Here is a 144,179-nt window from a genome sequence, read left to right on the forward strand (position 1 = left end):
AAGAGAAAAAACCATATAGAAAGATATCCTGTGTTTGTGGATTGAAAGAATCAATATTGTTAAGATCCTCATACCACCTAAGATGATTTATAGATTCAGTACAATTCCTATCAAAATTCCAGTAGTATTTTTCACATAAACAAAAAAAGCAATTCTAAAATTCAGTGGAACTACAAAAAACCCCTAATAGTAAAAGCATTTTTGAGCAAAAAGAACAAAGCTGGGACATCAAATTTCCTGATTTAAAGTTATATTTCAAAGCTATATTAAGCAAAACAGTATGGAACTGACATAAGAATGAACACATAGACAAATGAAGCAGCATAGAAAGTCCAGAAATAAAATAACTGATTCAAATATGGAAACAATCTGTTTCCACTGAGAGATGAATGGATAAAGAAATTATGGTGTATACACACACACACACACACACACACACATATGTGTGTGTGTAGTAGTGGTAGTAGTAGAAGAATATTATTCAGCCTTGAAAATGAAGGAAATCCTGCCAGTTGTGATAAGATGGAGGAACCTGGACAACATTATGCTAAGTTAAATAAGCCAGACACAGAAAGACAAATACTGCAGGATCTTACTTATATGTGGACTCTAAACAGTTGAACTCATAGAAGCAGAGAATAGAAGAGTGGTTGCCAGGAGTCAGGGAATGGGAGAAATAGGGAGATGCTGATCACAGAGTACAAAATTACAGTTATAAGATGACTAGATTTTGGAGACCTAGGTACAACATGGTGACTGTAGTTATTATTTTTTCTTTTTTTTAACTTGACCATAGTTATTAATACTGTACTGTATACTTGACATGTGCTAAGAGAGTAGATCTTAAGTATATTGATATGTTAATTAGCTGACTGCAGCAATCATTTCACAATATATATGTATAGCAAAACATCACACTGTACACCTTAAAATATATACAACTTTTACAAGTTAATTATACCTAATTAAGACAAAAGAAAGCAGTAGAAGCCTAGAAAAAGCAAGAGCAGAGGTCCCAGAGCAGACTGCCAAGGCCCCAGTCCCACTCCAGTGTTGGGGAGGGAAAGGAATTGTAAAAAGCAGACTTCTCTGCCCAGTTCTTCTCCTCTGAGCCACAGGCATAGAAGCTTTGCTGGAGGGAAAGCCTTAATTAGTACATGAGATTAGCATTTTACACTGTAAAAACAGGCATTTATTAATTAAAAGTGTTCAGATAGTTATGGAATCTATCCAAGATTCAAGAACCTTAATCTCAACAGAGGAGATATTTGACATACCAGTTTAGGCAGTGATTAGAAAGAAAGGAAATTCCCAGGTTTTAATTATTACAACTCCTTGAGTGGGATCTACAAAATAACCTGGTTTTCAGCAATCTGAAATTTTTACTCAGCTCTGCTGTTTCCTACTACCTCCCACGGCTTGCCAAATATCACCCATGCATCTGTTCCCAACATTGTCTTCTCCTCAGTTTTTCCATTTGCCATAGAAACTTTCAGTCTTGATTAGGTATCTCTGGGTCATCTGAGGAAAAAATTTCCAATTGTAATCAAATTTTTAGCTCATTCCTCAGGTTCATACATTCTTGAAATCTCCTTCCTGACTTCTCTCCACCTCCTTCCAAAAATGCAACTGTCTATGCCACAGTGTATAGGTATTTTCTATTTCATTTACAGCCTAATGTACCTATCTTTATGAACAGTGGTAAATTGGTCTTTTAGACCTGAGAATACGTTGTCTCAAGATATCAAATCATGTGAAGTCTATTGGTTAAGAATGTGCATGAGGACTACAGAATTAACAGTATTATTGCTTAAGACACTCTCAGGAAAATGCAACCACAGTTACCACTTAGGTTGTTAGGGCTTTACCTCCCTCAGCTGCAAGGGGAAAAGAGACTTTCTTGGTCCCTGGAACAGGGGCTGAAGAGGAGCCTGGGCTGCTGGTGACACATGGTAAGTACCAAGAAAAGGAGCTAGGTAGGGCTAGGGTATCCTGCCTACCTTCTACATTTTGGTTTCAGCGTTCCTTGTTTCTTCGGAAATCTTGGTGTATTGGTCCCTTTCGTCTTCCTTGAACTTTCCCCGTCATTGCTTTTTCCCCTTCTTAAGCCACTGCAGGACACACTGCCTCTTGGGAATTCATAAGGGTGTTTACTGATAAGAAATGAAAAGAAGAAGAAGAGAAGGAGAGAGTGGATAAAGGGTACAAAATGAGTACCATTTCTACTCCCTTCCCATCCTTCTTGCCTTTGATCATTTAAACTTTTAAATGTTACAATTGGCATCCCTTGGGTGGGAATCAGCCCACAGACTAGTTTTGTCTGGCCTGTTTAACATTTTAAAAGCTGGAAATACTGGACCAACAGCCCACATTACAATTGGCTGGAACTAAGCAGTAATGAGTCTTTAGATGAAGAGATTCCTCTCTATTCTCTATTGTTTACTTCTCTACTTCACTCTTTTATGATATCCTCATGGCCTCAGTAAGTCATTTGAGTTTGCAATGTTTCTCAAAGCAGAGAGTATATTGTATTCCTGTTTTCATCTCTACTCTCTAATGAAATTCTCAGGTGTAGAGCACTCTCAAATGATGTAGTCATTTTACATTTTATCTCTCTCTCTCTCTCTCTCTCTCTCTCTCTCTGTGTGTGTATATATATATATATATATACACACACACGCACACATATCTGAAGTAAGAAGACTTTGGACTAGGGTAATTTATAGCCCTTCTGGACCTTAACTATCATGAGTTGAAGGTTCATTTATGATTCCTGGGACAATAGTTTTCAGGCCTTATCTGGATAATTCTTCCCAGGAATTGGGATGAGAGGGAATCAAACTAGGTCTCTGGGAGGGAGAAGAAGCACTGAGACTCAGGCTGGGGATTTAGCTATGAGGCAGCCCTGGGTGTATGAAGGTAGCAGTAGGGATGATCCTGGTGGAGGAAAGGAGCTGAGAGAGGAAGGAGTTGATGGAAGAATTCATACTTATCTCCAATATCCTAAGACTTGTCACCTTATCCTCCTCCAACCAAGGTAGCAAAGCCTGCAACCCTAACCAGGCTTGGTAGTGATGAGAATATTGGGAGTCACAGCAGATGTAATTGGTACCCCACCCATAGTCCCTCACCTGTATCATTTTTGGGCATGCTAGCCCAAGTTCTAATTGCAGCCCCTACCTACATCTTTTAGCTTATTGCTTTCAGTGGTCCCTTGTCCTTTGTGGAAATAAATCAGAGCCCAGTCTGCCTGTGCACAGGACAGAAATTGGACAGGATAAACACTCCCTGGAGAAGCCCTCCACAAGCAAGTGTATAAATACTTCAGCTCCCTCACCTCTTAGATGGGATGCTTCTGAGGTGCATGTCTGTTCTGTACTGTTCCTGAGCATTTCTAATGGGAATAAGCTCCACTTACCCAGAGTGCAACCTGCTGGAAATGCACCTTTTGCCATCCTCCTTCCCTTCTCTGCCTCATTTCCCACTTCCTTATAGATGGTTGTTGATCTCACCTCTCAAATAAACTATTTGCATTTGAATTCTTCTCACAGGGTTTGTTGCTGTGGGAATCCAAACTAAGATAGTTAACCTTGTGAGATGATATGGGAGGGAGGAGGCAAGAAAAGACAGCTGCCACAAGACCGAAGATAGAACAAAAAGTTACCAAATGAGTTGTAGAAATGGGGATAGGAAAGGTCATTACACATTCTCAAGTTCTTTTGTGAGGGAAGCTTATAGATTGCATATTATATTTTAAATCATATTATTTTAACTTTATGATAACTAAGGAGGAGAGTTTTTCGCACATTGTTCTTTTCTCTTGTTTTCTAGTGACTACATTTGACACTGGTGCCCAGTAGTCAGAGACCATAGTACCCTTAGAGTGTTCAATTTCCCTTAGCTTCTTTTCTTCTTAGGATGACAATCAATGTTTTTCTTTATCGTTCTCCTTTTTTTCACATAGTACAAATGTTTGACTATGTGTAAAATGTTGTCATTTTGCTAACTATATTGCATACACCAATGTATATAGTTGGTAAATATATATACCAACATGTTAGTAAAATAACATGTTGTTATTTTACCAACTATATTATAAGAAAATAAGAAACATGATTTTGTCACGTGCAATAAAGTTAGTGTGTGGGATTCAGTGTTAATCACATATGTGCATGAAAAAGATTTTCCACTAAGGGAGATAGATTTGCTGAGCTATCATCCTTCCTTCATCCATTTGTAGTCAATGGGATGTTTTTTTAAATGATGTCTAGCTGAACCAGCCAATGGAGACAAAAATATTTATGTATAATTTTCCTCTAAGTTCACTAGTCATTTTGTAGATCAGTTGTAACTTTGGCTACTCCAATGAGTTAATTTCTTTCTAGAGAGATTATAAACTCCTTAAGGATGGAAAATAATTGTTACTTTTTTGAATAATGCCTACTATCTAAAACAATGCACATAAAAGGTGCTCAATAAACTTTTGTTGAATTGAAGAGAGAAAATATAAAAAATTGAAAGCAGTCTGTTTGTAATAAGTATTTGCTGAGTCTTACAGATCTTCTTCTCTTTTTTGGGGGGAATTATTACAACAAATATTTGACCTTTGATTTGTAGGGTTAAAATGTGATTTCTCATATTTTAATGGGAGCAAGCATTAGTCCTGCAATTCTTTTTGTCAATAGAAGAAAAATGGAATGTATGCTTGCTACTTCTATGTGCTAGTTGATACCCATGCTGAACACTTTTCTCACAACGTAGAGGTTTCCTTGTTTTCTGTCTTGCATTCTACCTTTGCTCACCACAGAGACATTAATGATGGCATGTGTCTTTTTGCATCATGCAGCTTTCCTTATGCTCCTTGTCTCGGTCCCACTGTAGTCAATTAAATACATGGAAACTGGTAGTCACTGAAAATAAACAGCAACTGCAAAAGTTTTGCCTCTTAAGAAACCTTCTGCATTGTATTCCGCCCTGCCTCATTGATTCTAAGATCTCTACCGCTTCCTTGTGTTCAGAAACCAGACTCTTCAGTTTGTCTTGCTCCAGTCAGACAAATGCTTTATAAAAATGACCTATATTTTTCAGACTGTGGGGAGGGAAGAAAAAGACTTTGAGAAAGTGACTAAGGAGGGAGTAAGAGTGATACAATCTTTGATTCAATTTAGTTGGACTGCGTTCTTTATGCCTTCATCTTTTTCTTTATTAAAAAGATAGCGTTTTTGATGCTCTGCTCCAGGCAGCCTCCCAGGGTGAGTGCAGATGTGCTGAGCCATTTGGCTGCCTTGAGGACAGACTCAGAGAGCCTCTCTTCTCACTAATGAAGTCATCTCCTCTCAGCAGCCCGGCCTCTCCCATCACTCCATGTTGGAACTTGGCTTTGGCTTGCATAGTTCTGTCGTGATGTAGATGGTCTTTCAGTTAAGTTCTAGAGAAATCTGCTCAACCATGAAGAGGACATTTACAGCATAGGAGAAAAAAAATTTATTAAAACAAACATTTTACTGTAACATTTTGATTTGGGGATTGGCGAGCAAAAACTCAATATCTGATTTCTGGGGAAAATCTAATGTTTTATGGCTTTCTGAGGAAATTTGTCTGTGTTTAATTTATCAGACCAATTTTATACTTCAGGTTAAAGCACAAAGAGATTGCCACCTTCACCTTGCCTTTTGCAAGATTTCTTTTTTAAGAATAAAAAGAAGGCAACAAAGACCTTATATTTCTGTATTTCCTAGAAAGCCAAAGAGAATTCAAAGTGCTGGATAAAATGTCTGTCCCTAATCTGTAGTGTTTTATTTTATTTTATTTTTTTAAAATTATGACACAATCTTAGAGGATGGGCTTCCTTTTTCTAGGGTCTTTGAAAGTTAATAAAAGTACATTTTTTAATCTGTAGCATTATTGCATCATCCAGAGAGGATAATTTGCTTCATCGTGCCTAGGACCAGTCAGATCAAGGAGTTGAAACTAAGCTCTTTGTTTTCTGAATTTGAATGGTACTGGAATCTTGTCATCCCTAGAGCAGCAATAGATGATGCCATGTCTAAGAGCAGTTCACCTGATCAATAAAAAAGGAGAAGTCTGAAATGTGATCCTAAAGAACCTCAGAAGGAGGTTTAGATGAAGATAATAAAATTCCCTGGAGACACATTTGCCATCTACACCTTTCCTCTCCAAGTCATTGGCTTGCTGCCCCTGAGCTCAGCCAAGATCCCAAAGACAAGATCAAAGCAAGGAAGCAAGGCACATAGCTTCTGGCTTATGGTTTCTTTCAGACACAAGCATTGTGAATGAAGATCTTGCTTTATTTATACCTGGGATCTTGGAGTTTTCATAAAGAATATCCCCAGTACAAAGACATGATTTAAAGGGGGACTTACAGAATAAGATTTTAATTACTGTTAGATTCATACTTGAGTGTAATGGACAAATAAATACAATTTTAGTTATAAAACCTGAAAAAAATATATTTTCCCATTCAAAAACTTCTGATAGTTTTGTCAGGCATTGGAGAATCAGAAATAAATGCTCTCTCATTTTCTTTCTCTTGATGAAAGAAAGTCAGTAAAAACAGTTACATAGAAATAATAATACAACCATAGACTCTATTCTTAATATACCCGGTATGTTTTCCTTTTTCTTTTTTATCCATTCTCTATTTTAGATAGCTAGAGGGGAAGTTCTGCCCTAGAGACAGAAAGAAGATCTCCATGGGATATAATTTCATTTTAGTTATCTGATAACCTGAAGAAGTATTTAATTTTCTGAATAATAATGTTACAAGTCAAAGAAGAGAGAAGACAGGCAGTATAAAGGTTTTCAACATTGTGCATATTCTAATTCCTTAAGTCAGCTCTGATAAAGTGCCTTTGTCCTATAGAGCTATTCGGTCAAGGGTTGTGATATCTCTTGGCATTAAAAGAAACTGTAAATTTTGGAGGACTAGAGAATCAAATTTGGCAACATAAATGAAAACATCCCAGAATGTAAAAAGTATCTAACCCATCACTTTCAACCATGTTCCATTATGTACAGATGGCATTATTTATAGAGAATTTTAACTATTAACATTTCCCTAAAAATGGGCATTAATCTGCTATTACTTGCTTGTTTCTGCTCTAGTTCTCCTTTGTTGAAAGGTTTTACTTAACTGTATCATAAAGGGACAAAAGGATAACAGATAATAAACTTTTCAGACTGGCAGATCTGTCACTCACAGAAACGCCTTGGGCAGGTTACTTGAACTCTTTGAAGCTCAACTAGATTTACTCAAATTTAAGAAAGAGAATAAAAATCCGTATCTTGGAGTGTTTCACAGAAAGGTCTACCTTAATGTCTGGAGTATTTATTTCCATGAAGATTCATTTTATTTTATTTCTCCCCCTTCCTGAATCAAGCAATCTTGAATCTAAAGTTGCTATGAGAAGCACTGAAAAGACCACTGGACTATTAATGGTGTGACCTTGGGACAGTCACTTTCTGCACCTTAGTTTGCTTACATGTTATACATGAAGGTTGAAGTCTGATTCTGCTCTGTGACTATCATTCTAAATATCTGATGAAATCAAATTTCAATGTTTGCAATGGTAGTACAATAAATTTACTAAGAATAAATAATTCACTGCAAAAACAAATCGATTTCCAAATGATGTAACTGATAGTTATGTTACTCACGGCAGTGAGCTGATAAATAACAAAAGAAATGAAAGATGCACATTGTGAGACCTGAAATCATCCTGACAAGTCTTCTACCTGTTTATCACTTAAAATCAATGACCACGCTGAATGCCTACAAATCACAAAATATAAAAGAAATCTTATAAATGTGCATGCATAAGAGTCTAGGTTACTACAAGTTTTAAAGTGTAAGTTTAAACCAAACTAATCAAAGGAGTTGAGAGGAAAAATTGGCTTTCATCTGTAATCACTACTGTTCTGAGGTCCTATGTTTAATATAATTTTCTAAGTAGAGGCTTCAGAGAGAAGAGTTGTGAGGATGCTTTCTTATTTGTGTAGAAGGAAAAGTTTGCCACCCATTCTAGTATCCCTAGTGTTATACTGATGTGCACCTTGGATTTATTTTGTTCCTATTGTATAAACTCATACTTGACTTCAAAGAAAAGGAAAATCCAAAGTCCCTCTTTTCTAAGGGGACAGAAATCCTTTGTATCAACTGTTTGACCCTTTGCTCTATAAGGTCCTATTGGAAATCTTTTGTAGCACAATGCACGGGACTCTTCTATGTGTTGATGCCGTTTACACAGTGGGATGGGCCTCACTGAAGAAAAAAATCGCATAAACGCATGAAAGATTATGGTCTTATTTCCTGACAGCATGAAAGGTAATTGATACTTCCAAGAAGTCCCTGTTACTCAGGAAAATTATCAAATATTGTACTCAGAGATACTTGGAAAGACTGAATGAAAGGAAGAACGAAGAAAGCAGAATCTAGACTTATGTGGGAAGAGATTTGTAGCAGAGGAAAAGTATTCTCTTTGAATTCGACAAGGGATTTGCCTGGGGGAATTTCCTGTCCAGCCCTTTATTACCAGGGTCTTTTGACGCCGGGCTCCCCATTGGGCAGTTCCCTGGGAGTGCAGTGGAGAATTCTTACACTTTCCCTCTAGGTCTCCGAAGGATCTCGTTTTCTTAGTGTCTCTTTCAGGTTGGCAGGAGCCTTGAGCCTGACACTTCCCTTTGATGGGACAGGCAAGCTCTGTGGGCGCGTAAACACGCTGTAACCAAGTTCTTTGCTGATTTTACAGTTTTGTATGCTCCCGAGAAGAAGTGATCGTACTCAATTGTCTATTGCTGGCCTGCCCCCTAAGAGCCTGGGGGCTCCTTTCCCCTAACCCAGAACTAGCTGCACTGGGGGCGCGGAAGTGGGGGTGGGGAAGGAGTGGGAGGGCAATGGTTTCCGCGAGCAGAGCGATGTTACTGAGTGAGTGCCTGAATGGGGAGTGCTGCTGTCCCCAAGCCGATTGGTACTTCTTGTCAGGAAGAAACGCCAAGAGGTGGGAGTGCCTGGGGAGGGAGGCAGGCGGTCCCTACCGCAGGCGCGGGGAGCTGCCTTTCCGCCCCTCCGCCTGCTTTCCAAGCCTGGGCTCTTAGGAGTGGCTGAAGCTGTGGAGCGCTTTTGGAGCCTGTGAATGAACCCTCCTCCTCTCCCTCCTCCTTCTTCTCTCTGAGTCTCCTCCTCGGCTCTGACGGTACAGTGATATAATGATGATGGGTGTCACAACCCGCATTTGAACTTGCAGGCGAGCTGCCCCGAGCCTTTCTGGGGAAGAACTCCAGGCGTGCGGACGCAACAACCGAGAACATTAGGTGTTGTGGACAGGAGCTGAGACCAAGATCTTCGGCCAGCCCCGCATCCTCCCGCATCTTCCAGCACCGTCCCGCACCCTCCGCACCCTTCCCTGGGCCACCACGCTTCCTATGTGACCCGCCTGGGCAACGCCGAACCCAGTCGCGCAGCGCTGCAGTGAATTTTCCCCCCAAACTGCAATAAGCCGCCTTCGAAGGTAATCACGTTTCTTTTGTTCCCCCCTTAAAAAACAAAACCAAAAAAACTTATAGAAAAAACCCCGCGATCTTAGAAAAAAGAAGTACATTGCAATTGGTAGAAGGCTTTAATTAAGGCAAGGAGCTGTAAGGCGAAGTTAAGAAAATGTAGGCACTTAAAAAATGCAGGTAACTTTCAAAAGGGCTTTTGGGGAGAGGGATACAGAGGAACCTTGGTGTTGAAAAAGATTCAGACAAAAGAAACGCAGGGTGGAGTGGGGGTAAAATGACTAACGGAATTGGGGGAAGGGAGGGAATAAATTGTAGAGAAATCATAGAAAAGTGGTGGGTTCTTGAGCTGGAGAGAAGAGAGGGACCTTTGGCGCTTTGATTTTTTTTTTTTTTTTTTTTTTTTGTTCTTAACACGCTCGAGGCAAAAGTTTGAATGGGGACTACCAAGACTTGCCACAGACAAGTCCCCGAAGCCGCCTTGGTGCAGGCCACCTGGTTTCCCAGCCCCTGGTGTGTGGTCAGTGCCTGGTGTTCCTGGAAAGCCACTCCCGGGCAGCTCCTGACAGTGCGACCCGGCGCCCAAGCAGCCTGGGACCTGCGCGGACCTGACCCCTTCAGACCGCAGGCAGTCTGGGAGGAGGTCTGGCCGGGGGAGGTGCAGGATCCCCGCCGTGTCTCTTTGACGACTTGGGGACTGTCACGGTTCTCTCCCGGCGCCCCTGGGTTCTTTTGTCCTGCGCGCGGTGCGAAGGGGCCAGCAGGCAAGGAGCAGAGGATGGGGGGTGGGGTTGTTGGAGCCCCGCGGAGGTCTGGGAGGCCCCTGGGCGGGAAAAGCCTGTTCTGAACCGGCAGGGATGTGCAGTAATTTTTCTCACCCTGAAGAGCGAAATGGGGTCTGTCGCTCCCATCTCAACAAGCAAACCGGCACCCAGAGAGCACTGCAGACAAAGGTGGCGCGGGGACCCGCATCAGGGGCCTCTAGGTCCAGTGCTCTCGCCCAGACTACAGGAGTCCTCCGTTTCCTTACATATCCCCCACCCCCTCCTAGTTCTCCGCTCTAGTTGAGCAACTTTACTGGCAGGTCTAGCGGCAGCGGCGCGCGCGTGTGCCGGGAGCCCCGGGGGACGTCCTTGGCTGGAGCGCCCCACTGTCCTGCAGAGGCGTGGGCGTTGTAGGGCGACATCCCCGGTGCATGCGGACCGAGGGCATCCGGGTTGTCCTGGCTCGTGGTCTGTGTCACTGGGCGTGGAGCGGTCTGGGTGTTAGGCAACGGAGAGCGGGGTACAAAAATAGTGTCATAGCCTAAACTATTTGCTCTCCAATCCAACTGCGTCTCGGCAAGTCCTGCATGTCCCTGGAAGATGCTGCGGGAAGGGGGAGAAATCTACACGGTGCCTGGAGAGTTGTCCTGCTGCGCGCACACCCGCGGCAGAGTCTCTCTCGGTCGCGTTTCTCATCTTTGTGTCTCCCTCTGTCTCCATCTTCTCTGCCTCCCTTCCCCTCTCCCAGCCTCTGTTCTGTCTCTCTAGCTTCTGCGTCCCCTCCCCCACAGCTGACAAATGAATGGCTAGTGTGAAATCCCTGCCTTCCCCGTCCTCCAAGGCAGCAGGGAGGGAGGAGCGAGGGAGGCGGTGCGCTCCTTCGGATCTGCCCCCAATTCAGCGCACAGGACTTGCAGAACCTAGATGTCTAGGAATTGGGAGTTTTGCGGCGGGTGTGGGCGCCCCCTAATGGAGAAGTCCCGCACGGGTTGAGAAAAACGAGCCCCCCAGACCTAGCGAGCAGCTTTCACAACCTTGTGTTCAAGGATGGAAGGCCCTAGTTTCCCCTTAAGTCATTCATTTTGCACTCCACAATCTGCGGCGTACATCTAGGGGTTTGGAGGACCCTGAAAAAAGGTCTTGGTACGTGCAAAGTGCAGAGACGCCTTCTCGCGAATCGGCTGGAACGCACGCGGCGCCCTGAGTCGAGTTCGCCGCTTAGTGGACTAACGCACATGGCCTGGGTGGGGCCAGGTTTCAGAGGTCTCGACGCGCCACCCTGTGCGTCTTTAAGAAAGATAATACAAATGCCGCGCTCTCAAAACCCATAACCACTTGAACCCAAGGCTAGGGCCCCGCCCCAGGATATTGCAAAAGAAGGGCTTCTAATCCAAAACTTAAACTTCCTCAACTTAAGGGCGCGCGTCAGACGCGAAAGTTGAGAGAAGGCGGGCGGCGGGAGGAAAAAAGAAAGGGAAGGAAGGGAAGTGGAAGGAAAGAAGACAGTGGAGGGGAGGGAAAGAAGAAAGGAACGGAGATGGGGCAGATGGCATTCAAACAGCCAGGAACGGATCGGAAGGGTTCGTTTCGGGGTTTGGGTCTGAATTTTGAGACTCGTTTTAGGATGCTCTTTTTTCTTTCCCAGCGGCAACAAATGTGACTGCAGAGGCGTGTCGGGATGGAAGGGTGGGAAAGAACCAGACGAGCGGAGGTGGGCCAGTCCCGCCCAAAGGGGCTGGGTCTGGGAGCCGCCCCAACTCGCTCAGCCCGCGCCAGGGGAGGACCCGCAACGGGCGCTACCCGCAGCGGCTGGGTTCGCCAGCCGCCACGTGGGTTGGAGCTTCGGCTCCCAGCCCGAGACGGGTGTGACTTCCTGGGCTCGGAGACTGCAGTACAGCCGCACAGGCGGTCGGCGCAGCCGAGGCCCCCACCCACCGAGGCCAATGGGGGCGGGGCGGGGAAGGCGGGGCCCGGCTTAGCGGAGAGAGCCGAGGGGCCTCGCCCGGAGGGCTCCGGGCCGGCTGCGTCTGGAGCTGACCCGAGTTGCATCCAGACCGCGCTAAACACTCTTATTAAAAGGCTGTTGAAGGTTTTTGTTTTTGTTTTTGTTTTTTAAGTTTTTTTGCTTGCCTCTTGGGAGTGGTAGGAGGGGCATAGTGCTTTTGTTTTGAGGCAAGGGAGAGGTTAAAATTTACTCCAAGCAAACTTTTATTAAGAAAAATGAGACGACTTTATACTGTGTTCCATTTGTTGACTTTTTAAATACATTCACGTCAGTCTAAAGATCATTTTTAGTCAATTAACAGATTAATTTAGTTCCAGACTATCATAAAGAGTTCGCCTGGAATGGCAAATATTGCCATTCGACAAGACTAATAGAATTTCATGGGGACAAATATGGAAGGGCTGCGAGTGTCACTGAGGTTCCTGTGCGTCAATGAGGAGCCTTAGCGGGGACCTGGCAGGGACTGGAAGCTCAGCACCTATTTAGGGAGTGGCTGAGCTGCAGACCTGGACAAGCTTGGCGCAGACCAGACGGTGCTACTTAGAGCTGCATTTTAAGTCCTCCCATTTTGCTCTATATTGGAAAAACTGGGTTTTAAAGATCTCTTCTATCACCTCAGATTCTGTAGCTAACATCCACGTCTTTTTCTTTTTGTCTGCTGAAAGCTGTGACCTAATTGTTTTAAGTACTTCTTGACAATTTTGCCAAACCCATCCTGAAAATACATAAAGTCCTAAAACAGGATGTTGTGAGTGTGATATAAAAATAGGAAGGTACCAATGGAAGCAACAATTAGTGTTCTGAGATAGAAGCGGTTCCCAGTTTGTAACTTGGAAATGTTAAGAGCAAGTACATCAGGGAGAAGGTCTCCAAGAGTCTGACTTCTTGCTCTGGGCTCTGAGTAAAGAAAGAAGTATGTTAGAATTGTATTGTCTGCCCGCACTAATATTGCAAAGGGTTCCAATGGATTCCAATGTGTTTGAGCAATTACTTCCTCCAGCACCAAGTCCACAGTCCTTAATCTTCTTGTGAGAAGATTAGGTAGGAAGCGGGATGAGATTCAAGACAATCATTTAGGATTTATGTCAGAACTCAAAGTTTTGTTTCTTTTGGTAGATAAAAACAGAGTTGGTTTTAAATTGTATTTCCTGCTTTCAAAAAAAACGAGGTTTGAAAGGAAACCCCCTAGATTTACATAGGTTTACAGATGTAAGTTTCTTCTTTTTCCCTGTGTTTGCAAACTGGAGGGAGATGCCTTTGATATTCCAGAATACCTGTATCTATACACTTGTAAATTCTGGTTGGAAAGGACTGAAACTGCTAAACCAAAGGTGACGATGATTAATGTTAAAGATACTATTCATTGTTCTCTCCTTTGTTGCATTATTAGGCTTAAATACTTTGGAGTTAATGATTGGTCACTTAATTGAGTAACAGAACCTTTGAGAGCACAAAGATCAACTAACTCTGTCTCCCAAAGTCTGGCAACTAAGCCCTCTTTTCCTGGTGGGATTTAAACACTTTTGTTGACGTCATTCATGGACAAACATCGGTAAACACTGTATTTAAAATGGGATATTGCCCTGTGATGGAGCAGAGCTTCTCAAGACACACGGTTCTTTTGAGGGAAAGAATTAATGACTGTATGTAGTAAGGTATTTTTTCACCACCCACCTAGAGAAACCAGTTAGGACTGACAAACACTCATTGTTGGGAGTTACTTACTCTGGTCTGAGAAAATATACTGATTGTTACATAGGTCTGTATTTTACCAGAAAACACAAAGCATGTACTCTCCCTGATTTGGAATCAGAAAAAGGGGGATTAGAGATGAATGTCTTGGCCAAGCTCCATTTCAATTAGCGAATTTTTGCCAGTTTCCTCTTGTAGCCTAGACTTGGTAAATTACATATATATAAAGTCTCTCTTTCTGTGTATGTGTGTATGTGTGCGTGTGTGTATGTGTACAGGGTTTTTAAACACTGCTAAGTTCTTACCATTGAATGTGTTAGAGGTGGTTGTATTTCAGAGGTCAGTACAAAGAATCTTTGTTTAATGTGTCAGTTCTGTTTTCTGAAACACACCTCTGGGTAGATTTACCATCTATAAAAGAATACAAATGTATATACTTTCCACATATATATACATCCTACCTCATTCTTCTAAGGATTTTAAGAGGTGTTTATGTCTGTAAAATGAGATTACATATTTTACAATAAACACATATATTGATATAATATTTTTATTATTAAATTATTGATTTGATATTACTTGAGGTATAGTGGAATGAGCACTGGACTTGGAATCAGAAAGTTTGAGTTGAACTCACTAGCTGAGAAAACCAAGCAAAGACTACTTTTGGATGTTTAATGTCATAATCTATTAAATGAATATGCAATTATAAAGATCAAAAGAGTAAGTACTTTGAAAAACTATACAATAAAGGGATGATAATATATTGTGTCTGTGGGATTCATACTGATCTAATTCTATAATTTTAATAATAACCACATTACCCAAGCCATGTAGTTTCTACTAAATCTATAAAATAAATCAGAGAGGGGCATATTGTTTTAAAAATTGTTCAGTTTCATTAATCAGAAGACAGATTCCAGAAATTGACTTAAATGAAGTTGGACATTCAGTGGAAAAGAAGAATTATTCAATAAATGGTTTCAGGACCATTGATGGGTCCATGCAAAATAAGAATCAGTCTCTACGCAAAATAAGAATCAGTCTCTACCTGATTTCTCATCGTAAAAGAAATGTAAGATGAATCAAATATGAAATGTAGGGAATAACTTTTTTAAAATGATAAAAGAAAATCATGGGATTAAAAAAATAAATTAGGAATAGAGAAACCTGTTCTAAGCAAAACATGAAACCCAGTGCCATTCTAGGAAATATTGATAGATCTAAGTAAAAATTACACAAAAGCAAATAACACATTTGGAAAACATCTATGACATATGAGAGACAAAGAGCTAATAACTCTCGATAGTCCATGGACTTTTATAAATAACTTTGAAAAGTTCACATCTATCAAAATATGAACAAAAAATTATGTACAGGTAGTGGCAGAGACATAGAGTTTTAAAATTATATTAAAAATCACTCAGCCTCATCTGTAATTAAATAAATAGTAATTAAAACACCAATGATATGCTACACCATTTTTTCACCAGAGGTGTAACAAAAAAATAATTTTTTTTCTTTTCTTTTTTTTGAGATGGAGTCTCGCTCTGTTACTCAGGCTGGAGTGCAGTGGCACGATCTCAGCTCACTGCAACCTCCACTTTCCAGGTTGAAGCGATTCTCCTGTGTCGGCCTCCCTAGTAGCTAGGATTACAGGCACCCACCACCATGCTTGGCTAATTTTCGTGTTTTTAGTAGAGTGGGGTTTCACCATGTTGGCCATGGCGGTTGATCTTGAACTCCTGACCTCAAGTGATTCACCCACCTTGGCCTCCCAAAGTGCTGGGATTATAGGCGTGAGCCACTGTGCCTGGCAAAAAGAAAATAAAAAAGTTTGATGCAAGTTTGTGTTGGCCAGGTTGTGGAGAAACTGGGTCTCTCATATACTATTGTATAAATGTAAATAGGTTCCTCTACTTTAAAAAATAATTTGGCAATCACATGTTTTTGATTCTTTATCAAAATTTTTAAAAAGATGTAGATACTCTTTCATCCAGCAATTCCACTTCTCAACATTATTACATGGATGGATATTGGTACCAATGTCACCCAAGACAAATGGACAAGGATGTTCTTTGCAGCATTGCTTCTAAGAGCAAATATCTGGGAACAGTGTAAAGGCTTATCATAGGGAACTGTTTAAATAAAAGTTGCTGTATTCCACCTAATGGAAAACTATGCAGCTGTCAAAATAACATGGAAAAATTGTATTTGCTGATTTGGAACATTCTCCAAAATATAATGTATTTTAAGTGAAAAAATTGATAGACAAAACTGTGTATATAGTATACATCTAATTATGTAAAATGGGTGTATATTCATTCTTTTAACAAATATTTACTGAGTGTTCTAGGCATTGTGGATACAGGAGTGAACAAAACATCAAATACTGCCCTGTTGGAACTTTTATGATGGTAGGTAGAGAAAGGCAATTCCCAATCACATATGCAAAATGGTGATATGTGCTAAGATGAAAACAGAGCATGGGAAAGGGAATAGAGTGCAGTATGTCTTAGGTAGAGTAATGAGAAAGGAGTTCACCAGACAGAGAACAGAGGAGTGCTAAGAGGTGACAATGTGAAAAAGCTTAGCCAAGTCCAGGATCAGGAATCCAGTTTCAGGTTAGTAATAAATTCACATGATGCTATTACTTGTATGAAGTAAATTCATGAAATTTCACACCTAAATCATGTGATTTCTCTCTGCATTACAATGATTCTTTCTGTGAGAAAGAACTGAGGAGCAATATGATACATGATACTCATTACATCTACTTTGTAGCTGAGGTATCCTAGAAAGTTGGTTGTCTGGGGTAACTAGTTAGCAGAATGGTGGACAAAACCACCGTGTCTGTGTCCTTAAGTCACCCCTTGTCAGCTGATCTTCCCCCAAATCAAGGGAGAATACTAAATATCGATTTAATAGAATCTTGGCTTTTTCTCTGAGGCTGCCCATCCCTGGTGTGTCCCTTATCCTCCCTGCAGACATTTCTCATGGATAGGAGTTCTATTGACCTTGTCTTTTATGTCTCCCAGGCAATTAAACAGTCTCAGTACCCTGTACCTGGATTGTTCAATGACTTTCTTCCCTTCTCAATGACTTCACTGGAGTAGAAGGCTAAATATAGGCATTCGCTCTCGTATCTCTCAGGTCTTTCCATGCAGACAGACTTGTTATCACTAGTAGACGGTGCTTATAAGAGGGACATGGAAAAGTGGAAGAATGGAAATAGGGATTTGGAGTGGTGCTAAAAACAAAGAAAGAGGCTTCTGAAAGCTTTCCATTTAATAAAATCAAACATAGAAGACACAAGATGTAACTTAATGACCAAGGATAGGGGCATAGCCTTGAGAAAATTAGAGAAGTGGAATGAATGCCTTGGACTCCAAGGAAGAAGGAATGGAAATGTAGTTCTGAGGCAGCTAACATCAATAAAGCCCTCTGATATATTTACTATGGAAATAAATGATCATCTTTTAATTCAAGGGTTGCAAACTTAGGTGACTGCAGGGTCGAGGCATGGAGTGGAAATGGGTAAGAGACTAAGTGGGGGCAGCAATGGCCGTGAGCACACAGACTCAAGGGGAGAGACTGCTGCTTGGTTAATGCTCATGATCAGCCAGCTGAAATATAGACTTAATGTTGCTAGACCTTCTGAGTTTTTGAAAGAAGTTAGAGATCTGATATTTAGTGTAAACGGTCTAATTTTTAAATTGAGTAACTCATTCAAACATATTTATGCAACTTAGTCAAATGTATTTAGAGCATGTCTGATCTCTTCCTTGTATTCTTACCTAGTCTTAGGGGTAATCTTAGGAAAAGTGATGTGTATACTTGTTATACCTATATAGATGGAGGACCATTCTCCTGTCCCCAACAAAAGACACTTTTATAAGGATTGAGTGTGGCACAAAGAGTTTGTTTTTAGTATTTAAATTGAGTAGGAAACTCAAATGCAGAAGAGCCTTTCCTGGGTCACACCTTTGGTTTTTTTATATGAGATTTGACTCTCTAGATATTGACAAACATCATATTATTGGGTCATGGTAAATCTTCAAGTGGACTGATTCAAAAGCATTCAAAAGTATTTCAGGTGTTAAGGAACTGTTAGCACTGAGTTTCAAAGGTGTTTCTGCATAAGAAATAGAGGCACTGATCATGTATTTGATTTACAAACATTCCTCAAGGATCTACTCTGAAACTGGCACTGAAGAAATATTGTGGGAGTTATTAAGTTGAATGAAGTACTAGCTCTGCCTTCCAGAAGCCTACTGTTCTACAGAGGAGATTAGACGTGTTTACAGATAACAATTTGAAGTACATAGCAATAAGTTATAGGATGATTTATTCCAAGCATAAAGTGTATAGTGCTACTATAGTGGTAACCTAGGTTATAATTTTCAAATGTAAGCGCCCCAAATGCTATTCTTTTTACTCTTAGTGATATGAAACTATGTTAGAACATCTACAGAAAGTCTGAATTAGTAATTTTAATAATAAATATTGCATACTGATATATTGTATATCACTGAGATTTATTTTATATACATTATTATATCAATTCCTGTGATCACTTCAATAAGTACTAATTTTCACAACTAAGTAGCTACAGAAAATGAGGTTTAGAAAGATATAGTATTTTACCTAAAGTCACACAATATAAGTAGAAAATGCAGAACGTGCATTCTGGGCTATTTGACAGTAGATCCCAAACTTTTAAAATTAGGCTTATAAAGATTTCCTGGAAAAAAAGAAAAATAAAAAATAGAGAACAAATTTTCCTGAAGAAAAGTAGGACATTATTATTTATAAGTATAATTAAAGAAAGAGTTCTTATTTGAATTCAGCTAATACTCATGGAATGCATTTTCTTTAGCACCTTTTTATGATAAAATACAATCTTTTACTTTGGCTGTGCAATTGATACCTTTATTTTTCCTTGAAATATTGTAGTAGCATAGAGATGTGGTGTATACTTCCTGCTTGCTGTGCTGTCTTATAAGAAATCCAGAAACGTAGAAGCATTATGGCATTTCCCAGTTAGTGTTTAACAAAATCTATTACTAGATCCTAGTGATTATATGATAAATAACAAACTTAATTAGCAGGGTTAATTTAAGATTATCAACCATATGTTTTTCATTGTGAATTATCAGTTGGTCTATAGATGGAAAATATAGGATGTATAATGTATTAGCTTAAAAAAAGCTCTTCAGGAAATATCTAGAATTATATAATTTTAAAATTTTGTTTTGAAAAGGTCTAATTTTCATTTCAAAATATATGAAGAAATCAAATGCAGAAAAATATTAAGAAAACAGGTCTTAATTAATTAAATACTGTACAAATCCAAGCCCAATTTATGTTCAAGTGTTCAAGATCAGTTTTGTAATTTATGACTAATTCAGCATTTGCTTGTTTTCAATCTACGTTTGCTAAATAATATAGAATTTATTTTCCAAGGAAGTTATTCAGGGTCCCAACTAAAAATATATATATCAGTTAGGATGCTTTCAGCTGTAAGGAACAAAAAGTCACGATTTTATTGGGTTTAAACAATAATGACATTTATAATCTCATATAAAATGAAGTTCAAAGGCATGGTCCACTCTGGGTCTAATCCTTAAGGACTTACGCCTCGCCTTTGCTGATTCTTTCTCAGCTTCATTTCCAGAGGTATCTCACTTACTTATGGATGCAAAATCCCTACAACAGTTCCAGCAGAAATATTCCAGCATGATAATGTCCAGGGAAGAAAACTGACCACCTCTTCCTTTGTTCTCTTCTCAGGATGAATCTATCTTTCCCAGGGGCCCTTCCCTGGAGGAAGAGATCCCCTCACATCTCACTGGCCAAAACTATATTATATACTGTTCCAAATCCAATCATTGGAAAAGGGAATGGGACCTCTGTAATTGACTTAGGATATCAGGATCATCCCTTGGGCTGCAGTGTGACCCAGGTCCTCCAAAGTATATGGCTGAGGGTAGGCACTAGAATGGAACCAGAGTTGTGTTAGAAAGGAGAAACACATGGCTATTATAGAATAGTTCTAAATGTTACCAAGGAGGGCACAACTGTGGAGACCAAATAATCTTTTGCCATTCTTCTGAAGTTGGCACTTTGATTTCTAGATGGTTCCCCAACACTGGTACTTATCCTCCTAATTATAGCTGCCTTGAAATTTGAGCTTGAAGGGAACACTCTGAGACCCAGATTGTTAAATGTCTTTTCCAAAGTCATGCAATAAATTAAATGGCAAAGCCAGGGCAGTTTCTTGACTCAGTACAGGGTATTTTCTTTCATTCTTTAATCTTGAGACTTTAGAACTGTTGGTACCACTTTAAAATTCATGGCAAGAACTGGTCACTTTTGTAATTAACACCTCCTTATAATACATTTATTTTGTTTGTTTAGTCAGCTAGAAACTACATGGAGTCTGTGCTTTAAAAAGTCTGTGCTGAAGTCCTTATTCTCTGGTTTGGTATTATGTGCATGAACCACCAATTGGTTTCTTCTCACCTTACACTTGATGAAGATGTCTTTCGTTCAACATCTCTCTCTATTGCTCCCCATCTTCTTTTGCTCCATTTATGATCAGCTTTCTGTTTCTAAATAGACTTTGTGATCACCCATTTCTCTTTGTGCCAGCTCCTAGCCACTAGTTACTTGAGCTATGGTCTCTATTGTTCTTCCTACAGCCTACCTACTTGTGGTTGTCACACACACATCCACATTGTTATATGTTCCCAAACTGTATTCTGGAATGATTTTGGCAATGGCTGCATTGGATGAGATTCAAATTAATAAAGCGTTGAGATAACTTCTGCTATTACAAGTTTCCTCCTGTTTTTATAGTCCAAGAGGAGCTACTTCTTCTACTCTTATTACTTAATACTACCCTTATTACATTCAATGCACAAAAAGCGTGTAATTTATGACCTGCTCTAAACCTGAATGCTGGTGATTTCCTTTGTGTTTTTCTTAATTTCTAGGCCAAGATGTTGATAAATATAAACAGCATCTTATGGATGTGTTCAACCTTAATAGCAACCCATGCGCTACATAAAGGTGAGTATGCTAACAACTTCTTTGGTGTTAATTGAAATAAAAATGTAAGTGCTGGAGGATGAAATGGTAATGTGGAATCACTGGAATAAAAGATTGATTTTTAAAATCTATTAAGTGCTGAAAACTGTTAGTTAAAATATTATTGCACTAAAAACATTAGTTTTAAATAAATAAGTCAAAACAAAATAATAAATAGGATGCTAATGATGCAAGTGAGCTTTCAGTAACTTCCCTGATTACTTTTAGGCTTTGCAAAAAACCTCGTATATGGTATTGGGCATATATTAAAATTCTAACACTATTTATCAAAAACTTTCCTATGCAAAAAAAGAAACACTATTACACACCCAGTGGGCTAGAATTTGAAAAGAATTGAGAAGATAAAGAGAAAGCTCACAGCCATGTTTTTGCCCTTACTTCCCTTAATTTTCTTTTTTTAAAAAGCAGTTGGATATGCTTATGCCCTAGTTTTTTAATTTGAAATTTTATATTCTTCCAATGAGGGTTCTACAATTCCAAGTTTATTATTTAATATATTCAAGGTCATATATCAAGGAATTTGAAGAAAGATACTATCCAAGATTTTCACTCATCTGCTTCTGTCTGTCTAATGTACCTCTCCAGACTCAGATTCCATTTCCTCCTCACACGTATGTGTCAGACTCACCTTTTATGGTTCTCTAGATGAATTCCTTTTGCAAAAGTTTAAGTATCACTCTATCTATCATCCATCTATTTATTTACCCATCCATCCATCCATCATCTATGTATTCATCCATCCATACCTCCAGCCATCCATTCATCTGTCCAAAATATTTCCATCTGTTCGCTTATCAACATCTATCCATTCATCCATCCATCCATTCATCCATCCATCCCTCCATTCATCCATCCATCCATTTCTCCCACTCACCCATTCATTTGTTCACCCATTGATGATATTTTTTGAATACCTTCTTTGTGCCAGATATTATTCTGGGTATCCAGGAATATACACATGAAGGACTCAAAATTGACGTATCTTTCATTAAACTTATTTCTCTAGTTATAGGAGACCAGCAATAAACAAGTAAACAAACAATCCAGGTACTTTCAAATTGATGAACATAAAACAGAGTGACATCATAGAGAGTGGCCTGAGTTGGAGGAAGTTGACAAGACCTCCTTGAGAAAGTGACACTTAAAGTGAGATGAGAATGATGACGAGGAACCAGCCAGCCAAGACCTGTCTGTAAATTAGAAAGAAACATAGTGTGCTTGAATAGCAGAAATGTCACTATAGTTGAAGAGCAGTGATCAAGGGGAAAGTAGGAGACATGAACAGAGAGATTAGCAGAAAACAGCTCATCTAAATAATAATAACACCCAACACTTGAATAGAACTCCCTATGATCCAGGAACTGTTTTAAGTGCTTAACATTAACTCACTGAAACATCCACACCCATGTATTCTATTGAGGAAACTGTGGTACCAAGAGAGACTAAGCAGCTTGCTCGAAAGCCCATACCCAGTAAGAAGCAAATCTTGGAGATGAACCAGTTCATGGGAGTGTGTGCTCTTTACCACCATGTTATACTTCTTATCTATATGGAACATTGTAGAGTTTAAAAAAGTCTAGATTTTCTGCTCAGGAGGCTGAAGCAGGAGAATCACTTGAACCCGGGAGGCAGAGGTTGCAGTGAACCGAGATCGCATCATTTCTCTCTAGCCTGGGCAACAAGAGCTAAACTCCCCGTCAAAAAAAAAAAAAAAAAAAAAAAAAAGTCTAGATTTTATTCCAAGTGCAGTAGGAAGCATTGAAGGGTTTCAGCAAAGAAAGATGTGAGTTGATGAATGTTTTACAAATTCTATTTTTGATAATCTATGCAGATTTGATTGTAGGAGAGCAAGAGTAGCAGCAGAGATATCATTTATGTTATTGAGGTAGCCTGTGCATGACATGGGGGGACGGGGGTAGGGTAGTTTAGATCATGTAGCAGTAGAGATGAAGAGAAGTGAATTGGATATGTGGAGATGGAGGAGTCAGATCCACTGATGGATTGGATGAGGTGTGTAGTGAGGGCATGAGAGGAGTCAAGGACAAATTGACTCCTGGGATGGCTCTCCTTCCCCTTTTTGCCTCCGGATTCCCCTTTCTAGCCAATTTAAAAGCTCCTCCTTGGCTGGGTGCAGTGGATCATGCCTATAATCCCAGCACTGTGGGAGGCCAAGGTCGGAAGAGAGATTGAGCCCAGGAGTTCAAGAGCAGTCTGGGCAACACAGTGAGACCCCATCTCTACAAAAATTTAAAAAAATGATGGCTTGGACTTGTAATTCCAGCTACTGGGAAGGCTGAGGCGGGAGAATTGTTGATCACAGGAGGTCGAGGCTGCAGTGAGCCCTGATCGCACCACTGCACTCCAGCCTGGGCGTCACACTGAGACCCTATTTCAGTAACTAGTAAATAAATAAATAAATAAATAGATAAATTCCTCCTCCATGTCCCCCTTGTCTCCTGTGCTGTTACAGGTATAATAACATCTACCATGCTCTTGGGATAAGTAATTGTTTTTCTTCCCAAGTAGACTACTGTAAGCTGCAAAAAAGCCTTTCATCTTCTAGCAGAGTGCCTGACACCCTGACAGCACTTAGTCATTTTGTGTGTTGACAAAATGAGTGAATAAATAAATAAATGCCACAGTGGATCACCCGGATGGTGTTTAGAGTCTAGGCTCCAACAACTGGATCATGAAGACACACTAATCAGATGGTGAAGCCTAAGAGTTGTCTTCCTCAAAGTTTTTGGGAGGTGAAGGTGAAGGTCACAGAGAGGAAAGGACAACAGCAACCAGTGAATATGGAGAAAAGGATATGAAAATGGGAGTGGCATTTGGATGGGCAATATTGGAAGGGAATTTACAGGGGAAGTAGTAGGTGACCATCCCTCGGCAGAAATTTAGACTTTCCACTTAAAGAAAGAACTCACACAACAAAAAACAACTTGCGGTGTAGCTCCTTTACAGTGTTTACAAAAATAATTTTGATAGCCAACAACATTGAGTAATTTCCGCATGTCTGTACCTATTCTTTGTAAATCCATGATCACTGTTATTAGATGTAATTAGTTTGGGACTAATTTCAGGAGAATTTTTTTATACGAGAGGTGAAAGTTGCAAATATACGATCCATGTAAAACAGATATTCTGGATTTATAGTGGAAAACACAGTAGTAACTGGTTGTTGAGTCAAGACAAGTACTTTCATCTTAAGGTTTTTTCTGTTTATTCCCAGTCACTGACGAGGTCGACGACTAACATAAATGAACACCTTGTCTATTGTTATGGGCTTTATTTTAACCCAGGAAGAACTATTTCCTTTAACAATACACATTATATTATCTTATAAACTGTCCTAATCTTTGATTATCTACCATTGACCTAGTTATTTTGATGTTCCCCTTATAGTAGGAAACAGTCATGCACAGTCATGAATAAGTGAATGAATTAGATAGTGATATTTGTCACTTGAAAGGGTGATAAATTCCCATATTCTCAATCTGACATTTATTTGGCCAAGATCTGTGGGTGTGTGTTTGCTCAAACTGTGCAGATGGAATTTACATCATCTTTACTCTGAGGAATCTACTGACAGAGAATGAGGAGTAGTTGCTTATTCATTATTTAGTGATTTCTCCCTTACTGTACTCATTTGGACCACAAACCATCGGTAACAGCCAACGTTTTGTTAGGATTCATTTTTATTACTTGAATTGTCAGCGTTTCAGACAAATTCCTGCAGGTAGCAGATTTCTTTTAAACATGCATACTCTGTAAACATTATACTCTGAACTACTGAATTTCTTTCTTAAAATATTTAGATTTAGTGAATTTCATTTTTGTGACCCAGTGCATTAAGACCGGAGATTTAATACACAAAAGATTTGACCACACAGCTTTTTGTTAATCTTGTTAAGATTGTATTCACATGAGTATATTATTTATATCCAACCAAAGCTTTTAATTTTCTTATGTATATAAACATCTAGAACAATAAACAGCCCTTGGGAAATTGCTTTTTAACACTATTTTGTTCCAACATACCTTTTCTTTACAGCACAGTTGTTTAGCAATACTCTATGTTTCAGAAACCTCCCTATTGGATAGATTGGGTTGAATCTTATGTCTGCCCCTGTATACTTAAAATTGTGAAGATAAATATAATTTGGTAAGAAATATTGAAGAATTGGAAGACATTTATTTTAAACTAATTTTAAAGGACACGATAAAGAGTTTCAAAATTCATACCAGAATTGAAGTTGATGATAAAGCTGTTTATTTTTCCATTTAAAAATAGTACTTTATTTGTGGCAAAGTTAGTCATCTAAATAATTCTTCAGGAAGGAAGATGAGATTTCCTAGAACATATGATGAATATAAATTTGGAGATTTTTAGATCACAAAATTCTCACCCTTTCTCTTCTCAGAACCATATCTTTGTGTTATCATCATCTCCCTAATTAGGTCCAAATTAAAGGAATATGAAATAGGTAGAAGGTACTTTCAGAGAGTCCTCTGTGAACCTTATGGATTTATTAAAAAGATCATGAAATTACTAAAAGATTTCAGTTCAGATAGTAATTAAATACTTATAGAAATAGGATGCATCCAGACTTTGAAAAGGAACTGAAATGAACACTTCTTTTGCTTAATTTAGGGGCAGAGGAAGCACACCAGAGCTAAAAGATTCCTTGATTAGGTGTCAGGAGGCATGTGTTCTGACTCAGGTCTCTCAGCAGCCATCTGGGAGCTTATCCTTCCTCTCAGTGGAGCATCCTTAATAAGGAATTGGACCAGTTTTACTTTACAGTTGAGCTAAGTTAGAAAATTTACTTTGTAAGCCAAGGAGGCCATTAAAAGTGGAATTATTCCCTTGTAATGATATTCCAAAATGATAACAGTCTTAGCAATATTTCAAAGGATAATTTACTACAGCTAATAGCACACTTCATTTTGTTTTTATTTAATTTCATTAAGTGCCTTAAGTCTGTTTTGGATAAGCTATATGTAGATTAATAAAATAATAAATGCATGATGACAATGGTTATTATACATTTGAAATAAATTAATGATTTATATTGTAAGTACATTAAATATGATACTATATTAATTATTTTGGATTTATTTGCATCACATGAAATATTTTATAGGCCAATCTTTTATTAGGTTAAAATTTTAATCTTTAGCAACATAATTTTTTTTCTTAAAGGGTATAATATCTCCATAGTATCTTCTTGCGATTTTCAAAATGCTTTTCTCCAACTGTGTTTACATTGAGAATCCAGTGTTTACATCGAGAGTGATATCATTTCCAATGCATGCCCATGTTGAGATGTGTGTTTCCAATATGTTTGACCACTAGCAGAGTGTTAGATATACATCATTTCGTTGGTTAAAAATCATTATTTCATTTCACCTAGAGGCTACTATTAACTTGTTGACCATATTTTCATGAAGTGAGCATTGTTTGTGCATTATCAACAGCTTCCATTATTACTAACATATTGTCTAGCTTAATTAATAGAGGCTGGAAGATAGAGAGGAGAGTGGGAAAGAAAGGGATGGATTACTCTAAGAGTGAAAGAACGTTTATTTTGCATGTAATGGTGTTAAACTGTAGCCAATATATTCTTTATCATTAACAGTTTAAGAGTTTAAACAGAAGGACATTCTGCAGATAAATATTTTAGGAGGGTTAGGTGAACAGAAACCAGCCTTTCCCCACTGTATAATTGAAGGTAATATCTCACTGCAAAGTGATGGTAGCTGGATTTGTTATAATTATGAAAGCCTTTGGTTCCAACACAGGACCAAAGAGCATCCTTCAAATGTTAGACTTTCCCTGGTTCCAGTCCTATGAAGCACTTTTTATTTTCACTTCATATTTGAATTTTGTTTTCATTTCCTCTATGGTAATGTGGCAGTTATCGTAACAAACATTTTTTGTCTTTTGACCTGTAGACATAATTTTCATCTTTCAGCTGCTCTTCTTAATGTTGGTCCAGTCCTTTAAACCTGCCCTACGGATTCTAGTCTGCTCTTCTTTGCCCTTAATTGCTTGATCTCTTATGCTTGCCTTATTTTATTGCTTATTTTGTTCATGTTAAACACTAAGTTAAAAATATTTTAAAATGAATGATGCGACGTACATAGAAATGAGCATTATTAATCCCTGTTGTTGTAAAACATCAGTGAAATTGTATGCTATTCTCTTTATATAAAGTCATTCTAATTATTTCACATGTTGAAGATGTAACCAAACTATTATAAGGGCTGCTTATTCATTCACATATTGAATAGATTCAGTTTGGGTTTTTTAAGATTGTTAATTTGGTATTTTCTCTTTCCTCTAGTCAAAGTGGGAAAAAGCCCACCTCTGAGGGGCTCCCTCTCTGGAAAAGTCAGCTTACCTTGTCATTTTTCAACCATGCCTACTTTGCCACCCGGTTACAACACCAGTGAATTTCTCCGCATCAAATGGTCTAAGATTGAAGTGGACAAAAATGAAAAAGATTTGAAAGAGACTACTGTCCTTGTGGCCCAAAATGGAAATATCAAGATTGGTCAGGACTACAAAGGGAGAGTGTCTGTGCCCACACATCCCGAGGCCGTGGGCGATGCCTCCCTCACCGTGGTCAAGCTGCTGGCAAGTGATGCGGGCCTCTACCGCTGTGACGTCATGTACGGGATCGATGACACACAAGACACGGTGTCACTGGCTGTGGATGGTAAGGCTTTTAGTATCTGCAAGAAGGTAGTATAACATGACACCTGGTTCAGAAGCATTGTGAAATGGCACTCAGAAGTAACTGTTGTTTGAGGTTTGGACGAGTGGAAAAACACCCATCAATTCAGTAGCCCATGTCTTTCACCAAAAATGAACTGGTATTCATTCAAAGGTCAAGGCAGGTGCATTTTTGGCAACCGCTTCATTGATTCCATGAAGGAAAGTATTGTGTACTGAAAATAACGAATACCTCAAGGCATGACACATAATTTAATAATCATTACTTCAGTGTTGAGTCTTATCAGTGATTCTTTTTCAAGACTCTAAAGGCAAATCTACATTTTAAAAATTATTACATATGTGTGTATGCACATGTACATACATATACACACATACATATACATATATACATGAAAACCCTTTCCCCCTTTTTTCTCTCTTAATATGATCATTAAACTATTTGAGTTTGCTTTTAAGAAATTCTATCTTAACTTACATTGAAGAAATAAGGTATTTAATAAAAACCCTGGTACATATGAGAGTCTTAAAAAGGCCAAGACTTAATAAATATTTGAACTTGATCAAACAGAAATTTAGTATATTTTTTAAGATTAATATCCTAGTTGTTATCCATTAAGTATTGCAGTGAGACATTTTAGTTTCACCCTCCTTTCAGGGGTGGTTTATATGTCATTTGAATTTAAGTTGGGAGACAAAGCAAAGAAAAATTGCTTTAATTGGGTACACACATAATGCTGTAGCTCTTGGAAGCATAATATTTTGGCAAGTTATTAAGCAAAATTCTAATACCCAGACATGATGGAACAGATTTTCTTCCAATCCTCCATTTCCCTATAAAATATTTACCTTTCAGAAATATATACAAAGGGTTTTATTAAAAGTCTTTCTTGTGTAGCCAAAAGGAAATACTTTGAATTTCAGATGCAACACATTAACTTTCTAAATACCCTTTTATATTCAAATTCTATTGCTTCCTTCTATAAATCTATTTTTATGTTGTCTAGGCATCCACTAAGTATCCTGGGTTCTTCTAACCTTTTTATCATTTATTTTCGTTAGCTTCACCACTGTGATTTCTCTCTCTCTCACTCTTCTGTTTACATATCACTTTTTAAAATCCCCAAAGGAGTTTAACAACTTCTTACAATTTTTCATCATTAAAGAATTAGCAATGGATTTGCCCCTTGCCCCTCTGAAACAATGAAAATCCTCCACTTAATCTCCTTAGCTCCATGGGGTCTTCAAATTATTCCAGCAACTGCAGATACTTATACAGATTGAAGTTCCCTGCCTTGGTCGAGGAGGCCTCTTTGTGCCCCTTTACTGCCAATCTTCAGTGCACATGGAAGATTTTTAATTACCAAGAAGACGATTTGAAGCTTTGATCAACATTAAACTAATCTAAATCTATTCAAATTCTTGCTTAAGCCTTAGAGATCATTTTAAGCTATCTCTTATATTCACCAGATAGCACCATATGTATTTCCTGGCAATTTTAGAGAGGTCCTATGAAGGTACAAATTGCCATTTGATTATTATTATTATTATTTTTTTGGCAAAATCTCCTATTTGAGTCATAAAATATCAGAAATGAGAAAATGAATGCTAGTTGTCATTGCATCTACTTAGTGCCTGTGCAGGTCTTTTTGTGTTGGCACTGATCTGAGGTAGTTATCTATGAGATGGGTAGTCTTTTCCCCTGTAGTTATATTACTCTAGTAATATAACTTGGAAGACAGAGACGATCTGATGACAGAAGGATGAACACGTGGGAGACAGTCTTATAGCTAGAAGTCAGGCTGCAGAAGATAAACTGTTGTCAATCCCAGGAAATTACTAGGGATAAGAAGAGCGGCATGTATCTTGGAAACCACAGTTTATTCCAAATAACAACAACAAAAAGTGTTCTTAAGTGGGAGGACTCTTAATAGAATCTCATTCATAAGACCTGGTTGCCTCAGTTTCTATTTTTCAGTGACTTCTCTGGCACATTAGTTCAATCCACTTTGATGTCTTGCAGAAATGAGTCATCATATTTACTCCAGCTAAAAATGGAGAGACTCTTGTTGACATGGGAAGAGAGGATCCAGAGCTCCACCCCCTTGCTTGCTCTATCCTCATCCCTTTGAAAATTTCTTGAGCCTTGGAGCACAATTCAGAACCACTAGTTTATACAACCCCTAAAATACAACAAAGTGGAATTTGAGGCAAGTATCAGGAGCTTCTACTAGGAAGAATTTGATAATTTATTTCAGGCTTTCTTTGGATAAAAATTATACATGTTATCTGTCATAGCAGAGACGCTACATTATGCTGGTCAGGTAAAGAATATGATAAACATTTGAATGATACATGGTGGTCTACTCAACATTTGAAAATCCTTTACCTAATTTGACCTTCACACCAATCAAGTAACATACATATTTTTAGTTCCACCTTATGGGTCAGGAAATTAAAGCTCAGAGAAACTGACTTGTATAAAATTAAGGAGCAAATTAGGGATTGGAACAAGTCTTCTCACTCATAAATAGTCCAGTGTCTTTCCCACTCTGGTACATTGTCTCTGAAGGTAAATATCTCAGTGTTTTATATTTGGAGGAAGTGGTGTTAGTGAATATTTTTATGAGACAGGTGAGTGTTTCATGCATAAACATTGGGTTGACCCTGGATAAAGTCCTGAAGTAAAAGTTGATCTTGTGGTCCCTTTAGGTCTTTGTATCTTCTGCAGAATCTACTCCCTTTAGGTATCTGGTGTTCCCATGATAGACTGAATACTACCTGCAATCAGGACAACTATTGGGATTCAGTGACTTAAATCTCTTTCTTGGATCTAGGAGATCTGCTAGGAAATGTTCTGATGGAGCAGAATGGGATGTCTAGATGAATGGCATTTTTGGAGTCCCTCAAATCAACATGATTTTGCATAATGCTGCATAAAGTAAAAGTAAATGATTATTATGATATTACTGTGTATCCAACTAAGTTGATACATTACTCCAATGAGAAATTTTGCACAGTGCAGTGGGAGATTTGAACAGGCTGGCAATTGTTTGCTGTTGTCTTTGCAGGGGTTGTGTTTCACTACAGGGCGTCAACCAGCAGGTACACACTGAATTTTGAGGCTGCTCAGAAGGCTTGTTTGGACATTGGGGCGGTCATAGCAACTCCAGAGCAGCTCTTTGCCGCCTATGAAGATGGATTTGAGCAGTGTGACGCAGGCTGGCTGGCTGATCAGACTGTCAGGTAAGAGGTCTGGGGGCCACAGGCCTTCATTATTAACTTGAGAGTGAGAAGAAAGTGTCACTAACTAGCCATTTACTTCCCCAGATATCCCATCCGGGCTCCCCGAGTAGGCTGTTACGGAGATATGATGGGAAAGGCAGGAGTCAGGACCTATGGATTCCGTTCTCCCCAGGAAACTTACGATGTGTATTGTTATGTGGATCATCTGGATGGTAAGATGTTTGAGTTTCTGTATCTTTGTATGAACTGAGAAAATTGAGGGAAGACCAGAAGTGCATTGGAATAGAGCAATTCTTCGTGCTTGTTTGGATTCCAAACGGTGGCATTTTGTTTATACGACTGTATGATTTTGTGGTAAAATAAGCCGAAATTAAAGTGGAAAGGGAAGGAGGAGTGTGTAAATGGTTATGCAGGTTAGAAATGTCTTCAGTTAATGGCAGGTTTTCTTACAGTCATGCTGCTCTTGGACTGTTTCCAATACACTTTTAGAGCATTGAGAATAGAAAGCTGTAAGGGTGGTACCTATTCTGGTGAGAGCATAAGATAAAAATCATATGAAGACAATCCACAGTGAATCCAAGTACTGATAAACACCCCAGAGCTAACTAAATAACTCCGTAAATTAGCCCAGCAGGAATTTTCAAGTTTCACTTCCTGTTTATTTTGTTACACTAATATTCAGAGCAATCCTTCCTTCATTCAACCAATCAATACATTAAACCAGTTAACACATAAAAAATCACCTACTGTGATTTTTATAGGTACTCTGCTAGTTGTTAGAGATGTGAAGTCAGTTAAGATATAGCCCTTCCTTCTAAGTTGCTTACAGTCTGATTTTGGCACTGTCATTTCTCCGTTGCCTGAGTTAGATTCTTAAAGACAAATTTGAGTTCAATAGTGCTGACATCTAAAGAGCATGGTGCAGCTTTATTATAAAGGCACAGGTGGGCGGGCATAGTGGCTCACGCCTGTAATCCCAGCACTTTGGGAGGGCTAGATGGGAAGACAGCTTGAGTTCAGGAGTTTGAGACCAGCCTGGGTAACATGGTGAAACCATATCTCTACAAAATACCAAAACTTAGCTAGGTGTGGTGGCATGTGCCTGTAGTCACAGTTACTCAGGGAGTGGAAGAAGTGGGTGGGGGACAGGGGGGCTGAGGTGGGAGGCTTACTTGAGCCAGGAGATAGAGGCTGTAGAGAGCCGAGATTGTGCCACTGCATTCCAGCGTGGGTGACAGAGCGAGACCTTGTCTCAACAAATACATAAATAAATAAAATAAAGGCACATGGAATAGAAGTTTCTACAAGTTTTTATTTTCATTTGTATTAACAGCTATTATTAGAATCCTAAAGGTATAGATAATAGTGTTAAATTAAATTATACTTTTAATTTTGACTAGGTGCACATAAAAAGAATGATCTGAATTTTCTTATGTTTAAAATGAGGAGGCTGGACTAGATAATTTCTATGGTCTCTTTCAACCTTAAATTTCTGTGGTTCCCTGATTCTGTGACTTGAATAAGCAACCTTAGAGCCTGAAAGCTAGAATATAAGCAGCTGGTATTTTCCTAATGTCTTGACTAAATTTGCATCAGAAGGCCTGCTTTCAAAAAGGGTGCTTAGGTGTGGTTCTCTAGAATCTTAGCATTCTTATTTTCACTATCACTGAAGATTGCCAGATGTATTTTCTAAACCAAAAGTGCAGATGTGAGCAAATTTTATTTTTGTATATAGGAAAAGGGAAAACATAACATCCAAGCTATGGTTGAAATATATAAAACTAGAGCTTTTCTCTTGCGTTTATTTTAATTGACTTAAAAAAATATAATAGAAGATGGTTGGTAGGAGAATCTGATTAAATAATCTAGGAAATAAATTGGGTGGCTGCTATTTTGGTAAGGTGGGAATTTGTATTACTGTTGTTTTAACTTAGTGTAATATCTGCAAGGGTGATAGTTATAAATAATATCTGAAATGCTAGTAATACTAGAAATGATCCAGAGGTAGCTTTTGCAAAAGTATATGTAAGATCTAATTAGCCTAAAAGCTCTTTACCAAATATTATTTAAATGGTGGGCTTTCATGGCCTGATTCAAATATGAATAAGCATCCCAAGCCAGATCCCTTGGTGGCAAGACAGGCTTATGTACCCAGGAAGCCACCAGCTAGAGAGCTCTAGAGAACCCCCGTGTGTTTTTCAGTTTGCTCTGATAGAGGTACTATCAGCTCTCAGCTCTCTAAGGCTATAGACTGCCCAAATTCAAAATTATTTTTTCAAGCCCAGAGAGGGATTTTATAGAAGTCCCAGAAATTTCAGGGCCTCTGCAAGTATTTTTTGAAGAACTTTTGACAAGTCTTGGTGGTGGGAGTCCTTCCAGGGATTTCCTAGTCACACTGTCTTCATTGAATGATGGCTCCCCACAATCTGCTCATAGTATCATAACCAGTGTTCAGGAACTGGACTCTGTCAGAAGGGGAGCTCTGAGGATGAATGTATATCTCCCATGATGAAGGACTTACTAGTCTTATAGACATCCTCTCCCAGTTCCATAAACACAGTCACTTCTAAGGAAGCCAGTTTATGTCCCAATGTAACCAAACTGTAGTTTATAAAGTTATTTTGGATAAATCTACATATTTGGTAACTGAAAACTTGTAATGTGGAATATAGCATAACTTTACTTAGGGTCTTTATACCAAATCAACAGAATTTTAATCTTTTTGTTTTAAGATGTAAAACTTGGAAGAGAAATATAAAAGAGTCAGTTCAAATATTAATTCAAGCACTCGCTGAAATTTGTGTCAGCAAAGTAACAAGGCATTTATTTGTTTCATAGAAGAAACTTGACAAATCTGGAGGATATTCACCATGTTTACAATAACATTGTTCCTGACATTTTTTTCCTCCTTGTTTATTGACTCTTGGACTAAGTATCAAATCTTTGGACACTGCTCTTTTCTTTCTTGGCTTGAAAGTGAGCAGGAATGGGGGTGAAAGGTAACTTTTATGGCTGATGAGGTAAGAGGAAGATCATGAAATCATTCTTGTAAGGCTTCTTTCATTTCTTAACTGAAGTATATGTCTTCCCTTTTGAAGTAAAGACCATTGGCTAATCTGTGAATTAATAAAAAATTCTTGTGGAAAGTTGACTACATAAAATTACATCTGGTATTTCAATTACCATGTTGATAAAAGATTATTTGAAGGTGAGTCAAGATTCCTTGTAAGAGGCATTGCTAAATTCATGAGTCAAATAATTCCCACCTATATTTTATTGTATTTGGGGGAGCCAAGTGTGTGTGTATGAGAAATGGTGGGGACAGTAAAAGATTTGATGTATTCAGAATGCATGTGATGGAACACACACACACAGGAATTATGAACCAAGGTGCAATTAATTTAGATCAGAAGCCGTATATCCCAGATGGTCTGATGAAAAAGCCAATTAAGTATAAAATGAAACCTTGCTCAAAAAGGCAATTAATTTTCTGTTTTAATTTAATTATTTGTTGTGAAAGATATATAGTTGACAGAATGTTGACCTGTTTTTTCTCCTTTCTTGTTTTATAATGTCATATTTTCCTGACATATGTGTTTCTCTATAAAATTTAAATAATTGCACTAAATTAAATCCTGCCAGTTTTGGGGGAAAAATCTAGTAGAGTTCTTTTCCTAAGGTGGTGATTATAACAGTTATGCATATTCAATGAATACTTAATTCTGCTTTTCAAAATAACCTATTAAGTGTTAAAGAGTAATTACATTAGCTATATTCACTAGTAAACATTTAAATATCAGCTTGTGTTCTTAGAAATGGTCTGGAAATTATGATGGCTTATTAGACATGATTCAATCAGTAATATAATGCTATTATTAAGAAATTAATGAAATTAAAATTTATAAATGGGAATCTAGAAATTAAGATCCACAAAATAATCCTTATTAGGAATTTTAAACTTTGTTTCCCAGTAAGACAGATTTGGAAAACATTGGGAGGGTTTTAAGGTAGAGTTGAGATGATTAAATGGCTCAAGAAATTAGGTAAAGGATCGGAATTATTTAAGAATGAAATTAATAGACTGACTATTTATTTGGCTTCCTGATGGTAGCAGGTACTTTAAAAAACAAGTTTCTTTTTTAGGCATTTAATTTACCCCACAGATAAATTGGAGGATTGCAGATGAGGTCCTACTACCTTCTTTCATTGTTGACCCACTTAGTTTCCTTGCAAATGAGTCAATACTTCCAGTCTTGTCCCCAGACCTGACAAATGGTTGGTTCAGGAGTTTCTTTCCCTTATGACATAGGCCTATCCTCTTATGGCCTGCATTATCTATATAGCCCTGCCTTTTGGTATTTACTTCACCTGGGTTAACTACTATCCTACTATTCCAATTCCCTGGTTTTTTACACAAACTTCCCAGCACTTTGACAGGCCTATACTGTGGGCACTCTCTTTCATCTCATATTCCCTCCTGAAGACCTGGTTGATTCTTCTCATCTTTATCATCTCTGAACCTTGAATGTATGACTATAATTACCCTCTTGCAAATATTTGCTTATACTTCTTTCTCTCCTACTAAACTATGGATTTGGGGAAAGAAGGAAACATACAAGTTCATTTTTGTATGCCCAATATTTCCTTAGCATATAGTAGGTGCTCCATAGGTAGAGCTGAATAAATGAGTGAATTAATGAATTAGCTTCTAAACCATTAATGCCTCCCTACTCACCTTACTTTACAATTGCTTTCCGGATAGTTTCACACTTCTCTAGGCTCCATCAGTATCTTACCAGCTTCCTGATTTTTTTATTGCTTTAATTTTCTTATTGGTTTGTTTAATTTCATTTTTGTTCTCTTATACATACATTGTAAGCCAAAAGTCTTGTGGGACCTATGGGGCATGAAAGAATACCAAAAGAACTAATAAGTGAACAATGAAGATGTTAATTTCTAGTTTTGCATGTTTAGCCCCCGAATTCTCTTCTGAATTTCATACCCATATTTCTAGTTTGTGAATCACTTTTGAGTTTCATTTTTGGTTTTGGTTGTCACATATAGTCCCCATCACTTTAAGAGTACTTCGGGGGATCTGTTTTACTACCATCAAAACACTTAAACATCATTGCCATGTAATTCTCCTACTTAACGTTGTGCGTTGGTTTTGTTGGCTTCATCCACAAGCATATACTCTGCCTGGTCTTCAAAGCCTAGACCTGCTCTACTGCAATCTATTCACCCTTGGTTCCCACACTCTTCAGTGTGACCCCACACACGTGCATCTTGCCCTTCACAGACCCTTTGCTTGCTCCTGCTTGCAAGTCTGCTCTGTTCCTCTCAGGGAACACACACCCGTCATCCCTTCAACATTGTGATTTTGCCTGTGCTTGAAGACTTACTGCTTCCAGGATCCCCCTTTTGGCTATTGCAGCTCACACTGAAATTTCTTGACTCTGAACTTCTACTTTACTTAGAATTAGTTCCATGTGATTTATTGCTTAATTGCTTTCTGGTTTCTTTGTGTTCATAAAATATAAAATGTTATATGTTTGTTTTATTTCAGCAAAATTATTGTAAGCTCTAGTAGAGATAAGACCGTAAACTTCTATATCTTTCCCAACTGCAATCAAGAGCCTGTTCCAATCACAGACACATAATAGTTATCCAACAAATAGTTGGTGGTAATTGTAGTATTTTTCCAATCTTTGTCTCTTCTGGAAACTGCCTTCCACCACCACCTTGCCATTTATCTATAACACTTGAAAAAATGCTTTGCATTATTTACCAAATTCAAAAAGATCTACTTTTTACCATTATTTAATCACCGTGATACTATTTTTTTCTCTTTGTATTTCTCCTCTCACTCTTTTCTTTGATGTCTCTTAGAAATTACTCCTTCCCAGAGATACTCCTTTCTGGCTTCTCATGATAATTTATTTTCCTTGCCTTCCATTCCTTCCCAGCAAATTGTCCTCTCTGGGATTGCTTTTCTTGTATTAATACCTATTCATCAATTATAGGTTATTATTTTTACTGTTTCCTGATGTCAAACTCCAAGATGGCTTTGTCACCTCTGTGACTTACCTAATGCCTCCATATCATTCTTGTGACTCACCTAGAACCAAAACAACTTTTGCATTTTTGTTACTTTATGAGCTCCTTTAGATATGAAAATCTAAGCATTTAGATAAACATCATCAAGTAGGTCTTAAAGCAGGGTTAGTTCTAGCTTTTTAGAGGTTTTGATTGAACCAAAATCAGATATCAAATCTGGAAATTGTGTAATTTTTTTCCTATAGATTCTCAGATTGCCTGTTAATTTTAATGAGATTTATAGTATGTAATCCACAGAATACTTCACTGATGGAGGTTATTTAAGAATTAGTGATTTGTGTCCTTACTGGGCTTATTCAGTTAAAAAGCCACATATCAGCTTGAAGAGCCTCTTGCACACTATGATTCCGCTGATGGTTAAAATAGTGATTCTTGATTTCAGAATCTCTTCACATTTGTTGCAGTTGGGCCTAGAAGATGCCGAAAACTTTTTATGCTCTGTAGCTTCCTATATAGACTTTGGAGATTAACACACCTTGCTTGGAGTTGCTTCTGTGTACAGTGTTTGAACAGTCTACCTAAGAGCCAAAGAGGAAAGCAATTAAGCACAGCATGGGGGGAGCACCTCTGGAAGATGATGTCCTTATTCAGTATAGTGACTTCAGTAAGATTGACTGTGAGGTAGCTTCATGAGTAGAATGAGGAAGGAAAACATCTACTGTATGGTTGGAGTATTATTTAACTTAAATCTTATGAAATCTTTGTCAGGAACTTTTTAAAAGAAACCTCACCTTTGCCTGTAAGGAAACTGAGGCACAAACATTAAGTGATTGGATATGCCTTTTTTTCTTCTTCTACGGCCATAAACTCACAGGACCACCAAAGATTCCCCAGTAGAGCAGCAGACAGTCTTGCAAGCCAAGAAGATAAAAAAGTACCATCAAAGCTCCCCCAAATCTCTGATATCTCATTAGAAAAAATCATAATTCTTATTTGAGCAATGATTGCATTACAGATAGGATTACAATGATTGGGATTGCTGGGTCAAATGGTAACTCTACTATTAACTTTTTGAGGAAATTCTAGGCTGTTTTTCAATGTGGCTGTACCGTTTTACATTCTCATCAGCAGTATATTAGGGTCCTGATTCCTCCACAGTCTTGTTAACACTTGCTATTATTTGACCTTCTGTGTAGCCATCCTAATGAGTGTAAAGTAGTATCTCTGTGGTTTTAAATTGTATTTCTCTCATGGCTAATGAGCTCCAACATCTTTTTATGTGCTTGCTAGTTATTTATCAATCTTCTTGGTAGAAACGTCTACTCTGAAACTTTGCCCACTTATAATTGTGTTGTTTTTTTATTATTAAATTGTGAGTGCTCTTTGTATATTCTAGATTTGCATGTCTTCTCATGTAAATGATTTACAAATAGTTTTTCTGATTCAGTGAGTTGTCTTTTTACTTTCTTGATAAGGCCCTTTGAAGCACAAAAGTGTTTAATTTAGATGAAAAGTCCAATTTGTCTATTTTTAAAATTTCTGTGCTTTTGGTGTCATATCTAAGAAAACATTCCCAAATCTCCAGTCATGAAGATTTATCTCTGTGTTTTATTCTAAGAGATTTGTAAGTTTTAACTCTTTTGCTTTTATTTTGATCCATTTGGAGTTAGTTTTTGTATATGGTGTGAGGTTGGAGTCCAAATTCATTCTTTTGGATGTGGTCCCAGCACCATTTGTTGAAAAGATAATTATTTCTCCATTTAATGACCTTGGCACCCTGTTGAAAATCAATTGACCATAGGTAGATGGGTTTATTTCTAGACTCTCAATTATATTCCATTGATCTGTATGTCTATCTTTATGCCAGTACCACAATGTCTTTATTACAATTGCTTTGTAGTAAATTTTGAAATTGGAAAGTGTGAGGCCTCCAACTGTGTTCTTCTTTTTCAAAATTGTTTTAGTATTCTGGATTTCTTGAGTTCCCATATGAATTTTAAAATTGGCTTGTCAATTTCTGCAAAGAAGCCAGCTAGGATTCTGATATAGATTGCAATGCATCTCTAGATCAACTTGGGGTATATTGCCCTCTTAGCAATATTATGGCTTCTGATCTGTGAACCTCAGATATCTTTCGCTTTTTTAAAGATATTCTTTCATTTTATTCAACAATATTTTGTTCTTTTCAGAGTATAAGTTTTGCAGTTCTTTTGTTAAATTTACTTGTAAATATTTTACTATTTCGATGCAAATGCAAATATAATTTTCTTAATTTTGTTTTTTGATTGTTTATTACAAGTGTATAGAAATGCAATTGATTTTTATATATTGGTCTTGTATCTTGCAACCTTGCTGAACTTGCCTCTTAGTTCTAATTGTTTATTAGTGGATTCCTTAGGATTTTCTTTATACACTCTTACTTTACATAAGTAGAGTAAACTCCTTGAAGCATGTGACAGTCATTTGCTTTAAGGTTTTTATGTCAGGGTCTCCTGGAGTTCTGAATCAAAAGAACTTCTTTGGAAATACAGTCGCCATTTACCTCCCAGCTGTGAAAAGCCAAAAAAACCCAAACTAGGCTGATCCTCCTGTGTTGACCTGAGGTCATTCTGTGCCTGTCAAACCAAATAACACGTTCAATCTTTTGTATATTTTGAAGACTCAGAAACCCAGAAATTTTTAGAACCTCTTTCTCACTCTAATTAAAACCTACTGCTCTGTCAATGGGAAAGAATGAGTCCAGACATTCTGAAAACCGTACAAATGTGTTTACATTTTAGTGGGGGCTTCCTGTATCTTTAACCTCTTCAAATTGACATAGGTAAGATCTTGTGTAATAACACATTTGCAAATATGCAGATTCATTTTCAAATGAATACAATCTGATTTAGAGAATATTAACTGACTATCATAGTAGACTATGGATAATTCTCTAATAATTAATTACAGGTTAACATTTTTAAAACTCAAAGACTATGCTTTAAGTCACATTATGCTCTACTTTAGCCTAATACAAGGGAGAAATTTGGAGGGGGCCCTCCTAGCTTTCTAGTCTCATTACTCCCAAATTAGAAACATTACCAGCCTAACACTAACTGTGGGGTCTAAAATGAAGTTATTTTGGCAGCCCTAGAGTTTTCTTGTCTCAGTTAACAGAAGATTGGCCTTTGTGCAGGTTAAATAATCAAATCTTAGAGGAAATTGACTTGCTTTTAAATTATCTACAAATGTTAGCCCTTAAAAGATTATATAGCCGTATATATTAGCTGTTAACCAATCCATGTGAAGCTGATGGACTTTGTGATTCAGTGGATAATAAGCATTAGTTTTTGCTGCTTTGATCTTATGTTTATCAATATAGACCAAAATACGACAGAGAGAGAGATAGACAGAGAGATAGAGAGACACAGAGAAGAAAAAGAAAGTGTTGAAAAAGCTTAAAAGTCCAACACGTCAAAGCTAATCATTTTGTTGAATTGTTGCTATTACCTTGATACTTGATATATTCTGTTAGCGATTTTATCATATGGGTATTTAGAAGTTCATTTCATGTAACTACTTCCTGCTTACTCATCCCATTTACTTTTGCATCCATTTATTACTTATATACCATTTTGACCCAGATAGCAAGGAAATGTGAAAACATTTAAAAATCTTGAACTTTTATAGTAAAACAACAACAACAACAACAAAAAGCCAAAAAACCAGGCAGTTCTGGTCCCAAATTTCCAAAAGGAAATTATAAATTAGTCTACAAGAACTGATTTTCAGACCAAATAGTGCAGTATAGTAGAGCTATAAGCACCAATGAACAGAAGAAACATAATCATGTATCACATCACCCAGCAAATATACTCTGCTAGAAAACTGGTGAGATCTCAGCTTTGACTGCCACAGAGAGCAGCCCATCTGCTGCAGTCCAGGAAAGAACTGTGTAATTATCTGTGATTAAGTCCTCCTTTCACCTTGGTGATTGCAAGAATTGTCAGTGGGGGAGAAAGATCCTATCCCAGTTTTACTCTAGACTCAGGCTTTTTAATCATATTGTTGAGTGACTCCTGAGTATAAACTAGCTTTTGAACACTTTGGGTCATTTTTAATGTTTTGATTTGTTTTCATCATTGCTTGCCATTTCAGTATGTGTCATGTTTGAGTCAGTCAAGAAGCAGCTTTTCCACTTAGCAAACAGAATTGTGAAAAAAATATACATGGTCCACTTTCTAGGGAGTCTTGTAGCAGCTATTGGTCAAATTAGAGTATTTTTTCTCTTAATTTCTGATGTTAATTCCCACAATTAAGATAACTTTAGTTTGTGGAATGTCATCAGATATTAAAGTCTTACAACATGTCTCCCAATTTCTTCTAGGGCATCCCTGGAAAGTTGAAATAACAGGAATATGTCAAAGCTATATGTATTTAATTTGAAATTTTGGAAAACTATGACTTAAGATACTGCATATGCTTTCCATATGAATATGCAAATTATCCTATGCATGAAAGGTTCTGTTATATATCATATTTTATATGTACACTAATCTGAATATATATGTATGTACCTTGATGAATTTTTTTTTTTTTTTTTTTTTTTGAGATGGAGTCTCTCTCTGTTGCCCAGGCTATAGTTCAGTGGCACGATCTCAGCTCACTGCAACCTCTGCCTCCTGGGTTCAAGCAATCTTCCTGCCTCAGCCCCCCAGTAGCTAGGATTACAGGCATGCACCACAACACCTGGCTAATTTTTGTATTTTTAGTAGAGACAGGATTTCACTGTGCTGGCCAGTCTGGCCTCGAACTCCTGACCTCAGATTATCCACCCACCTTGTCCTCCCAAAGTGCTAGGATTACAGGCGTGAGCCATTGCGCTCGTCCTGATGAATTCTTATTATAACAATTTAACTTACTTTAAACCTGACATCTTAAGTAATGCATCACTTTGTTTATATAAAATATATTTGGTATATTTCCTGATGTATTAGTCCATTTTCATGCTGCTGATAAAGACATACCCAAGACTGGGAAGAAAAAGAGGTTTAATTGGACTTACAGTTCCACATGGCTGGAGAGGCCTCAGAATCATGGTGGGAGGTGAAAGGCACTTCTTACATGGTGGCAGCAAGAAAAAATGAAGGAGAAGTAAAAGCAGAAACCCCTGATAAACCCATTAGATCTCATGAGACTTATTAACTATTACAAGACTAGCATGGGGAAGACCGACCCCCATGATTCCATAACCTCCCCTGGGTCCCTCCCACAACACATGGGAATTCTGTGAGATACAATTCAAGTTGAGATTTGGGTGGGGACACAGCCAAACCATATCATTCCACCCCTGGCCCCTCCAAATCTCATGTCCTCACATTTCAAAACCAATCATGCCTTCCCAACAGTTCCCCAAAGTCTTAACTCATTTCAGCATTAACCCAAAAGTCCAGTCCAAAGTCTCATTTGAGACAAGGCAAGCCCTTTCTGCCTATGAGTCTGTAAAATCAAAAGCAAACTAGTTATGTCCTAGATACAGTGGGGGTACAGGTATTGGGTAAATACAACCATTTCACATGGGAGAAATTGGCCAAAACAAAGCAGTTACAGGGCCCATGCAAGTCCATAATCCAGTCTGGCAGTCACATTTTAAAACTCCAAAATGATCTCCTTTGACTGCAGGTCTCACATCCAGGTCATGCTGATGCAAGAGGTAAGTTCTTATGGTCTCAGGCAGCTCTGCCCCTGTGACTTTGCAGGGTACAGCCTCCTTCCTGGCTACTTTCATGGGCTAGCATTGAGTGTCTGCGACTTTTCCAGGCACACAGTGCAAGCTGTCAGTGGATCTACCATTCTGGGTTCTGGAAGATGGTGGCCCTCTTCTCACAGTTCCACTAGGGAGTGCCCCTTTAGGGACTATGTCTGGGGGCTCCAACTCCACATTTCCCTTCTGCACTGCCCTAGCAGAGGTTCTCAATGAGGGCCCCACCCCTGCAGCAAACTTCTGCCCGGGTATCTAGGCATTTCCAAACATCTTATGAAATCTAGGCAGAGGTTCCACAACCTCAGTTCTTGACATCTGTGCACCCACAGGCTCAACACCATGTGGAAGCTGCCAAGGTTTGGGGCTTCCACCCTCTGAAGCCACAGCCTGGGCTGCACACTGGCCCTATTCAGCCATGGTTTGAGTGGCTAGGGCACAGGGTACCAATTCCCCAATCTGCATACAGCATGGGGACCCTGGGCCTGGCCCATGAAACCACTTTTTCCTCGTGATGGGAGGGACTGCTGTGAAGGTCTCTGACATGGCCCAAAGACATTTTATCCATGGTCTTGGGGATTAACGTTAGGTTCCTTGCTACTTATGCAAATTTCTGCAGCTGGCTTGAATTTCTCCCCAGAAAATGGGTTTTTCTTTTCTATTGCATAGTCAGTCTGCAATTTTTCAAAACTTTTTTGCTCTGCTTCCCTTATAAAACTGAATGCCTTTAACAGAACCCAAGTCACGTCTTGAATGCTTTGGTGCTCAGAAATTTCTTCCGCCACATACCCTAAATCATCTTTTTCAAGTTCAAAGTTCCCATAAATCTCTAGGGCAGGGGCAAAATGCTACCAGTCTCTTTGCTGAAACATAACAAGAGTCACCTTTCCTCCAGTCCCCAAGTCCCTCATCTTTATCTGAGACCAACTCAGCCTGGACCTTATTGTCAATATCGCTATCAGCATTTTGGGCAAAGCCATTCAACAAGCCTCTAGGAAGTTCCAAACTTTCCCACATTTTCCTATCTTCTTCTGAGCCCTCCAAACGGTTCTAATCTATGCCTGTTACCCAGTTCCAAAATTGCTTCCACATTTTCAGGTATCTTTTCAGCAACATCCCACTCTACTGGTACCAATTTACTGGATTAGTTCATTTTTACACTGCTGATAAAGACATACCAGAGACTGAGAAGAAAAAGAGGTTTAATTAGACTTACAGTTCCACATGGCTGGGGAGGCCTCAGAATCTTGGCGGGAGGTGAAAGGCACTTCTTACATGGCAGTGGCAAGAGAAAATGAGGAGGAAGCAAAAGCAGAAACCCCTGATAAACCCATCAGATCTTTTGAGACTTGTTAACTATCATAAGAATAGCACAGGAAAGACTGGCCCCCATTATTCAATTACCTTCCCCTGGGTCCCTTCTACAACATGTGGGAATTCTGGGAGATACAATTCAAGTTGAGATTTGGGTGGGGACACAGCCAAATCATATCACTTGACATTTTATTTACTGTTTTCAATTAGAGAAAAATAAAACATTCTCTCATGGATAGGCAACATTTAGAAACAAGTTCCAAATCTGTGCTGTAATTACAACTTTGATAATTGTCCTATCAATTTAGCTGCTTTGATGAGGCTACTCCTGGAACTTATTAATAAGCTTCTTGTCAAACTACAAAAAAGATGCTTGTTTTCCAGGAGAGCAACTATCCGGTAAATCTAAAAGTACATTAAATTCTTCAGGTACAAGTATCCAGGAGCAGAGAGAGAACACAACCTAGTTCTATGCTAATAAAATAGGCATTTTCTCTCACTGAATGCTGTGCATTCCCCGTCTAACTCTAAAGGTTGTACTGTGATTAAAAACTCAGGAAGAACTTTTATTATTCTCATCAGTGGTAAAAAGGTAGCTTTACGATACCCTCTGGGTAGGCGCTTACACAGCTGGGCCAATTAAATCATATTGAGAAACAGCAACTAAGCAAACTTGCCTATTTGATCTGCCTGATTTCCCATGTTTGCTGTGATCAGTGGCTTTCTCTTTTGTCCATTCCTTGGGTTCCTGATTTGACTTTCCCTCTAGGCATTAGATTTTATCTTTGGAGGCATCCTTCTATGACCATTCATTTTTGGACCAAGCCTGGATTTACAATTCTGTTACTGGCCCAGACTTCATTTCTATCCAGTTTCATTCCACTGTGCTATAGTTTACAACATATAATTTGACTTATAAATAATTCCTGACTATGGATTTAAAGACTGAAAATAGATCAATAGAAACTTTGAAAATATTAACATCTTCATTTCTTTTCTCAGTGTGGAAATAGATAATGTTTAGCTTAAAAATCTGCATTTTTTTTGGTGATATATGGGGTTGAAAGACTTATTCCTGGAATTTATTGTTGAGGAGAAAGCCTGTTGCTATCTGCCATACCTTGGTTTACTTTGTATAAAATGAGCTTCTTTTTAAGTAATGAGCTCTATGTTCAGCTTAAATTGCTGTCTTAGACCCTTCATCAGAGTTCCCTGCTCTGCCTCATTCCCCTTTTTGCTCACTTGCAGTCTTTGACATAACCCTGGGAGGCAACTGGCATCATATATACTTTGCTTTGTTGTCTCCTGCTTCAGTTCTGACTGGGTACCCAGTCTGCTCACTTTGCTTCTATCTTAAACAGGTTGAGACACACCAGAAACTTAGTACCAAGTTATGTATGTTGTAAGTTAATTGAGATTCCTCTTCTTGATTAAAATACACGTCTTTAGCGCAGTGTTTTCCAGAATATTCCATAAAACAGATTTGTGTACAGATGTCCCTGCTTAATAATAGAGGGTTGATACATGGAAAGGACAGAAGTTTGGACATTTAACTTATCACATTTGGTATAGATTGGGTGTTAATTATAAGAGATTAAAGGCATACTCAATTCTATAGTGTAAATGCTTCACTGTATCATTAGGTTTTTGAGGTGAGCAAGGTAATGTTCGCACTAAACAATTATGATTTAGGAAAGCTTAGATAGTTATTTTTTAGAACATAATTTAAGTATTTTTTTTCCTTTTCTCATTCTGTAATAAAACAATAATTATTGCTGAATAAAATAACTGACCACACATTATCTTAACAGAGTAATTATTTTAATCCTCACCTTAAAGTAACTCAATTGATTCTGGTTAAATCTTCCTTTTTTCATCAGAATTATAAAAATCCCAGTGGTAATGTTTCTTGCAATATGTTTTTATAAAAATTTTATTTGGAAAGTTTGAAAAATTTCTACACATAATTGAAAAGATAAGTTGGGCACAGTGGTGCCTGCCTGTAGTCCCAGCTACTCAGGAATCTGAGGCAAGAAGGATTGCCAGAGGCTAGGAAGTTGAGGACAGAGTGTGCTATGATCATGCCTGGGAAAAGCCACTGCACTCCTGCCTGGACAACTTTGCAAGACTCCATCTTTTTTGAAAAGGAAGGAAGGAAGGAAGGAAGGAAGGAAGGAAGGAAGGAAGGAAGGAAGGAAGGAAGGAAGGAAGGAAGACGAATGGCATTGGGGATAACAATTTAATCAGAGTAGTAAAATGATCATTCTATGGGTATCAAACAAATAATTGAAAATTGTGTACTTCAAACAAGTGAATTAAATAATTGATATTCTGATATAAAGTCAGATTTAACAAGAGTTTCTACATGAAAAGTTTTGTAAGTAGGTCAGAACTGATTTACTACTAATAAGAGAATTCTCTTTGTAACAGGCCAGCACCTACTGAAGCCTTTCTTTCTTTTAATACTGCAAACATGTTTGCTGTTTAAAACTGGGAAACCAGCTACCCATGAAATCATGCTGCCATTTTTTCCTCATTAGCCCTTTGGTCTGGTCTTCCTTGGAGAAGTTGATGTCCCCCAATAGATAGACTAACAGTGCAGTTGGAGAAGCAGAGTTTTACTCAATTAATTATATTTATTTGCCCTGCTGTGGTTGGCCAATCACACTTCTTACTTAAGAGGAATGGTAGTTTTGCCTTAAGGTAGGAGTATCTCAGGAAATGCAGGAAACTAAGGCAACACAACTAATATTCCAGCTGTAATAACAAGTCCAAGGGTTCTACCTCTCAGGGAAAACTATTGGCACACTGCCTTCTTTACACTTGCAGCCCTTTCAGGCCTCAGGCAAGTGTTACTCTGAGGTGAAGGAGGCTGTTCAGGGTGACGTAATTTCTCTGCCTTTCTCCATGTTGCTTTGAGCCAAGTCTATGGTGAGATAAAATGCCTGTTTCAGGCAGCAGCCATCTCTCCAAAGCTTTGTAGCAGAGTTAGCTTTATTTAATGTGCTGTTAGGAAGGATGGGGGAAAAAAGAGACCTAGCTTCTTAATAAGAACTTGAAGTGCCATTCATTTAACAAATCTTATTGAATATATACTATGTAACTGGCACTGTGACCCTTATGCTTTTAAAATTTATTTGGAAGGGAGACACTGTGAGAGCAGGGAGGGGGAACTTTTTCTTTGAGTGTATTGTTGTATTTGAGATTACTGTCCTTTGCCAGACTAGATAATTAAGAATAAAAAGCTATGTTCACCTCTACCATTTCTTTCAGTTAGGTGAAAGTAATTTCTCTCTCCCTTCTTCAAATAGCTCTCACTGAAATTTGGCCTAGTTTCCTCAATAGCAGTTTTAGATATATAGTGAGAAAAGCTGATATGTGTGCTTTGGCCATTTTCCCCATGACTAATTTTTCTTGTTTTATAGTGCTATCGCCCACTCAGAGAAAGTAATAGCACTATTCATTTTAAACAATTGCTTGTTACATCTGGATTTAGTCAGATGAAGATCCAAATCATGACAGCTCTTTGGATCCCAGTTGTCTAATATATCATAGAATCAGAGGTCAGCCTCAGTGAGATGGAAACAGGACTCTCAGCTACAATAGTGGGCTATCAACATTTTAACTTTCTATTTCAGTTTTCATTTCTCCTTTTGCCTGCAATATTGGCTTAGGTATTCTCTAATTCTGCCTCTGTCTTTGGTTACTTTTGCTCACATGTGAAAAACATAATTTAATTTGTGTTGAATTTATTTCAGCAAACTGTTATGTTAGTTAGCTAAGTAAAAGTCCAATTTAATAAACTCTAAAATTTCCAGAATCTTTCATTGTAACATGTTAAATGATAATGAATATACCCTCTGCTAATTAGACTTAGTAATAAAAAAAAAGCAACTGTGCAGCCTTTTCTTGTTAATCAGTCAGCAAATTAAAAAATCTGTTTAACCAATCTCACCACTTTGGGAGGCCGAGGCGGGTGGATCAGGAGTTCAGGAGTTCGAGACCAGCCTGACCAACATGGCAAAACCCCGTCTCTACTAAAAATACAAAAATTAGATGGGCATGGTGGCAGGCGCCTGTAATCCCAGCTACTTGGGAGGCTGAGACAGGAGAATCTCTTGAACTCGGGAGGTGTAGGTTGCAATGAGCCCAGATCGTGCCACTGCACTCCAACCTGGGTGACAGGGTGAGGCTCCATCTGGGACCCGAGCGGGTGGCGGAGGGGGGTAGTATTTTCTCTCTCTCTCTCTCTCTCTTTTTTGATACGGAGTCGCGCTCTGTCGCCCAGGCTGGAGTGCAGTGGTGCGATCTCAGCTCACTGCAACCTCTGCCTCCCAGGTTCAAACGATTCTCCTAAAAAAAAAAAAAAAAAAAAGTATCTTGACCTAGTTGAAGCCCCTGCTAGCACTTGGGGTGTCTTTGTAAGAATTAGCAAAAAGTGCTCCCTCTGCGCAGAGCAAGTGAAACAAAGGCTTTCTCCAAAGAGGCTGCAGTTTCTTTGGCTGGCTGAGAGGGAGGCGACCTTGGCCCTCCCTACACACTGGGCCCGGTGCTCCTGTGCAGGCCACAACCTTCCTGACCATCATGGCAGCCCTGTTCCTGGTACGGGAAGGCAGGAAGTAGAATTCCGTACCGCTCTGAGCTCTTTCCATCTTCACATTTCTGGAGGTTTTCTTATTTTTATTTTTTATTTTTATTTAATGGCGTTAATTCTTTTTGTTGGTAGTTATAAATGAGAAGGAAAGCCGGATAATTACGATTGGATTTTAGGATAAACAAAGTGGAATAACCGTGGTGGCAGTTCAATGCAGGGTTTCCCCTCCAACATGCAATGTTAGGAAGCACATAGCAGGCTTTAAAAAAAAAAAAAAAAAATTCCTGGATAGTAATCTAAAGAATCACTCAGAAGGATTTGTTTCTTTTTAAGAATGTATTATAAAATGTTATTATCAAATGACTGATTCTATGGCCAATATACACACACACACACGTACAGAATAAAACTTCTCTGGTATGTGTTATTTATGATTATGTATTCATAATTATAACGAAGCTAAGTCACCATTATGTTTTCTGCTTTAAAGTATCAGAAGCTGCTACCTTGCCATGAAAAAGTATTACATGCTTCTCCAATTGCTCCCCCACCATATTTATCCAACAGGAAAGGAATGAATAATAAAACTTTGGGCTTTTTTTCCCCTCTTCTTTTTCCAGGTGATGTGTTCCACCTCACTGCCCCCAGTAAATTCACCTTCGAGGAGGCCGCAAAAGAGTGTGAAAACCAGGACGCCAGGCTGGCAACAGTGGGGGAACTCCAGGCGGCGTGGAGGAACGGCTTTGACCAGTGCGATTACGGGTGGCTGTCGGATGCCAGCGTGCGCCACCCTGTGACTGTGGCCAGGGCCCAGTGTGGAGGTGGTCTACTTGGGGTGAGAACCCTGTATCGTTTTGAGAACCAGACAGGCTTCCCTCCCCCTGATAGCAGATTTGATGCCTACTGCTTTAAACGTAAGTGTTTGATACCTTTTTAAAAATTACAGATTAAAAAAAAAATGCTTCGAAGCATGCATTGATGTTCAACTAGCCGTTGGAATGGATTCCATGTCTTGCAGTTTGTGCACGGAATGGAAACAGTTCAGTGATTTTCAAAAGCAAGCAAACTGAACAGCAGTGATATGGTTAAAACCACAGGAATTTTGACAAATGGATTTTTAGAGGGGTGAGGAAATATCAGGTTAAGCTTTAACTGTGCTCTGTTCTGTCCAGAGCCACAGAGCGTATTTCTGAGTATTTTATATTAATTGCAGTCCCTAAATTTTGCAATTTGCTTATTGGTGCTACAGTGCTGAGGCCAAGTGAGGCTGAGTTAAATCCTTAAGATTGTTTATTTTGTCTTTGGTATCACTCTCTTTCTTTGAGATGGCAGAGAATTTAAATTTTAGTAATTACAGGTGAGTACTTGAAGCTGACATGGATACTCAAAAAGTCGTAACTAAAAACGAACTATACTATCAATAAAAATCTCCATTTATTTCAAGTAATGGAAATTCATGCCTTCTAATCGTCTGTAATATCATATTGAAGTACAGTATGTGTTCTTTGCAGCCTATAACAGAGTATCTTTAGTTAGGTTTACTAATTAACATTGTTTTTTAAAATAATGTTTCTCAACATTCATAATTATTTTAATTTTCCAGATGTCCTCAAATAATGTTAGCAATAGTCACATGATAAAGTATCATAATTGTAGTATGCAAATTAAACGAGCAAGTAATCTAGCATCTCATTGGAATATTTACTGAACCATCTGTACTGTGCTAGCTAAACAAAGATCTCCCAGAATTTTGGTGACCTTGGGTATATCCAAGACAGAGTCAGGTTATGTTGAAACAAATTTGTAAACAATTTTGACTAAATTTCCAATGTATCCTGTTACAGCAATATGTCACTAAAATGAGTACAAAATGTACTAGCTTATTATATAATTGATTTCTAGAGTGAAATACAAAGGCATTTTTAAGCAACCAAAAAGACACAGACTGTAATGTTGTAAGTAGTCAGTAGAATGGATGTTCGTGCAACCAAAAGGTTTGTTTTCACACTTTTATCTCCTACTAAGAAGCCTCTGCTTGGATCTCCTCCCTTAGACTCAACTTGAGTGTTAAAGCCATGTGTTGTGTATTAGCTTGATACAAGCTGGTCAATCCATAAAGGCTGTAGAAATGCTAGCTTTTGTTCTCAGGCCCTGAAACAACAGAATTCTTCCTTAATCATTTTCAGGAAAACAACAATAACATAAACCTTATCTCTAAAAGTAGACAGATGTACATTCCTTTAAGCCACATTGTCACAACAATGATTTTTCAAGTACTTCAGGCTCTAAAATCAGTTTTACATTACGTGACTGACATAATTAAGGCGCAAAATGAGATTGGTATGCTGTGGGGAAGGCTTGGAGAGGTTAAATTAGGGAAGGAGTAGAATTATCCAGCCTGACTTCCTTATTTGATATTTTCTTGTGCTTTATTAATAAAACTGGCACCGGAAAACTTTTAAACAACGTTTTTCATCTCTCTGTGGGTAAAATTTAAATCAAAGCCTGTCTATAGCCACAAAGACTATTATTAAAGAATTTATCCTGATGTGTTTTAAATTATTTATTTAATTGAAAAATACACATGAAATAACAAGGTACTTATGTTTAAATAGAGTAACCACCTACTAAAAATCTGCACAAAATTCAAAAAATGTTTAAAAGTTTATATTCATTTTTATCTCTCTAATTCATTTCATGTATATAACTTGTAAATATAATGGATTCATATTTTGCTTTCTTCCCCACCTAAGCATGTGGCTAGATTCTTATTTATTTCCTACTTAAGATGTTATTATATTCAGAATTCATTCAGTACATAGAAAGTTAAAAGAGTTTAGCCATATAGAAACCTTTCTCTTTTTTTTGAGACAGAGTCTCGCTCTGTTGCCCAGGATGGAATGCAGTGGCGCGATCGCTCACTTCAAGCTCCGCCTCCCGGGTTCACGCCATTCTCCTGCCTCAGCCTCCCGAGTAGCTGGGACTACAGGCGCCCACCACCACACCCGGCTAATTTTTTTGTCTTTTTTAGTAGAGACAGGGTTTCACTGTGTTAGCCAGGATGGTCTTGATCTCCTGACCTAGTGATCCGCCCACCTCGGCCTCCCAAAGTGCTGGGATTACAGGCTTGAGCCACCGGGCCCGGCCTAGAAGCCTTTCTTAAACCACACATAATGCCAATAGTTTTCCAAAATTTCTAATTTATTTTTCAAACTTTTTTTTAGTGTGTGGGTATATATATACACACACACATATATATACACATATATATATACACACACACACACTTTTTTTTTTTTTTTGAGATGGAGTTTTGCTCTTGTTGCCTAGGCCGGAGTACAATGGTGCGATCTCAGCTCACTGCAACCTCCACCTCCCGGGTTCAAGTGATTCTCCTGCCTCAGCCTCCCAAGTAGCTGAGATTACAGGCATACAGCACCATGCCCGGCTAATTTTGTGTTTTTAGCAGAGATGGGGTTTCACCATGTTGATCAGATTGGTTTCGAACTCCTGACCTCAGGTGATCCACCCATTTCGGCCTCCCAAAATGCTGGGATCACAGGAGTGAGCCACTGCTCCTGGCCTAGTATATATTTTTAAATAATTTGAAAAATATTTTCGAAATGACTTAATTGATGTCCACCTTTCCCACATAGTCAAGTAGTGACTAAAGGGTAAAATTCGTAAGAGTCATGGCCTCAGCTACAGTTCCAAAAGTGATTTCAGAGATATACAGCTGGCTGGTTATGTAGAGGAATTTAGAAATATAACCATATTTTTCTTGTTTGCTTCTACCAAACGTAGAAAGTGTTTTTTAAGTCACTTGGTGAATGAACAATGCCAAATCTTACTTTGCTTTAATTCCCTTTACCTCACAAAGTCACTGACTAAAACATTCACAACGACAGATAGAAAATATAAAATTAGGCTTTATTCTTTTCAAATAAATTTGAAAAGTAGGCAAAGTAATGTATTTGTAAGATAAAGTTTTCCTGTATATCTTCTCCTAATGATTAAACAATTTAACGTATTTATTTTTTTGACTTCAGAATTTAGCAAGTTCTGTGAAAGTTGGAGAGTTATACAAGGCTTTGAAAGATCATTTCATACATCCCCAAACTTAAGTGAATCAAAACCGTTCAAGACTCATGATCATCTCTCACCGAATGTTATTAATTATCTCCAGAGAGGGAGATGGAACATGTTTCCTAGAAAACTCATTCTAATATTCCATGACCTGCACTCTCAGATAATTTTTCTAATTAAGTACTTTGCATTTGAATTTGAACCCATGTTTTCATTTTTGAGTTGGAGACCAAAATCTGAATAACAGCCCTTTCTATTGTTGATCACAATTGTTTATTTTTCCCTCAGCATCTTCTCCAACTGAAACAATTTTCTTGTTTTACAGTTTCAACCTCCAAATTTCTAATCATTGATAGGTTCTTGCTTTGAAGTTTTATCATTGTTTTTCACATTCCTCTATTTATGATTAAGCTTGAAAATCAAAATGGTGGTCCAGAGAAGGCTACATTAATTCCCACCACTTTCTATCCTATCCTATATACTCATTCGCTGTTAAAATTGGCCTGCCCTTCTAACCTGTGGTTAGTTCATTATCTTTTTTGTGTGTGCCCTAGTTCATAATCTGACCACATGTGTCAAAACTAACCTTTCCCCAATTGGTATATTAGAAATGTTTCCTGTTTATTGAATTTGAATTTGTTAGCATTCCATCACTCATATAAGTTTAAAAAGATAGTTTGAATTGTAATTCCACTGGTCCAATCTTTACAGTTTTCTAACCATGTTTACATTTAGTTATGTATAACAAATTTAATATAGAAGAACCAAGTTAAAATTAGTCATTTCTCAATAATGTAGATAGCATGGGAATGAGTTAAATTGACTATCATGCTGCTAATAGGGGTTTTAAGTTTTATTAGGAAAATCTGTCTCATGTCTGGCAACAGAAGCAGAGAAGATGGCCCATAGGACAAAAATGCCATAAGTACAGTGATGTGAAACATCTGTGGGCAGACAGCTGCAAAGGTTGGAAAGGAACTTTTGTGGGAAAAGAATTGTGTTGATTTATGTTGGCTTCCTCAATAATAAAGTTGAAGGAATGCTGGTAGTTTTCCAGAACCAAAACGTCTCCATGTGAATGCACCTATTGGAAGGACACTGTTAGAATAACCTGGAATTGTTTTTATCTTTACAATAGTCATCATGAATACAGTGGTATTTATTCTCAAAATATCTCTTTATAGATTTGTGCTTTATAAAATTATTTCCTTTTCTGGAATGGCTGAAACAAATGGCACAGATCCTCAGATACACTGACTTGTGATCAAAATCAGCTGTTAAGTTGATGAAAAAGCCACCCAAACTGAAAAGGAAGTCTGAGGTTTTCCATTCCAAGTAGTAGAATTAATTAACTTAATTAAAAGCAGACCTTTTCTTTTTTTAAATAGGGCTCTAAAATTATTGAAAACCCTTGTTTTTGGAAACAAAGTCACATAAATACTGGCTTTCTAGAACAGATTCTCTAGGACATATTGCTACTACTTTATTACACAGCAGGACTAGAGGAAGGAATGCAACAGCAAACTCCATAGTAATAATTGACAATGAAATCCAGTTATTTAGTTTTAAAAATATGAGTCAATATTTATAACACTATAAACATATTTTCATAGCATTGTAGAACGTTGCTAGCAGAGAGCTTGGATTGGAACATAGGAAGCCTGGATTCACAGCCCCTTATGCAGTTGTATCTGTTTCTAAGTTAATTTCATTAGCCAAGGAAATACTCAGAGGGAAAAAGTAAATTTAGCTTTTTTGTTGTTATTAATAATAGTATGATTAAATTTTCTCTAATATGCTGTTTGCTAAGTATTTATATTATGTTTCCATGGGAACTTTTTCTGTATGTATCTTTTTACTATTTCCCCCAAAGAATGCAGTTATAAGACAAACATGAAATTTGGCAGTTAAATGAAGTAATGGTTATGGAATTTCAGAGGATAGAGAATTGAATTAAAATAGTCATCTACATTTTGGGTTTTTAAGTTGTTCATGTCAATCAAAATAGAACAACGCTTCTTCCAGGAAATGAATGTAGAAAAAGCTTTACTTTAAAAAGGGGAAGAAAAGGTTATTTAATGTTTTTAAACTCCAATTCTTTTTTGGTTTAGTTTTGTTTTAATATTAGAAAGATAAATAATGGCAGACTTTAAAGAATATTTAAATGTATCATAATGTAAATAACCATCAAATGTTCATGATAAAATCGGTGAAGCTGAGCTTTAACATGGTCTGGGGGGATGACCACAACTAATAGCAGCTTGTGCCAGACAAAAAATAAGGAACCTGTTACAGCCCTAGTCTGATTTACAATAAAATCATATCCTTTTATGATTAAGTTTTTACAGAGCAAATGGAACTAAAAGGTAGCCTGTTTTGTTTTTTTGAGGGCTCCTGTTCTGGAATTATGAAAAGTAAAAAAGAAGATACTATAGATACTATGGCTATTACATCTCTTTTCAGGGCAAACAAGCATTTACTCACAAAACTAGCTTTAAGTCCTATGGGATATAGTAAAACAGTAACTGCAGGTTTCTTCAGGACAGTTCTTTCGAGTTCGGTGGCAACTATTAATAGGTTTTTATTTTTAAAAATACTGATTTTTTTTTATTAAAAAATAAAACAATCATTATATACTAGGCTGCTGCCTTTTCCCTGTGTTGAGAAAGAACCTTGTTTACAAACTGTTGCTTTTATACACAATTTAAATTTCTTTAAACAAGCCAGGCCATTCTCTGTAAATCTGGAGACATTCTAATGCAGCATTTTATGATGACAAGTTACTTTATATTGCCTGAGCCTGTTCTTACTGATGCTCAGGGTTGTTCTCAGTGATTTGTAATTACAGACCTAAAATACATTATGTGGGTACTTTATTTCCTGTTCTACATTTGTGTTTCAGGCTAAAGTAAGCCTGAAAACAAGATCCTTAGGAGATACAAACAGAGTGTGTAGAACATAGAACAAAATGTAGAACTACAATAAATGCCAACCAGCCTCTGCCAGGCACATTTTATAATTTATTAGAAACAAATCTATACCATGAAGTTGAAAGAAAGATGAAGACACATGTCCAACACCTGGGATCAAGTGAAGAGTGGTATTAAAAAGTTTTAATATCCTGTTTTTATGAAAGTCTCCACATTATGGACAATGTAATGGTTTATATGTAACTTGGACACATTTGATGTGGCTTTTTTGTTGTTTTGCAATCTGAGGCACACCCTCTCCCCTGAGATAATGCACAGCAACTTCAAAAGAAGGGAGTATATGGAGAAAGCTAGAGGCAGGGTTCAGAAGCCTCCAGAAGAATAGTACTCAATTCTCCTGTGAGGCTTCAAATTGACACTGTAGTTTCTGGTAAATAAACAATCTACTGTATCCAAAATCTGCATTTATATTTTTGGGAGCTTTTCCTTATCTTGAAACTATATAATATTAATTTTCCTTAACTGATAACAGTCATGCATACTTTTAGGTAAAAGCAATGATAACCCTTATAACGTAAAACAACTGATCAATTTATGACTATTAAGTGTTCAATTATCTGTCCCTGGGTCAATTCCAGTATAGTTTTAAGACTCCTCTCCATCACAGAACATTTCTGGGTCACCCCAAAATACTCCCTGCAAAATACTCAGGAGCACTTAACAAACACTGGGCATACAACTTTTTATTAGTGACTTATCTAATCAACTCTTTGAAATTATTTTTCTAGCTAAAGAGGCTACAACCATCGATTTGAGTATCCTCGCAGAAACTGCATCACCCAGTTTATCCAAAGAACCACAAATGGTTTCTGATAGAACTACACCAATCATCCCTTTAGTTGATGAATTACCTGTCATTCCAACAGAGTTCCCTCCCGTGGGAAATATTGTCGATTTTGAACAGAAAGCCACAGTCCAACCTCAGGCTGTCACAGATAGTTTAGCCACCAAATTACCCATACCTCCTGGCAGTAGCAAGAAGCCTTGGGATATGGACGACTACTCACCTTCTGCTTCAGGACCTCTTGGAAAGCCAGACATATCAGAATTTAAGGACGAAGTGCTCCAAAGTACAACTGTCGTCTCTCATTATGCCACCGATTCATGGGATGGTGTCGTGGAAGATACACAAACACAAGAATCAGTTACACAGATTGAACAAATAGAAGTGGGTCCTTTGGTAACATCTATGGAAATTTTAAAGCACATTCCTTCCAAGGAATTCCCTGTAACTGAAACACCATTGGTAACTGGAAGAATGACCCTGGAATCCAAAACTGAAAAGAAAACGGTAAGCACTGTTTCTGAATTGGTAACCACAGGTCACTATGGATTCACCTTGGGAGAAGAGGATGATGAAGACAGAACACTTCCAGTTGGATCTGATGAGAGCACCTTGATCTTTGACCAAACGCCTGAAGTCGTTACAGTGTCAAAGACTTCAGAAGACACCACCGACACTCAGTTAGAGGACTTGGAGACAGTCTTAGCATCCACAACTGTTTTGCCTTTAATTATGCCTGACAATAATGGATCATCCATCGATGACTGGGAACAGAGAGAAACTAATGGCAGGATAACGGAAGATTTTTTTGGCAAATATCTGTCTACTACACCTTTTCCATCACAGCATCATACAGAAATAGAATTGTTTCCTTATTCTGGTGATAAAATATTAGTAGAGGGAATCTCCACAGTTATTTATCCTTCTCCACAAACAGAAATGACACATAGAAGAGAAAGAACAGAAACACTAATACCAGAGATGAGAACAGATACTTATACAGATGAAATACAAGAAGAGATCACTAAAAGCCCATTTATGGGAAAAACAGAAGAAGAAGACTTCTCTGGGATGAAACTCTCTACATCTCCCTCAGAGCCAATTCATGTTACAGAGTCTTCTGTGGAAATGACCAAGTCTTTTGATTTCCCAACATTGACAACAAAGTTAAGTGCTGAGCCAACAGAAGTAAGAGATATGGAGGAAGAATTTACAGCAACTCCAGGCACTATAAAATATGATGAAAATACTACAACAGTGCATTTGACCCATAGTACTTTAAGTGTTGAAGCGGCCACCATATCAAAATGGTCATGGGATGAAGATAATATAACATCCAAGCCTTTAGAATCTACAGAACCTTCAACCTCTTCAAAATTGCCCCCTGCCTTACTCACAACTGTGGGGATGAATGGAAAGGATAAAGAAATCCCAAGTTTCACTGAAGATGGAGCAGATGAATTTACTCTTATTCCAGATAGTACTCAAAAGCAGTTAGAGGAGATTACTGATGAAGACATAGCAGTCCATGGAAAATTCACAGTTAGATTTCAGCCAACTACATCAATTGGTATTGCAGAAAAGTCAACTTTGAGAGATTCTATAACTGAAGAAAAAGTTCCACCTATCACAAGCACTGAAGGCCGAGTTTATGCAACCATGGAAGGAAGTACTTTGGGTGAAGCAGAAGATGTAGACCTCTCTAAGTCAGTATCTACTGTTCCCCAACTTGCACACACTTCAGAGGCGGAAGGATTAGCATTTGTTAGTTATAGTAGCACCCAAGAGCCTACTACTTATGTAGACTCTTCCCATACCATTCCTTTTTCTGTAATTCCCAAGACAGACTGGGGAGTGTTAATACCTTCTGTTCCATCAGAAGATGAAGTTCTAGGTGAACCCTCTCAAGACATACGTGTCATTGATCAGACTCACCTTGAAGTGACTATTTCTCCGGAAACTATAAGAACAACAAAACTCACAGAGGAAACAACTCAGGAAGAATTCCCTTGGAAAGAACAGACTGCAGAGAAACCAGTTCCTGCTCTCAGTTCTACAGCTTGGACTCCCAAGGAGGCAGTAACACCACTGGATGAACAAGAGGGTGATGGATCAGCATATACAGTCTCTGAAGAATTGTTGACAGGTTCTGAGAGGGTCCCAGTTTTAGAAACAACTCCAGTTGGAAAAATTGATCACAGTGTATCTTATCCACCAGGTGCTATAACTGAGCACAAAGTGAAAACGGTTGAAGTGGTAACACTAACACCAAGCATTGGGCCAAAAGTATCTATAAGTCCAGGGCCTGAACAAAAATATGAAACAGAACGTAGTAGTACAACAGGATTTACATCATCTTTGAGTCCTTTTAGTACCCACGTTACCCAGCTTATGGAAGAAACCACTACTGAGAAAATATCCCTAGAGGATATTGATTTAGGCTCAGGATTATTTGAAAAGCCCAAAGCCACAGAACTCATAGAATTTTCAACAATCAAAGCCACAGTTCCAAGTGATATTACCACTGCCTTCAGTTCAGTAGACAGACTTCACACAACTTCAGCACTCAAGCCATCTTCCGCGATCACTAAGAAACCACCTCTCATCGACAGGGAACCTGGTGAAGAAACAACCAGTGACATGGTAATCATTGGAGAATCAACATCTCATGTTCCTCCCACTACCCTTGAAGATATTGTAGCTAAGGAAACAGAAACCGATATTGATAGAGAGTATTTCACGACTTCAAGTCCTCCCACTACACAGCCAACAAGACCACCCACTGTGGAAGACAAAGAGGCCTTTGGACCTCAGGCACTTTCTACACCACAGCCCCCAGCAAGGACAAAATTCCACCCTGACATTAATGTTTATATTATTGAGGTCAGAGAAAACAAGACAGGTAAGTCTTTGCTTTCTAGACTGCCATTGAAGGCAATCCGCATTTTATCTTGAAAGTTACTTTTGGGAAAAAAAAAATCAACATACCAAATGCTGCCATTAGAAGATAACTGGAGTGTGAAAAATAAATGTTTTAGCTTCATATATTTATACAAGAATTGGAAGAATATGTTAAACAATGTGGAAGAATGTTAGATACAATTTTATGTTAAAAGTCATAAGAAGCCCTGCTTTGTCATCTAATATAACCAAATCATCACTGTTACATCACTTCAGAACATGCAGAACAAAATGTTTTAATTTCAGTGTCTTTTCATACATTACTACTCAAGTGTAGCACTAGACTGTGTTAACATTCCATTGGTCTTTAACTATTAACCTTCAGTACTTACAATGTGGATGGCTAAAATGGTTTTGCATATCCCTAAGGTTAACAGAAAGATATTTAAAGGTTTGCTTTGGTTTTTCTTTTCCAGGATTTTACAGGTTTATTATATGACTTGTGTGGTGGGTAATAGGTCTCTAATGTAAGTGTTATTTTAATGTAAATGCAACATATTCTTATGCTGTTGTTTTGGGGTATTATACTGTGGTTTTATCTATTTAGAGCAAATACAGCCTAGCTTAGTTGTAGGGAGTATTATAGTTTATTGTATTAAATATAATTTCAGAAGGTGGCTATGTATGCATTATCCTTGCTTTCTAAAAACCAGGCTGTAACGTTGTTTATTTTATGATTTAATTATTTTACCGCTAGGAATATTTGTGATGTCTTCTAGTCCACTCAAATATTTTAGCTCTGTGACAGAACCCTTAAAAGCTCTTTATTTACATTGATTAATATTTGCAGTTGTCATGATAAAATATGATTTATTGCTGTCTAAAGGTGAGACCCCACCATCTTTTACATTTGATGAGCTGAGTTGAGAATATATAGCAAATGCAGTTCAATAAATCAATTCAGGTTTGTCTCTTTCTATTTTAGAAATTAAGATCATGGTTTTTTGTTAATTTGCTATATTCTCATTTTCATATAGAATTAAATGAATAAGTATTCATGTTTTTCTTGACCTGGCTCTGAGAAGACAGAATAGAAGAATTTTTTTTTTTTAAGCAGGGTTTCTATCTTGCTGTTGGAATATTCCCTTTCAAGTATCATTTTTCTGAAGACTGATGCTATCCTCATTAGAGTGCTCAGGAGTGCACCTATTGGAAACAAACAAGTAGCGTTATTGTCAAGTGTGTTTGCATGTTGTGCTGTTGGTGGAAACTTCATGGCTTCTATAGGTTTCTACTCTCCAGAATTTTCCGTGTGAAAACTTTCTTGTCAGTGAATAGTAGAGAAGAGAACACACCCACAGAATATTAAAATTAATCTCCACTTCCCAATATAGTTTAAAAAGGTTAGGATTTGATCATGATTTTCTTGCTAATGATATTGTTTCTTGGAAATCATAACATATTTCCTCTTTTCTACATCCTTTTCCATCTCTCGGAACTGGTGTAGGAAAGAGAAAATGAATTGCCAAGAAGTCGGAATGAGGATTGCGTTAGTAAGGCTGGAAAAGAGACAGGAATATAACTATGAAAGAAAAAAAAAAAAAAAGTAAAGAGAAGCAAAAAGTAAATGACTACTAACACTTAGTTTCATAATTCAAACAAATACTTGAATGGATATGCAGATTGTTTTTCAATTGATATTATCCTGTTAGTGGAGATAATAAGTTGAGTTGAATAGTATAAAATCCAGTAAAAATGTTCTGCATTTAAAAACTCTTCTAAGTGGGAAACTGCCAGTTAAAGTTAGGATAGTCAAATTACAAAATGGAAAAAGTGAAACTTGATCTCTCTGAAAGAATTGGCAGTCATCAGAAAAAAAGAACTAAGTTATAAATGGTTACTGGAAATGGAGGGTCTGAGTAAGCTAAACCTGAAACAATTTATTACAAAGGTGTATATTTATAAGCGAATTGTGGACTTGATTCAGCTAGACCTGGGAGACATATATAGGTGTTTCTTCTCCTTACTTCTGCTTCTAAAATGTGGAACTATAATCCACCTTCAAATTAATTTTGTTTTGTATAATAATAATGGGTCAGAAAACTGTGCAATACTTGGTTACTTCCATCAGGCAGAATTCTAATGTGAGAGTGTGTGTATGTGTGTACAGGGGAGGGGATGTATCTATGGAATAATTACGTATCTACCTACCTACCTTCTTACCTACCTACCTACCTACCTACCTGTCATCATCTGTATTTTTATGTGTTCTGTATATGCTGTTCTCCTTAACTAAAAGCATTGTTTATTGTCTTCATAAGACAATGAAGTTTACTCACCTCTAACTGCTCATCTATACTAATATTATTTATTTTCTATGAGAAATTTTATCTTCCAACATTTTGAGCTTTGGCAAGGGAAAATCCTAAAGCAGATGTTCAATTAATGAGTTTCAAGGCAGGTGTATACCTTAATAAGGAAAAGTGCATATGTGCCTGGAGAACCAACCTTTTTATGTATTAAGGCACAGTTTTCCAGACTGGAAAGTCCTTGGTGCGTGTGTGAACTTGTATAAATCTATTCACAGGAATAGAATACACCTTTATATATACTGTATATCCAAGTAAGCAAAAATACCACCCATGCTATTCTAAACCCAGGCATTCAATAATTTTTTGCTGCACTCAGCGAGTCATATAAATCTTTTTTTTTTTTTTTTTTTTTTTACTACTATGAAACAAAACATGCTACTCAGGACACACTTATGTTATACCTGCTCAAATGGATCTTAATAGCAACTTACGGTGCTGTTGCTAGAGGGCAACTGTAGTTAGCAGTTAAAAAAATCTGAAGGAACTTTTCAGCTCATAAAAGTTTTATGAGCTGAAAAATGCTATGGGGTGTGTTTAACAGTGGTTCAGGGGATACTGAAAACTTTACTCCTGTCTATTTCAGGAGTAATTTGCACACCTGCATTTTGAAAAATTATTGAAAGGCTTTCTTTGTGAACATGCATGAAGGCCAGAATTTGAAGGTGTAGGAAGAGTTTCTTCAACTCTAGACTTTTTTTTTAAAGAGCACTCCTCTAAATCATCTAAAATGTCACAAGGTAGTGGAAAAGAACTGCGAATGTTTTTAAAAACTGACAAACAGGTATTTTTAAATCAAAGAATAATTTAGAAATGTATGGATATTAAATACCAACGTTATTATGCAAATGCTCATAGTTATAACCTTAAAATAGGCAGCTTATTACCTTTTTTAACAAACAAATTCATATATGCTACTTACTATGTGTCAGACCAGGTTGATGCTGTCTTGTTAGGTGTTCTTTTTCCTACTGGTTTTATAACTTATATCTACCCAAATGTATGTGTGCAGATGCAAAGCAATATTAAATTAAATGATAGAAAGATTAAGATGTTAGTAAAATTATTAGTGTAATGCTATTAAAGATTAATTAGATTTTGAGAAATATACAAAAAGCTAAAGACTTATTGTCTAAATATGGTGTTATGGAAAGGATAAAGAACAAGGAACATTGGCTCTGAGGGCAGGAGACATCTGGGCAGATACCAATATTTACATCATTGATTGCAGAGTCATCACATTTTTTTTTTGAGATGGAGTCTTGCTCTGTCACCCAGGCTGGAGTACAGTGGGGTGATCTCGGCTCATTGCAATCTCTGCTTCCTGGGTTCAAGCGATTCTCCTCCCTCAGCCTCCCAAGTAGCTGGGATTACAGGTGACCACCACTATGCCTGGCGAATTTTTGTATTTTTGGTAGGGACAGGGTTTCAGCATCTTGGCCTGGCTGGTCTTGAACTCCTGACCTCGTGATCCACCTGCCTCGGCCTCCCAAAGTGTTGGGATTACAGGCGTGAGCCACTGCACCCAGCCAAGTCATCACTTTTTAGAAGGTAATATTTATTTAAGATAGTCTCATATAATTTTTTAAAATCACATATTTCCTATTTTTATAGAATTTTATAGAAAGTTTTAATTATAGAAAAATTATTTTCTGATTTGTTATTATGAGATCCAGGTCCTTTCTTCAAACAAAATGTTATTGAGAGCCCCCGTATCTTGAACAGACAAAAGAGTAGCTGTGTTGGTTAATGTTTTAGGGGGACATGGGGAGCCTCAATCCCTTGGGACCTCCTCCTCATCTCCTGTGGTGGTTTCTAAAATAACATGTACCTAGAACACAGCTAGAAAAAGAATGATATCTAGACAATTCAAAATAAAGCAAAAACAGTGACTCATTCCTGAGAGAATTAAGTTATTAAAAGTAAAAATATTTCAAAAATTGGTCTGATTATCTATATCTTTATCTCATTATAATGATACACATTTAACATTTACCTTTGAATAGCACTATGCATGGTGCTGAATAAAACACATTAAACAAATATTGTTTCAATCTTATTGATGCCTATATGTCATCAAGATAATATACAATGGTATGTCAGAGTCTCACATGTATGTGCAAAACTAAGTCATCATCAAATTCACACTTCGGGTTTGATACTTTCAGACCGCTTTTTCTATATATTATCATGTCTAAACCTCAAAGATAGTTTGTGAGACAACTAAGACAACTAGGGAAAGCAGATAGGCAAACGAAGGTACACTGAGCCTGACATTCTTGGCATTGGGTCTAGCAGCCCTGGCCCTCTTTGGAGCATTTTTGCTATAAAGTGATTCTCTCCCCTGATGAGCTCTGAGAAAACAACCACCCCCTGCCCAGTCGCTTAGGTACTGCCCTGTCTGTCAATTCCTGAAAGAGCAAACTCTGGGAAGACTGGTTTCTCATTGGCATTCTAGTGCTTTGTTAAGAGTATATAATTTAGATTTGGTTGCTTTTAATATGGGGCACTATGCATGCTATTCAGATACCTGACATAGCAAGGAAAGCGCATGCTGAAATTGGTAGTATGTTATTCTGCAGTTCTGGGCAGCTTCTTTCCTGTAGAATTTTGGAGCACATCTCTGAAAGTGGATCGGTCTGGTGCCTGCACACTTCCATGGTTCCTTTTCCTGAGCTCCAACTGTGGCTCTCTGCCAGAGAAGCACATTTTTCTGCAGAGAATTAGGATGGCTTCCCCCATCTCTCAAGGACTGTCCCTTTTCTAGAAAAGAATCAAGTTCCTCTTCTATTAGTCGAATAAAAGGGAGGAGAATGTTTGTCTTCCTTTCCTTTCTGTAGTGTTAAGAAAATAAAATGACCGTAATGATTCTAAATTATCAGTGAGCTTAACACTATACTATAGACCAAAGATTACCTTTTAAAAAAGTCCTTTGAGGTGAAATATTTTGTATATATAACAAATAGGTGCACATATAAACACACACATATAGAATCTCAATATTTTAACACTTCTTTGAGTAGTTTTACTAACCCACTAACCTTGAGGAAAAAGTTAAGAAATTGAAAGTGTTTTCTTCAAAAGTTGAGGTTTAACAATAAAAGGCGTTACTTTGATAACCAAAAGGAACTTTATCTTCTTCCTAAAATGAAACAATGCCTATTCTGAAAATGGCACTTACAGTTACAATGTGCCATTATCAAAGCTACCACTGAGGTAGGGACATTGTCTAAAACAAATACCACTTAGCATTTATTGGCAGTTACCTTGAGAGAGACCCATGCACCATCTTCCAGCAGAGCACAGTCAATCAAATCACCTTCAGGTAAAGCTATAGCATGTCTAGTCGTTTGACAGATATTAAAGGTGGTCATAAACGAAACATAAACCATAGGCTGTGCTCCTAAGGCCTTTAAGTGCATATTGGCCAGATAACATTAACACAATCAAATACAATTGTCATACTAAAACATATAGTGACACAGTAGGTAGTGTGGTATGACCGACTGTGAATGATAGGTGAGGTCAGAAAAGGAAGGAATCAATAATGGCAGGAAGTGACAGAATATTTCATGAGAAGGAGGAGACTTATGCCAGTCTCTGTTGGAGGGATAGATTACAATCCAATTATGAGAGGCCAGTTATTAGCCAATTGCTTCCCAACTTAGGCTCACCAGTGGGGTTAAGGAGGCCCAAGTATAAACAGCTGTTTTTCTAAATAGAGCTTCTAAACAGCTTCTGAAGGAGGCCATGTCATCCCAGCACTATTTGACATGGCCTGCTTCGAAAGCTGAGTACCTTCATAGGCTTCATGCAGAAACTAGTACAGTTTCTGGAAACCAGAGTTATTCTCCCAGCTTCTTGAGGAAGGAGTGTTCTCATACTTTTCTGAGCTTCAGTGATTCATACATTTTGATAAGACAGCATGTTCTGTGGGTTAAGTACATTTACCTTTTCAGAATATATTCCCATGAAGTATCATGGTTCAGAATTACACACTTACAAAGTTAAATGGCATAAAACTACTTTGTAAAAAGTGCTTACACTCTCTAAAAGGTGATTTAAAGGTTTATAACATCTCAATTCAAGTGAATACTGAATCAGTAGGATTATAGAGCAGGTGCTCTAAGTTAGGGAATCTGGAGTCAGTCTCTCCTTTGCTTATGTGCAATGTGGACCAAGGGATTTCTCAGTTTTTCTGTCAGAATTTTTAACATGGTAAAATGGCTATTACTATATGGAATGATATTTCCTAAACTTTGACACATACTCTTTCTCCAAATCACAGGGTTTATGAAACAAAGATACACACACAGACACACACCACACACACACACACACACCACACACACACACACACCACACACACACACACACACACAGATAATATACAGATACATTTTTTCTAATTTGTTTAACAGTCAAATAATGGTAATATACTAACTACAGTAGAACTGGATTTTTTTGAAGTAGATTCTAGTTAATATTCTGAACCAACATGGAGATGTAGTTAGTTTGTTTCGTAGGATACATGGAAGAGGCAGTTAATGCGGTAGAAAGAGCCTTTGGAAAGAGACCTGGGTTCACTGTCAACATTGTTACAGGAGCCACTCTGTATCCACAATTCTGCGTCCTCTGATTTGACCAAACATGGATAGAGAATATTTGGGAAAAAAAAAAAAAAGCACCACAATAACAAAGAACAATACAACAATAAAAAATAACACAAATAAAACCCCAACACACTGTAATAACTATACAGCATTTATATTGTATTAGGTATTATAAGTAATTTAGAGACAACTTAAAGTATATGTATATGAATGTATGTATAGGATTCCTGCAAATACCGTGTCATTCTATAGAAAGGACTTCAATACCATGGATTTTGGTATCTTTGGGGGTCCTAGAACCAATCCCCCTTGGCTATTGAGGGATAACTCTATTTACAGTCTGTTTGGTCTTGTATAAATTACTTAACCTGCACAGGCCTCAGTGGTTACATAATTAAACATTTATAATAATACTACAACCTCACCACGTTGCTTAAAGAAGGGGATCTCAGAGTGATTGCCACATGCAAGTCGCTGGGACAGGTATTTCACACATTTAATACTCCTTCAGTGACTAGAAAGCACCAAGCACAATGCCTGATACATAGTAATGACTTAGTACAAATTCATCCCCTATGGGCTTTAAAAATTATTTCATTTCCAACTTCTAAGTACAGGAAAATATAGACTGTTTTGTACTAAATAGGTAAAAGCCAAATGATCTTAAAATTCAAGATCATTTATGCCACAAGGAGCCAAGTATAATTGTACTTTAGTGTCTGCTTGACTGAAATAACTTCTTAAAATTTGAACCTGACATAGGTTGTGTTTTTTTGGGTGGTGCCATTTTGGGTGCAAATCAGAAGCAGCTGCAGCCCTTATTTAAAATTTAAATGTAGTATTGGCTCTATAGGACCTCAGAATAGAATTTATTAGCTTTTTGCTTTTTCTCAGGTGTGAAAGTTGGGCTTATGATTTTGATAACTACCAATTTAATTTTTTTCTCATAAAAATCATTTTACAAATTCTCGATACATTTCTCCAGGTATTGGGCCTAGCTTCTTGCATATTTATAGAATGGATGGACATTCCCTGCTGTCTTTTTGTTGTTGTCAAGGAAACCCCCAGTTCTCTACACAGGGATTACATTCTTCTTTCTTAATAGCTCTTAGATCGTTCATTTGTGCAATGAATAAAAAATGTATTCACAGGTCCAGACAGTGTTCAGAACTTTTTTGGTGGGTGAGGGGCGTAGCTAAGGGGAGAGACGTGCCTTGTGAGAGGAGCAATAGGAATAAAACAAAAGGAAAAAGAAATGCTTGCTGAGGTTCCATTTTAATGAGGTAAAGCTGAAAAATTTATGCTTTAAAAAAGACATTGCCTATTTTTGTCACTTTAGAAAGTGTATAACATTACTTTTCATTGAGGCCAGTGTTTCATGTACAAAAATGTTAGTTATTAAGGGCTTCATTAAGAGAATGGTTCCAAGAATGGGGCCCAGGTTGGTGGGAGTGGGATGGACGAGGGAGTAGTGATATGTTTTAGTAGAAACTATTTTCTCATTTCTATTGAAGTATTCTGAATTTTTTACAACCTAATTGAGGTGATATAAAATACGAAAATATTCCTTCATCCTGGGGCATCATGTGGACATCTGAGAACTCATTGATTACATTAAAAATGGTGTTCCTTAGAGAGAGTGTGCCAGTATTTAGACCTTTTGAGTATGAATCAGGAGGGAAATACACATCCATTGACAAGAAGATGGATATAATTATTTTTTAAGAGTGATTTGATCCTTTGGAGGAAAATAAATTCTGGTGAACCTTCTAAGTAACTGCTAGAATGATTGGGTAATGTATCCAGCTTTTGATTCTCCATAAATAATGTAAGTCTTAAAAAGGAGATTTTAAACTAGAAAAAAGGAATCTCTGGAGTGAGAGGAAAAGTTTGATTGTATTTCAGTATCTATGTCTATGAAAAGTTGATACACGGTGTCACTGTGTTATACCCAAACTTGCTTATACACATGTATAACCAGTACACAGTAAGTACCGTGACTGGCTTTTAGTGATTTTATCTTTTTACCTTGTAGTACAGTCTCCCTGGTGTCTCACAAGGGTAGTTTACTAACTTTGGCCATGTGCTTCATACAGTAGGTTTCTGGAGGTTTTGTTTTTTTCTAAGATGGGAAAGGGAAAAGGTAATGTATTTTTCTGGAGAGTATATTGGAATATAGTATAATCATCATTTTCACTATGCTGCACTTTGGGACGGCTGTCTGTTGTATTTTTTAAAAAAGAAAACAAAATCTTTTTGTTACACATTAAAATAAAATTCATTTTAATCAAGAAATGTGATCCTAATATATCTCTGCTGAGTAGACTGGTATACATTTACATTTAATTAAAAACTCTTAAACTTAAATTGTAAAATTCCCCAAAGAGAACGTGAACTTTAACCAGCTGCCTATGCATCTTAGCAACTATGTTTTGTGTCTGGTAACAGTATGACTGGAAGACTTGTGCTCTGTCTACAAAACTTTCTTATGAAGTACTTAAAAATACTTGGTGAATAATTTGAGGTCAGCTAGCAATAAAGCTTTGTGTGAAATGTCATTAAAAAAGCCTATTAACCATGGTACTGGTATATTCAAGTCAAGCTGTTAAAATACATTCATATAAACATAGAAAAGATTATGCATACACTCTGTGGAGTTCTGTGGTTTGACTCTTGAAATCCAAATAAAAGTTATATTGCTTTTTGAGTAAAATTCTAAAATAGAGCAGTCTTTTATAAGACTAAGAGCTTCATCTAAGAGCTTGGAATGTCAATTACACCATTGGGTTGCTCTGTTCCTGCGAATAGAGCAGATCACCATTTCGGAATGAGATACCTCCTCTCACAATAGCACAGGTGTACCCTCCACCCCCTTACTATATACCACAAAGAAACGTTTCTGGTTTACAATAATCTCTGTTGAGATTCTCTAATAACGTGTGTGGTGGGTGGAGGTGGTGACAGGAAATGGGGATGAAGAGGTAATTTCAGAGGAAGAATAAACTAAGGGGGCAAGTAGGATTTGGTAAGATGCAAGGGGTTAGTGACAGACATTTGGGTGACAGGGCAGGGAAAAATTTATCTGCATATATTAATAATGATAGGTTTTATATCCCACCTCTCCCTGCTATGAGATGTTAAAAGTATGGGAAGAAATAAACTATACTGATAGAATAAAATTTCGATTGTATGTATAAGAAATGTCAGCAGAAAATTTTAACTTTAAAACCCTAGGTAATTAACATTTCTCTCTCCTTCAAACTGATATTAAGGAATCCAGCCAGGTGCAGTGGTACACACCTGTAATCCCAGCACTTTGGGAGGCTGAGGCAGGAGGATTGCTCAAACTCAAGAGTTTGAGGCTCCCTGTAATGGTACCCTTGCACTCCAGCCTGGGCGACAGATCAACACCCTGTCTAAAAGAAAAATTCAATAAAACCATTTGAAAGTTGTCATGACTTATTTAAAGAATAATAATGGTTGCTTGATTGTGAGACTATTACTTTCAGAAAAAGGAAAAACATAATTTCAACTCCCATTTTGCATATTTTTTGAAATTACAGAATTCCCGTTTAGTAGACAGTTTTTTTTTTTCTGGGGATCTAATATACGACATTAAGACTGTAGTTAATGAAATTGTATTGTATGAGGGATTTTGTTAAATAAGTAAATTTCAGTTGCTCTTCTCACAAAAAGATGGTATATATGTTAATCTGCTTCCTTTTACCATCTATATATATCCCATAACATCATATTGTAAACCTCAAATACACAATAGAGTTTATTTTAGAAAAAGAAAATTTCTATCATACTTATTAAATGAGCATATTATTTTATTTATATGTAGATTTTCTTCTCAATTACTTAATTTATTTTGATGTGCTGCCAGCTTCTTGATGAGAAACGTAAGATGAAACTGCATAATACATTTCTGTTTTCTATCATTTCGAAGGCAAATCAGATCAAATAGTTGCGAGGTGGGTGGAGAAAGGAATCCTAACCTAAATTCAATGATTGGTACATTTGCAATAAGTACATTCAGGAAGTTTCCCATTAAAATAGGGGGAAAGAGTGTAGTAAGGCCAGTTCTCTAACTTACTGGCAGGAACATTTGTTTTAGAGAGAGAGAGAGAGAGGAACGGGGCAAGAAGAGACTTGGAAAGTACACTTGGGTCTCTCTGAAGTTGACAAGAGAGTGTTTACCCTAGGGTCTGATACATAACAGGCACTTAGTAGATTTTGAGAAATCAATTAGCGCCTGAAGAGATACTACATTCAGGGCATGCATGGTTGTGGTTGTAGTGAATTTCATTTTGTGTGCAAAAACCAAGATGAAGCAATGCTGTGTTTGTGCAATGTAGGCAAAGGTTCAGTCTCTGATATGCTTGTACTGCTGTGATTGAAACATTATCATATTTATTTAGGTTGGAAAATGGAATTTACTACATCAGACAGTTGGGTTTTTGGTGCAAAATTCTGGTATGATAGTCTAAAACGGCAAGGAAGTCCTTATAGATCTATGAGCAATTGGAAGTGTTAGAGTTCTTGCTCTGAGTAGAATATGAACTAAAAGAATACTGTACTTTGTTAATTGGAGCTAAAATCAGAAACTATAAAGTGAATGCCATAGTCTTTAGTAGAATTAAGTATTCTTAATATGAGTTGATAGTTAGCTAAATTATTGTATAGTGCTGATTTACAATTAGAGTTCTTCTTTATTTTCTTTCCTGGAAAAACAAAACAAACAAACAAACAACAAAACATTTCAGTGAGCATTATGACCATCCATCAGTTTCTTACCATACTGACATGTGACATGTTGGCATGACTTTGTGTCTTCTCTCTCTGCTTTTCTCCACCCCACTTTTTTTAGAGCCACGAACATACTTGACAGAACTTCCATCTGTAATTACTCAATAAGAAGATCATGAGATATGTCTGTATCAGTCTTATTTTTTTAAAGTAAAGAATTTACTTAGAAACCCAAGTAAATCTATAATAGGAATGAGTGTTTTTACCCTATTCTTGGCCTAGGAGTTTGTAAATATACAATATTGATCAGATATTTCCTTATTTATCCTTGTGTTTGGCTGGAGAAGCCTAGCTGAATGGCTCGTTTTAACTTCATCATTTACAAAAGGGTACAAAATATGGTAGAGGTTCTTTATATGCTTGATGCTGACCCATATTTCTTACTTAAAATCTTTTTTCTGTATTTAAATGAAAGTTATGGTGTCACCAAACAGGGTAAGTAAGAATTTAGTGTATCTGTGTCTAATATTTCTTAATCATCAATTCTAGTTTTATTTAAGTCTAATGAAGCAAAATAAAAGGGTTGCTTGCATGTGAAATGATAGTATGAGCAATTTAAGATATGCACATTTTTAAACTCCAGTTAAATCCCACGAAATCGTACTGAATAGTTTAACTGAGTCTGGCTTAATTCAACTATATTCAAATAGTTTTAGCAATGAGAGACTCCTGGCTTAGATAAAAATTGTTGATGTGAATATTTCAAGAGATTCTTTAGTACAGAAGGCATTTTAAATGCTGCCTCTCATATAGTTTAAACATTTTCTTCACATTCTTTTTTCATAGCATAAAGTTTACCTTCAATGCAAACTGTATTAAGAGGATGTTATCATCTGAATATTTTATGGTGTCCTGTTTTAAAACATATACACCATGGATACTATATATAAGATCAGAGTAACAACTTTAGTGACCTAATATTGCAGAAACCTAGTCTTTTTAATTATATATATTTTTAAATGACAAGGCATTTAATCATTTCCCTGCACTTGGCAATTACTAATAATTGCAACATCTGTGTCAGAAGTAATTTGTTTTCATTTTATGTTTTTATAATACACTAGAGTTATATATTTATCTCACTTCTCTTTGTGGTAGAAATATTTTCTCATTCATTTGAATATCCATGTGCTGTAGTTTGTGTAGTTAAAAAGCTGAATGTATAGAATGGAATGGAATAGAGAGACAAGAAATGAACTGTAGTGTGTAAAAGTTCAATAGGAAGGGTGTTTAGTTAGGGTAGGAATAACCCAGTCCTACACAGAAGTATTTTAGTGAAATAATTTAGTGAAGATGTGGTGGGATACAAAAGAGAGTTTTCTTTCTTGTTTCTATTAGAATAAAAGAGATAAATGTATATGTCTTCTGATTACATAAAAGTCTTATTGTCTGGGATTTTTAATTTAAAAAAAAAAATCAAGGAACTTCTGTGGAATTTGTCTTAGTAGTTCCTACACTTCTATATTTGTCTTGATTCATAAAATAGATTAGCATATAAGCAACACTGATTCCTCTTCAGTAGGGTTTTTTCTTCTCTGATGGAACAGCAAATGCTAGATATTGTTGCTTCTATACATAGAAGGAAATAGCTTCTTGCAACAGGAGCAATTCAGGAGAAAACAGTTGTTTTCTCCCCTTTAGATGATAGGGTGGGAAGCAGGGTTGGCTCCGTCATAATGGTTTCTCCTCAACACTTCTCGGGTTCAGCCTATGCATGTGTGTTATGGATTGGGGATAGTTTGAAAATGAATTCTGCAGTATTATTCCTATGGGCAAGGTGGTGAGTAGTGTGGAATTCTTTGTTTTCTTTATGGATCAGTACATCCACAGGCACATTTTCATACTGCCTTGTCACTAAAAGTAAGGCAGCTGCAGTGACAGGACCCTATCCTGGGACAGTTGAATGCCTCGATCATGAGGCCTCAGAATTTCCTCTTTCCTAGTGCCCAAGACAAGGAGATTTGCTGATGTATTTCTGATAGCAGAAAAGGCCATTGAGCTTAGTGGTTGGTACCATATGGTAATTCACAATCTAGGAAATATTCTGATGACATGTGCTTTTCGAAGAATGCTAGTTAGAATATTTAGATAGGAGTCCTGAACTTTCTTCAGAGAAGATGTTAAGAAGAAGAACTAAAATTGACCTAATCTGGGTCACATCCCATGAAGGATAAAGGTCTACAGGTGTGGAAGGCTCTTTCTGGTCCTTTCAGTGAGCTATTTCCAACAGAGCCCTCCTATCCAGAGCTTCCCACTCTTGTGCATGGGATGTGGTTAAGCTCTTGTCTCAGTGCCACAGTGGGTAGAGGATGCCATTGCAATATGAAAGGGCTATAAATAATACTCTCTTGTTTTTCTATAAAACAATCTGCTCTAGAACAGATTATAAAGGGGCCAGAAGGAATCTCTTCTCATTTTCTTATTGAATAGAGAGTGTTTAAATATTCCCTTACATAAAGGACAATTACTTTTTCTATATAGATCATATATAGAAATAGGTCTATAGAAAAAGTAATTAATTCTATATGATATGGCCTTGATTTTTAATTTTCAAATTGTTTTTATATGAAATAGTCTTAATTTTACTCTTTTTGCAGTTCACACAAAGATGAATTCCTGCACTTCAAGATTGCATTGTATATGTGATTCCTTGCTTCATTTTAAGGACTATGTCATTTTCTTAAATGCGTTGATGAGTCTTTATAACCTGTTTTAATAATGTTAAATTGAATTCATTTTTCTTATTGTTAATACAAAAACAGCAAATTTGAAGACTGAGAACCATATAAGAGGGTGATTGCACTTAATTATGAAAAGATTTGAATCCTTCTTTTTGTGTGTGAGTGTGACCAACCTTGCTATCAATTTCTTCTGTCATACACTGCCAAATTTTCTATTTAAGTATTGTGAAAACTCTGTTTTTTTCAGGTCGAATGAGTGATTTGAGTGTAATTGGTCATCCAATAGATTCAGAATCTAAAGAAGATGAACCTTGTAGTGAAGAAACAGATCCAGTGCATGATCTAATGGCTGAAATTTTACCTGAATTCCCTGACATAATTGAAATAGACCTATACCACAGTGAAGAAAATGAAGAAGAAGAAGAGTGTGCAAATGCTACTGATGTGACAACCACCCCGTCTGTACAGTACATAAATGGGAAGCATCTAGTTACCACTGTGCCCAAGGACCCAGAAGCTGCAGAAGCTAGGCGTGGCCAGTTTGAAAGTGTTGCACCTTCTCAAAATTTCTCGGACAGCTCTGAAAGTGATACTCGTCCATTTGTAATAGCTGAAACGGAATTGTCTACTGCTGTGCAACCTAATGGATCTACAGAAACAACTGAATCTCTTGAAATTACATGGAAGCCTGAGACTTACCCTGAAACATCAGAACATTTTTCAGGTGGTGAGCCTGATGTTTTCCCCACAGTCCCATTCCATGAGGAATTTGAAAGTGGAACAGCCATAAAGGGGGCAGAATCAGTCACAGAGAGAGACACTGAAGTTGGTCATCAGGCACATGAACATATTGAAACCGTATCTCTGTTTCCTGAAGAGTCGTCAGGAGAGATTGCCATTGACCAAGAATCTCAGAAAATAGCCTTTGCAAGGCCTACAGAAGTAACATTTGGTGAAGAGGTAGAAAAAAGTACTTCTGTCACATACACTCCTACTGTAGTTCCAAGTTCTGCATCAGCATATGTTTCAGAGGAAAAAGCAGTTACCCTAATAGGAAATCTTTGGCCAGACGACCTGTTGTCTACCAAAGAAAGCTGGGTAGAAGCAACTCCTAGACAAGTTGTAGAGCTCTCAGGGAGTTCTTCAATTCCAGTTACAGAAGGCTCTGGAGAAGCAGAAGAAGATGAAGATACAATGTTCACCATGGTAACTGATTTATCACAGAGAAATACTACTGATACACTCATTACTTTAGACACTAGCAGGATAATCACAGAAAGCTTTTTTGAGGTTCCTGCAACCACCATTTATTCAGTTTCTGAACAACCTTCTGCAAAAGTGGTGCCTACCAAGTTTGTCAGTGAAACAGACACTTCTGAGTGGATTTCTAGTACCTCTGCTGAGGAAGAGAAAAGGAAGGAGAAGGAGGGAACTACAGGTACGGCTTCCACAGTTGAGGTATATTCACCTACACAGAGATCGGATCAATTAATTTTACCCTCTGAATTAGAAAGTTCAAATGTAGTTGTATCTAATGATTCAGGTACCAGGAAAAGTTTTATGTCCTTGACAACACCAACACAGTCTGAAAGGGAAATGACAGATTCTACTCTTGTCTTTACAGAAACAAATACATTAGAAAATTTGGAGGCACAGACCACTGAGCACAGCAGTATCCATCAATCTGGGGTTCAGGAAGGGCTGACCACTCTCCCAGGTAGTCCTGCCTCTCTCTTTATGGAGCAGGGCTCTGGAGAAGCTGCTGCTGACCCAGAAACCACCACTGTTTCTTCATTTTCATTAAATTTAGAGTATGAAATTCAAGCCAAAAAGGAAGCAGCTGGCACTTTGTCTCCATATGTGGAAACTACATTCTCCACTGAGCCAACAGAACTGGTTATGAGTACAGTAATGGACAGAGAAGTTGCTGAAAATATAAGCCAAATATCCAGGGAAATATTGATTTCAGAACGATTAGGAGAACCAAATCATGGGGCAGAAATAAGGGGCTTTTCCACAGGTTTTCCTTTGGAGGAGGATTTCAGTGGTGACTTTAAAGAATACTCAACAGTGTCTCATCCCATAGCAAAAGAAGAAACAGTAATGATGGAAGGCTCTGGAGATGCAGCATTTAGGGATACCCAGACTTCACCATCTACAGTACTTACTTCAGTTCACATCAGTCACATATCTGACTCAGAAGGACCCAGTAGCACCATGGTCAGCACTTCAGCCTTCCCCTGGGAAGAGTTTACATCCTCAGCTGAGGGCTCAGGTGAGCAACTGGTCACAGTCAGCAGCTCTGTTGATCCAGCGCTTCCCAGTGCTATTGGAAGGTTTTCTGGTACAGCTTCCTCCATTATTGACGAAGGATTGGGAGAAGTGGATACTGTCAATGAAATTGATAGAAGATCCACCATTTTACCAACAGCAGAAGTGGAAGGTACGAAAGCTCCAGTAGAAAAGGAGGAAGTAAAGGTCAGTGGCACAATTTCAACAAACTTTCCCCAAACTATGGAGCCAGCCAAATTATGGTCTAGGCAAGAAGTCAACCCTGAAAGACAAGAAATTGAAAGTGAAACAACATCAGAGGAACAAATTCAAGAAGAAAAGTCTTTTGAATCCCCCCAAAACTCTCCTGCAACAGAACAAACAATCTTTGATTCACAGACATTTACTGAAACTGAACTCAAAACCACAGGTTATTCTGTACTAACAACAAAGAAAACTTACAGCGATGATAAAGAAATGGAGGAGGAAGGCACTTCCTTAGCTAACATGTCTACTCCAGATCCAGTTGCAAATGGCATGGAATCTTTTACAACTCTCCCTGAAGCTACTGAAAAGTCACATTTTTTCTTAGCTACTACCTTAGTGACTGAATCTATACCAGCTGAACATGTAGTCACAGATTCACCAATCAAAGAGGAAGAAAGTACAAAACATTTTCCCAAAAGCATGAGACCAACAATTCAAGAGTTAGATACTGAGCTCTTATTCTCTGGACTGGGATCAGGAGAAGAAGTTTTACCTACTCTACCAACAAAGTCAGTTGATTTTACTGAAGTGGAACAGATTAGGAACACATTCTATCCCCACAGTTCTCAAGTGGAAAGTACCTCAAGTGACAAAACTGAAGACTCTAACAGAATGGAAAATGTGGCAAAAGAAGTTGGACCACTCGTGTCTCAAACAGACATCTTTGAAGGTAATGAGTCAGTAACCAGCACAACCTTAATAGAAATTTTAAGTGACACTGGAGCAGAAGGACCCACGGTGGCACCTCTCCCTTTCTCCGGGCACATCGGACATCCGCAAAATCAGACTCTCAGATGGGCAGAAGAAATCCAGACTAGTAGACCACAAACCATAACTGAACAAGACTCTAACAAGAATTCTTCAACAGCAGAAATTAACGAAACAACAACCTCATCCACTGATTTTCTGGCTAGAGTTTATGGGTTTGAAATGGCCAAAGAATTTGTTACATCAGCACCAAAACCATCTGATATGTTTTATGAACCTTCTGGAGAAGGATCTGGAGAAGCGGATATTGTTGATTCATTTCACACTTCTGCAACTACTCAGGCAACCAGACAAGAAAGCAGCACCATGTTTGTTTCTGATGGGTCCCTGGAAAAACATCCTGAGGTGCCAAGCACTAAAGCTGTTACTGCTGATGGATTCCCAACAATTTCAGCGATGCTGCCTTTTCATTCAGAGCAGAACAAAAGCTCCCCTGATCCAACTAGCACACTGTCAAATACAGTGTCATATGAGAGGTCCACAGACGGTAGTTTCCAAGACCATTTCAGGGAATTCGAGGATTCCACCTTAAAACCTAACAGAAAAAAACCCACCGAAAATATTATTATAGACCTGGACAAAGAGGACAAGGATTTAATATTGACAATTACAGAGAGTACCATCCTTGAAATTCTACCTGAGCTGACATCAGATAAAAATACTATCATAGATATTGATCATACTAAACCTGTATATGAAGATATTCTTGGAATGCAAACAGATATAGATCCAGAGGTACCATCAGAACCACATGACAGTAATGATGAAAGTAATGATGACAGCACTCAAGTTCAAGAGACCTATGAGGCAGCTGTCAACCTTTCTTTAACGGAGGAAACATTTGAAGGCTCTGGTGATGTTCTTCTGGCTAGCTACACTCAGGCAACACATGATGAATCAATGACTTATGAAGATAGAAGCCAACTAGATCACATGGACTTTAACTTCACAACTGGGATCCCTGCTCCTAGCACAGAAACAGAACTAGACATTTTACTTCCCACGGCAACATCTCTGCCAATTCCTCGTAAGTCTGCCACAGTTATTCCAGAGACTGAAGAAATAAAAGCTGAAGCAAAAGCCCTGGATGACATGTTTGAATCAAGCACTTTGTCTGATGGTCAAGCTATTGCAGACCAAAGTGAAATAATACCAACACTGGGCCAATCTGAAAGGACCCAGGAGGAGTATGAAGACAAAAAACATGCGGGTCCTTCTTTTCAGCCAGAATTCTCTTCAGGAGTCGAGGAGGCATTAGTAGATCATACTCCCTATCTAAGTATTGCTACTACCCACCTTGTGGATGAGAGTTTAACAGAGGTGCCTAATGTGATGGAAGGATCCAATGCCCCATATTACACGGATACGACATTAGCAGTTTCAGCATTTGCAAAGTTGTCTTCTCAGACACCGTCATCTCCGCTTACTATCTACTCAGGCAGTGAAGCCTCTGGACACACAGAGATCCCCCAGCCCAGTGCTCTGCCAGGAATAGATGTCGGCTCATCTGTAATGTCTCCAGAGGATTCTTTTAAGGAAATTCATGTAAATATTGAAGCGACTTTCAAACCATCAAGTGAGGAATACCTTCACATAACTGAGCCTCCCTCTATATCTCCTGACACAAAATTAGAACCTTCAGAAGAGGATGGTAAGCCTGAGTTATTAGAAGAAACGGAAGCTTCTCCCACAGAATTTATTGCTGTGGAAGGAACTGAGATTCTCCAAAACAAAACCGATGGTCAAGTTTCTGGAGAAGCAATCAAGATGTTTCCCACCATTAAAACACCCAAAGCTGGAACTGTTATTACAACTGCCAATGAAATTAAATTAGAAGGTGCTACACAGTGGCCACACTTTACTTCTGCTTCTGCCACTTATGGGGTCGAGGCAGGTGTGATGCCTTGGCTGAGTCCACAGACTTCTGAGAGGCCCACGCTTTCTTCTTCTCCAGAAATAAATCCTGAAACTCAAGCAGCTTTAATCAGAGGGCAGGATTCCACAGTAGCAGCATCAGAACAGCAAGTGGCAGCGAGAATTTTTGATTCCAATAATCAGGCAACTGTAAGCCCGGTGGAATTTAATACTGAGGTTGCAACACCACCATTTTCCCTTCTGGAAACTTCTAATGAAACATATTTCCTGATTGGCATTAATGAAGAGTCAGTGGAAGGCACGGCAATCTATCTACCAGGTAAGATCACAACATTGATAAATCTGTTTTCAAACCTGGAAACAGTCCCTTGGTGCTAATATTTATATGTATATAATTTTTAGTGTGATGTTAAATCAATGGAGAGTTTCATGTTATTCACATAACAGCAGGCCAGGCCACAGTATTGAATTCATAATGAGATGAAATGACAGTAAGTATAGATTAGTTTTGGACGTTAAAGTAGACTTTGTATTTTACTGGGTTTTAGAAATAATATACAATTACAACATGGAAAAGATGAAATTATTAATGTTATAAAAATTCAATTTGTTTTTACTCACAACTAGAGTATTGCTTTGTCATATGTCTCATAGTTATACATCTTAGGTTTAAAAGTAGATAAAAAGTCCTATTTTTAAAAACCCTCTCATTGATGGATGCTATTGGTGCAGTATCAAAATCTATCAGACCTTTAACATTTGAGAGTAGTAAATAGCTCTAATAACTATTTCAGAGTTTGTGCAGTATCAATATCAGCTCATACTTGTATGCAATGTCCTTGTTTAAGACAGTTTACATAATGCATCAAACACAGTGCCTACCAGTAGTGAGTAGTCATTTATTATATAAACATATTGCCTATTGAGAGAAGTTTTCTGTTTATTTACTGAATGTATGGAAAGCATGAATTTGATACTGATTCATGTAAGCCATCTCTTCTGATTGTCACAAAAAGGCTATATAAGCCCTATGTGAAAGGGTAAGAGGTGAAGATTCAGAGAGGTTCAGTAACTTGCCCAAGGTGGCACAGCCACCTTGTGGTAAAGGTAGGATTTGAACCCAGCTTAGCTCTACTCTAAAGTCCATAGTCCTTTCACTGCTCTTTGCTGGTTTCAGTATAGTATAAAAATAAACAATTGATATTAAATAATATAGGAACCAGGAATCTTGGAATATTTACTTTGTAGAATTTATTTTCGTCTTAATCTAGCCTGAGAATGTTAAGAAATCAGTTCTAATGGTGTTTTCCCAGAATGTTATTATTTAAATTAACAATGTTAGTGGAATCCACAAATAGACATCACCAGCTAGCTGCTACCTGGAAAAAGAGAAAAAAAATCCGTACTTTAATGTCTGTCTTGGTTGAAAATATATGTTTTATTTTAATTAATATGTTTTATGCCATGGCTATCATTAAAATTATTCTTCTGATCATATCAATGTTACCTTTTGTGCCACCAATGCTTTATTTTGATGTGCTTCAGAAAGAGTAAAATAGTCAGAAAGTACAATGTTTAATAAATGGCTTGAAATATTTTGAGGAAAATTGATTAAAGGTAGTTGACATTGGGTTTTTTGTTATCACTGTGTTTAATCTGTAAATGATAATCTAGTAATTTGGCTAATATTTATCGTTTTTTAATTTAGGTCAATATACTTCAGTTTGTTAAAAATATGCTATAAAAATAACTGGTAATAACTAGGTACATATAGAGTTAAGTTTGACGAATGAGAAATATGTACCAATTATCCAGTGTGCAATATTTACCAAGAATTATAGTTTGCGTCTTCATTGCAAAACAAATGGTCTCTTTAGCTTCATTCAGTAAACGGCAGCTCATATGGGATTACCTGGTCTATCTGTTGCAGATTCAGCTTTCAGAGGTTAATATGAACTGTTTAGGGGCGAATAACATTCATAAAAACAGAAGTTTCCTTTTAATTGGAATGACTTCCAGTTCACAGACTCATTCAGTCCTTGTCTCATAGTCTCAGCATGGTGTCTAGTGTCAGTGGTGGGAATAGTAGTAGTACTTCTTCACATTTGTGTGGCACATCACAGTCTGATAAAGCACTTTCACATAGTGTCATTTGGATTCAGCACAAAGGGCAGCATGTGGCTATGGCGTGTGTTAACTGCAGCCTTGTCGTCCTGGCAGCGTACTTGTACTTTCAGATCCAGAAAGCTAAAAGTGTTAGGGAGGTTTCAAACAGTTTTGGAACTACAGGAAAATGTGTCTTAGAAAATTCGGGGAAGTTTGTGGAGCAGTTGATGTACTCATCTGAGTTAACCTAATTTTAATGTGAATCCCAAACGTGGGAGTGAGTTCCTATCCAGGTTTATATTCATCCAGAATTTACTTAACAGTCAGAATTTGAGTTTGACTTTCTGGTGTGGGGAAGCCTCAGTTATCTTTTATAGCAGTACCTTGTTTATCCTAATATTCTTTAAGCTAATGTTTCATAAGAAGTTAGACATCTTTCTTCTTTTACGTGTAATTATTTCAGGGTTTCAGGACTTAAGATTCTTGAAAATATGGGTGTATTCCATAGATAATCTAGTTTATTTCAATTATTTTGTAAAACTTTCAACTCTCATTTGAATCTTTGAACATTTGGAAATGTAAGCAGTTCTGAAACAATATACAAAGAATAAGTATAAACTCAATGAAAATACACTTACCCAAGCAATACTGCAGCGTAAAATATATGCTTCAAGTGGTATAAAAGTATTTGCACTTAGAAAATATATTTAAACTGTTTGTCCTCATAAATTTATGTCTTCAACCTTCATATTTATCTCCCAGGAGTGTCAGTTTTATTTGTATTTTAATAAGAAAATTATAATAAAAACTTGGTGTTTCATTTTAGGTGAGGTTTTTGTATTTGGGTTTGTTTTTCTACAGTAGAGTTTAATCCATGTGTTGCTTTTCTTCAAGTATAGTTTAAAGGAGTACATTTGGAACGTGTTTTTGGAAAAAGCATATTAATGTAGCAGAAGAGACTTCAGTGCACACTTTCGAAGAAAAACAGTTTCTGAGCATTAAGTGGTAAAAGGCAATAATAATTCAAATGATGATAACAAGCCAACCTGCTAAAAAGAATGCATGTTCTGTGTATCCAGCCATTTCACATGAACTAACCCCATTTAAAAGAATACATTTTCCATTCACTGTGCACATATGTGTAATCATTTTTGACTAAAATCAATTGCCATTATCATGCCAACTAAATCTGCAGTAGAATATATTAGTTGCCAGATACAGTACAAAAAATATCATTTAAGAGTAATCATGATTGAATCCCAGAAATGAATAGATGCAATTTGTAACAATTAGTTATAATGCCAAGAAACACTCCAGAGAGTAAAGTTAATGTTAATTTTTATATGTAGTAACTCTAAATTGCTATGGTAAAGCCTATAATATGGTAGCAATATGGGGCATTTTATGCTAAAATACACTGAAACATTAGAGATGGGCCTAATTGCTTTTCTTACTTTCCTGAATATGGTAGGACCTGATCGTTGCAAAATGAACCCGTGCCTTAACGGAGGCACCTGTTATCCTACTGAAACTTCCTATGTATGCACCTGTGTGCCAGGATACAGTGGAGACCAGTGTGAACTTGGTAAGATGGTACTTGACTGAAAGGGTGCAGTTCTTTCACAGAAGATATATTGGGGGAGAATTTATGTTGTTGAATCAATCAGAGATTTCAGAGAAACCCATGTGTAGATTAATTATATGTTAAATGAAGTTAAAATCTGAGGGTAATTAACTAGGGGCTGGAAAATGGGTACAGACGTTCAGTGAATTCTGTTAACATACCCAAGACTCAGTGAGGCCTGCTGAGTCTTTTTGTGGTTTTTACAGGTAGAATTTACCAATATAAATATGCATAAATATTAACAAAAATGTACATCTATCCCCCAAATCTGCATATAAATAAAAATCAATTTCAGTATAAAAATCTTTTTAGAAAGCTAGACTTAAAAATTAGGAAAATAATAAAAGGTAGAGACCTTAGTCCCTAGTTTTCGGGTAAGTTTTTCTTGTCATTTGGAATGGGAAAGACCCTTCCCTGACTCGCAGGAACCAGCCCAACGTGCCTCTGCCTCAGGGAGCTGTGCAGTTGCTGGTTCCTGCCTCTCTTTTGGTTCCAAGGAATATAATTGACCCTTACATATTCTTATTTAGGCATCCTTCTCTTTAAAGAAAAAAGAAGGCACCAGTGTTGATTTGGCTACATATAGACCTCACTTCTGAGAAAAGAATGATGAAATATGTTGTCCAGATGTTCCTTTTAGAGATATCATGAAGGTTTACTTGATTTGCTTACAATGGTTGAGTAAAGAAAGCTCACCAATAACACTTTAAATTATATATAAATATTGAGATACAATCCCAACATTCATATTAAAAGAGTACTTAAAAAAAAAAAAAAAAGTCAACGAGGCCGGGGCGGTGGTTCAAGCCCATGACCCCAGCACTTTGGGAGGGCAGGGTGGGCGAATCGCTTGATCCCAGAAGTTCGAGACTAGCCTGAGCAACATGGCAGAACACCACCTCTGAAAAAAAAAAAAATTAACCGTGCCTGTAGTCCCAGCTACTTGGGAGGCTGAGGTGGAAAGATAGATTGAGCCAGAAGGTCGAGGCTGCAGTGAGCCGTGTTCATGCTACTGCACTCCAGGCTGGGTGACAAAGTGTCTAGCACTCAGCAAGCACCATAAACATATTTGGTATTATTACTATATAATAGCATCATTTCTAAGACCATTTCTTTAGGTAAGAATACATTATATGACTGAGAAATTTAACTTGCTTTGTTTATTCATTTAAAAATATTCTTAAACATTAAATTTTTAGTGTAATTGCAAAATGCTATGGAAATAAAGTCACTAATTTCATCAGGGGAGATCATATGTAGAAAGATTAGAATCTGTGTAGAAAGATTTATTTGATATAGATTTTAAAGTTGGGAAGATTTGACAGGTGGTGGAGGGAGATATGGACACAACAAACAAAAGCACAGAGGTCAAAAACTACAGAAGGCATTTGAATGACGGCCTGGATCCAGGTATGCCTACTTAGGGGTTTGGGAGAGAGAGACATATTGGGAGACAGCACCAGAAAGCAGGCTGGGTCTAGAAAGCCCTGACGGTCTAAGAAGGTCCTGAGTTCAGGATCCCGAATAGTGTTACTTCACACTCTAGTCAAGTGATTCTGAGACCTTAGCAGGCATCAGAGGGCTGGTAAAACAGATTGTTGTCTCCACCTCGAAGTACATGATTCAGTAGATTTGGGGTAGAATTGGAAATGTGGATTTTTAACATTCTTAGGTGATGCTGATGCTGTGGTCCAGGGAGCTCACCTTGAAGACTGCTGCCCTGGGCAATTGGGATCCATGGAATGTTTGAAAGTAAAAGAATAAAATTATCATGACTGTGTTTTAAAAAGATGACATTTAGCAGAGTGATGGATATATTGGAGAGGAAAGGGCCCAGGGATGGTGAGGCCAGTTAGATACTTTGAGTATTCCATGTGCGAGGTAATCAGAGAATGAGCCGTGATTGGAGGTGGGAAGGCTGGGGGTATTGGTTCTTCATTAGTTTTGGGGCTTATCTGTTTCATTTATTAGCAGTGGAGACAATGACCCTACTCTGAATACCTTTGACATTTTCTTAGGGTTGCTAAATTTAGGGAATAAAAATTCAGGATGGCCACTTATATTTGAGTTTCAAGTAAAAAAGGAATAACTTGATAGTATAGGTTTGCCTTAAATATAGCACGGACATACTTATGCTAAAAAATTGTACTTTTTTAAAATCTGAAATTCAAATTTAACTGGCTGTCTTGTATGTTGTCTTGTAACCTCACACTAAATGGAATTCTTTGATACTTTTTGAAAGTATTTTGTGAGCTTTTACTATTTTGTTTCAGATTTTGATGAATGTCACTCTAATCCCTGTCGGAATGGAGCCACTTGTGTTGATGGTTTTAACACGTTCAGGTGCCTCTGCCTTCCAAGTTATGTTGGTGCACTTTGTGAACAAGGTAAGAGTTATTGCAACATTTGTGTGATGAACATTATTGATGTTTTTTAGCAATTTTGGCCTCAATGCATATTCTTTCCTGCAGTGGAAATTCACATTTCCTTAGGTTTCCTTATTCATGGATAGTTCAAAATGTCTGAGTCATAGTGTTGACTTGATTATGGTTGTTTAGCTGATAGACTGGAATTGCAGGCAGGCACACTGAGCTGAATTTAAAGACATCCAGCCAATAGAAGGAATATTGTCATATGTATTTTTCTTGGGGACAAGCTAAGCACTGACTTTACTGTGGCTCGTGTATGAAGGAGCACTGAATTCAATGCTAGCTGTTTTTATTTTCTCCTTCTAAGCACTTGAGACTCAATGGACTTATTTTTCATAGTCAATCATATCTGGAGAATGAGTTGATATAGTTGTTAGAATACATTTGCCTTGGCACATGCTAAGTAGAAGATATTGTGAATCTGCTCACCAGGAAATTTTCCTACTAAAGAAAGGTTGACTTTTTCTGAATGAAAGAAAGCCCTATGTTCACGATGGCTTGAATCTCATGATCCCTGTAATTTGCATTTTATGGCCAACCTGAGAGTATATTTTGGGTGGTTAATGGGAGCATTTCTTGGTCCATCAATAAGAAACAGATTGCGTGCTAAGCACACTCAGCTTTGGAATGTCGATTTCCTCTACTTAAACTCGTACAGTGGTTTGGCTTTGATAAAAGTGTTCAGTGCCAAACTTCCATTCCACCAGACAAACTGAAAATGCATTAGACACTCAGGCACATTGGTCTGGTCCCACATTCTGCTTCATGGTGTTAATCTGGACGTCACTGCAATGAATGCAAATCCAAAAGGAGCATGTATTGAATTGCCATTCCAAGTGGATGGATGATGGCTACATTTTTAGGTGTTGGTTTTTTCTTTTTTTATTGCATAGGGTGAATCTGTTTGTTTTAGGTTTTGAATATAAAGATAGACCAAGCAAGATCCTCTTCTTAAAGTAGAAACATTAGAAAGATGGCATTTGTTGAAGAAAACAAAAGCCTGAGACAGTTGAGACATTGCAATATGTTAAACATGATTCTGGCTTCTGTTAGTTCCAAGTACAAGAAGCAATTCAAAAAATCATTTGTTCAACATGGCACCTACTGTCTTCCAGGCACCGTTCTGGGCATTGGAGATAGAAATACGAACAAAACAAAGTCCCTGATCCTGGTGACTTAGCATAACTCTTGGCAGAGAAGAAAATGTAATACTTTACAGACTATCAAATGCATCCTGGAACATTTCATTTGGTTGGCGTGGCATTTCTATGCATTAAATGGGCTAGAAATTAAGGCTCAGAGAAAAAAAAGTGATGTGTTTAATGTCACACAGCTAGTAAATCATACAGTGGGAAAAGTGAACCTAAATGGCTTAACTCTACAGCCCAAGTTTCTCTGAATATCTTCACACTTCTACAGTAACTCTCAAAGATAAACCCTGTATTTATATGTTTATCTGATGGATTGAGTAGTAACAGATTTTTGGAAGGGACTTTGGTGCTGTTGACCTTTTCTCTTTCTTTTCAAAAGAATATTGAAAGTAAAAATTGTTAATTAATTTTATTTCTGGTGCCACCTAACTTTCAGGTACTTTCTATTTTATTTTCAAGCAAGTTTGATTTTCATGCACATTCTTTGCTGAGAAACATCGATCCCAGTCTGTTTATGCAGTGCAGCTGTGCTCCTGTGATTTATTGCCAGGATACTGAAAGATTTTTTTCTCCTCTTTTCAGGTTGCCTAAGAACAAATGTTTTCTTCATTAACAGCAATTTTGTTGTCTAAACAATTTTCTATCCAAAGTTCGGTGATGACCGTGTCAGTGTTCCTTCAGCTGACATTTTCTGTTCTCTGCACTAGTAACTTCCCAAGTCACAGTTACTCTGAAATGGGGGACACATTTTGGTGCAATAATTACAGATACACTATCTAGAAAAGGCTATTGGAACAGTAGAGAGGCAGTTCTGGCTGCACAAACTGCCCTGGCCAAAGTCAGTGATACAGCTTGCGTAGTGAGAAGCATAGAGGATGGGCACTTTCTTAGGACTTGACAGCTATATGTCAGATATGTTGAAAACATTACCTGTACAGCATCAAAAGAATACATTTTTGGTGAAATTGTTTGTGATAGTTTCACCTTCTATGTTCCAGGAGCTGTGCACACTACAATCTGGGTTTGTATTGTAATCTATCGAAACAACCTATTTTTTTGTAACCTCTTTAAAACCTATAGGAGTTTTAAAGCATAAGATGTCTTTCCATACATTGAATGATTTTTAGGAAAATGTCATCCATAAGGGTTGCCTTTTAATAAATAAAAAGAGTTTCACATAATTTTTAGGTAAGGTTGAGAAAACAAATAGACTATTTCTATGAATAATATCTCCTATCAGAATAGCATCCTGGGAGATGCAGCTTGACACATTATCCTTCATTACATATTTGTTGAATTCATGAATAATAAAATTTAAGTGGCCAGGCATGGTGGCTCACGTCTGTAATCCCAGCACTTTGGGAGGCCAAGGCGGGTGGATCACCTGAGGTCAGAAGTTCGAGACCAGCCTGGCCAACATGGCGAAACCCCATCTCTACTAAAAGTACAAAAATTAGCCAGGTGTGGTGGTGAGCACCTGTAATCTCAGCTAATCAGGAAGCAGAGGCAGGAGAATAGCTTGAACCTGGGAGGCAGAGGTTGCAGTGAGCAGAGGTCATGCCACCACACTCCAGCCTGGGTGACAAGAGCGAGACTCCATCTCAAAAAAAAAAAAAAAAGTAAGTGAATCAATGTGGATAGTTGGCTTTATTTTTTTTACACAAAAACTAGATATATTTATAATCATTGGGAAGCTATGATTTAGATAGTACAAATAAATACATTCTCCCAGTTTGGTTTTAACAGAAACTCTGCCTCTGTTTATTGGACCTGTGTTCTGATAGGAACGTATGCATCTGCTAACTGAGACTGGCATTGTTAGTAGTGACGTCGTCACTCATCTACATTTTGTGATCATCTGGGTTTTCTTGTTTAGGAGGAAAAATACTTAATGATAAACTATTTAGAAGACAAAAAGGGCTGGGTGCGATAGCTCACGCCTGTAATCCCAGCACTCTGGGAGGCCAAGGCAGGTGGATCACCTGAGGTCAGGTGTTCAAGACCAGCCTGGGCAACATGGTGAAACACCGTCTCCACCAAAAAATACAAAAATTAGCCAGGCATGGTGGTGCATGCCTGTAGTCCCAGCTTCTAGGGAGGCTGAGGCAGGAGACTCGCTTGAACCCGGGAGGCAGAGGTTGCAGTGAGCCAAGATCATGCCACTGCACCCCAGCCTGGGTGACAAAGCAAGACTTCATCACACACACATACACACACAAAAGACAAAAAAGGGGAAACCAAACTAAAACCAATTGGGGTAATAGCAGATAAGAAAGGGTATGTAAAAAAGTTTTTTCTGATGTATTATTCAAGAGGTTAAGATCCTCCAGAATTGTACATGGTGTATCTTAAGTTAAATGATAATGTCCATGGTTAAGGAAAGTTATATGCCATTACAAATCACATTATTTACATTGGCATAAGAATGTTCTAAAAAAATGTTTGATTCTCCTCCTCTGTAAACTAATACCCTCATATAGGAAGAGCTGTGTTCTTCCTACACCTCTCACCTTACCTCTAAATTCTTACAAATGAACTTCCCCAAAGTGAAAACACTACATCCAAGTAGCCAAAATTTGCTTCATTTTGAGGCACTGAGTGCTACTTTTATACCAAACCATCTAGTTGTGTCTTGAGTCCTTTCCTATGAGACTTGGTGATCTCCAAACAACACTTTAATAAACGCAAAACGTCCAGTGCACATTACTCAAAAGAATTAGTCAGCTGGCTGCAACTAAACAACAGGCCTGATAGACTAAACTGAAATAAATACTGCACTCAGATAAGCTGCATCTGTTGTGTGAGTATGGTTTTAATCACTGAAGCCAGGAAAGAAATGAAATCTTTCAGAATTCATACTTTCCCACGGTTATAGAAAGAGGAGTACCAGGAATGAGAGTCAAGAGACAATCCGAGTTTCAATCTGGCCACCAAAACTAACATATAAAGCAAACATTAATTTAGTACAGTCGTGTTTTCTTCTATTAATCAGCATATTTGGGTGGGGGGAGATACTTATTAGGTCCCCTGGAAGGTTTTCTTGGTGCCTGAAATTCTATAAACTTTGCAGTTTTGTTAGTTTTTATATGCAACAACTTCAATATAATTGTGGGGTGTATTTTGTGAAAGTCAAAATTATTTCTACTGATTATGATTTAATATATAGTGTAACCCCACCTGTGGATGAGTGATTCTCTGGGAAGACTGCCAGTGAATAATACAGTTGCTGTGAACAAGGCTACTTTCCTGTGGAATTATGTAAAAATTGGCAACCTAGAAAGTGTAGCTGATACTGCCAGTGTAAAATTTAGATATATTTGAAAAATATTTTCATCTCACTGGAATATCAGTTATAGTGTGCTTATTGTGAAACACACACACACACACACACACACACACACACACACACACGTATATGACCTGGTGGAATAGGGGAATGAGTTAAATAATTTAGTTTATTTTATTTTTAATAAACTTAAAATCTTGATGCATTTTCATTGGGCGTTACCTATCTTACCTTTCTTTTTAGGAAGAAGGCATACAGCTCTAGTTATATCCCAAAAGGTACCTATTCATAACGGATTTTTTTCTCTTTGTCAGTTTCCTATGACAAGAGCCTGTGACTTCTCAGATATCTCTTTGGGAAGTGGGAGAGGACTACTTCCAGAACCTTTGAAGTTGTTATGCAAATAGGGCATTCGTAATCCTATTAGCCGGAATTCTTATCTATCACTTGAATGAGTCTCTTAGAAACGTTGTGTTGGTAAGGAATTAGCCCTAGTTGCTTCACAAGGAAGTCAGCCAACACTATAGCCGCCCAAGAGATTTTGGCTGGCCCCTCTTCCAGTTTTCTCTGGCTTTAATCAAGGAAGTTGCTATTAGATGCTGCCTTTGCAGTCCAAAGATGTACAGCCATCCACTTCGCACGAATCAACTGGGCCAACTTTATAATAATTTCTTTGTCATCATGACCAAATTTTATGAATCAGTTACTTCAGGGACATTGCACAGATACTGGCTTGGGTATCCTATTAACACTTGGATCAGAGTGCCAAGTTTGAATGATGTGTGTGTGTTTAATAAGCTCCTGCCTGTTTCTTCTCAGACACCGAGACATGTGACTATGGCTGGCACAAATTCCAAGGGCAGTGCTACAAATACTTTGCCCATCGACGCACATGGGATGCAGCTGAACGGGAATGCCGTCTGCAGGGTGCCCATCTCACAAGCATCCTGTCTCACGAAGAACAAATGTTTGTTAATCGTATGTACCAAATAGACATGAGTTTCCGGGAACTTCACTCTTTCTCATCACTCTCTTAGTTTCGTCTGTGTGCAAGTGAAAAGAAGTAGCTTTTTCAATCATAATACAACTTATCAAATCCCTCATCCGTGGGTTACTTAAAATCATCTCGCCTAAGTCCCCCATTTTGGGAAACATTCAACTATAATATATGTAGGCATTGGTTAGTCGGCCGGCAGTAATGGTTGAAACACTTGCTATAGGTTGAATCATAAGAAATTGCTATTTGATCATTTTTAAATTTACAAAAACAGCCAATTCTTATGGCTCAATAGAATTCTTACTGTGGTTATACTTTCATAGTCTCTATTTTGAATATTTATATGCCTGTCTAAAATTACAGTTACTTTCAGTTATTTTTGTCCTGCTAATTAAAATTGAATTGTTAATAATAGTACCCTAATCTTACCTTTTGGGCATATTGATTCTCATTCAAGTTTCTAAATATTTTAAACTGTGGAAAGTGAGCTCCATCCTAAGAACTTGAATAGGTGGAGATTGAAAGCTAATGAAACTTAATATCAGAGCTGTTTAATAACTCCTTCAACTGCAGCAAAAAGGAGGGCAAATGATTTTCATGTAGCAATATGTAGAAATTTGTTGCTCATAAAGCATTTTTTTAGGAGATAGTGTCTCACGATATTGTCCAGGCTTGTCTTGAACTACTGGCCTCAAGTAATCCTCCCACCTCTGCTTCCCAAAGTGCTGGGATTATAGGCGTAAGTCACCATTCCCAGCCTCACGAAGCATTGTCTGATGTTCTATTAAATATTTTCTCATGATGCCTACTATCTTTTAGAAGTTTGTTAATTTGTAATCTGGATAGAGGTTCATTTAACTTTACTGTGTGATATCCTTGCCAGTGACTCACCTTGTGGTAAAAGTAAATATTTTTGAGGATAAATTTGTAGAACTGTCTAGGTGTTCACTAATTAAAATGCTTTGAAAAAAAACACATGGCTTCCAAAATGAGGGTAGCATGGATAAGATCTGGCACATTTCATTGGGCCACTGAATTTTTGCCAATGGCATCACTTAACAACAACAACAGAAAAATAGAACATTTCTATCATGAGTGAGGATGGAAAAAAAATTAATTATAGTAAATTGCTAGGGAAATTATTGTCTATGTCATACTTTAATGCTTCACAGTGTTTGCACATTAACTTTTTCATTTAAAGCACATTGGGCAGAAGAACAAAAGATAGACTAGGAGAGATTTTTATGAGCAACTAAATAAACACGATTCATCCTGAAAATAATTTTCTTTGATATATTTTCATCCATATATGGAAAAGTAGTACCAATATCTGTGTGGTTTCCTATCCCTTAGGTGTGGGCCATGATTATCAGTGGATAGGCCTCAATGACAAGATGTTTGAGCATGACTTCCGCTGGACTGATGGCAGCACACTGGTAAGATGTCCTTGAAAATGATGTCAAGTTCTACCTTCTGGAAATTTGGTACTGTGCACTGATTGCACATTACAGAGGGTGCATTAGACTGGAGACAAGTGACTTGCTCAAGGTCACTCAGTGAAACAGGGAAGGGTTAGAAGAGTTCCAAGCTAACTGATCCAACATCCAGTTCTCTTTTCAGTGGTTGTGGTTCTCTTTAAAAGAGGAGTGTACTAGATTTCCATCAAACCAGAAAACCAGACAATCAGTAGAATTACCTTGGGTCTGTCTTTCAGATGGTTATCTTTGCTTTTTCTAGCTTCAGAGCAAGAAGAGAAGAATAAATGTAGGAGAAAAGTCCTTTAAAAAAATACCGTTCCCTCTTAAAAATGGCATTGGAAATCTGCTATAAGGCATGGCACATTTCCAAGCAAAAATATGCATTTATTTTTATCTTAAAGAAGATTGTTGATATGATCTTATGAATCTCTGCTGACTAATTACGTATTTCAACTGGTTTTCTATATTTTGAAGAAAGAAGTGACTTGGAAATGCTGGCCACAACTTTGAGAAGGCTATAATAGGTTCTTAGAACAGGTGAAGCTGTTTTGAGTCACTTCTACTAAACTCAAATAAATCTAATTTTTTAGAAAGCGTTCAAATGCGATTGGCTGTACTAGTGGTACTCAGTGCTGGCTGTTCATTAGAATCACCTGGAATATGTAATTAAAAACTGGTGCTTAGGCCTTATCCCAGGTCCATTACAGCAAAACCTCTAGCCGCTGTATTTTCTCAGTGTTCCACAGGCGATTCTGAAACGCAAAGTTGGGATCCACTGGGCTAGATAGTAAGTGTAAATTAAATTCTAAATTAGAAACAAAGTGTAAAAAATTGAAGATAATTTTAAAGGCCTTTTTGTGTGTGAATTACTTAGGTACTTCAATTTCATTCATTATCTGCCACTTGTTTGGATTTAATGAGTTTGGCAAAATATAAGGTTCATTCTAAAACAGATGCCAAAGTAATCTCTGCTTTTGGAAGTTCTGCTGTGTCTTAAGGGAAGCTGCTCCGTCATGGACACACTACTCACTTTATCTATGTGTTAGCCACTGTATTAAGCCCTTGCATATGTTTATTCCCCACAATAACTGTTACAAGAGGCATTGGGTTTTCCTTCACCTGTTTGACAGTTGAAGAAAGGGAAGGTCAGTTAGACTGAGCTATTTGCCTGGAATCACAAAGCTGTTAACTGATGAAGCCAGAATTTGAACTTAGGCTTGTCTCCAAAGCCACAGTTTCATCTGACCAGTACCTTCTTGGCTTTAAAAAGAGTATATCCTTTATTAAATTTTTGCTTTGAGCAACCCAAAATAAGACCTGAGTTTCTCTCTCTGTCACCACTGTTTATGTTTAATCAACAGTTTCACTGTTTGTCATTGAAGTTCTTAAGTAGGTTCTTTGGCAAGATGTGAGAAAAATAGGGAAAAGTAGGTTGTTCTTAAAATATGTTCCCAGTAAACTATAGGAAACACAACCTTAGAATCAGTAGTCTCAGTTTCTTCTATTGATAATTGTCCTGGCTGGATGTATTGGATGTGTATTTACAATTGTTGCCTCTTTATGTTTTCATTTTGCTGTACTTAGGGGGATAATACTGGTCCATTCCATTAATAGCGATTGGTATGGCATGAATCTTTACATTACATTCATTTTAACTGAAGATAATTTTGTTCTTATTAATTTCTAAGTGAACATATGATTGAGATTATTTCTATATATTATAAACTGTTTTTTATAATTTTATTAACGTATATCATACAGTGTATACATTTAATGAGTTTTCCTTGTTAAATGTGTACTTCATTCTCATGGAATACATTGGGTTTCAGGGTGCCACTATTACGCCTACCTCCCACAAATTTCTCTTATTTATAGCCCAGTGAAAAGTGCAGGGTTTTGTGAGCCCCCATCATGTATACAGAAGCTGACTTGCCCAGGACTCAGCTGGCCATTTCTATCTAGTTACTACTTACTTGTGCTTTGCAGATGCAGCCCATAACTTATCCCAAAGTGTACCTATTGTCTGGGTTCCTGTAGATTCCAGCCCTGAGCCTAGAATAGCTGCATTTGACCAGGTGGAGTGTATGAAAAATCTCTTTTGCCTACACATTGACCTGACTGAACCAAGTCCCGTCTATTTCTAATCTGTCATTGGTTACACAGATTTGATGTGTGTGTTTTTATTCTTAGCATGTATGTGTGTTACTAGATGTTTATTCTGGTCTCTCCCTTAGCAGTTCACGTCTTTCAAGAAGTGATTCTTTTCCCTGCTTTTTATTTTTCATGGTGTCTGAGATAAAGTGTTATCCTTTATTCCTGTGTGCTTGGTTAAAGAGACTTCATATTGGTCTATATCTGGCAGCTATGTGGGTTCTGTAGAATATCTTAGGAAATTTATCTTCCCTGCCAAGTGCCATACAGGTGAGCTTGATTCATCATATGTCATTATTCCTCTATGCCAAAGCAAGGCAACTCAACTAGTTTTTGTCTGTGGCCGTTAATTTTTAATGTAGGTACACAAATACTCTGAAAAACATAACAGTTACCATTTCCATAGTCTAGAATGGTCCTAAACGTGGTAAATTAGTGAGCATTGCACCTTGTCAAAAAAGAAATATTGATTTTCCTCTGAAATTTTCCTCTGAAACTTCCAGAGGAAGATAACATAAGCTAATATAGATAATTATACAACGTAAACAAGAACCTTACTCTTAATTCGTTGGCACTTTCACTTGAAATGTAAGGATTATGGAGAATGCACCGAGGGCCTCAGTTTGAAGAAGACATGTGATGAAATGTATTAACAAGCAAAGTTTATCAAAGAAATGACACAAGTAAATCCAGAAAAAAACTCTGACAGACCCTTGGTTTCTTCTTAATTCACTCTTTGTGTAAAATAGAAGTGTGCTAAGGAGTGTCCCTTAACTTTGAACATTCTGGAACAGAACAGACCATCTGTCCTAGAGCCTGTCTCCCTCGCATTCGACTGATCTCCTGCCCACTTTCTTGCTTTTGTAACCACCCTTTCCTCTATCCTTTTCCTCTCTGACACAGCCTAGGTGTCCCTTAAACTCCTTTGTAGTTTTTTCTACAGTCACCATCCCCTTAACGGGTTCCATATGTGTGCAGGCCTTTGAATAAAATCCTTCTGCTTTGTTTCGCTGTTTACTCCAAGGTTTTTGCTTTTAAAAATATCCCTAACAGTGAAGTCTTGGTCACAGGGAGCGGTATCTGCTTATACGTGGAATGGTGTTAACTTGACTGTGTGCAATTTTAAGGACTTTGTTTATGTTTTGGAGTGATTTCTCTCCTCTTCCACACCCTCTCTCCCTCCATTTTTTTCTTTGAAAGATTTATTAGAGCTTCTCCGTCTTGGGTGGTAGAACAGTATTAAAACAAAAAGAACCTTTCATATTTACCTTAAAGTATCTTTTGATATTTAGCCTTACAGTCCAGTAAGAACAGACAAGTTTATATTAGGTCTCAATTTCAACGATCCTTTTTACTGAAATAATTAAACTTTGCTTTCAATAAACTTGCAGTATAAATGTATCATATTTAATGTTATTATGCTATACAGCTAGACTAATTCAACTAATATACTAAATTAATGATGTTGTTTGGCTAAATGATCTAAATTGCCCTTATTCTTGAGATTCTGATGGATTCATTCCACATTACTGGCCACTATAATAGAATGTTGTTATCATTGATAAAATGCCAAATTCTTATTTCTGTTATATTTTAAAAATCTATTAATTTTTTTATTTGGGGTGTTTGCCCAATAAATTTCACAAAAGTGAATTCATGAAGAAAATTGTGTCTAGCCTTATCCTTGTGATTTATATTAAGATTATTTTCTTTTAATACATTTCAGTTTTTACTTTGTCACTTGGCTGTCTCCTAACCCAGTTACTCTTTAACTTGACTATTGTAAACTTGAGGATTGCTCTCTATAGCAAAATGCACCTACTGCTTTATTGGAAACCCTAACAAATAACTTCACTAATGAATTGCTTTGCTTGTCACCCAAGTAATATCTTCAAAGACACTCAGTTAAACCATCCAAGTTAAATATACATTAAAGCTGGCAAACTTAAACAAACTTTTCTTATCTAGCTTATATACTATTAGCTGACTTATAAGTTCTTTCTTAAACCAACTGTTAAATGAATGACTAGTCAGAGTGTTTTCCTTCAAATCTATTTTCCAGTGCTAATGACCTTTCCCTTCCCTGGCTATGAACTCTTCTTGCTCCCTTAAACTTCTTCAGTGTCTGCTCATTGCCTTCAGTATCAAATTTTAATTATTAGTACGGCAGACAAAGCCAATCCATTCCGCCTGCCACTTCCTAAGCGATAGCACCTCAAAAATACTCTCAGTTCCTGGAGTAAGCCATGGGTTCTCACTCCTGGGGGGCTTTGCCTGTACTGGCCCTAGTGTTCAGCATATTCTCACATCTTGTCCTAATTTCATCTCACAAATAGTCAAATACCCTGCATAGCCAAGGGTCTCCTTCCAGGAAGCCTTCCTTGCTGGGTATAACTCAGAGCTCCTCTTCTGTGCTCCCACATCTCTTCTCTCCTCTTCCCATCTTAACTCAGGCCCCTGTGAAATTGACTTGCTGACACTGAGCCTTCTGAGATAGGAATTAACTTTCATCTCTGTTTTTTCAGCACCTAGCAGAGTAGTTGACATAGAATAGATATTTAATAAATATTTGAATGAACAAATGATAATCAGTATACACACATTGCTCAGCCAACTCTACCTTTTGAATCCTGAAATGAACACATTATGTCTTTTGGCTGAATCTCTTTGCGACATTTTTGTTTACCTAAATTAAAGATTTTATTTAAAGTTGTACCAGTATGAAAAACATCAAAACATAATAGATGGGTTTTATGGTGAAAAGACCAAAAAAAAAAAAAAAAAAAAAAAAAAAGATATTCCTTAAAAATAGAAGTATATAGTCGAACATAGTGCATCTTATAAATGTATCAACCCAAAGGAAAACAAGTGTTTTTACTAGAAATGATGACAATTTTGTCCACGGTTGTCCTAGAAACAACTTTGCAATAAACTTTGGGAATTAAAAATGGAAAGTAAACTTTCAAACTCTGCCACCCCTGCAGGTTTGAGTTATATCAGGGCTGGTTTTCCATGAAACTTTAAGAAACCAACAATTACTCAAAACTTTGGAGGAGGATTTTTTTTTCCAGATAGGCACATATTCCGTAGGTATACTTTCTGAAGAAAAAAGAGTTTTAGAAACCTTATTATTTATATCCAAAATGGAGTGAAACAAGGAAAAGGAAATATCACTCACAAATGTTATCAGCTCATTTTACTTTTTATAGATGCTTTGGCTAAGAATGGTTTGGTTGCACAAGATGGGATAGGGCTTCATTTGTAAATCCACTATCTGAGGCTGTTTATTCAAGTGCAGAGGAAGCCAGACAGGCAGGGAACATTATGGAATCATTTATATTTATCTATCAATATACCTCCTGGCAAAATGATTTCACAACACTGTTTTCAACTAAGGACTATAGTGTCTATGGGACAGCCCAATTAAAGAGCTATCAGAAACTCTTACATGCCTTCATCGTACTCTCTTGTCTGATAAACCTCTCCAACAAGTGGTTTAAAATCAAATTGTGGAGCTCAGACATTTAAAGCTGTCATATTGCTTCCTTCTCTCTTGGACCCTCTGGAGTAAGATTCTCATGAGGGGATTCTCTGGGCTCCACATGGCTCCTTACTTGCCTTTCTTCAATGATTCCCCCCAGCGCCATCAAAGCTGACCCCTCCCCACTGGACACTGGTGTCTTCAGTGGATCAGATGCACTTACTTCAAAGGGAACCATCACTTTAGATGGCCATGTGTAGAGGTGAGGACTGAATAAAACTGACATTGCCATTCCATTTTTAGAATATTGAGGAGCTTTTGGAAGATTTAGTTTGTTCTGCAGAAAAAGCCCTGACTTTATTCCTAAACATTTTAAAAATCATTTTCTGCATCCCCTTCACTTTTTTTACTTCTGTCATCTCTATGTTGTCAGGACTCAAATGTCACCCCCCCATGAGGCTGCTGGCTTCCCTGCTTCCTGGGAAGTTGTCACAGCTTCCTTCTTTTCACTTTCCATTCCACAGTTGGGAGAAAACAGAGAGACTTTCTCGTCCATTTGTCCAAATGTGGTCAGGAAGTTCTAGAACAAATTACTAAATCACGGATTCATAAATATCTTATTTTCTAGTTCTAACCAACTCATCTTGCTATGGCAGTTATGATATAAACTAAAAAAAACCTAATTGATAGGATAATTAGTACAATTAATTGTACAATTAATCTTCATAACTTAAATTCTTCTTAAAAATATTTCTGGAAGATAACTCAATTTTGCATTTTGTTTTTCATTTTGGTAAGCATAGTTCAGCTTTGGCAACTTAACACCTACAATTTCCAACACCCGCTTGTCCCCCTTCACCAGTTGATTCGAGTTGATGCACAAGAATAGCTAGATGTGTGGATTTGACTCTAAATCCAGAGGCCCCTTCTTCTTTCATAAATAAACACATCAGTCTGTCAAGCAAAGTATTGTGAGAAAAGCCAACTTTGAAAAAGATAGAAACAATAAAGAAATAGCCCTTAACCTAGGAAGAGACACTTAAAAGGGGCAGAAAAAAGGGAGTAACAAATCACAGACCATAAACCATTATTCTTTTCCTGCAGCAATGTATCATTATTACTCTTTCATAAACACAAACGTTCCTATTCCCCTTCCTCTCCCAGATGTCTTGGACATTGTAAAGAGAATATGGAGTATTAACTAATTCCGGTGCTTTCTAAGCTTGTTTGTAGGTTTCTGCTCGTTTGAAAGAATTTCACATGATTTGGCAGAAAAACAATGCAAAACAGAATCTCCACAACAAAAATTTAAATTTTCCTTTTCCTACCTGAAAATCTTAGAAGACTTTCTATACAATGTTTGCGGATGGATGTGTGTCAGCTGTGGTGTGACTTTAGCTCTAAGTCAAATACCATTTCTCTGTGAACAAGTCACACTGCATATCAACATTAATTTAATTACGTTAAACTTCACAGTCTTTATTGTATTAAGCCAAAAGCCAAGGAAAACATATGCTCATTTCTCATCCTTTAACACATTACTCGTGAGTGGAAGAATTCTCAGATTCCTTTCTGCAAAAGACTACTGAGTTCTTAATGAAAATTTCGACTTGTGTTGTAGTTTAATTTAATTTGGAATCAAGAACTGATTCTTCCGATTCTAAATATGAGATATTGTGAGTCATAGAGTAGTCCTAGAACACAACCCTACTCTCTGCCTTGTCTTTCAGTTCAGACAACAAGTGGTGGGTTGAACAGCTGGAAGAACCATATTTACTCACTACTGGAAATTCATTTTATAATTGACAAGATTATTATAAAGAATAAGAAAAGGAGATTTAGTGCAGTAGCATCTCACAGATGCTTTTCCAACAGTCTTCTATGCAACCTTAAAATCACGTGCAGATATTTAAATCTAATTGCTAATTAGTTTAAGGCAATGCATAACCATGGAAAAGGCCAAAAAAAAAAAAAAATGTTGAATGAGTTTTGGCAGTCTCTCCTTACATTTGGATCGTTAGCCCTTCATGACTGGAGACCTGTGCAAACAAGCTTGGGGTAAAGGAGCCTACTGGCACCATTCATTCTATGGATTAAATGCAAGTTGCTCTGTGGGCCTCTGCCTGAGGCCCCCTCTCTGACAGTGGTCTCACAGTGCGAGTAACTCACATCCTTCTGAAAATGCGTTGATAATTACTGCTTTGTAGGGCAGTGAGCTCACACTATTACACAAGATTAGTGCTGTTCTCAAGAGCTGGCCAGATTGTCTTTCCCGCACAGAGGTTTGCCAGCTAGGAAAATAATGGGCATATTGCCACTTTAACAACTATCAGGAGACCCCAAGTTAGTTTTTCTTCCCTTCAGCATATTCATGTTTGTAGGATCCAACTCCAGGCTGCCAGCATAGGGTAGTGACACCAAAACAAACGGCTCTTTCTCCTTTAAAACAAAGCTGCTCTTTTCTTTTCAGTTGTCGGTCAGCGAATTACCCTGTTCAACTAAAAGACAGCAGCAAAACCATAACCTCCCTTAAAATATAAATAAATAAGGACCCAGACTAGACTAACCTTAAGCAAGTACAAGGATCAGAAGAAGGTTTATCTGTACCTTGCAGGGAAGTCATTTGCCCCTAACAAACAAGACAAACTTAAATGCCCACTCCCCCTCCAGACTGCAAACAAATGTCTATTGTGTACGCCAGCCATCTAGGGATAAAAAAGTCATTTTAAAGTTACCAAATGTTTTGATTTCTGTAATAAGTAGTCTTCAGAGCCTCTTTTCAGATAACCGTTTGACCTGTGTTCTGAAAGGCTGGTGCTAACCCCAAGTGGTTATTCTGTTTGTTATTTAATGAAAAGATGGTTTCTTATCGGCGTATGTTTAAAACAGGTACCTGTCCTCTTGGGAAAGTGTTTTCTATTTGGAATTTGCTTTCCTACTTCGGCGGTTATCTGCTTGCCCTTGGCATCCAGTGTGTTTGGATTGAATTTTGTAGCTCTGGGAGTACGGCAGTGGCCCAGGTGATGAAAAGAGTTTGCACACAAAGAAGTCAGCTCTTACTGCAGGTGTCACGTTTTCATAGCTAATCTAGACAAATTGTTACTGAAAAACAAACTAACTGTGATTCACACTGCAGACATTGCATTTGTGTGCTTGGGTGTTGATCTATGATCTGACCTGTCCTAAGGATTTTAGGTGGATGTTACACATTTGGCTTTGGTTCTGATGGAATTTCACCATTGATGTAAATCACCTGATAATTTTAAAAGACAGAATGGAAAAGAATCAACTGCTGTAGGTGAACATTTTAGTCAGAAAGAAAATCCAGATTATAGATAGAATGGACTTCAACAGAATAGAATGCAGTCAGGTTGGTAAATACTGGTTCACTGAGGTCTGTCTGCTTGCAAAGTGTTCTCTTTGTGTTTTCACTCACCAAACTGAAAGAACATATCCCAGACAATCTTTTAATTTTTTTTTTCTTTTTCTTTTCTTTTCTTTTTTTTTTTTTGCTACATGGAGTACATAATCACGATTTGGGGGGACATATTCTAAGTTCTCTTTTGTTAAGTGGTGTAGCTGTTAATTCATAATATAAGAATAGATACATATCACCACCTAGTGGTCGTATTGTATTTTGTGTTTCAAACCGCATTCGCAGAACTCCACCCAGATACACACAGGAATAATACTATCTGTAAATCAAGTTCCTGTAGCTTTGAGTAGTTTCTAAATTCTAGTATAAATTGCATGATACTGTGATCCTGAAAGTTAAATGTGAAATGAGAGGATTTTTCAAACGCAGCATGAAACTAACACATGTAGTGCTTAGTAAAATCCTAGCAACTAAGGCATATATTAGGACTTATCTGTCCAGTGTTTTCACTTTATACACAATAGTAGAACCCTCGAGAAAGTTTTCCTTGGCCAGTTTCCTTGGGAGGTGAACCGAGAGGGCTTTTGCAGGGTTTTTATAAATGAATTTTTTGTTTTTTTTTTTTTACTGTGAACTAAATTAGCACTGTTTGGAGGAAAAGAGAGTAAGTGAAGAGCAGTGACTGAACCGTTCAAGAGAAAAACTTCCAAATCATAATTTGAAGTTCAGTAAGTTCTCCTGACAATTAAAATAATATATTGTGAATGGCTTGACTAGACACATGTCAAGAATGGTTTTTCCCAAAGGGGTGTGCTTAGCAAAACCCATAAAATCTGTACAACATCATCTTTAGTTGGTCATTCAAGGTAATCTAAACTATGGCGAATTTTAAAAAACAAAAAGTGACTGCATCTAAGCTAAAAAATTGTAGATAATATATGGATAGATAGAGAGTTGGAAAGGAGGCCCTTGGCAGTTACAGAGTCAAGATTTGCAGTTTCAGTTATACATGAGATCCTGAAGGTCTGCAGTATGAAAACATTTGTACTTTTTACTCAGGCACAAATTTGAACTGTACCCAATGACTGGCTAGTGTGTAAAAACTCTCGGTGAGCTCTCAAGTCTGTCTATTGGACAGCTCAGTTTTCCCATTGCAAGAAGTAGGTTGCTGTCTACTCTGCTGACCATTTTGGTTGTTCTCTACTGTATTTATGGCAGGAAATTATCTGCTACACAGATGTGTGTTAATAGAAGCATTACCAAGTCTTAGGTCTTAGGCACTTCTTTAATGCCAAGAAGTACTGTATGTGTAGGGGGGTGTGTGTGTGTGTGTGTGTGTGTGTGTGAGAGTCTCAAATTTATGACTCACAAAAATAAGGACTTTAATTTTGTCTAGTGTCTATGAAAATTCTGTCTCTCTTTATATTGTACGATTTAGGAGCCAGTAGAGAGGAAAAGAAATAGAAAGATTCTAAACAAAGACTGTGACTCTTCTGTAGAACCAGTGTTCATTGATTATTTTTTGTGGTTATTTGACCAAGTTAAGGAATTGTGAAACCTCAGTGAAAAGAACTTGAAATGGGTTGAGTATTATAAAGAAGCGCTAGTTATTGATTAGGTTGTGATAAGAACAATTGCTCTTAAAACTTCTTAGTCTTTTGCTCATAGATGAATTTGCTTCTCTGTGTGATGTGCAAGGGCCAGCTGGGACTTGACTGTGACAGCAGTGACTGATACTGGATGGTCTGGTTTCCTTTCTTCAACTGAAAGTAGTGCTAAAGATGAACCCAAGAAAACTCATTTTTTAACACAAAGAAGGAAAAAAAACTCCTGATTTATTTCTAAGTCTTATCTATTTCTGAAAAACTGCTTTTGTTTTGTTTTGTTTTGTTTTGAGATGGTGTCACACTCTTGTTGCCCAGGCTGGACTGCAATGGTGTGATCTTTGCTCACTGCAACCTCCGCCTCCCGGGTTCAAGTGATTCTCCTGCCTCAGCCTCTCCAGTAGCTGGAATTACAGGTGCCCGCCATGACACCTGGCTAATTTTTTGTATATTTAGTAGAGACGGGGTTTCACCATGTTGGCCAGGCTAGTCTCGAACTCCTGACCTCAGGTGATCCACCTGCCTCGGCCTCCCATAGCGCTGGGATTATAGTCGTGAGCCACTGCACCTGGCCCTGAAAAACTGATTTTTTTTAACCTTTGCAAAAAGGCAGTTATCCATCACTCATAAGGAAAAGGTCTATTAGTGTACATTACATTTGCATCATCAGTTTGTCTTGTTCATGCTTGTGATGCTAGTTATCTGCTGAGATTTTAGGTCATCGATCATGGCTACCTGGTACGTATTTTAAAAGATAAAAGATATCTCTGAATGACAATTGGGACTTCCTAGACACTGTGTAATTAGAAATTCTCCTTGAGCAGATGTAAACCCCATCTGAATTTGGTAGACTGTTGGTAACTTTCAAAAGCAGAGACCTCTCTCCACCCACCATCATCTTTTTTTCCTTGGCATATTGATTGAATTAAGTTGGAGACTTGCAAAGAACTGGGAAGGAGAGAAATAACTCTCCAATCATTCTGAGTGAGAAAAATAGTCAAATCACTCTGAGACATGTAGAATTGAGGTCACTGTCTGACGGTTAAGGATGCTGGCATGCACAGAAGTCATGTGCACTGCAGAAGACCTGCAGGATGAGTCTTCTCTTTTGTGTTATTGTGAGACAGAAATAAATTTTTGACAAATACAGATTATTTGGAACAAAATAATCGAAACATTTAGAGTTCAATAGACTTCGATGAATAGCTTCAGTCTGCTCTGAGTTTTCACCCTCTGTTAGGATTGGTTCACAATGAGTTCTCTAGTTTGTGGAGAGAATCACACTTATTAGCTGTTAGATTTTGTCCAGGGTTTTTTGAATCATTTTATTATTTTGGCAGCTGATTTGCTTGAGTTCAATTGGGGGAAAAAGAAAGAAAAACAATAGCTGAAAAGTGACTGATTCCTGCTTAATTGAAATAGTTGCCCTTTTTGGCATGTTATTACAGACCTGGAGAACTAGTTAATTAATTGGACTCTAAAAATAAAGCAATTTTATCATATATTATCCAGCATTAAGCAGTTATATACTAGATATAAAATCATTATCTCTTAATAAAATGCAAGAAAAATGTACATCTGAGATGGCTTTCCTCTACATCAACTATTTGCTTTTTTTGTTGTTTGTTTTGAGACGGAGTCTTGCCTGATCCTCCAGGCTGGAGTGCAATGGTACGATCTTGGCTCACTGCAACCCCCGCCGTCCAGGTTCAAGTGATTCTCCTGCCTCAGCCTCCTGAGTAGCTGGGATTACAGGCGCCCGCCACCATGCCCAGCTAATTTTTTGTATTTTTAGTAGAGATGGGGTTTCACTATGTTGGCCAGACCAGTCTCAAACTCCTGACCTCGTGATCCACCCGCTTCGGCCTCCCAAAATGTTGGGATTACAGGCATGAGAAGTACTGGGATTACAGGCATGAGACACTGCACCCAGCAACTCTTTGATTTTTATGTCACGATTTCCTCTGCCATCAGAAGAGAGTGAAAATGCAAAGTAATTTTAGGGTTCTCTTACAGGTATAGTAGTGATCTAATTCTTGTCCCTGGGAGGCAACAAGAGTTTGAGGTATGTAGCTGAACTTGAGTCCCTGAGGCACAGACAAACATGCAAGGGAATGACCAGCATTTATTTTTACCTAAGGGGTTAAAATGAATCTCCCTAACCCATGCTGGCTTCTGGGAATAATTCTTAGTTTACACATTCAGCCCTAGAAGAGGGTTGATCCAGGATAGATCACTCAGGATGTTTGCTCATAATTCCAAATGAAGAACAAAGAAATCCAGATGGGAGGTACTGAGTTTTCCCCTGCTAATTCCAAGAATCTGTATTCCTGTATGTTTGAGATACCATATTGTGCGAGAAGATCTGTTACATTCTTATAACCCATAATTGATTCCCTGAGAAGGGATTCCTTCTTAACATTTAACTTTAGTGAAAAGAAAAGTACATTATTGAAGCTAAAGTTGAATATTTTTTTTTATACTCTCTCCCTGTAAGTAATGTTAAATAAGGCTGTAAAGAATTCAGAAGGACACAAAGAAAGTTGTTAAGAAAACTGGAGTTTTCTTTGCTAAGTCAGTTTGGCAATAACATGAAGCAAAATCAAAGCATCCTAGCCAAGATAAATCTGCACAATGGAATGATCAGATATGAGGTAATAGTGTGACATGCCTGTGGGTATCAGACATTCTTGTAAAAACCACAGAGCTAAAATTTAGTCCTGCACCATTAAAACACAGCTCTGCCAAGCAACAACAGGAACACTCGTTTTAAGTCATTGCTGCAAGCCAAATGTAATTCTCACCCAAAACAATTAAATCTTTTACCAGAGGCCTGAATCTGGGCAATTTGAGCCCTGAGAATCACTTTAGTGGCATGGAATCCGAATCTCATTTCAGTGTGAAAATGAGATGGTTATTGTTCAGATCAGGAGGAAGTGTCAGCTGCAAAATACAGGGCAGTCAGGTGACTTTAGTAACTTGAAGTGATATTTGTTAAGACTAGATTTAAAAATGATTAGCTAAGAAATTTGTATTTTTTGTGAGAAATGCACATATCATTTTATAAAGTTCATTTTTAGCAATTAGAAAAATAATGCTCACTCTAGAGAACTTGGAAAATATAAAGAGTAAGAATATATAGAATAAAATATTATCTCAGTCTCATATCACTCAAACATAAACTCTGGAAGATTTTGCTGCATTTGCTTTTGGTCTTTGCACACATACATCCACCCATACACACAGCTGTATCTGAGAGCATGAGTAAACTTTGGATCATTATAATATAATAATTTAACACTTCTTGTACTATCCCCCATTTCTTCATTTATTCTTCAAAGAAAATGTTAAATGGTGATACAATATTCTATTTGTCTGGCTATATCAATTTATCGAACATATGTTTACTCTATAAATTGTTTTCCCTTTACTGCTAATAAACATAGTATTTCATATAAAATGTCATTCACATCTCTGATTATTTTTTAGTACAGAATTTTAGAAGTGGAATTTTGGAGTCCAAAAGCAAGAACTTTTTGAGGCTCCTGATATGCATTGCCAACTGTTTTCCAGAAAGGTTATTTACTTCCACTGGCTATGTCTGTAATTGCCTGTCTCACCTATTTGCTAGCAGCAAGTAGGATGTTTGATTAGGGATTGGTATGGATTGGGAAGAATGAAACACCCTCTGTGGTTCATTATTTCCAAGTATCAAAACTATTTATTAAACAACTGGCCGGGCACAGTGGCTCAAGCCTGTAATCCCAGCACTTTGGGAGGCCGAGATGGGCGGATCACGAGGTCAGGAGATCGAGACCATCCTGGCTAACACGGTGAAACCCCATCTTTACTAAAAAACACAAAAAAACCAGCCGGGCGAGGTGGCGGGCGCCTGTAGTCCCAGTTACTTGGGAGGCTGAGGCAGGAGAATGGCGTAAACCCAGGAGCCAGAGCTTGCAGTGAGCTGAGATCCGGCCACTGCACTCCAGCCTGGGCAACAGAGCGAGACTCTGTCTCAAATAAATAAATAAATAAATAAATAAATAAATAAACAACATAAGTATGTGCCAAACATAGTTTCTGGCACTGAGGAGACAGTAATGAGCCAAAGAAACCAAAGCCCTGTCCTCAATGAGTTTACATTCTACTAGGGAGAAAAAAATGCAATCAGTGAGTAAATTATATAGGATGTTAGAATATGATAAATGTTATGAAGAAAAAGAAAGTAAGAAAGGGAGATGGGACAGTGTAGGTTGGGACAAAGAATGAGGGAATAATGGACAGTGTACACATAGTATTAGGACGTTGGAAAATTTTCCACCTTTGAGGACATTACTGGTTTCCTGTAAGAGACTAGTTGGAAAGTAAGCTAGAAAATATTGAGCTCCTAAATCCAAATTTAAGATTCGGCGAACTCTGGAATCGTTGACCATAGAGAGTACTAAATATAGATTTTGTTAGTTTTAGTGGATTCCTATTCTTTGGTTTTAAATTTTTATCCTACTTTAACTCATTCATTACAAACAACTTAGTTCTGTATCAGCAACAGGCAGAACATGACATATCTCTGCTTTGTTGATTATCTACTAAAGGAGAGTATCAAAAATGTAAAAAGGAGGCTTGGTGAGTGGAGGCTGAGAGATGATGAGGGAAATGAGCAACGAAAAGGAAAATACGGAAAGAATTAGAAACCCAGTTCAGAGCCAAGGTGAGTTCCTGGTTGCAGGGAGACCTACCAGTCAAGGAGTACTTCAGTGAGTATGGTCCCCTGAGCATCTTTTCCGGGCCATTTGGAGAGTAACACAGTGGGACCATTTAGGCTGTAAATTGGATTTAAATTTGCCTCACTTCTGGATTAGGTTTTCCCCCGAGAAATAAAACCACCCTTCATGCTGTATTTTGGTAAAAAAAAAAAAAAAAAAAAAAAAAACTTCCTTAAGGGTCTCTTGGTTTTTTGCAAGTTTATCACTCTTCAAAGACTCTTTTTTTTACATAGCAGTGATCTCTTGTCTCATGTCTTAATTCTGGCAGGATTGAGGAGGACACAATCTAAAAAGACAAAAAGCTAGAAGACTGAAAGAAAAGCAGGTTTTCAAACTTTAGGTCTTTTCACAAATTATTTTATCTAAGATCTAAGGTTTTTTTTTTTTTTTTTTTTTTTTTTTTTTACCATATTTAAAAGTTTTGAAAACCACTTGTTCTGAGAAGAAAGATTACAGACATCCTCTAGTATATTAATTATACTGTTTTGGTTTTTAAACTAGAGTTTATTGGTATACAAATCTCAGTTTCATAGGTAGGAGGAAAAGATTTAAAACACAAAAGAAACATTTGGTATTGAAAACACTGCAGATAACTAAGTATAGTACTCTGGTAAATACAGTAAAATGGATCAGACATATTATATATTTTAAAAGACATAAAAATAGTGATGGTGCTGTTGGGAGGAAGTAGGTAGTAAGAGTGATTGGACCCTCCTTTTTTTTCATTTTTGCATTCACTGATGCTCTGAATTGAGAACAGTTGCCTTAAATCTTATATACACTTTAATCTCTGACTTTCTCTTTGCCAAATAAAGTCACTTAACTTATTGTCCCAAACCATAAACTTACTTTAAACTTAATTCAAGGAAAGACTAACAGATCTGTAGGCACAGAAAAGATAGTCATATTAGCCATTGTCACATAAATTTAAATCTGCATTTCTAGCGTGTTTTGGAAGTTTGTCACCACTAATGTTGTCATGCTAGACATGATAAAGCATGAGAGTAGGCAAAGCATGGTGAGAAAGTGATGCTCAAATTGACCCAGAAAGGCGCTGAACAAACAAACTTGTCTCATACCACATTCTAGTTAAGAGGACCCAGGACTAGGAAACTGGTCTCTTATTTATAGGGCAATATTATTTTCATCTTCTCAAAGTTTGTTATTTTTGAATAGGCACAGCGACTATGTTTTTTACATAATTATTATTGCCAGGGAGGCAATCTTTTAAGTAACAAAGAAATGAACCTAAACCAGAGAGTCCTGGGTGCGTAACATCTCTAAGGTCCAAATAATTCCCTATTGTGCTGGATTGTGGTAAGAGATAATGCATATTAAGTACCTAGAAAAGGGCTTCATCTATTGTAGATGCTAAATGAATGACACATATGATGGAAGGCAAAAGATATTTCCAATTGTATATTATTGCTCAGAGTAGGATATATATACACACACACACACACACACACACACACACACGTATATATAAAGGTAACCAGCAGAGAAATGTCAAACCCATAAAATCCTTTTCAATGATCTCAACATACATTTCACAAAAAAAATCTATAGTAAGATCTACTTTTGAAGGCATATCTTTTTATATCAATATGCATAAATGTCATAAATGTTTCTACTAAAAACATTTCATATTAAATCATAAAGGACAACTCAACTGTATGGTACAGATAAGAATCACATCTAAAACAAACTAGCTCTGAAAAGTTGTATATAAAATGATTAGCATAGGTATGTCAGATAAATACAAAAAATAAATATTGCAACTATCTCAACTTTTTTAACCAAATAGATGAATTTGGGTGAAAAGCAATTACAATAAATGAGACAAAGGTACTTTATAGTAGTAAAGATAAGAAAAGACAGGCTGAAAATTCAATTGAACTATCATCACAATTATATAAATTTATATGTGCACATAAGAGGTAGAAGAAAACAAGATTAAAATGATGAGATTTTTTTTCTCTAGTTCTACTTCCATTAATTTTATTGAATTAATAATATGATGAAATTTCCTAAATTGAGGGTTGATTATATATTTAGAAATCTAGAATAACTAGACCAAAATTTCTTAATGATATCTCATTGCCAAATTGTAGACATTTGTTGAATTAAAGACTTTGAGACACATATATTTTCTACTCACAGTTTAACAGTCTTTTTCTTTACCACCAAAATAATTTCAGCTATATGAAACAACAGAAATTGTTGAGTCTATTCCAATTAGATTCTGATATAATACCATCGTTGCTCTTATGTTACTATTTGACTAGCAAGTAGTTACCTTCTCCCTCCATTTTGACAGCAATACGAGAATTGGAGGCCCAACCAGCCAGACAGCTTCTTTTCTGCTGGAGAAGACTGTGTTGTAATCATTTGGCATGAGAATGGCCAGTGGAATGATGTTCCCTGCAATTACCATCTCACCTATACGTGCAAGAAAGGAACAGGTAATGATTACTCCGTTAATAATGTGTACTTAATCTTCATTTCAGTTATAAAGATAATTCAGGAATTTGTGATTCAAATTCATTGTTTGAGACCTAAACTGGGTATGTCCATGTATGTCATCTCTCGTTGCTCTGGAATAGTTCACTCTTCCAAAACGATTGAAAAGTTTGTTTTCAGCAATGTACTCACCTTAGATTTCAGGTCCTTAAAGATAACAACGTGGCATTAATGTAGGAATGCTGCCTGGTAATATCTTTAAGAAGAACAACTGCCAGCCCAAAGGACAATAGACCTTTTTATTTTTATTTATTTATTTTTATTATTATTATTATTATTATTTGAGATGGAGTCTCTCTCTGTCATCAGGCTGGAGATCTTGGCTGGGTGGTGGGATCTTGGCTCACTGCAACCTCTGCCTCCCGGTTCAAGCAATTCTCCTGCCTCCGCCTCCCAAGTAGCTGGGACTATAGGCGTGCACCACCACACCCAGCTAATTTTTGTATTTTTAGTAGAGATAGGGTTTCACCGTGTTAGCCAGGATGGTCTCAATCTCTTGACCTTGTAATCTGCCAGCCTCGGCCTCCCAAAGTGCTGGGATTACAGGTGTGAGCCACCGCTCCTGACAGAATTCTTTTTTTTATTTTGATGAGTAGAACATTACAAAATAAAATGCTTGTCTATATTTTTAAAATCTAGATGTCTAGCTTTTTTAAGAAATAAGAAGACCTGGTACCATGTGGCCCATATTCAAGTTTGTCAGTGGTTTCAAGTACTAGAGCTGAGAACCACTGCCCTCCCTTGGTTGGGGCTGCAATCTCCATTTATTGCAGTCCTCATTGAGTCCTTCCTTTGTTTTATGTGAGTCTGTGCCCCAATCCTGAAAGACACAATCCCAAATGCCATAATCCTAAATGCTGAAATCCCAAAGGATTAAAAGCCTGAAAATAGAGTTCTGGAAAAAAACAAATTTTAAAGACATTTATTTTAAAGAGAAAAAAATTTTAAGACATTTATTTACATTTTAAAATGATGATTTATTAGAGAAACATATAAAAACATGACAGCGTGCTTCATAAGCCACTTTAGACAATAAAATAAATAGACAATAAAAACATACATATATTTTCAAGCATAAGCACTCAGGTATACTAATGGCAGTTGGGGAAAACCCAAAATGTATGAACGCACATCACTCTGGTTGTAATTATGTGCACCAGCTTTATAACGGTGGTCATGTGAAATACTATGATGGACAACATAAATCTTTTCACAAGATTGATAAAAAACTGAGATGGGTTACCACCGCATGTTCAGTCGCTCAAAGAGCCAAGATCTTGAGAAATCTTATCTTTCATAAATGGAGATGTACAAAAGAACATCTCTTCATTTATTGAGAAAGTTTCAACCTTTTTATGTTGAGAACCAAGGAAGGAAGCTGAAGCCAGTAGTGTAACTCTCAGTCTGAGACCGAAAGCCTCAAGACCTGCGGGGCCTCTGGTGTGTAAGTCCTGGAATCCAAAGGCCAGTGAGCCTGGAATTCTGATGTCTGTGGTGGCAGAAGTCTGTCCCAGCTCTCAGAGAAAGACCAGCTCACCTTCTGTATCTGTTCTCTCTGGGCCCTTGGTTGATTGGATGATGCCCATCAACAATGAGGGCAGATCTTCCCCACCTCATCCACTCACACTGACACATTAATCTTCTCTGGAAATACCCTGAGACATGCCCCAAATAATGCTCTCTTAGGTTTCTAGATATTCCTTAATCCAGTCATGTTGACACCTAAAATTAAGTCCACAAGTCTACCCCTTGCAGCTTGGCACCCACATGCATCTTGTTAAACCATTATTTAAATTTCCAAATAAAGACAATGACAAGGTAATATAATGATTCCTCCTGACCTGATACAACTATCCTGCATACAACCGAAAATGCACTAATCCCTTCCCTAGAATTTGGCTTTCAGGATTTCAACATATTTCAGAATTATGATTTTGGGGACTTTAGATGTTAGGGATTTTAACCTCTACGGATTTTGGTCTTTAGGAATTTCAAAATTTGGGATTATGACTTTTGAGATTGTATCTTTTGGGATTATAATTGGCACTGTTTTTTGCCAATTATAGGCATTTGAGTTTTTTAATCATTCCCTTAGAAAGCATTTGAGTTTTTTAATCATTCTCTTAGAAGTTTATTTTATGCTTGTAAACTATGGAACACAAATGCCATCCTTATATCTGTAGTTGAATATTTATAAGATAAAACAAGAACATGTGTAATGTAAATTTTATGAGAATTGTTTAGTTAACATTAAACAAAGTATTTTAAAAGCTAATTTTTTAAAAGGTGTGTTTATCATTGGCCAATTTCTAAAGCACGCTGTACAGACTTTTTCCCTAAACAAATAGAAATTCTGTAAAATATTTTTACCTATTTGCAATTAATAATGGTGTTATCACATGAATATTTAGTCCCTAGACCCAGACTTTTACCCACTTCAAATAAGAGTACAAAGTACAAATATAAAATATAAACCTATTTGATTCATTTGTCTTTGGATACAAAAATAATAAAACTAAAAATCACACTCTATAAACATTTTAGTAAAGATTTAAACCCCAATAATGAGAAATTCTATTAGAAGAAAGAGAACACTAACATACACAAAGCCTGAGTCTCATGAAAGTCAGCTGTTAGCAATGAGTACGTTACTCTGCTATTTTCTCACCCAAGGTAGAACGTATTCTCAATACCTTTTCTACATGAGAAGCTTTCCTGACCATATCCCTTACTTCAGCACCTCTGCGATGGGATTCGTAAAAATAGCAAATCAAGTATTTTCTGTTTTTCTTTTTCCAGCATAGAAAACTTTACTAAATTGTTCGTCTCTGTCCAAATGTCATGTTTGCCATTTGTCTCCAAATGGTCCCTGGAGTCATACTTTTCATTTTATGATTTATACATTCTTACATTTCCTATTTTATTTTTTCCTATAGCAGGGTTTCTCAACAGCAGAGCTATTGATATTTTTGGTCAGATAATTCTTTATTTTAAGAGGCTATCCTGTGCATTAAAGCATGTTTAGCATAATCCCTGCCCTTTGTATACTACATGTCAGTAGCACTTTTACATCCCCTCTGCCTTGTAAAAGGCAAACATGTTTCTAGACATTGCCATATGTCTCCAGAAGAGGTAAACTGCCCCACGTTGAGAACCACTACCCTATACCAAAAAAGATTCACAAAAACACCATGATTGTTTACATTTCCCAATGGAGAACAAATTTTATAAAATACTGATTCTACCTCATTAAAGAAGAAGAAGAAAAAAAAAAACCCTATTTTTGTATTTTATCTCCCCTACTCACTGATTTTTATATTTGTGCAGTCAATTCTTTGCTAATCAGTACTTTGGGGAAGTTTGGAAATGTTTATAGGCTTTTTAAAAAGATACCCTTTTCTGTTTTTAGATATTTTAAACCTACAGACCTACGTAGTTCTCCTTTTAATTAACTATTAAATACTTGCAAAGAATTATAATATATATACAAAAGGCATATTTTTTAAAAGAACACCTCAATGCATACTATCCATACATCTGTGGAATATCCCTTGGGTTCCTCTCAGTCCCATCCATTTACTTCTCAACTCCCACTGAGATAATGACTTAATTCCCTTGCTTTTCCCTTTTCTATTATGATATACACTTGTTTCACTAAACAATAAATTATTTAGTTTTTTACATTTTTGAACTTTAAATAAGTGGAATCATACTATATATATTCTGTGCTTTGCTCTTTTTTTGTTCAGCATTATGTTTGTGAGATTTATTCATGTTGATGCATGTAGTGGCATGTTCTTTGTTTTCGTTTCTGTATTGTATTGCTTGTATGACTATACAACATTTTACTTATCAATTCTCCTGTCAGTGGACACTTGAGTTATATTCACTATTTTTGCTTTTATAAATAATGTTTGTATGAGCATTCTTGAACTTGTTCTTGGTCAACTTTTGTGAGTTTCTGTAAGATATATTTCCAGGAGTGAAGTTGCTGAGTCATAGGATATGTGTACCATAAAATCTACTTTAAAAAGCCAAATTTTTTTCCAAAGTGGTGGTACCAATTTTCACTCCCACCAACAGTCTGTGATAGATCCTGTTGTTCTACATCTTCTCCAGCATTTGGCACTATTGGACTTTGAAATTTTTGCCAATCTGGTGGGTATAAAATGTAATCTCTTGTGACTTAATTCAGATTTTTTGATACGTCTCTCTGAATATCTTTTCATGTATTTATCAATCACCTGAAAATCTACTTTTGTAAAGTTTCTGTTCATATCTTTTGGTTATTTTTGAAAATTGTTTACTTATAATCTTATACATACTAATTTGTAGGAGTTCTTTTTATATTCTGGTTACTAATCCCTTGACAATTTTATATGTTGCAAATATGTTCTCCCAGTTTGTCACTTGAGTTCACCCTTACCTTATATTTTCTGATGAACAGAATTCTTAATTTTATTGATTTTTTTTTCCTTATGATCTAATCTTTTTTGTGTTTTAAGAAATCTTTACCTACTGATAACCTACAGGTCACATTGGCAGGCTTCCAAATTAATCCACCTGGGGGAGGTCTTATGATTCATGGTTTACATCCTGTCCCTGAGTAAACAGTTTTATCGTGAGTTCCTCAAATCTTATCATGAATTCCTTAAACTGTTGACATACTGATTAATATGTAGCCTACTGACACTGGAAAAACACTGATTTGTTTGTGAATCATGAGGTTTTACTGATTGTTTTGCACATAGAGCATTTTAGCTTGTATTTTGTAATCTGTAGCCAATGATTATAACCTCTGTATTGTACCCTCCAATGAAAATCACAACTCGGGTCTGAGGAGTTGGCCTCCCTTCTGAACTTCCCCATAAAAGCCTTCCAACCTGTAGCAGATTCTGGAATATGCCCAACTTTGTGTTGTGTCTTCCCAGGTAGATCCTCACATTTGGCTTCCAATAAACCTTTATCAAATTATTTCTGCCTCAACAGCCTTAATTTTGGTTGACACTATCCTGAAGTCATAAAGATATTCTATAGTTTCTAAATGTTTTATAGTTTTGCCTTTTGTGTTTATATATTTCAACCATCTAGAATTTATTTTTAATGTATTCTCTGAAGTACAGAACCAAGTTTATTTTTTTCCGTATGAATACACAAGTGTTCAAATGAAAAGACTACACTTTCCCTCTGCTCTGCCATGTTGCCTCTTTCAAATATCAAGCATATGTGTATAAATCTGTTTCTGGTCTATTTTCCTGTCCTTGCCAATACCACACTCACTGAATTATTTTAGCTTTTTAATAAGTCTTCATATTTAGGTTTAGAAGAAATCTATACAATTATTTCCTCAAAAGTATAAAAATGACTTCAAATTTGTTAGCACCAAATCAAGTATATTGAATTATTGAATTGATCATTTTTAACCTTCTCTATCACTTTGGTCTTATTCCATCTGATACTTGCTATTATCTGGACCCTAGTATAGGCTTTTCATATTACAATAAAAGAAGTGTGCACCATGGAATACGATGCAGCCATAAAAAGGAATGAGATCATGTCCCTTTCAGGAACATGGATGGAGCTGGAGGTCATCATCCTTAGCAAGCTAACACAAGAACAGAAAACCAAATGCTGCATGTTTTCACTTACACGTGAGACCTAAACAATGAGAACATAGGGATACAAAGAAGGGAAGGACAGACACTGGGGCCTACTTGAGGGTGGAGGGTGTGAGAAGGGAGAAGATTAGAAAAATAACTATTGGTTATTAGGCTTAGTACCCAGGTGACAAAATAATCTGTAAAACAAACCCCTGTGACATGAGTTTAGCAATATAACAAGCCTGTGCATTTACCCCTGAACTTAAAAGTTAAAAAAAAAAATTGTGCAGGTATCCAGATTGAGGTCAAGCAGAGGTAAATTAGAAGAAGCAAACATTTAAATTAAACCAAAATTTGTCATTGCAAAAGAATATGGTTGTAAACAGTCTTCTGAATATGCAAATATATTTAATAACTATAAACTTTTAATATTAGAATGTTGTCATTCAAATGTTTGGTACCAAGGTTTCTGATAATCATTTTCCCACTGAATATTTACAATATTTCATGAGAGAATGTGGCATGTTTTTGTGGGCCTGTGGTGTCAGAATTCTTAAACAATAGAAATTTCCACTTAGGGAAAATTATATTTAAGTTACATTCATATTAAAGAGATAGAGGAAAATACAATAATTTAATCAAAGTTGACTTTTTAAAAGTATATCATTTAAAATAAGTGTGCTAATGTTGAATAAAACTATGTTAACACAAATTCAATTAAATCAATTTTCCAAGTTTTTGAATTTTAAAATGAAGATATCTTTTACTTCTACTTCTTTTTTTACTTATATTATTGCTGTTTGTTGATATTTATAATTTTTCATTGTAAATTTAAAATGATCGTTAAGAATTCCAAGCTTTACCCTCATTTACCTGTCTCAAGGTTTAAATTTATATTCATTAAGGTATTTATGACATTCAGGCATGAATATTACGATCTCTTTTTCTTGTACCAATACAGAAGACAAAATAGAGCAAATAAACGTAAATGGAACTAAAAGATATTTGTATTTAGGAGTCTTTGTCCATATTTAAAAACTATAATGTTATTGTAGATTGTAAGGTTTTTGTTTGTTTGTTTTGTTTTGTTTTGTTTTTTGAGATGGAGTCTCGCTCTGTCTCCAGACTGGAGTGCAGTGGCACAATCTTGGCTCAATGCAACCTCTGGCTCCTGGGTTCAAGTGATTCTCCTGCCTCAGCCTCCCAAGTAGTTGGGACTACAGGTGCCCACCACCACTCCCGGCTAATTTTTTGTATTTTTAGTAGAGATGGGGTTTCACCATGTTGGCCAGGATGGTCTTAATCTCTTGACCTTGTGATCCACCCCCCTTGGCTTCCCAAAGTGCTGGGATTACAGGTGTGAGCCACCATGACCGGCCTGTAGATTGTAAGTTTCTATAAGGAGGTAATAGTAATAGTTAAATTCATTATTGTCCCAATGAAGGTAATTAACAAATAAAAACTTTCAGATGGTGATGAAGACAATATGCTTTTTAATTTGGAATTTTCGTCAGAAAAGTGGCCCTTCCAGAGGGGTAGACGAATGTATGACCATTTAGCCCTATGGTTGTTTAATAAAACAAATTTCAAGATGGCATAATCTGAGATTTAAAGTAGGCCCAGAGCCTCAACATTAAATTTTTTTCTTGAAAAATTTCATATTCTTAATTCTGAAAGATTGCTTTTGATGAAGTTGCTTACTTTGGTACCATAAAGAAAGAGAGAAAAATAAGAGACTCATATTAGCTGAAATACTTAGATTATTTGGAAGTAACCCAATTTGCTTTCCTTTAGTTGCTTGCGGCCAGCCCCCTGTTGTAGAAAATGCCAAGACCTTTGGAAAGATGAAACCTCGTTATGAAATCAACTCCCTGATTAGATACCACTGCAAAGATGGTTTCATTCAACGTCACCTTCCAACCATCCGGTGCCTAGGAAATGGAAGATGGGCTATACCTAAAATTACCTGCATGAACCGTAAGTGGTCCTTTAGAAAGAATGGACTACCGTGCTATAACAACTACTAGACACCTTCATTTTACGGCTGTGGTATCGGCAGTTTAGGGTATGGAGCAAGTAATATTGTTGTGTTTTCTTTTTTTCTTTCTTTCCTTCCATGTAGCATCTGCATACCAAAGGACTTATTCTATGAAATACTTTAAAAATTCCTCATCAGCAAAGGACAATTCAATAAATACATCCAAACATGATCATCGTTGGAGCCGGAGGTGGCAGGAGACGAGGCGCTGATCCCTAAAATGGCGAACATGTGTTTTCATCATTTCAGCCAAAGTCCTAACTTCCTGTGCCTTTCCTATCACCTCGAGAAGTAATTACCAGTTGGTTTGGATTTTTGGACCACGTTCAGTCATTTTGGGTTGCCGTGCTCCCAAAACATTTTAAATGAAAGTATTGGCATTCAAAAAGACAGCAGACAAAATGAAAGAAAATGAGAGCAGAAAGTAAGCATTTCCAGCCTATCTAATTTCTTTAGTTTTCTATTTGCCTCCAGTGCAGTCCATTTCTTAATGTAAACCAGCCTACTGTACTATTTAAAATGTTCAATTTCAGCACCGATGGCCATGTAAATAAGATGATTTAATGTTGATTTTAATCCTGTATATAAAATAAAAAGTCACAATGAGTTTGGGCATATTTAATAATGATTATGGAGCCTTAGCGGTCTTTAATCATTGGTTCGGCTGCTTTTATGTAGTTTAGGCTGGAAATGGTTTCACTTGCTCTTTGACTGTCAGCAAGACTGAAGATGGCTTTTCCTGGACAGCTAGAAAACACAAAATCTTGTAGGTCATTGCACCATCTCAGCCATAGGTGCAGTTTGCTTCTACATGATGCTAAAGGCTGCAAATGGGATCCTGATGGAACTAGGGACTCCAATGTGGAACTCTTCTTTGCTGCATTCCTTTTTCTTCACTTAAAAGAAAGGCCTGAATGGAGGACTTTTCTGTAACCAGGAGCATTTTTTAGGGGTCAAAGTGCTAATAATTAACTCAACCAGGTCTACTTTTTAATGGCTTTCATAACACTAACTCGTAAGGTTACCGATCAACGCATTTCATATGGATATAGACCTAGGGCTCTGGAGGGTGGGGGATTGTTAAAACAACACACATGCAAAAAAAAAAAAAAAAAAAAAAGAAATTTTGTATATATAACCATTTTAATCTTTTATAAAGTTTTGAATGTTCATGTATGAATGCTGCAGCTGTGAAGCATACATAAATAAATGAAGTAAGCCATACTGATTTAATTTATTGGATGTTATTTTCCCTAAGACCTGAAAATGAACATAGTATGCTAGTTATTTTTCAGTGTTAGCCTTTTACTTTCCTCACACAATTTGGAATCATATAATATAGGTACTTTGTCCCTGATTAAATAATGTGATGGATAGAATGCATCAAGTGTTTATTATGAAAAGAGTGGAAAAGTATATAGCTTTTAGCAAATGGTGTTTGCCCATTCTAAGAAAGGAGCGAATACATAGAAATAGTGTGGGCATTTCTTCCTGTTAGGTGGAGTGTATGTGTTGACATTTCTCCCCATCTCTTCCCATTCTGTTTTCTCCCCATTATTTGAATAAAGTGACTGCTGAAGATGACTTTGAATCCTTATCCACTTAATTTAATGTTTAAAGAAAAACCTGTAATGGAAATTAAGACTCTTTCCCTAATTTCAGTTTAGAGCAACTTGAAGAAGAGTAGACAAAAAATAAAATGCACATAGAAAAAGAGAAAAAGGGCACCCAGAGATTGGCCCAATATTGATTCTTTTTTATAAAACCTCTTTGGCTTAGAAGGAATGACTCTAGCTACAATAATACACAGTATGTTTAAGCAGGTTCCCTTGGTTGTTGCATTAAATGTAATCCACCTTTAGGTATTTTAGAGCACAGAACAACACTGTGTTGATCTATTAGGTTTCTATTTTTCTTTTCTCATTACAATGCACATAATACTTTCCTGTATTTATATCATAACGTGTATAGTGTAAAATGTGAATGACTTTTTTTTTGTGAATGAAAATCTAAAATCTTTGTAACTTTTTATATCTGCTTTTGTTTCACCAAAGAAACCTAAAATCCTTCTTTTACTACACTGTGACTGGTCTGGTTATTTACAACTTTAAATCTTAATGTGCACCAACATTTTTACATTCTGGTTCCATCATGGAGAGCAAGCTTCTAGCCTGGATGAAATGATTCTGTGGCAAGCAAAGAAATGATTATATATATACCCGCAAAAGTTGCGATAATAATTCTGATAATGTTTTTATCTGAATACTATGTATTAATTTCAAATATGAAAAATATGCAATGGAAAAAGTGATAGCTCAGATCACAGAAATCTTCCTAGGAACCAAGGCAAGTGTTTCACATGTAATATATCACAACAAGCTTATGAAACAGGGGTCATCATTACTGATTGATGAGGGATCGGGCATAGAGGGCTCATTATTTGTCCAAAGTCATGCAGTTAGTGTGTAGCAGAAGCAGGAAATCCCTACAGCCTACACAGCATTTCCAAGAAAAATATAAAATATTATATCCCTGATTGTTACACATTTAAGAGGTTAATTTACTGGTGAGGAAATCATATGGAAATAATTATCAGAAACTGTCAAAAATATAAAGTTATCATCCATTCAGATATCCATCCATTCCTTCAGTTTTCATTCATTCATTACTTAAGTATTTAATGTGTGCCAGGCACTGTAATAGGCTCTGAAGATTCACCAGTGAATGAGGTAGACAGGATTTTGCCTACATAAAGTTTTTATACTGGCTGCATCCCATTGAAATTATCATAGAACCATTCTATTCAATATCTTTATTGATAATCTGCAAGAACCAATCAATACATTTTATGCTCTGAAGTTATAGCAAAGATATAAAGGTCAAAGGTGAGCTGAAAATTATTTTAAGGTTCTTTCTAGAAATGTCAAAAATATACAGGGAGTTTGGCATGAATAAGTGTGGAAGAGAAGAGATTATTTTCCTTTCTGAGCTTGTCCTTTTAGTGTGCACTCTGTCATATCTTTTACATAGAATTTAAATATGATCCAAGGGAATATGTAAGAATTTATATTAATTGTGCATATATACCCTTCTTAGATTATTGCTGGATCTAGGTACAAATAACAGAATCTCTGGGATGTTTAGAATACTGGGACAGAGTGAGACATTAAAAAAGAGTTACACTAGTCAAAGTCAGCAAGAAGTAGTTCTTTGTTCATTTTTAAAGGTTAAGTGTCATATCAGAGGGAAGAATGTGCCCCTGTGTTGGAGGCTATTTAAGAAGAGGTGGTCTTCCAGGGTAGCTGTATTACTGAAGAGGTAAGAGAGACTGTATAAGGAGGGATGCATCATTTTAATGTGATAGTAAGTAGACCTTTGCTGATCTTAAGTAAATTTTCAATGTAGTACCAAGAGTAGGAGCTGAATTAGCCTTAAGCTATTTGCCCGGAAATCATATATCATGTACAATAAACTCATGGAGTTTGCAAATAAAGAGAAAAAAAATAAAGTAGTTGTAAAAAGGTTCAGGGTTAATTTTGTGCATGACTTGTTCATGACTATTTCCTATGAAAAGAATCTGTGAGAGAAAATATATTCTAGATAAGGGCAAAAGATGTTATTATCAAGTGGCTAAAGACTCAGTGATGAATAAAACATTTGTAAAGTGTTTTCCTTTATGTTTCCTAATATTAGAAATGCAGTGAAATTGTTTCTGGAAAAAAAAAAAAGGTCAGCAATGTATCTTAGCACTGATATTGGTGCATCTTTCTTTTTACTGTATTGCAACTTGCATTTGCTCTAAACAAATCAGAATTCACCCAAATGATTCTTTTCTGAAACAAGTCTAAACAGAACATTTATAAAGGTCCTTGAGTGAGTCATTCAAGATTGTATAATCTTTTCCCATTATTACTCATTTCTGTATGTTTAGATCCCAGCTGGACAAGAAAGAGCAAATGCCAAAATAGAACAAGAATGGTTTTGTTGAGGTGTTTACAGAATAAGCAAAGCCTGGGTTTTAATTGGAATTTAATTCAGAGTTCTGTCTGAGTCTATCAAATGATCCCTGTTGAAGATTAAAAGTTTACTGCCTTAGGCAGTAAGTCTTAAATTATTTTTGATAGTATTTATTCTAAAATTTTAAAAACTGTGTACCTCTCACAGTTTAAGTTGTCAACAAAAATTTTTTTTTCATCGTAAAGTTAAACAACGATAGAGGATGTAATTTTTGACCTATTTTAAATATTGCCATTCTAAAGCTATAACATCACTTTCAGATATATTCAGTGGAATCTAAATAATCTAAATATCATAGTAATTTGACCCCCTACATCATTCTTTTAAAAATAGTCTTTATTAACAGTCAAAAATTTTTTATTTTTACTTTCTTAGGATTAATTTTAAAATTTAAGTTCCTCTTATAGAATGTTATCAAAAATTATATATTTATATGCTTAGAAGTCTTCTATTAAGCCATCAAACTTAAGTACATCAAAATTTGTAATTTAAAGTTTAAATTTTTTTTCCTTGTGAACATAATCCTATAAAAGTTAAAATTTTCCTGGACTGAGTTATTTTTGTAGCTTACTAATATACAATTGATCAAAACAATATAAAGCTATTATAACGTTTGAAATATTACACAAATTGTAAAATTTTGTTGGAAATATATCTTAATGAGATAATTAGGGCTGTTTTTCCCAGTTTGCATTTCCATAGGGAAATATTCCTTAAAATTAGAATGTGGCATAGCTTAGCACATTTCACTCTCATTTTGTTTGATAGATTTAAATACCGAGAAAATCTGTTTACATAAGTAGATGAAAATGATAGTTTTATTGTGCACTGCTACTCATTTTTTAAAGCAATTTCTGAGTTATATGCCAAAAATCACAGTGATCTCTCAAAAGTTATTTTCAAATTACCTCTCAGCTGACATGTCAAGTCCTCCTTAATTTTTTTTTTTTGTTTTGTTTAATAAACACTTGGTTTGAAAAAGGATTTGTCACACTGGCTTCAGAATTATTCAGTGTGAGTTGTCTTTTATTTGTTCTAATTCTTGCATTCCATGGCAATGTATCCTAAGACTCAGAATGGATAAGAGGTATGTTTCATGTAGTGGTTTATTTATTTATTTATTTTTTATAAAGTAGTAAAGGAACAATTGTCTAAAGTATTGGTCCTCAAAGTTTGTTCCCTGGAACAACAGCATTAGTTTCACGCAGGAACTTGTGAAAAATGCAAATCCTCAGACCTTGCCCTATTGAGTGAGAGATTATGGGAGTGGGGACAGCAGTATGGGTTTTTGCAGACACTCCAGTGATTCTCATGCATTCTAAAGTGTATGAGAACTGGCATAAAGGGGGATGCAAAAGCAGAAGCAGGAGCCTCCACCACAGACACCTCCCTAGGCAAATGAGTTTTAGAAAAGCATCCAGGTGGTAATCAAAGTTCTGGAAATGACTTCACTTTTGTATATCCCTTGGAAAGTCTTAGGGCACTCACACAGTAGGAGTACTACCCTGGGAGTATACTAAGTTTTCCCCTGGTTTGGAGAAAGCTGCTTTAAGATTCAGAGTCCTTCAAGTGCTTTCTGATTTTTAGTACGTCATCTGTCCATATTTATGACCTATGTGTTCTACTAGTCTGGTGGTGATTACTTCCCAACCTTTTAATGGGCCTCTGGTTTTAAAGAAAAATGTGAGAAAGGTTTTCTTTACAGGAAAAACTGAATAAAGCAGCATGATTAAAAATACTAATTTCTTAAAGACCTGATACAAAGTTTTAAATGTAGGAATTAAGAGAAATTTAAAAACAGAAATAGAAGCAAAGAAGATATATTGTAATTTCTCTTCAAGAGCCAACCAGGAAAAGGAACCTCAAATTCAATGATGAGCCTTAAAAGAGGCGTAGGTGGGAGAATCCTTTGGAGTGCACTGATCTCTACATTGCTTCAGTTCCCAGATCACCTCATCCTCTCCTATATTCATAAGCCAGATTAAACCCATTTTTCATATAATAATACATATTGAGCACTTACCAGGTTCCAGGCAGTATGTTAGGTGCTGGGGATACTGTCATAAACAAGATTAGCTGAGTTTCTGTTTTTAGGGAGCTTACAGTCTGATGAGAAAGATTAGTAATGGCATTAAAGTAGGAAGAGTCTGATTTCTCAAAATGCGAAAGCCTCTCTTCTTGACCATCTTTTTTTTTCCACTCTCCATCTTTGCCTGATTCCATTCGTAACTGTAGCTTAAATCCCTACATGATTACTTCCGTGTCCAGTTGGTTGGATTCTATAGGCACAGGAAGATCTTTATCTTTCAAGTTGAACTATTATCTCTCTGTCTCCCCCAACCATTTTTTATAACTAGTAGTCATTCTGACTCCTAATTTAATGCCCATGTTTAATCAATTGCCAAATTCTGTAATTCTACCTCCAAAGCCTTCTTATATCCATTCTCTTCTCTCTATCCCAACTGTCCTCAATATCTCACATAGCCTTACTATCTCTAGACACACTGCTTTCCAAATTACCTTTCAAACTACTGCAGAGTATTCTTTTTTTTTTTTTTTTTTTTTTTTGAGACGGAGTCTCGCTCTGTCGCCCAGGCTGGAGTGCAGTGGCCGGATCTCAGCTCACTGCAAGCTCCGCCTCCCGGGTTTACGCCATTCTCCTGCCTCAGCCTCCCGAGTAGCTGGGACTACAGGCGCCTGCCATCAGAGCTTGGCATTCCCCAGCACAGAATTCTTCAGAACTTAATGCCTACAAAATAGAATCTAATTTCATATGCATAGACTTTGCCTACTTGTCCAATCTAATATTCTGCAAAATGCTGTGAACAAAACCCCATACTATTTGATTTCATGTCTTGATTTAGAAATCGTAAGTGGAAAAACTATCGAATCTAAGTTCTAATGTTTTTATTTAATTGATCACTTTGGTTTCCTGTTCAGTCTCTGATCAAATGTCAGACTCTTCTTGTAGCAATTGTATGGGAGGCAGAAATGGAAGACTGAAACTGCCATTTGACTCAGTAGGACATAGGTGTGTCTTTCCAGGTAAACTCTGCACTCTTCTCGTGCTCTGTGCTCTGAGATACTGACAGTATAGACTGCTCCTATTGGGTTCAGCCATGGAGAGCATTGCAGAAAATCAGTACCAGAGAGGATAACTTTATATCAGTGTGTAGCCCCTTGGCTCCTCCCAGTCCTGTGGGATTGCCATGGGCTGGTGGTACTCTATAATAAAGTTATTAGATCCTCCTGGGCAGCAGTCTCCACAGAGTCCTCTTTGCCTCCTGGTTCCAGAGCTGCTCATAAGACCTTTCAGGACTGGCCTAGTAGGAGCTCTCCACTGTTTTTGGCCCCACGGATACTGTATTATGAAGTGTGATTTCCTTAAGCTTCTCACTTTTGTAAATAATCCCTTTATTAAACACTCTAATTTTATTCGTGTCATGTATTTCCTGTTGGATTCCTGGCTGACAGTGTTATTTGATGCATTTCTTCAGGGGAAATGATGGAAGTAACCCCATTCATTTCGTTCATAGGATAGGCATACTGCATTGCACACTGGTTCCCTTGGGTTACTTCTAAGGCGTCTTATTGTGTACTTATATGAGGTTATAGCTTTAATTCCTTTCTGGTAACCATTATACACAAAGCATGTGATTGTTGTAACTGCCAGCCATTTTTCTGCCTCAGCTATGCATAAACATGGCCACACTGCAGACTTCTTGGTCTGAACGTTGTGTTTTCTGGCTTAAATTTCCAAAATAAAATGTATTACTCCTCAACTTGAGTTCACAATCAAGGTCAGTTTTCAATGCTTGTTTTATAATTAGGAGGAAAAAAAAGAGGAGTGAAGTAGTATAGGTGCATAACAAGTTTCTCTGAGACTAAATTCCAGTATTTTTGGAACTTTATGCTTTATGGTTACCCACAGAGAAAGTAGGATGAGAAGGAAGGAAGACATTGCTATTTTAAACCTGACAACAGATATTGTTTCTTTGGATAGAAGTATGCCTTTATCCTTCAGAAATGAATTTTTCCCTCTAGTTTTGGAGAAGTCATCACAGGGGAGGTCTTCAAGTTACACAAATTTAAGACCAAGTTCATACTTTGGGATGAATTGGTAAAGGAGAAACTGAGCTGCTCTGCATTAAAAAGTAGATGTTGTTCTCTTCTCGTACAAAATGTTGTATCTTTTAGATGAAACTTTAATACATATTCTGTTCGTTTTTTCTGGGGTCTTGATGCCAGGGTATGATAAATTCTTGGCCAAGGCTTTCTGTGTTGAAGAGGAAAGCTGAGTCCAGCAACATGGTGGCAGATGTGCTGACATCAAGAGAAACCTCTCCTAGAGATCTGTGCAGAGGCCTATACACTCTGGAAGTAGTCTACTAAAGTACACTGTTTTAAGTGTGGCTTGGTTGTGTTAGAATTCTTTACGTTTCCTTAAATTCTCAGGATAATTTAGTTAAGTCTTGACTATGCTTTTCAGAACTAAGACATGGACCATGGCTTCATTTGGGTAGGGTTGAGCAATAATAGATCAGCAGCGGTCTTGGTAAGCCTCATAAAGATGGTTGGGAATCACATGCGTGGTATGCGAAGGCTTGCTGGGGTCAGAGTGATGTGCAGGGCAATTTATGGAATAGGGCAGCGTTCCTTAACAAAATGTGCCAAGAATATTTTGTGAGAGGGGCCTCATATGATTTTTAAATTTTTGGCAGGTAACGTGTGTTTTTGAGAATGCTGTTTTAGCGATAAAGGGAAATGCAACTTCTTAAAACTAAATTTCTTATAAGTAGTATCTTCATTGCTTAATATGTGGCAATATTTTGACTTTTAACTTTGAGTATCTTCTCCTTAAACATGAGGTAAATTAATAGATAATTTCATTTTGGATAAGGATATGTCATTCAAAAAAGTGATTAGGAAAATTGTTAATGAACATAATAAGCAAAGAAAATAAAAGTAACCCAGCAAAAGAAGTAGAAGAAAATTAGTTCCAATGGTGGGAGAAAAAATAAAATAGAAAATTAGTAAAGTAATTCCAGACGAATGAGAGTAAAACAACAATATCATTGTTTTGGAAAAAGATTGAGGAAAGAAAGAAGACTTTCAGGGATTTTAGAGGCTCTAATAATCTAGGTTGAGCCAAAACATACCATTAAAAAGCAGGCTTTGGGATTCAGTGATGCTCTGATTATGAAAGGAGGAAAGATGAAAATGGTAAGTGCAACATTTAGCATACAGAGTTGAGGAAAATAGAAATACTATAAAGCATTCATGTCAACACAGTAGACAGTTTACATGGAACACCAAGAAATATTGGAAGCTCGCTACCAAAAGGACTAATGTTAGTGAAGGGCTTGGGAATTTCGGATTTTATAAGAATGAAACAAATTTAGAATTATTTTTTATTTAAATGAAGGTTTGAAAATACAAAAATAATAGCCCTGCTTATCCACAAAGGAGGAAGTTCAGGATAGAGATTAGACCAAAGGACGAGAGATGCTGAAACAACTGAGAATGAATGGGCCACTGTGCTAAAGCTGGAAAATATGCAGCTAGGCTGAAAATAGCATGGGCAATTAGTACTTATTGAATATTGCCTAAATCATAACTCTCCATTGCACACCATGAAAACATTCCAGATATGTGCTAAATTATGTCCTTGCTCTTTTGTTGTTGTTATTGTTAATTTATTAGCTAAGTAACACCTGTTCATTGTAAACTTGTGGGAAAATACAGAAAAGCACAAATAGGAAAGTAAATGCTCAAGAGACTGTTTCCTTCAGATCACTACTTTTAACCCACATGGATCCAAAGAGTGCTCAATAACTGTATGTAGAGGGAACTATTTATTGGGTGCCAGTCACTCTCCTAAGTGTATTGCCATCTGTTTCTTTTCACAAGAAAGTAAACTCCGTGAGCACAAGGCCTCCTCTGTCTTGTTCATCACCATGTTCCTAACACCTGCAATAGGGCCTGGCATGCAGCAGGCACTCAATAAATATTTATTAAATGAAGGACTAAATCACCTCTTCCAGTGTTCCTATCGATTTTATTGTCATGCCTATTTGCTGATGAGGAAACAGAGGTACAGAGAGATTATGCTGACTTCCCAAAGCTGCTTAGTGATGGGAGGTAGAGCTAGGATGTACACCTAGAAAGTTTGACTCTGGAGCTCATTAACGCATTTGGTTATTACTCCGTAGGTAGTGGGGAGTCGGTAGAAAATAAGGTCAACGTGATGGTATTAATAACATCACACTGGGCTGGGCGCGGTGGCTCACGCCTGTAATCCCAGCACTTTGGGAGATGGGCAGATGACGAGGTCAGGAGATCACGACCATCCTGGCTAACACGGTGAAACCCTGTCTCTACTAAAAATACAAAAAAAAATAGCGGCCGGGCGCGGTGGCTCACGCCTGTAATCCCAGCACTTTGAGAGGCCGAGGCGGGCGGATCACAAGGTCAGGAGTTCGAGACCACGGTGAAACCCCGTCTCTACTAAAAATACAAAAAAATTAGCCGGGCGCAGTGGCGGGCGCCTGTAGTCCCAGCTACTTGGGAGGCTGAGGCAGGAGAATGGCAGGAACCCGGGAGGCGGAGCTTGCAGTGAGCCGAGATCCCGCCACTGCACTCCAGCCAGGGGAACAGAGCGAGACTCCGTCTCAAAAAAAAAAAAAGAAAGTATAGTGCACTTGAGGATGTTTATTTTAAAAGAGAAAGAGATTGATACAATTACATCACCAATTCAATATTTATTGAGCAGTAGTNAAAAAAAAAAAAAAAAAAAAAAAAAAATTAGCTTGGTGTGGTGTTATGCACCTGTAATCCCAGCTGCTCCGGAGGCTGAGGCAGGAGAATCACTTGAACCTGCGAGGCGGAGGTTGCAGCAAGCCGAGATGGCGCCACTGCACTCCAGCCTGGTGATGAAGCGAGACTCTGTCACAAAAAAATAAAAAATAAAAATAAAAAATAACATCGCACTGAAACTAAAACAGAAACCCCTTACCTCCATAAGACAGGTATTGTCAATAACCTATTACATTATTCATTGAGCAGTTCTGTCAACCAGCAGCATCAGAAGCTGAGGACAGAAAAAGAAAACTGTAAAGCCATTTGTCTCTCACTACTCTGCTCCAGAAATACGCCATCCATGGTTGTCTGGCACCTAAATTAGTGGCTGAATGATTTAGCAAATATGAATCACAGAGCCTGTTGGGATTTCTAGAAGTTCACATAAATGAATGTTTAGAAAAAATATAGGTACAATTTGTGTCTATTTAAGACTGCAGAGTCAGAGTGAATGTCAGAGTCATTTCATTCTGGATTTCAGCACATTGTGACTTTTGTTGTTGCCTATTTTACCAAAATAAATATTTGCCACTTATTTTGGGATGCTAGGAACATGCCAGGACATCAGTGGAAATGTCTAGAACAGAATCGGAAGTTGTTTTCCAGCAAGCTGTGGACAAATCTCCATGCAGCCATTTTGCATGATCCTGGAGATCAAGAAATGCTTGCATGAATTTTCAAATACAGTTTACATTTTAGCATTCACAGGAGTCACTGATATGCCTATGGCATACCCTAGTTCACATAAGCATACAAGTCTGTGAATTTCTGAAGTGAATGGAGATTAAATAAAACAATCCAACTTTTACTTTCAAAGAAAATGTAGCAGAAAAAAATGACAACGTGTTCTAAGTTTTGATAAACCTTAGGAATGTACTTCAAATTAGTCTACAAATGTAAGAGCACAAATTCATTCCTTTGTTCATTTAGTTTTTCATTCATTCACAATGCTTTTTAAGCACAAACTACATTTCAGATATTATTTTATTTCTGAGATTCATTTCAGACTTTGTTACATTGTTACTACAATAGGACAAGACTCTTCTGGGTTTTAGTAATTGCTCCTCAAACATGAAACATTCAACCCTCCAGAAATGACCTGACAACATCCAACACTTATACTGGCACACTGAAAAGATATGTTATCTGTATCAGGATTAAATACATCACAAGGTAAAGCAAGCTTTGTTGGAAACTAGAAATAGCCTGTGAGTTCAAGTTGGAAATAAATGTTTGGAGGCAGGAAGGAAGATTGGTATTCAAGCAACAAGTAGTTGTAATAATAAGTTCGTAATAATTCTGTGCCAAATAGGGACTCTCTATTTGAAACGATTGCCTCAAATATTTCATTCAATGTCATGTCTTATGCCTTCTTGTAAGTTGATTTAAGACGTACTGAGACAATGTCAAAAAACACAATGTTCTAGCTGAACTTTCTTTTCTTGTGTCTTTCAGTTCCTTGTTTAGGAGTTGGGAACTGGTTACTTACACTCAAAATAGACAGGAAAGCCCCCTTGAGTATCCCAAATGCCACTGAAAGATCCCGAGTTGACCTGTGGACTGGGGCAAGGCAGGATTGTCAGACCACAGTCAACAAAGGCAGAGCAAGTGTGGTAGAAAGCAGATGGGCCAGAAATCAGAAAATGTAGGATCAGGCCGGCGCAGTGGCTCACACCTGTAATCCCAGCACTTTGGGAGGCTGAGGCAGGTGGATCACTTGAGGTCAGGAGTTCAAGGTCAGCCTGACCAATGTGATGAAACCCCGTCTCTACTAAAAATACAAAAATTAGCCGGGCATGGTGGCAGGCACCTGTAATCCCAGCTACTCGGGAGGCTGAGGCAGGAGAATTGCTTGAACCCAGGAGGTGGAGGTTGCAGTGAGCAGAGATTGCAGCACTGCACTCCACCGTGGGCGACAGAATGAGTCCCTGTCTCAAAAAAGAAAATGTAGGATCATACCCCAGTGTCTATCCAGTAACTGAGGGACTTTTGACACCCAGCCCCTGAGATTTAGTTTCCTCAGATAATGTGGCTGGCTCCCAGTTGGACCTAAGCTGGTGGTTAGGATTTGGTACTGTCTGACAAACTGTGAAGAGGTCATTCTTAGGTATCATTTTTATGAACACATGTTTTAGGGGGTTTTGGTTTAGCTGAAAACTAAAGGAAAAGATTTTTCCTTCTTGTTTCCTTGGTGGAAAAGTGAGAGGACAGAGGTCTATCCTATGTATATCTACCACTTAAGGCAGAAGAAGAAGGAACTACTTTTATTAGAGATTGAAACCAAGACATATGCAGCGCTGTGCTTCACAACATGAGGGGCAGAATGTGATCTACAGTCATAGGGCAAGAGGCAAGGGAAATTGTGTGGCTCTGGTACATGAGGGCTTCAGAGAACATGCCAGGGCATCAGTGGGAATGTCTAGACACCCAGACAGAACCAGAGGCTGCTTTGGGAGCTGGAGATGCTGTTAGGGCCTCTGCATAGATGGAATCAAGAGTCAGAGGATTAGTTATTTAAGTCATTATGATCCCTTCAAGGCTGTTCTAGTGAAAACGGGGTAAATGAGGCTAAAAGTGTTTCAGACATTTTCGTTTAGTAGTAGTAGAGCCCTTTCTACTCACAATGAAAGCGTATTCTGAACACAGATACATAATACAGATAGAAGTAGAGCTCTCTGTGTTGAAATGGTAAGAACCTGGAGCTATCGACTTCGCTCAACCAGCATCTCTGTTTCTGACAGCTCCCTAAGTGCTTCCAATTTGCAGCCAAGGTGGAGGACCACTGCCTTAGAGAAATGCTTCTCAAACATTAATGTACTTACTAGTCACCTGGGGATCTTGTTAAAATGCAGGTTTCTATTCAGGAGGTCTGGGATGGGTTCTGAGACTGCAAGTCTAACAAGCTCCCAGGTGATTCTGATGTTGCTGGTAGGTAAAACACACTTCGACTAACAAGGTCTTGGAGCACTGGTTCTCTCACGTTCGTGGGCATAAAAATCTCATAGGGTGCTTATTAAAACAAAGATTATTGTGCTTGGCTCTCAGAATGTTGGATTCAGTAGGTCTATGGTAGGGCCTGGTAATTTGCATTTCTAATGTGTTCACAGGTGATCTAGCTCTGGGCATGATCACATAGGGCAATATTTCCAAAACCTGGCAGAACTTGGCAACCCCATAATGTATACTCATGCTTGGCACCGCCACCCCTCCCCACTTCCCTTGGCCCTCCATCCCTGCCTCTTGCAGAATCTGCTTTAAAGGCTCCTTGGTGATTCCAATCAAACCATTGACATAAGGCCTTGTAGGTCACATGAGGACTTGAGATTCCATTCTGAATACATACTATATATTCATTGTCTCTGCTTTTCAAAATAATTCTTGACTGGATTAAAGATATTTTAAAACAGATCACTGATGAAATCCTAACACCCGAACTATACATTTTCATCTGGTTCCCTATGAATTATGTCATCTGAATATTATCTGATGAATGTTATTTCAGCAGATTATTTCATCTGAATAATCCCCATGAGGTAGATACTGCCTCCATTATCTCTTTTATTACAAGTGAGGGAGACTCAGAAATGTTGTTAGCCAGACGGTTCTTTAATTCCTGTAGAGAAATAGATTAAGAGGTTCAAAATTGGTTAATTTTGGAATCTACTCATGCCAAACTAGCTATATTGTTTTCCTCCCACTTTCTATTAACTTGGGTCTGTTCCATTATGGGTTATGTGGCAGAAGCTAATTACTGGGAGCCTGTAATTTGAAGTGACAGGTAATTGAAACTTCAGTCTCTATGAATATCTGTGTAATGCATAATACATTATTAAGAACTAATTATTTAAAACACAAATGAAGCTGATTGAAGTCAGCTGCAGGAATTGGTGGTTAATATTAAAATTGAGCTACAGATAATTAACTTGGGTCCAAAAAAGCTCATTTCAAGCTAGCTAGCAAAAATTATTTTTTGTCATTTGTTATTAATTATGACATGCTAATAAGCCTAATTTTATTTGGTCCATGTACATTTGCCTCATGTACTCAGGATAAAAAGCAGAATAGAAGTTCTAAATCCAAGAAAGGAAGAAAATAACCTATCCCACACTTGTATTAATATTTAACTTTTTGTTGAATTAATACTCTGAGGTTGCCAACACAAACCTCAGTGGAAATGGTGATTCTTTTAAAAGAATATTAAATTGGATTTTAGTTTCAAATGGGATGTTATTATTTTATAAAATTTTATCACCCCAATTTTTCTAAATGGAATATCTAATTAGAACAATAGGATGCATATCCCAATAGTTTATGTATATACAGTGTAAAAATATATGCTATATAAATAATATATAACATATTATGATCTATCATAATATATTATATAACATATGATATATAATAATATATAACCTATTATATATGATATATATCACATATAATACATTATATATCATATTGAGATATAATATATTATATATTATGTATCATATTATGATAAAATATATTATATATTATATAATACATTGTATATTATATCATATATATAATATCATACCTAATTTCCTTCTTGGTTTTTGTTTCTGGAATTGTCCACCTGAGGCTTTGTATCCTGCAGCAGCATATGATGATGTATCTTGTATAAGCACAGGAAACAAGGGAAGATTTTTAAAGTATAGTTGAAGTAGTACCTATTGATAAACATATTTCTGTGGTTTGTGGAAGAGATCCCAGAAGTGTACATTTCTCCAGTACAAATACGCCATAGTGCTATGAAGATAGCAGCTCTAACTTCCTCTGCCACCTATCTGCAACTTTGGGCATTGGGAGCAAAATTAAAATCCTTGCCCATTAAAATCTTTGTGGGGCTTTAGAACTATAACCTCTAGTACTTAGTTTTCTTCAAGAGCAACAATCTCCAAGGCTAGCTACCTTGAGGATTTATAAGTTTAGTATAGATAGAAATGACAGATTTTCCTGCCCCCAGGTCTTCTTGTTGATTATTGAAAACATATAAATTATTTTCCTCATCAAATATTTAGGGGGAAAAAAAAACTGATAAAGATAAGATTTCTTAAAGGTCCCCTGGCCAAGGTGGACACTTTGGCAGTAATTTTTTTGGTAGCATTTGACTCAGTTGATCTTTCACTTAAACTCCTCCTGTAAACATTTTCTTCATTTGACTTCCAGGAATCAAATTCTCCTGGATTTTATTCTATTTCTTAGACATCTTCCTTGCTGGTTGCTCCACATGTTTTCTATTTATGTTTTCTCTCTTGTTGATATTATCCAGTCTTGTATTTGTAAATGACATAAATGTGTTTATGACTTGACCTAGACCTCTACATTGAGCTCCAAACATAGCCTACCCTACATCTCCACCTGGATGTTAATAGGGATCTCAACTTAACACACCCAAATACAAACTCCTGATCTCCCTCCTACTTGCTCTGTCCATCACCTTCCCTATTTCAGCACCACGACTGCTACCACCCTGGTCCAGGTCACCACTATCTCATGCTTGAGTTAAGCACTAATAGCCTACTAGACTGTTGGGTCCATTCTTTCTCCACTTTGGTTTAATTTTATCAGGGCAGCTAGAATGAGCCGATTCAAACCCAAATCGGACTATGTCACTTATTATTGAATGTCTCCAGTGGGTGCCCATCTATCTCAGAGTAAAAGACACAATTGACCCCATTCCTTCTGCTGCTGTTCTCCCTGCGCTCACTCTGCTAAGGCCTCACTGGTCGTCTTGCTGTTCCTGTGCATGCCAGGCCCACTCCCTTAGTGCTTTGTGCTGCTTTTTGGTCTGCCTGGATCAGTTGTCTTTCAGATACCTGCTTGGCTTTTTCTTTCACCTCCTACAGAACTTTGCTTTAAAAAAAAGTGCCACTTTCTCAGAATAAGACTTACTTTTTTTTTTTTTTTTTTTTTTTGAGACAGTCTCACTCTGTTAGCCAGGTTGGAGTACAGTGGCACGATTTCGGCTCATTGCAACCTCTGTCTTCCAGGTTCAAGTGATTCTCATACGTCAGCCTTCCATGTAGCTGGGATTACAGGCATGTGCCACTATGCCCAGCTATTTTTTATTTTTATTTTTAGTAGAGATGGGGTTTCACCATGTTGGCCACATTGGTCTCAAACTCCTGACCTAAGTTGATCTGCCTGCCTCAGCCTCCCAAAGTGCTGGGATTACAGGCATGAGCCACTATGCCCAGCCAGTAAAACCTTTCTTGAGTATCTATTTAAAATTCCAACCCCCTTGTTCAACATTCGTCTTCACTGACAACAAGAACAACTGGCCCCTTGTAGGCACCCAATATTTGTTGAATGAATGCATGATTATCTCCCTATACATAATTCTTCTGAACATTTGAGCAATGGGTGACCCATGTTTACAGAACTGTATCTTACCATACTCTTTCTCCATATTTCTCATTGCTTGTTTGTTCTAAAAGCTAGATTTCCATTTTCTATTTCTTTCATTCAATAAATAGTTATTGATTTATTTCCATGTGCTGGACCTGTGCTAGGTGCTGAATAATACAGTAATGAAACAAACATTGTCCCTATTATCAGAGAAAGACATCGAATAAATAACACAAAGACATGTAATATTATAAATTGTTGTAAGATGTTGTGAAGGAAGAAACAATGTACTGTGAGGAACAGTAACAGTGGAGGGAGGGTATTTACTTTGGTGGGATGGGAAGGCCACCCTAAGGAGGTGATATTGAAGCTGAAGTGAGTTGTGAAGAACCACAAGAAACCAATAAAACAAAATATGAAGACTGGGTTGGGTGGGGGAAGTACACATTTCAGGGAAAGAAAACAATCCTATAGGAAAGCTCTGAGAAAACAAAAAACATGGCATATTTGAAAAATCAAAAGGAAGCCAATGTAATTAAGGTGGGGGATTGGCAGTTCCTGTAAGTTCCACAACATTGTATAATGATTAAGGGCTTTGATCCCTAGAGGCCGACTCCCTGGGTCAAATTCAGGATTCACCTCTTAATAGCCTGTCATATTTGACAAGTTATTTACTCCGTGCTTTAGTTTTCTCATCTGTAAAAGGAAGACATAGTGCTTATCCCATATGGTAATTGTGTTACTAAATTAGTGATTGGATGCTAAGTACTTAGGATATCTTCTGCAATGTAGTGTCTTAGTCTGTGTGAGCTGCTATAACATAATATCTTTAATTGGGTGGCTTATAAACAAAAGAAATGTATTTCTCACAGTTCTAGAGGCTGGAAAGGCCAAGGTCAAGGTGCAGGCAAGTTCAGTGTCTGGTGTGGACTTGTTTCCCAGTTGCCTTTTCCTGTGTCCTCACATGGTGGAAGAAGTCTCTTTTATAAGGGCACTAATCCTATTCATGGGAGCTCCAACCTCGTGACCTAATCACTTCCCAAAGGCCTTGCATTTGTCACAATCCTCCCTTTCTTTCCTACCCAATGAATAACAAGGGTGTTCCAGAGATTTCTGGTAAATAAGATTTTCACAAGTCAAGTCTTCTAATCGACTCATTAACCAAAATACTTCAACAAAGCTTTTAATTCAAGTTAGCACCTAAAAGCTAAACACTGACATCAGGCCACTAGAGTGAACCCAGTAAAGTGGAACATAACTTTCAATATTCTATTTGCATCTAAAACTCGTTTTGCTAAAATAAAAAAAAATTACTAGTTGATATCACCAATTTGCATTAGCACTGGTTGTTCAGTCTAAATTAGTTTTCTTTTTTGCTTCCAGGATACCATTATATTTTTCATGCCTTATTTCTATAAATATAATAAAAATATATTAAGAGTATCCATACACAACTTCTTGGCTGCAGACTAGGTCTGAATGCAGAATTGGCAACACATATTAGAACAATTACCAACAAAAAAGTCTTTTTCAAAGTTCTTTATGTGTTTCCCTTTCATGACACAAAGGACTAAGCAATGCATTATTTTCTATGCTATAATAAAATCATCCATTTTTAGCATTTTAACTGGTGGAGAAAATTATTTTGCCCTAAATGAAAATAGAAATTCTAAGTGCTAGTAGATGAATTCATATCGAATTATCTAAATTCTCTTATGGAAAGGCAATACTGGGATATTTAAGTTGAAATATTCTGCCTAGAAATCAATGCACCAGAAGCCTGATTTTCTGTAGAGAAAGTTCCTTATTGTTGTAAAACATATTCCAAATTTCTGTGTATAGATTTATTTAATAAATTTTTACATTAATCCAATTTTAGTATTTAAATATATTTTCAGAGGGAAGGGGAGGGCCCTCTCTTGCAATAAAAACCTTGTGTTGACTCTTAGGATAGTTAACTTCTTGCAGACACTTACATTGTATGTTCCCTTTTCTAACAGTCAGATTTGTAACAAGCTATCTGGTATAGTGACAAATAAGCAAGAATTGCCCAAATCACCATGGAAGATCAGGGCACATCTTGCATTTTGCGTCCCCCAGAAGCATCTACTCTGCAATCTGCTCTAGTTGTATCATTTTTCTTAAACCAACCAGATCTGAGATAACAAAGATGAGTCCTAGGGAAAGAACAAGGAAATTTTATGTAGATTATTCTAACTTTGCATTTTATATCTTCTATATTACCCATGGCATCCCAAAATAGTATGATACTGACTTAGGGTAATAAGGGCCTGGAATACAAATGGAGAAAAGACAAAATACTCTACATGAACTGCCTGTACGTGAAATACTCCATTTGTAAGAAGTCCTTACAAAGAATAAACAACCATTTGTAGTTATAAAAATTATGTACAAGGACTTGAACAGTTCCCACCAGGATAGAATAATAGAGACCAGATTTATTCTTTTAAGCGAGAATTAGCAAAACAAAGTATATAAAATAATGGTTTTCAGATATTGAACATCATGCAGCACAGGACAGTGATCTCTGCAAGAAAAGAAAGCAATGTGGCAACTGAAAAGATGCCTTTCTATTTGCATAGATGAAAAGAATATCGCCAAGAGAGAATGTACCACTGGAGCAGGGGCCAGAGGGTGAGAAGGATGCGACATGGTACAGGAGAAAGCAATCCTTAAACTCTGGCATCAGCAAGACCTGCCCTTCAAGCTCAGCTCTTCCATTTACTTAATACACACAGCAGGCATCCAAAAACAGGAGAAAATGTTTATCAGATATCACATTTGAGGCAGAAATTATCACGGAGGGAAAGAATAATGAATTCAGAAATAAAGAGAAAAGGTTGTAGAATAGGCCATTTTTTTCCTTAAATATTGCTTCTGCCCTATTCTCTCATCCCTTTCCTTCCTATACTCCAATTAAACAGATTTATACCTTTTGATTATGCTTTGTACATCTCTTACTTTATTTTGTTTCTTCTATTTTTGTTTCTCTTTATGCTTCTTTTCTGCATATTATTTTTCTTCTGTTTTCTGGTTTACTGATCCTGTTTTATATTGGGTTCAGTCCATTGTAAAACCCATCCAATGATTTGTTAATTTCAAATACTATATTTTTCTATTCTAAAGCATCCACTTGATTTTTTTTTATATTTCAATTTTCAGCTTAATTCTCAATCTTTTCTACTATTTGACCAAATTTCCCTCTAATGCCTAAATCACTTCTCTCTCTCTCTCTTTCCCTCTCTCTCTTAGTTTTTAGTAAACCTAATGTATCCTAGGTATTGGCATGCCTCATAGGTTTGGATATTGTGAGTAAAAAACAAAGAACTGTAGAAGTTCTTATTGATTTCTCCCAGAGAGAGTTATTTTTAGTTCTGGTGGCCAGATCTTATTAAGGTGTGATTTTATGCTCTGTTAGGGTTAGGCTAAAGTTTTCTGCCTTATTTGATCTTACGTGTTGCACTTAGTTCTTGTGAGTTTTTTCCACTTCTAGTGCCTGCCCCATCTGAGTGTCTAATAAAGTTTTGTGATGTTTACTGATGCCTCTCTACTTTGGTGGAGCTTAACCTCTATAACCTCTGTTTTCTCAATGCTGTATGCTGTGGAAATCTGTGATCAGTTTTTTAGCTTCCCAGCTGCTCTGGGTTTTGTAGAGTCTCACTAGACCATGTGCAGCTTATGTACTGACCAATAGCTTGTGGGGAATACATATATCATTATCTGAGCTTCTTTTCTGAGTTTGACTCAGTCTCCAGAAATTTGCTTCATAAGCCTGGGCCCTGACCACCAATATCTGTCTCCTCATCCCTGCAATACTTTCTACTTGGACCCAATTTTCACAGGGTTGAATGTGGGAAAAAATGCTTTAGAGAAAAAGCAAGGGGAAGTGTGGAGCTCGCCTTGTATGTTTTGTTTCTCTCAAGGGTTATAGCACCTGTATTGCTTTCTCTCCAGTATCAAGCAGTTGTTTTGTATATGTTACCCAAAGCATATGTTTTGTATGTGTCTCATTAATCAAGGACAAGATTCTCTATCATGGCCAGAACTGACTCCCCTTTACTCTTCAACTTACTATAATTTCCATCCTATTATTCCATTTAAGCTGTTCTTGATAGGGTCGCCAGTGACTTTCATGGTGCCAATCCAGGGTGTTCTTTTCAGCCCTTATCCTACTCTATCTCAGTAGCATTTGACACAGTTGACCACTTTCTGTCTTTTTTTGGATTTCATGCCATATACCCTCAGTTTTTCTTTTATTTCAGTGGCCATTCTTTCTCAGTCTCCTGTCCTGACTTAGCACTCCTTTACCCAGCTTTAATGCTGGACTTCCACAGCCCTCTGATAGGAGTCTTAGGTGCTCTTGTGTCCCACTTTACAATCCTTCCGTAGATGATCCCATTCAAATCCATGACCTAAATTTATCTCTTCTCATGATTGCCACAATATGCTGAAACGTTCAAATTTATATTTCCAGCCCAGGCTCCACTTCTAAGCTTCACAACTTAGATCTCATGGTCTACTTGAGATCTCCACTTGGATGACTTACAAGGATTTCCAAACTTAACAGGTCTAAATCTGAACATTTTTGTGCTCTATACTGATCCCTTGCCACACTTGCTCGCCCATTTCCCCATTTCAGCAAAGGACATCTTTCTTCCCCTTGTGTCTCTTGCTCCACATGTGAAATTCATCCTTGATTCTTCTCTCTCATTTGAATGCACTAGATTTCAGTACCTTGTATTTTGGTCAGATTTTCAACTTCATGAGAGTCCCATAACTTTTCTGGCTGATGACCTGACTGTTGTTCTGCCCTGGACCAAGTCCACAGTTCTGGAGCCCTCAGAATCTTTTCTGTTAGGGTACTTGAGGGCATAGGGGCTGTGAACCCTGAACTCTCACTGTATTGTAGCGTAGCATAGCATAGATACAGAAATTTGTAAGCAAGACCAAAGTAATAATAAATATTAATTCATGTCATCTATGCTGTGTTTTAGATGGTTAGAACATTTAGGATTAATTTTTAAATGATTTCTAAGAGTTTTAGAAATGTTGAGAGCTAGAGAGATGGGATAAAGATAGATTCTGTAAGGCTTGTCTTATGGAACAGAGTAACCGTTTCATGAAACAGCATTTGCAATTTCTGAAACTCTATTAACTGGATGGACCATCAATTTATGTTTTACAGGTTGAAATTTCAGGCTTTTATCACTCATAGATAACTGAAAGCTTTAGATTTAGCATGCCCTCCAGTCTATTAAATGTCTTAAAAAATTAAAATGCTTGTTAAAAAGAACAGTATATTTTAGCTAAAGAGTTCGTAGAGAATGATCTGAATCGGGGGTGTCCAATCTTTTGGATTCCCTTGGCCACACTGGAGGAAGAATTGTCTTGGGTTACACATAAAATACACTAATACTAATGATAGCTGATGAGTTAAAAAAAAAAAAAAAACAAATCACAAAAATATCTCACCTTTTAAGAAAGTTTACAAATTTGTATTGGACTGCATATGGCCTGCAGGCCACAGGTTGAACAAGCTTGGTCTAAAGAAAACGATATTTTTATTTTTATTTTTATTTTGTTTTATTTTATTTTTTGAGACGGAGCCTCACTCTATCGCCCAGGCTGGAGTGCAGTGGAGCGATCTCGGCTCCCTGCAAGCTCCGCCTCCCGGGTTCACGCCATTCTTCTGCCTCAGCCTCCCGAGTAGCTGAGACTACAGGAGCCAGCCACCACGCCCGGCTAAGTTTTTGCATTTTTAGTAGAGACAGGGTTTCACCGTGTTAGCCAGGATGGTCTCGATCTCCTGAGCTCGTGATCCGCCCGCCTCGGCCTCCCAAAGTGCTGGGATTACAGGCGTGAGCCACCGCGCCCGGCGATATTTTTATTTTTTGTAAAATTGCTTTAGAATCCCTAGATACAGCTTTAGGACCCACTGACCCTGGGTAACCTTGAGCAGGCCACTTACCTCCTCCATCTTCATTTTCCTCATTTATGAAATGGTGAGCACGATGGCTCTGCATGGGCAACAATAAGTAGCAGTGGATACTTCCCCTGTGCCAGGCGCTCTATGAAGTGACCTGATCTGATTTCATTCTTACAACTACTCCTCTAGATAGGAGGTAAAAAAAAAAAATCATCTTCATTTTACCTGAGGCTTGGAGGAGATAACTTGCCAGAAGTCACACAGCTAGTAAGTGTGGCATCCAGACAGTGTCTCCAGAGCGCAAAGTTTCTAACCACCACTCTGAGATGATCATGATCATTCTTTCCCAGTGGGAGCTTATGTCTTACTTACAGAGTGACGCTTAATTTTGTGTCAACTTGACTAGGCTGTGGGATGCCCAGATGCCTGTTTCGTGTTGCTGTAACAGATTACCTGAGACTGCCTAATTTATAAAGAACAGAAATTTATTTCTCACAGTTTCGGAGGCTGAGAAGTCCAATATCAAAGAGCCAGCAGACTTTTGTGTCTGGTAAAGTCCTGGTTTCTATTTCCAAGATGGTGCTTTGAATGTTATGTACTTTGGAGGGGAAGAATGGTGTCCCTCACACAGCAAAACGACAGAAGAGAGAGAGCCCACTCCTGCAAACCCCCTTTATAGTGGCATTAATTTATGCCCTTTAAACTTTCCATTAAGGCCCACCTCCCAACACCATTTCATTAGGGGTTAAGTTTCTAACACATGAGCTTTGAAGGGAACAGACACATTCAAATCATCGTGCCAGATATCTGGTTAAACATTATTCCTGCATGTATTTGAAAGAGTAGTTCTGGAAGACATTAGCATTTGAATTGGTGAACTGAGTAATGCAGACAGCCTTCCCCTGTGCACTCATTGGGTTGAACATCACCAATCCAATGAGTGCCTGAGTAGAAGAAAAAGGCAGAAAGAAGTCAAATTCTCTCTCTCTGCCTGACTGCTGGAGCTGCGACTTTGCTCTTCTCCTGTCCTTGGGCTGAGACTTACACCGCTGGTGCTCCTGGTTCTCAGACCTTCCAACCAATGTTTATACCACTGGTTTCCCGGCATCTCCAGGTTGTAGATGGCAGATTGTGGGACTTAGCCTACTTCTCTATCAATGTATCTGTCTAAAACTGGTTCTGTTACTCTGGATGACCTTGACTAATAAAGCTTTTGTTGTTGTTGTTGATGGAGTCTCATTCTGTCACCCAGGCTGGAGTGCTGTGGTGTGATCTTGGCTCACTGCAACCTCTACCTCCCAAGTTGAAGCAATTCTTCTGCCTCAGCCTCCTGAGTACCTGGGATTATAGATGCCTGCCACCATGCATGGCTAATTTTTGTATTTTTAGTAGAGATGGGATTTCGCCATGTTGGCCATGCTGGTCTCAAACTCCTGACCTCAAGCGATCTGCCCCTCTCGGCCTCCCAAAGTGCTGGGATTACAGGCATGAGCCGGTGTGCCTGGCCCTAACAGAGCTTTTAGGCATTGGAAAGCAGCACAGATTTCAGTCAGGCCTCTGCATTTGAAAACTGTCTGCAGTTTTGTCTATAGTGGTCTTTGAGATTGTCCCCTTATTGGAGTGAGACATCTCTGTTGACTTCTAGTGCAGTTTGGGTCTAGCCTGATTCAGCTGCTCACTATTTGCTTCTAGAGATGAATAATGGGAACTTAGACTGGCCTTTGTTCCTTGATTTTTGGCTCATCTCTGTCATTTCTTTCTTTCTAGGATATATTTGCAATTATGACAAAGAAATCATGCAGACTGTAAGCATTATGTTACCTCTTTAGCATTTTCTCCACTGAATCATGTCCTAGTTTCCCTTGGCAACCATACAGATTAACCTCTTACAAACCAGGTCTCCCCATAGTTTTAGCATTTCATAACTGAATCCTGTTTGTCAATATAATTGCATGTTATCCAGAATCCAGATTATTCTTGCAGTGGTGTTTAGGGGACAGGATATTTGTCCATTTATTATTTAATACCTTTTCAATCCTGATAGTGAGAAGAACAGACCAGGAAGAAGGGAAGGATGATAAAGTGTCAGGGTAGTGTGTTTTCAGACCAGCAGGCTTTTGTGCTATCTATTTAATCACTGTGTTTGGTTGGGGTGGGTGGGGATTTGTCTACTCCTCCACACAGGGCCAGTAGAATCAGTAAATGTTAGTGTTAGAAAGGATCACCCAGCATTCCAGTCACAAAAGAGATGAGGACATAGAGGCCCCTAGGGGCTCATTGCCTTTCTCAAGGTCCAGCAGTCAATATACATTTGACTAGGACCAGCTTCCCTGGCACCAGTGCTGTCAACTGTGTGTGGTGTCACCTCTTCCACCCCCAAACCACTACAAAACTGAATCTGTGGACTGGGATTCATATCTTTTGTGTTTCTGAAAAAGATACATTCAAGTCCTCACCCCTGGCACTGTGAGTATGACGTTATTTGGAAATAGGTTCTTTCCGATGCAATCCAGCTAAGGTCATATTAAATTAAGATGAACCCAAAATGCATGGACTGGAATGCTTACAAGAAGAGGAAAGGACACGAAGAGACTCACGCAGAAGTCCATATGAAAATGGAGGCAGAGATTGGAGTGATGCACTCAAGCCAAGGAATGCTCAGGATTGCTGGCCACCACTAGAGGCTAGGAAGAGGCAGGGAGGGAATCTCCCTGAGAGTCTTTGGAGAAAGATGGTTCTGCCACCACCTTATTTTAAACTTCTAGCTTTCAGTCTATGAGAGAATAAATTTCTCCTGTTTCAAGCCACCCAGTTTATGGTTATTTGTCATGGCAGTCCTAGGAAACACATACAAGGTGGCTATTACGTATAATTTTATTTTTCTGTAATTCAACATGACATTTATTTTTGCCTGAGTTCTTCCAGGTTAAGTAGATACTTAAGCTCGGTCAATTTAGGTTCACCAGGCTGGGCATGGTGGCTCATGTGTGTAATCCCAGCACTTTGGGAGTTCAAGGTGGGTGGATCATGAGGTCAGGAGTTCAAGACCAGCCTGGCCAACATGGTGATACCCCATCTCTACTAATAATACAAAAATTAGCTGGGCATGGTGGCACGCACCTGTAGTCCCAGCTACTTAGGAGGCTGAGGCAGGAGAATCGTTTGAACCTGGGAGGCA

General features: G+C 37.5%; 1 protein-coding gene and 1 long non-coding RNA gene across 6 annotated transcripts; one reads left to right on the forward strand and one right to left on the reverse strand.

Moving 5' to 3' along the window:
• Positions 1–8,968: 8,968 nt before the first annotated feature.
• VCAN (versican) lies at positions 8,969–119,887 on the forward strand. Of its 5 annotated transcripts, XM_025387062.1 has the most exons (15): positions 8,969–9,527; positions 20,976–21,051; positions 27,441–27,815; positions 30,904–31,078; positions 31,163–31,290; positions 49,404–49,697; positions 56,588–59,545; positions 74,267–79,519; positions 82,778–82,891; positions 85,204–85,317; positions 90,616–90,774; positions 92,147–92,229; positions 109,967–110,111; positions 117,564–117,746; positions 117,892–119,887. In XM_025387062.1, exons 2-15 carry the CDS (start codon positions 20,982–20,984, stop codon positions 118,017–118,019), a joined length of 10,179 nt encoding a protein of 3,392 aa, XP_025242847.1. In that variant the 5' UTR covers positions 8,969–9,527; positions 20,976–20,981; the 3' UTR covers positions 118,020–119,887. The 5 variants fall into 5 exon arrangements, 4 of the variants coding, with proteins under 4 accessions (XP_025242847.1, XP_025242849.1, XP_025242848.1 ...); XM_025387064.1 differs by lacking the exon at positions 74,267–79,519; XM_025387063.1 differs by lacking the exon at positions 56,588–59,545.
• On the reverse strand, positions 68,583–99,517 carry LOC112625768. The gene is made up of 3 exons (XR_003119775.1): positions 99,232–99,517; positions 71,356–71,429; positions 68,583–68,648 (listed from the first exon to the last, which is right to left on the reverse strand). It is a non-coding gene; the product is annotated as an uncharacterized LOC112625768 (long non-coding RNA).
• Positions 119,888–144,179: the final 24,292 nt, after the last annotated feature.

The sequence above is a fragment of the Theropithecus gelada genome, chromosome 6, assembly GCF_003255815.1.
Source record: "Theropithecus gelada isolate Dixy chromosome 6, Tgel_1.0, whole genome shotgun sequence".
In the NCBI taxonomy this organism is placed as follows: domain Eukaryota; kingdom Metazoa; phylum Chordata; class Mammalia; order Primates; family Cercopithecidae; genus Theropithecus; species Theropithecus gelada.

Coding starts and splice junctions, on each gene's coding strand:
- VCAN (XM_025387062.1), top strand. CDS start 20,982: ATGTTGATAAATATAAACAGCATCTTATGGATGTGTTCAACCTTAATA. Junction 49,698..56,587: donor TGATGCCTACTGCTTTAAAC/GTAAGTGTTTGA, acceptor TTATTTTTCTAG/CTAAAGAGGCTACAACCATC. Junction 90,775..92,146: donor AGAACAAATGTTTGTTAATC/GTATGTACCAAA, acceptor CCTATCCCTTAG/GTGTGGGCCATGATTATCAG.